Here is a 142,205-nt window from a genome sequence, read left to right as displayed (position 1 = left end):
GATGGTTGGTATATTAATTTAGTAGTTTTTAAAGATTTTATATATAATTTAATGTGTTGTTGTTGAATGGAAACCAATGGGAAATCATAGAGAGATTATATTTGTCATAAAATAAGCACAAAAAGGAATGAAGTTAGTGAGTTAATGAGAAGCCAAAAATTGACTTTGTGAAGCATAAATTTTCAAAGAAATTAAAGATCTTTTCTCCATTTGAAGGAATATTGATCATAATGAGTCAACCTTTTGGATAAAAGTAATTAATGTAATAATGAAAGCATAGAAAAGGAATCATACCAAAATGATGAAACTAGAAGCTCATAAAGAGTTGCTTTGAAAGTTTACTGTTACTTCAGTACTATCGTTGAGTATTGATCAAATTAAACTCAAAAGATCACTTGATCAAGGCAGAAGAAAATAAGCAAGAAAGTTTGTCCAAGAGATTTACACGAACAGTCAGATGAAGATAAAGAGAGAGAATGGATCAGATTAATGGAGTAGAGAAGAGGGAGAGAATTTGATGCATATGGAGTTTAAGTGGTTTGACAATTTTGCCTACATCCACTGAGTAAGAGAGTAAAGAAGGTTTATTAATGAGAAGAAGCTTTTACACGTAGAACTTCACATTAGGTATATACTGATCTTATCACACCTTTCTGTTTTTGCATACATCAGATAGGAGAGTAAAAGACACATATGTACAGCAAAGAGAAAGACAAATATTAGAGCAATGGCCAACTGTTGATTCAACTTTCCAACGGTTAGGAAACTACCCATCTTTTAAAATTTACGAATTAACTTAGAAAAGATGAAAAGTAAAAAATAAATAAAATTTGAAAATGAAAATGACAATAATATATTTAAGCATACAGTTTTATTAAAAGTTGAGAATAAGATATATATCTTCATCTCCATACTCAAAGTACTAGTCAAATATCATAATAATTCCAGGACTTCTCTCTCTTTCATTTGTTTTGGACCACCCTATCTCACTCTCCAGGAATTAAATTGCAAAAAATCAAATGTCACAATTATATATATAAAGAGTTTAATACCACTCGAGAAAGAAAAAAGAAAAAGAAAAAGAATACCACTCGTGAAAGAAAAAAGAAAAAGCAAAATAAGACATTCATATAACAAAATCCATAGTTGTGAATGGAGGATGGAACTGTTGGGATTGATGCCTTAAATCGTGTGGTTTTGTAGTTTGTAATTGTATATATTATACAAATATTTTATTTATCTAATAAAATAAAGTGTGTTATTTTATTTGACATTAAGTTGCACTAACTCACAAAACCAATGTTATCTTATGTAACTTAAATATGTATGTGGAGACATACAAGTGGATCATGTTTAAATGATAACCTAAATCGTCTGTAGTAGAGGGATAATGTTGGATACCTTATTCTGGTGACACTACGAATACGGTCTGTTTTGTAGTTGTTACAATTGTTCTAAAGTGCTACAAATGATTTGATCATAATCATTCATGTCGAAACATTAGAGCAGGGGTATTCTATACAAAGAGTTTGTATAAGATCGGACCATGAAATGAATAGTCTCTCTTATTAACACCGTTACTAGTTGAGACTACATTTCACCAAGATGACCATAGGTGACTTGACCTGAATCCTAAGTGAGTTGTGAACTCCTGCCTATGAAGGCGGTCCTTTGATTTGCATGGGTGAGAGTGACTGATATCGCCGACTCAATAGGCATACCATTTTGGGGATTTGTTTGATTAGGGAGCTGGAAACACAACTACACAAGAAAGAATTCACTCCTTCTCTATAGATAGAGTAAGTAGAGAAATTGCTCTCTTAAGGGCTGATTCCAATATTTGAAAAATGTGGCGCCACATCCTTTCTTGGCCCGAGAGGAGTTTAGCTATAGTGGGACTACTATTGTTCACTAGAGGGATTGGTGTTACTTAAGGAGTTAGATGTAACTACAGGGGCAAAACGGTATTTTTTGGTCTAGTTGTACTTATGAGCAATTTGTGAAGGGTCATTGCACTGCTAATTGGTTATATCTAATGAACACAAAAATATATCTACAGTAAGAAGAGTGCAATTATTGGTCTTTAGTAGAATGACTGATAGTTAATGAATAGTGATTAATTTAATTAAAGAGTTTAATTAATTAATCTCACATCATTGAAGCTTTAATTTGTAGGTCCATAAGGTCCCCTTGTTAGCTCAATAAAGATAAATGAGAATCAAATTTATTTTAGTTTAATTTGAATCGTTCAAATTGATTAAAGGAAATAAATTGTATATGATACAATTAATATAATGTATTTGATACATTATCATATAAAGTTTTTACAAGAGAAGTTAATATTTGAATATAATTCAAATAATAATAATATGAATAAGATTCATAAATAAACTATAGATTAAAAATTAATATGAATTCAATTCATATTAGAACTATAGATCATATCAAAAGATCTAAACCATTAATTATATTATATATGATATAATAAAAAATTAATATTATATAAGATATAATATAATTTGAATTTATATTATATTATTATTAATATTAATTTAAGTAAAAGAATAACTTCCAAAGGATGGAAGTTATTCTACCTAATGGGAGAGGGAGGAAGTTATTTTAATAACTTCTCTCAATCTCTCTTCATATCTTTTGGTTAAGATATAGAAGAGGGGTGATATATAATTTCTCTCTGCAAATATTTTTTTGTTTAAACAAAATAAAAACTCAGAAGCCCTACAAACTCTAGTGTTTTTTTTTTTTATCTTGAAGATAACAAGGAAGATTTGTGGTGTTCTGCTCGTGCTGTTCCTTGGAATGCTCGAGACTTCTTGGGAGGTTCTAGAGAGGTTAGTTTTCTTTTCTCCTTTTCCTCCATATGAGCATATTTAGGTGTTTTCTCTGTGTTTCAAGTTGAATTTCTTTTGCACTGACGTTCACACGCTTTCGCTATGGGAATTCCATTCCTTCAGGAACAACTCAAAGTAATCTTTGAGATGATAATTAATATTTCGTATTTAGTTGTGCTAGGATTGATGTTATAAATCAATATTGTACCCTCTCTTTAATGTTATTTTATTTATATATACTTTAATTTTAGAACATATTATTAATAAAAAAAATCTCCTTAAGTTATTAATCACAAAAACTAAATCCACAAAAAAAAAAAAAAATGTTTTGAATACAAGATTAATCTAAACATAGAGATTTATTAAATGAATTTTTTTTACTTGCGATAACACTACGTGATGAAATACGTGTTATGCAATAAGTGATAGGACCAAGCTATACGAATGATAACTTTGATAGTCCTACGTGATACAATTTTCAATTATGTGATAATGATCATAACTACGTGATAGTACTAACTATGTGTAATGTTGGAATATCTCCTCTCACATGCTGACATTCTAGGTGAGATGGTCAAGCAAGATGAGATGTAACAAATAACATAATCTTTATCGCATAATTAAATATTCAAACGTTTTATTATCGCTTTTGCATTTAATGTTCAATGTAATCTTTCCATAACTACAAACATCTTCTAAATTAATTTTCCTAATTTAATTACCAACGTCTATCTGAGTTTTCCTCACTATATAAATACCTCTATCTCTTTAATCTTGGACATGAGAAACACCAGCAAAAAAAACTCTCTTTCAAACTTTCTTTCTGTGAGCTTTGCGAGCAAACAAAGTGTTCATTTGAGATTCTAATTAGTTTCAATGTTAAACTAACTGAAGAACAATGTCGTTTTATTCGGGGGCGAAGAAACAATAATAATCCATTTGCACAAAGAAGTAGAGTCGCGAAACGTCTTAAAGAGAGCGAGATCTGCGACTCAACCCCTATATTTCTAACTTGTTTCTGTTTTTTCGTAGGCATTTTTACCAAGTGAGTTGACTAGTATGCGAGTTAATCATTAGGCGTTTGGACTAGTAGGCATCTTGACCAGTTTGCAAGCTAACTAAAGAAGGGTGTTCTGACTGAATGCCTATACACTATGCGAGACACAAGACGTGAAAACAAGCAATTAGTCTAGGCTTTAAAGCTTCTCAACGTATTACTCCTTCGCTTGACGATTTGCAACAAGATTGTATATACATTGTCCACACGAAAGTGTTACGCAAAGATAGAAGTAACCTAAAATGCCATCTAGTATTAATTTCAACTCTATCACATATTCATTTAGTTGAAAATCTAATAAAAAAAACTTAAGTTGGAATCCTCATCCTAATAGCTGAATTCTATCTACATATGCATATATAGATTTGGTCATGATTGTGGTGTTTGTATGTAGTAATATTTGAAAAAGCTAATATCTCTTTCTTGGAAAAATGATGGATTCAATTTTGTATGACATTTAATTATTTAGGGTCTATTGGAATTTAAGTTCTCGATGGGGATTTTGTTTTTCCTCCTTTCTCTTTTTAGATCACTTTTAATTTAAAGCTTTTATGAATATATATGCAATTGCCAAGTAAATAACAGAAATAAAACATAGTTTAATTGATATAAAATTTAAACCATTGATTATTAGAATAAGAAGTTTAATTTCAATATCAATACTTTGTATATTGTGAAAAGAAGAAGAAGAAAATGATAGTAGAGATGAAAAAAGAATTCATAATATAGTTAATTAATTCAACTAGAGGGGTAATGTTTAAAGATTGACTAGATAATTAATGACACATAACAAAACTCGATCATCAATCAAATCCAACATGTACAATTTGAATTGGACGTTATTCAATTCATTTGGATTGTGTTGAGTTGTTCTCGAATAAATAGAATGTATGTGTGGTGAATTTGATTATTTGATTCATCTAAAATAACAAAACCTACTAAGCAATACGAAGAGTAACAACTTACACGCAGTACCTCAGAAAGGTTAAAGTTTCAGATCTTTTCCCAGCACATGTATTGTAACGAAACTAAAGAAAATTATAATGATGGATGCTCACCAATCAAAAACTTGGTTGAATTGACCAAAGAACTAGCCTAGAAGGAAGCAAACAAAGAGTTTACCACATGAAACATTGTTTGTGTAGTAATATATAAAAGAGAGAAGGAGATCATAAAAAGCCACTTTTGAAGTAATAGAAATAAGCCTACAATTGTGGCTTCATTAGGTGGGTCACTAAAACTCAAATTATATATTTAATTAGAAACCCTAGGCAATCCCTTGGGGTATGGGAAAACCCTAAATGCCCCAACAAGATCCTAAATCTAAGTTTTAAAAAATGCAAAAGGGTATGTTTTTAACCAATGTGGGTGCTTCTCAAAATCTCATCTCTTTCCTAATCCCCAATGCATGCATGAAATAGTTTGATGAAAAAAGAAAACATAGAAACCCTAATTTGATGGTGGTACTACATTTGCTTTCTATTTGACACAAAAGTCTTGGTTCTTTCAAACCAAAGCTTCAAAATGCATGGGGATATGGGATGTGGCCTAACATGATCTGTTTGGTTGTATTAACATGTAAATTAAAGAGATATATATATGTGAAGGATTTGAGGAGATCTATTTCTTTTTTATATGCTAAACTTAGTTTTCTTCAAAATGGTTTAGATGATACATATAGTATCTCGATGCTCAAAACATTCCAAAAAGATGTCCTTTTACAATGTAACTTGAGATTGGGATAATTAATGTATCTTTAGTTGTTGTCTTCACCTATGTATATAGCAAGGGATAATAATTTTTTTTTTTTTTTTAGCATTAACTAACATGCAGTCACTTTTTTTTGTAGGTTAAAATTTAAATCTTTCTTTTCACAAGTATTGTATTTTTTGAATAAAGAAAATAGTTGTCTATTATTATTATTATGGATGAAGTTTATAGCCAAGGACATCCTACTTTGAATTTTGAAGCTTTAAACGAAATGAACTAATAATTTATTGATCAATAAAAAGAATCAGTAATAGGTTGAATAAAATATACCAAACTTTCCCTTTGCTTTCAATTTGAAATAATTTGGAGTGTACTTTCTTTTTTTTTCTTTTGGGTGAGCAATATTCAATGTGGGTTAGGGTTGACGCAAGTGAATAAATTATTGAATTACAGTAAAGATGGGTGACTTCAACCACACAAAAGAGAAAAAAGAAAACTTGAGAAACCCCTGTATATGAATGCAATAATTAACAATTAATTAGTTAACAACTGTGTAACTCAATTCACATTGGAATTTACTAATAACAAAGGAACTCTATATGATTGTTTAAACAAATAATAAGAATTAATTAATTAAAAAATTTGAATGTGAATGTAGAAGCAATGCATTAGGTTAATATTAAATTCAAATAATTGGAGATGTATAAATATCTTTTTGATGTGAGTTGACTTAATAAAATGGTAAGAGAATGATGAAAGTTAAATAACTTTTATTGTATCAAAAGCAACTCTAATCCTCAAGTTAAGTAATTGATGACAGTTTTTGTAAAAGCTAATTAATTTATATTAAACTCCAATAATACTCAAGTCAAGAGCTTGATGACAAATAAAGAGTTGAAACAAACACTTGTAATAGAAAAAAAAAAAAAAAAGCTAACTTTAAAGATTGTGAAAAAGTGGCTATAATCAAAATTAAAGTTCTTAGATTATTTGTCACTTTCCAACTAAACTTTTTTTTTATCAAATATTATATATATATATATATATATATATATATATATATATATATAAAATCTAGAAAATTAATTGATAGATAAGTGATCGCCATGAATTGAATTCATAATCTTCCAGACTTTTGTCTCCTTTTATAAGACTAGATTAATCCTAAATGCTTATCTAATAGAAGATGATAATAGTAACAATTATTCTTTATAAGAGCATAGTTATTGTATAGTTCAACACTAACTAACATATACTTTTTTGTATGAAAATATTAAAATTTCAAATATGTATTGGTACATAGGAGATATGATGACAACTATTATAGTTTCCTATAAGATTGGTGTGTGATCATGCTTGAACTAAGTTGTGCTATTTTGTTTTTTTTTCTTTGGGGTAAGCATAACAAAAGAAAAAAAGTTTTAGTATTAGTGTGTCTTTCACTAAGAATCCTATTTGAATGTACATGGTATTCCTAATACTATAGTTTGTTGGATGGATGTTAGAACTATATTACTACTTATGATTACTTAATATTTTAATTATTTATGGATGAAGCATGTTTATTATTTTAAAAAAATGAACATTTTTAAATATATAACAAGGTGATATAATATGTATAAATTATACCAAAATTTCATATTCGATCAATGATATATTCAAATATTGGTAAACTTCTTCTATCATTAATATTGATAGACACGAGTTGGGTTGGTATAATATACGTCCAACTCATTGTTGAGTTCACCAACTTTATATGTTGATGGAACTGAGTTGGTATTATACCTACTCACCCAACTCTCCTTTCGCCCTAAACCCGATTTGAAAGAAAAAAGATATGTGTGTATATTTATTTATAAAAAAAAAAGAGAGGAATATTTTCCTGTGGGGAACATTCCCCGATCCTCGTGGAGTCTTCGTCACGTTTTTCGTTGGGAAAATTTGTGGGGATGGAGAATGGGATAAGGGGACGGGGCAGGGACAGGGAGTGACATACTCGTCTCCACCCTGTCCTGTGGACATCTCTTCCATTGACAATTACCATTGCCACACTTTGAGAACCAACCTCGAAGATCACTTTCACATGTGCAACTCTAACTACCGATTATGGGTTCTCCAACAACCACCTCTAACAACAAACTCTACCGACCACTCTTGAGCAACCAACTTCGATGACCAATTTTGGGCCCTGGTAACCACATTCAATAACAAACTCCAACGAAAATCAACATCAACGACCACATTTGCACGATGAATTTCAGACTCTAACAACAAACTCTTGCGGCCAACTCTAAGGTCACTTTCGTGCAACCAACTTTTGCCTCCAACAACCACCTACAATTGCAAACTTTGACGAAATCACCTTCGACAACTCCCTTCAATTTTGTGCTCCAACAGCTACTTCTACGATAAACTTAAATGAAAACCACATTTGATAAACTTCAATGACAACCACCTCTCACGATCAATACCAACATTCATCTTAGGCAACAAGAACAACAAAGATCATCTCTAACGATCAACTTCAACAACGATCACATCATCTTAAGAAACTAACTCCAACCACCAATTTTGTTGTTCATTTTCAATGATTAAATCGACCAATAATATAAGAAGAAGAAAAAAGAACTTGACTAACAAAAGTGCTTTTAAATACAAATTTAAAATTATTTGTTTGTAATGTTTAATAGTAGTTTGATATTGAAAAGTTGTCCAAGAATGATGGGTTGTTTCTATAAAGTTACTTATCACAAAACAAACATCTAGAAGACCAATTGCTTCTTAAGAACCTCATCACAATCTATGTTAGTATATTGTTTGCTAGGATTAACCAACTAAACTATTTTAAAGAACACATTATCTTTTATTATATGCATGAAATTGGCTTTTTGTTGATCATGATCATATATACACAAACTATCACATTTTTATTTAATTGAATTCAGTTAAGAATTTGAAGGAATTCAATGCTGAATTGTTGAAGAAATGGGGTGACATTCTTCTTAAAAGAAAAATTTTGGACTAGTTACAAATTGTCACATCATTTATCAAATTAAAGACGAAATTACAAACAGTTGAATTTGAAACTAATTTAAAGTTACACGTGTTTCAAATTGAAATTGAAGATGTAAATTGGCTAATCAAGATGGTGCTGAGTGCTTTCATCATAATCGTTGCATTGAAAAAATAATTTAGTTCCATTTGATATTATTATTTTGGTTAAAGTTCAATGAAGCGTTCAAAGTAGGCTTAATTTAGTCCAAATGCTAAATAAGACTCAAATCTTATATAGTTGTGCCTAAGAACCAAGTTCATGTACCAACCAAATCCAAGTCTGCGAAGCTCACTAGAAAACTATATAAATAGAGTTCAAAAAATTTCAAACTTCACACAGTTTAGAGAGAATTAATATTCTACCGTTGTCCCTAAAAGTCGAACTACACTAAACATACGCATTCAATCGAGAGAGAATAGAAAAAAAAAACATTATATGCACAAGACACGTTCCCTAGAAACCTCATGCCAACCATTTCGTTTACAACTAAGATGATAGAAAAAGATTCAATTAAAAGAAAAAGAAAAAGAGGATGGCGAAATTCACAAAGAAAAACTAGAAACATATAAACTCTTTCAGTGTATGAATGTCATACGTCCTCTCTCAACTCAGTGACAACGTCTCAAACAACCTCTTGTTAACATGGATAAACACAAATATTTAACCGTCTGTTATTGATATAATTTAAAATTTTGCTACATTTTATCATTTTTGTTTAAAGTAATTTATCAAAAAAAAATATATTATTAGATTTTAAAAGAAAAGGAACATATATTCCCAATCTTAATCTTCAAAGAGAGAAATATACAAAATTTAATTGAATTTGTATATTTTTAAAATTGAAAACAAAAGAAAATTTTAAAATAGAAAAAGAAAAATAAGAAAGAAAATGGGTAATTGGTCCAAAATAGAAAACCAAACCAACATAGAAATAATAATTGAATTAAAGATTGAAGAGTATCTATAGGTAATAGAAAATAAAAAATTGAGATATTTATAAAAGTTTTGAATGGTAATTTAAAATAAAATTGGTAATAAATATATATATGTATATAGACATATATAGAAAAGAAATGAAGAGACAATAATTTATAGTTTGAGAAAATAATAGAGAATAGGTGAGAAGGAGAGGAGGAAAGGTTGAGATGAGGAAGAGGAAAGCCAAAGTTTTGTGATTACAGTCAAAAAGTTGAATATGGAAGAAATTCATTAATGTCAATTTCTCTTCACAGTTCACACCTCTTTCCTTAATCACATATTACATCCCTTAATTAACCAAATCAAATTCATTTTTCTTCTTCTTTCACTCTGTTTTGTTTTTGACGATGGACAGTACTCCGTACTCTGTTTTTTTCTTTTCTCTCTTTTTTTAATTTTCCTACATCAAAGTTCAAACCTAACTTTACTGACCATTCATTCTAGAGTGAAGAAGAAAAAGCAAAGGGGGGTTTCTATTCACTGTTAGTTTTTAGTGGGTCACCAATTACAAACAACAAATGCTCTTTCTTCCTTCTTGGATTTTGGGTTTCTTTTGCTTTCTCGAAATACCCACAAATTCCCACACAAACTCACAACCAAGAGAGAGAAAGAACAAAGAAAAAACAATAGACTAGAGTTTCTTTTCAAATACAAATAGTATTTCAAACTCTTTCTCATTCTGTTCTTTACTCCTTAATTAGGATGTGAAAGTGAAATACACTACATTTCACTCTACACTGGGATTTTCCTTCTTCTTTCCATTTGTTTTTCTTTTTCTCTGTTAATCAAAACAGGGGATTGGGATTCTTTCTTACTTTTTTTATTCTTTGAATTGAGGGAACTTTTAAACAAACCATGAATTGAATGCTGCCATTTCCCTTTTGTATCAATTCTTGTTTTTTGTTTGATTTCGTTTCTTTAAGAGCTTAAGAAATAGTTTCATGAATCAGTGGAAGCAATGAGAGATGGAAATTCTAAGAAAAGCAAGGTTTCTTTTGAATTCTCTCTGTCTCTATTTTTTTCTGGGTTTTGTTTCTAATTATTAAACTTTTTTTCCTCTCTTTTTTCCCTTCAAGCTTTCATGGACCAAGACATTATTCAAGAAGTGGCTTAATATCAAGAGCAAATCAGAAGATTTTGAAGCTGACGATAGCGTTAACGGTGTGGAATTCATCTTTTCGATAGATCTTTTTTGTTAATTGAAATGGGGTTTGCTTAAGATCCATTGAACAGAAACTCCTTTTCCAATGAATCTTCTCATCTTGTTGATATTTGAAAATGAGGGTTGATGAATGAACAGTAATGGAGTTCTTAAAAAAAACTTTATTGTATTCCTTTTCAGGTGGACATGAAAACTGGGAGAGCAGCTATGCAGAGGAGTCATGCGCCGTCAAGAAAAGCCAAACCGGTTTAGAATCAAAACCTCATCCATCATTATTTCAAATAAAGTTTACTTTTTTTTCCCTTCCCTTTTTAATTTATGTGATAAATTTCCAGAGGGATCAAGCAAGAGGAATTATAATTTTGAATTTGACTCTCCGCAGACCAATGATGTGAACAATTACCGGTATGTATGCTCTATTTTGTTGTTTCCAGGCAATGAATTCTTTGGACTATGTCTTTAATTCCTTCTTTGTCTCTCTTCTTTCTGTTTAAATGAATAGAATCTTTGTAGCTACTTGGAATGTTGCTGGAAAATCTCCTCCAAATCATTTAAGTCTTGATGATTGGCTTCCGAGCTCAACGCCTGCAGATGTATACGTTCTTGGGTGCGTCCTACTGCTCGGAATCGAATTCTTTTACTTAGACTTGAAGTTTGTATGAATGATTTAAAAGCTTTTTTGTTTGTTTGTTTTGGTTCCCAGTTTTCAGGAGATTGTTCCTCTGAATGCTGGCAATGTGTTGGGAACAGAAGACAATGGCCCAGCTAAGAAATGGCTTGCTCTTATTAGAAAGACTCTAAATGCTCTCCCTGGCAAAGGTTATCAATCATCTTCACCATTCCCTGATTCATTCACCAATATGGATACAGATTTTGATGGATCCACAAAGCACAAGGCTTTGTCATATTTCCATCGACGATCATTTCAGTCTACTAATAGAAGTATGCGAATGGATAGCATTGCAACACAAAAGGCTCAATTTGATCGACGATTTAGCGATTTTGATCAGGTTATGTTTGGGCATAGACCAAGTGATTATGACCCTACTTGCAGGTGGGGTTCATCTGATGAAGAAAATGAACTGGGGGATTCACCATTTGTTTCCCATTATTCGCCTATTTCCCGCTGTGGTTCCTTCTCCATAGATGATGGAGATAGGCAACTTGGACGATCGAGATATTGTTTAGTTGCCAGTAAACAAATGGTTGGTATATTTCTTACTGTGTGGGTGAAGAGTGAAATGAGAGACGACATTCGCAATTTGAGAGTGTCTTGTGTAGGCAGAGGATTGATGGGTTATCTTGGAAATAAGGTAGGACTAATCTTTTCTACTTTTTTCAGATTTAAGAACCTCTTGTGAACCGGTTAAAAGTACATCATTTATCTTTGGTGTTGTAGGGAGCAATCTCAATCAGTATGACAATGCACCAAACAAGCTTCTGCTTCATTTGTAGTCACTTATCGTCGGGGCAGAAGGAGGGTGATGAGCTTAGGAGGAATGCTGACGTTATGGAGATTCTGAGGAAAACTAGATTCCCAAGAGTTAATGGTGTGGAAGATGAGCACTCCCCTCAAACTGTTCTAGAGCACGAGTAAGATTATCCTTCATTTACTACAAAGGTTTTCTGTTTCTTTGTACTATTGAATCAAATTTCAACGATGACCTTCTTGGTTCAGTCGGGTTATCTGGCTGGGCGATTTGAATTATAGGATTTCCTTGTCTTACCGATCTGCTAAGGCTCTCGTCGAGATGCATAACTGGAGAGCACTGTTGGAGAATGACCAGGCAAGTTCATATTAACTAATACTGTGAATCAGCATATATTTGTTGGTTGTTACTCTCTCAAAGTTCAAGAATTACTTAGAGTAGTTTTATCTAAGAGCTAATGAAAATGAGAACATGATGGTTCGTGTTATTATTATCAGCTGAGGATAGAACGAAGATGTAGGCGCGTTTTTGAAGGGTGGAAAGAAGGGAAAATCTGCTTCCCTCCAACTTACAAATATTCTTATAATTCAGATAGATACTCTGGAGATGCCCGGTATCCGAAAGAAAAGCGAAGGACTCCTGCTTGGTAATTTCTCTATCTGTAGGAGCAATTGTTATGTAATAACAGAGAATTATTTATTAGCATTTCCCTTGATTGCATCACTTATGACTATTGCTTTTTAATTGAAGGTGTGATCGAATACTGTGGTACGGTAGGGGTTTGAATCAATTGTCTTATGTTCGTGGTGAATCGAGATTCTCAGACCATAGACCAGTTTGCAGTGTGTTTTTGGCTGAAGTTGAGTCTCTAACTCCTAATTGTTTTAAGAAGGGTCTGAGTTATTCCAGTTCAAAGATTGAAGCTGAAGAGCTTTTGCCAAAACACGAATGGCTATTCAAGACGTAATTTCTTATGGTGAATCATCCCACGAAATCAAAAGAAAAGGCAGTTTACCAAAGGATCCAAAGCTTTGCTAGAAGGTATATGTCTGAAAACCTCGAACTTACATTACATTTGTAACATACTAGCATACACCAAAGTTTATGTTCATACATTATGCTTAGGAAATGTTTGTCTACATAATACAATTGCCTTGGGATTTCAAACCTTTGTTTCATCAAATCAAAAGGATGAGATCATGAAGTTTACTAGAATATCTTATTTTTTTGTCTGCTAGAAAGAAATGATGAATGATGACAAAGACGTAGTTAATTATCCTTTAAGATCTAAATAGTCTTAACAGATGATGGATATTACAGACCATGGTGGCCGCCGGTCTGTTTTATGAGTTAAATAGAAAGCCTTGCATGTTTGCCAACTAATGTACAGGCTTGATGCCATTGACTTTTAATAATAGAATGTGTAGTTTGGATATGCGGCTATGTCCATTTTCTAGCCATGTTTCTCATTAAAGTTTTATTTGTGAGATCTTTTGAACTAATCTTCTTCTCATCTGTTAGCTTTGGTCCACATTCTGCAGGTGGGCACTGCCAAAAGGCTCCTTTGTCTACATAGCTATGAAGGTTTCTTATGCCTAAAATCCGAAAAATGGTTGGTGAACACATTCATTCTCATTTTATTGTCGTGGCTCAACTTCCTTTACAAACCCATGTCGGTTTCTTTCCCGTTTTCTCATTGCAATTGCATTTTGTTAATTCATATTTCAGACGAAACTCAAGTTGATCTACTCGACCTGCTTTTTATCAACGGTTTTTTCTGATTGGCCAAACACGATATCAGTAGCGAAGGTAGGAGAAATGGTTAATCATCATCAGTCCTTAAATATTCTAATGCTTTGTCAACTTTTTTTGGCTGTGTTCCCAACCCTACCTTAAATCCAGTAATACCATCTCCTTGATATCAACTGCTCGAATGCCATAAATGAGTTGTTGGTATTAGTTGATTGTATCATATGCTCGAGTCGGTGGCTACATGGAAAGTTACTGCTTTTTTTGAAAAAATATGTAGCTTTTTTTTTGCTTTATTTTCTTTCATTTGATCACTATCTCCATTTAGAGGTGTGCTTTTCTCTAATTTTTTTCCTTTTGTTCCTTTCATGTGCATATATTCAGGACAAATGAAGGGGGAGGGGGGACAAGTCCTCCATGTCTAAATCATTTGCAGTCCCTTTGAAATGAAAGGAAATAAATAAATGAGACCCTTTTTTCTTTGAGGGAAGGAAAGGATTGGCTTCATAAAATTAGGCCACTTTTTTTCCTGTTTTATTTTTTCATTTAAATATTCTATTGTTCTGCAGAATAGAAAAAGGAATTTGTACATATGACATCAAATTTCAATTGCAAGTGGGGAATAAAAAAAAGGGCGATATATCCATTCATGTGGGTCTTGGTTTTTTGCTGAGAATTACTGATATTTTGTCTCACACTTTTCATTTCTTTTACTAGGCATAGCAAATGGCTAGGATTGCTGAACTTTCACTTTTTCATGCTAAATTCAAACTGCTTTTGCTTTCAAATTATGGAGTTTCAAACTAGTTGAGGCATGTAAGGTTGAGAATTCATGGAGCATTCAGTACATGATAAAAAAAAAAGTAAAAGAAAGAACCCTTCTTTCATCTAAAAACCAATATCTTGGTACAAAATGAATTATTAGATTCCCTTCCTTTCACATGTATTTGGAAGAAGTTTAAACTCCACCTTCATGAAAAATTACTATTATGAAGAAGAAAATTCAAGAAAAAATTGCAACGGTGCAGCCCATTGTCTTGCTTGAGCAGTGACTAGTCATGGGGATTTTGTGTACGCTTTCATGGGTGATTCGTGTTAGATATAATATTAATATCTATACTCTTGGGGGTTTGAAGTAATTTGCTCTAATACCATCTTAAATCACCAATTGATCCAAAAGATTAAGTTGATGAGTGAATACAAATTTAATAGAATATTTAACAAATTTTCCTCTAGTTTGGGAAGATGCAGTTGTCGGATAGACCTCTTGTTTGGCCGGGTGGGTTTCCTTTGTGGTATCTAAGGAAGTTGTTCTGGATTAGGTTGGTTTTGGTTGCTTTTCCCTTGTATGTAAAAAAAGAAGGAAAAAATTGCAAATCCAACCTCAGATTTTTAAGACAATAGCAGGTCCCTAATTGGTCACAACTGCCACTGCTATTTAGTTGAGGAACATTAAAAACTCTCACTGCAGTAAAAACATAAATAAACTAATAAAACCTGGCTTCTTCCAATCTGTTTTTCACCAAAACAGCCTAAGAAAGTTACCCTTTTGAAAGGTGAGAGAGCTCAATCTTAAATGGTTTGTATTGGCCAAAAAGCCATAAGTGTGACCCCACAGCATTTCTTCTTCCTCTGTCTAATCTTATTCTCACATTTACTACCTCCCCATAGTACCATTATCAGTGATCATTTCAAAAGGACCTTTCTTTTTCTCTATTTTCTTATAAAGATAGCATATTTAATGTGAGTTCTCTCCACGTTATTATCATAGAAGAAAAATGAAACATCAGAAAAACAGTAAGCAGTTGGGAAGCTGTTTTATGTATTTTTTTTTCACTAAAGGACCACTTGATTAATAGCTGTTCTTTTAAGGTTTTTTCCCCTTATATCTAGAACTACTTGAAAAAGTTATAGGGTTGAATAATGATCTTAATTACCATTTATATTTGTCATATTTATGTTATTCACTATTTTGATCTAGAGTATTTAGATAAGTGAGCTATATAAACTCTCTATAATACTCCGAGTTTAGGAGAGTGACATAAATGAACTAACACATTCGAATGAGATGGATCTTGAAAATATGATTAAAATAATTGAATGTTGATTACTACTTGTACTTACAAGGTACATTATCTTCCGTTTTGGTGTCTCAACTATAAGAACGCTGTACTTACAAGGTACATTATCTTTCGTTTTGGTGTCTCAACTGTAAGAACGCCGAACTTAGACGTGCCTAACTTGAAACAGTCCTATGTTGGATGGCCTCCTTGAAACTTTTCTAAAATATTTGTGAGCGAGAGGATAAAGTTTACTGAAAAGACTCGTATTGGTTCATGGAGATAATAGTCCTCTCTCTTATAAGTAGGACAAGATAAATAAGGATAAGGATGGCAGTTTGTAGGAGAATTCAAAGGGCATCAAATGTTGAGTTTGGATTATTCTAAATCGACCTAGACTGAATCTTAGCCTTGGGCGTTACATGCTCACACCCCAGAGAGTATCGATATTTTGTAATTCAATGATTTTGACTAATACACCTGTCTATTGTTTATTACTTTATGTTTTGTATTTGCTTTATTTATTGATTTCTTAACTCAACTAAACCTGTAAGATTTACCTGCAGCATATGCAGTCTCATAAGAGAGAGTAGTAAAAGGCAAAAGGGACTTTGACTAACCATTTCTACAAACTTTATTTTTCAAGAATGTATACACATTTACTTTACGTGTGGGGCCTAAAAATATGCATTAAATAGCTCATCATATATTTACATGTAACTTCTGACTTTCATAAGCTGTTCAAAAAGTATACCTGTAAATTGAATGTTGTTGCTACAACTTAATTAATTATAAGATATGTCATTTGCTTGGAGTCAGAAAATTACAATTTTTTCAGTTTTGCATGCAATAATAATAAGATCATCAGAGTTTATATCCAAGTGAATAAGCAAATATTCTCTCATATAATTGTACAGTAATTTGCATTTAAGTTTTTTTCAGTTGGGTGGATATATTGTATCATATCAATATATATATTGCTTCAATGAAACGTTTTGTTCCTGTACTCCTTAATTAACAACTGTTGATGAAATTTGTGGGTCGACAAGTTGGTTGGGGTATGTTTTCTTTTGTTGTTCTGGCTGCATGATTGTAATAGGATTGCTCATTGTTTAACTCACCTTGCTACTGGTTTTTGTTAATCAAGTGAATCTTTTTTTATTCGTTCCAGTTCAAAAGATGATGGTATGTAGTTAGATTACAAATTTCTCAAGATGGATAATGAATGTAATTAATGATTACTTGATGTTCCTTTGTCCCCTTTAGTGGCGTTAATGAAAAACACAACTGTCAAATGGAAATTAATTAAGGAATGAAGAAAATTTATTCATTTTCTCGAGTGTTCTTTTTGTTTTTAAAAGATTAAGATGAGTTGGAGCAGGATTTCATCACAATTCTTTTACCAATTTGAATAGAACTCAATTGATCTTATGCATATATCATTGATCAATAGGTCAGAAGATTCAAATCTTAAAAAATTAACCAGAAAGTGTTTTGATATTTAAAAGGAAAACATTAAACTTAAGCAAATATCTTCCTGTCTGTGGTTGCCAGTTGGATTAATATTTCTTTTGTATATAATTGTATTAGGGTTGGTTCTATAGGCCTTTTTCTTAAATATAGCTGTTTAGGTTCTTTGTTTGCTAGTTCTATAACTAAATCACTATATATTTACACATATAGACATATGTTTTGCTCTTCCATACCATTTTTCTTTGGCTAGCTTCTATAGGGTTCAATACAGACAACCTTGGCCTAGACTTTGTTCCCTTCAGCTTAATCTCTATTGACTTCACAACCATGATTTGGAAAGGATACATTATTTCATTCAATATTTTATATAAAACTATTAAATTGTCTAGTAGATAGAGAAAGGTTTCATCTATGTAGAACATACACACCTTCCTGTGAGATATAGTATTAAATACATACATATTCAACATTGATACAAACAAATACTTTCTAGATACGTATAAACAAAAACTTTCTAGATACGTATCAAATATACACTTTGGTGTAAGTGTTTATTTTCTTATTAAAATATTATTAAATATATTTGGTCTCCTTCTAAACATATACATTATTGAACACATGTTAGAGAACATATCCTCGTATCTATATTCTAGTTTGTTAGAAATTGACGTGTTGAATATTACATATTCTATATTATATTATCTCCAATATCTCTTATCATCTCTATTTCTGTGTATATATTTCATAGGGTTTTCATCAATAAACAAAAATATCATTTTCCTAGGCTGTTCTGTCATGTTGTCTTCTATGTTAGTATGTTTGTTTACGGAATAATCCAATCCTACACCAATATTCCATACTGATATGAAAACGATGGCCAAGAACATGAAAAAGCATGAAGAAATAAATTGTTTCTTAAATCAAGCCTTGTATTTTCAAGACACACATCAAAACCATTATTGATACAAAATTAATATAAAAAAAGAAGTATACAAGACATTATTTATAATTAATAAACCCAGCTATAACCAACCCTATAGATAGATAAGTGATTCTATCTCACATGCATCTATACTTTGTCAAGTCAATTTTATATACAGTTAATTTCCCTTAGCTTATTATATGTGTGTGTGTGTGTGTGTGTAGGTCGTCACTCTCTAATTAAAACTAACACTAAATCAACTATTATGATTATTCACTCTTAATAAAGATTGTCTGTATCTTTTAAGTCTTTGATTTGAATACAGTACACAAATTAAACAAATATATTCATACCCTTTTAAATATTATCTGATGCAATAATAATATAATAATAATGGATTTGTGTACTTCTCTATCTTTAGCTATTATTATCTTGGTCAATGACCAATTAAAACACATACTGGGCAATTTTTGTAGCTTCTTTTATAGATATGCTGATATGGATGCTTTTTTTTTTTTCTATTCAACTAGAGAAGGATTCAATTATTTCTATTGAATAATTTAGAGTTATCTTTATGTGGGTGGTTATGGTTTAAAGAGATAAGTTGGGCCATAGTTTTGATATTGATAATACAGAAGTAAGTAAGAAGAATCAGACTTAAATTATATAGCGACTATAGTATGAGATGAAATTTAATAATCATAATTCATAAGTTTAAAATCTCATTCATTAAGAATCAAACTTAAAAAACTGTTTCTCATGGTTTTTCAATTTTTGCCAAATTTTTAAAAACATTCCTTAAAATTTAAGAATAAGAAATGAGAATGATTATCAGGTGGAAGATCGAACTGCTGAGATTACTAAGTATCAAAATCATCTTCTTCTTTTTTTCTCTCTAACACATTGTATCCTGGTTTTGAATTTTCAATATTGAAATATATAATTATTTAATAAAAATATTTAGAAATACAATATATCTTTTTTATAATTTTAATTTATTTCTTAAAAAAATATAATATGTATTATGAAATATATAACATTACAAAATAATAATGATAGAATTTTTAACATAAATCATATTAATCATATTCATAAATAGATTGATAATAGTTTGTTCTCAACTAAATATTTGTGTAACCACAACTAGTTTCTGGTTTACATATACATAGCATCAAACAAAGTTTAAACAATTGTTTAAATTAGAATCTAACTAATTAAAATTGTTACCAAACAAATATCTAAGAACATGATATACAATTTTGTTCCCGTTTGAATCTTTTAATTTTAAGTTCTCTATCAAACCTTTGGTTAGAGTTAAAGTAATTCAAAACCAATTTAGGAAAGTCCCACTAAAAAATTTTAGTCCAAACTTTGAAGCAGATGAGAAATACCTTTGGGCACGTGATCTCACGTGAGTAAGCATGAACATGAATGTACAAATATGATCACAGTCAGTGGTTAAGGTTTGTCCAAAAATGGAACAGAATCACACATTGGGGAAAAGAAAAAGTGATTCTTTTGGAAAAGAAAAAAGAAAAAAAAGTTGCCACCATCCCACTGTTGATGATATGCTGACTTAAAGCAAATTAATTACATTGAAGTTTAACAAAACCTCATAATCAAAATAATCCTTGGAGACAGCCATAACTTTTCAAAATTGCCACAAATAGATAAATTAAAGGGTTCATCTTTTTGCACTTGGAGGAGAGATTTTCAAAATAAAGATACATCATCAATGAGTTTATGTTAAAGCAATATAATGAGTGTTTAAAGCAAACAGTACTGTTCCAAAAAATCATATTCAAAAGTGAAAACACAAAGGCATTTGAATCTGTGCTATAAGTTACTTAAAAGTGTGTGTGTTTTGGCAGAGGGTTAGAGGATTTGAAATAAAGGCATTACTTTTTATGGGAATTGTGACAGATAAATGTTGGGTTTAGATGGACCAAATTCAAAACATTAGGTGGTGGGATTGGGTTTACTTGTTAAAGAAGCCTAATTGTGATTGTCAATGTCAGTCAAGTAGGGAAGAGAGATTTGAAACATCCAAAATTTCATCAGTCAACGTAATTACAATATGCAAAAGCTATATATGCTTGTGTTGATACAATATAACAAAATCCAAACCAAAACTGTCGATAGAAATTGTTCGGAATAGCCTTCTTTTTCGGACTCAATTACAAGTAACTCTCTCAAAACATCAAAGAATTATATCACTCACACTTGAACTAACATATCAAGCTTTATATGTTTCAAATCCGGGTGATTTAGAACCAAATCCCTATATTACCTTTAGGGACAATTGCAATTATAGTAATCAAATCTAAAGTAGATCTTAGATGTAACATTGCAAAGAATATGTTAGATATAACAAATTTTTTATTAGGGTTTTAAATCTATGAGTGATAGACTATATATATTGTTGATAGAAGTTTATAGTGTTATAGACTCTATTACTAATAGATTTTATCATATTTGCAATTAGCACTAAAAGTAATTAATAGATTGTAATTAGCCCTCTAAGAGTGTTTGAGGATCGAGCTTGATATTTTCTTGAATATTTTTCAAACATATGATGACAGCTCTTGTGTCAAAACTCAAAATGAATTTGTGCATTGTTTAGGTGATGATGGAAATTAAGGAGGGAGGGGAGTTTCCAATAATTATTATTCCAAGTGCAATGAAATCCAACAAATCCATCCTTTTTCCCAAAAGTTAAAAAGACAGAAAGGAACTTGATTTGGTTGAGCACTCCACACAAACACCTGATCTCATTCATTCTCAAAGTTTTTGTTTTCAACACCAGCAACAATGTACTTTTTTTAAGTTTCTGTATGTTGCCACAAAAAGAAAAGCAAGTTACCTTTCCAAAAACGAAGTATAAATTATATATATATATATATGCAGATTAAGATTGGTCCTTCTGAGTTGTGAAGTATGGGTTTTGAGGTCCATTGGCCTCTGTGGTTAATCATTTGCAGTGAAGTGTCAAATCAACAATTTGGGTACTTGAAGTTAAATCTCACAATGAGACAGATAGATGTAAATGAGTAAGTAAATAACCATTGGATAAATCAATGGCTGCTCTGCTCCTTCATTGATGTTTACCTTCTTTTGTTCGAGTAAAAGTGGGTGAATAAAGCAGTTAAGTGTAAGAACATGGAGTGTAAACTTGGCTTCTTGTTAAATTATCCTTTTCTCTCCTTTGTCCAATGTTGCAAATTCCCTCACCTTGATTTCTATTACAAGAGTAACACGAGCTTAGCTCGATTGATATTCAAGTATACTAGAATAATTATTAAGATTGTGGTTTGAATCTTTCTATCTTGGTAGCACACTTGAAAAATTAGAAGTACTAATAATTACTAAATTTATGCATTGAATTCATGTATCGTTGTTGCACTTGAAAAATTAGAAAAAGAATGTACTATTAGGAGGGGAAAAAAAATCAGTCTCTTTGGATTTAGTTTTATTTTGTTCTTAGACTTGAAGATGTTATACATTTAGTCTTTAATTTCTTGTGTGTGTTTTCATAAAATTTCTAGGTTCAAAATGTTACAATTTTACCATTGAGATTTGTTTCAATTGTTGGATTTAGTGACATAAATCTCATATATTTTGTAGTTATACAAATTATTTATTTGATAAAATAAGAAGTGTTTTATTTAGACTACATTAATTCAATTCAATAAACTAGGATCCAAGATTATATGTCACGCTTGAACAGTATGTGGTAAAAGCACGAATGATTCATGTTTGTAAAACACTTTGGTTTGAGAGAAAATCAGAATATTGAAGATGTTTATTATAACAATGTTCAAATTATAACCTAAAAGGTCTACAGTAAATGAATAATGTTTGGTGACTTATATATCCTAGTAGCACTACATATACGACTCCCTTTATAACTATTACAAGATTTGTAAGTGTTGCTGACTATATGATCTATATTGTTCATGTGAGTAAGAGTATCCTGTATAAAGTGATTATACAAGACCGGAGTGTGAAATGATTGGTTCCTCTTTAATTTATAGCAACGTTACTTGAAGAAACCAATATTTTTCACCATGATGACCATATGTGACTTGACCTTAATCCTTAAGTGAGTTGTAAACTTCTGCCTATTAGAGCAATCCTTTGATCAGTTGTCTGGGGGAGAGTGATCATTGAAGCTTCTATATGTAAGTTTCATAAGATCTCTTTGTTAGCTCATGAATCATAATAACAAGAAATCATTTGAATTGTTCAAATTATTTAAAGAGAAATTTATATTAATATCACTAATATAAAGTAAAGGGGGCGTTTGCAAAAATAGCAAAAAAAAAAAAATTATGATAATACAGCACATATCACTTACATTTTCAAAATTACAAAAATAACAAATTTAAAAGCAGATTACCGTCAAATTACCATTTAATTATCGTTTGATTATCATCATATTTGTCAAAATTACAATATAAAAAAAAAAAAGGCGGTGGCGGATCCGAAAATTTTATTGACAAAGGACTTCAAGTTGCAACTTAGAGAAAAAAATAAAAATCTGAAAGAAAAAACTACACAAGTAAGACTTGAACTTTGGTTGGAAGGGGCACAAAACTACCTATAAATATTAAGCATTAATTAGTTTTGTTTATACATATTATATAAAAACAATAAAGTTGAGGGAGGCTCGAGTCCTCCCTGGACCTATACTAAGTCCGCTTATAGTTAAATATATATCCAAAACTATATTAGTGAAATATATTCGAATGAAATTCGAATATTAAAATTTATATGAATTGGATTCATATAAAACACGAGTAAAATTAGTCTTGAAGAGATTTGCATTAAAACGAGAGATATCAATATATTAGAAGAAATTTATATATTAATTAATTTAATATTAAATATGGTTTAATGTATAATTATATGTTAGTTAAAATTAGTCTCTAAGCATTGAATATTTTACATTTTTAACACCAATCTTTTTAATAAAAATTTACTTTTACTCATTGACGCCAATGTCTACACTTATTTTAATATAATTATGAAATGAAATTTTAAATTTAAATTTAATATTCATAAAAAGGTTTGTGAAACTTAGTATTACAAGTATTTTAAATTTATTAACAAAAATTGACATTAAAAACAAAAAAAAAATAATGAAAAAGTTGAAACTAAAAGTGAATTTTAAATTCTAAGTTTCAAATCAAAACAAAACTCAAATATCAACGGTAAAACTATCACATTTTAAAATCTATGAAATGCGTTGAAACCAAACTAAAAAATTAAGAAATAAATGTGGTAATAGTTTGAAATTTGAAAAAATCAAATAGAAATTAGACCCAAAACTTAGAAAACAAAAAGATGTTTTTTCTAAAGAGTAATATGTTGTGCATTTTATGTTACACTTATTATAAATAGTAGATAAATGGATATCCATTATATGTTAAACTTAGTGTCCATATAGCCATGTGTCACTGATCTCGCTCATCCAACTCTTATGTCATGTGTCTTTAGGTTGTCAGACTATTTAGTAATCATGTATTTCATTTCTTGCTTACTGAATTGCTAAATAGTGACATTTGATGAGTTTTGAAAGTAATACATAGATGGGTGAATTTTCAAAATAATGGAAATGGGTGAGCAAGAAATTTCGGCCAATTAAATTTTGTCACATCATCACAACAAATATTCGATAATTATATTTTATTAGATTTTGATAGTTAAGTTTACTCAATCAAACCCAATTCAAGCTCAACAAGCATATGGACACAAGTCCAATAAAGCAAATGGGTCCAAGTCCAAGTCCAAACCCAATAAGGCAAGGGAGTCCAAGTCTAAGCCCAACAGACAAATTGGTCAAAGTCCAAGCCTAACAAGCAAATGGGTCAAAGCCCACAAAATTTCTCTATAAATGGAGACCTTTGTCATTCATTTGAGGTCTCTTGTTGAAGGAAGAGGAAGATTTGAAGCTCTGAAGAATTGAAGATTCAAACTTCTATAAAGCTCTCAAGACGTGCAAGTTTTTATCAACCTTGTGATCATCATCTTCTGAAAGATTGAAGACTTGGAAGATCAAACTTTCCTTAAATTCCAGAAGATTGAAACTCAAATAGACTTGCAACTACAACATCCTAAAGACCGAAAATCAAGAAATTCTAAGTTTTTAACTTGTATTCGAGAGAAAGCATCAAAGAAGTAAATACTAAAGATTATATTCACAATATTCATCAATATACAAATTTCAATTCCACGAAATACATTTCTTTCAAAATCTCGTGTGAACAATGGGATTTGAAAGGATTTTTTTAATTTCTTCATTTATTTATTATTTATTTATGTATTTTATTTTATTATTTTTTCAATATTAAAACTTTTTAATTTCAGTTTCAGTTGTGCTTCGTTTTTACCACGACAATTATCATTTTGAAGTCTACAATAACCTTACAATAGAAAATATTTAATAATATTTATAAAAAATGAAAAGAAATGAATAAAAAGAGTTTATCCGATGCAAATATGTAAATAAACCGTTATTAACAACAAAAAATGTTGCACAAGAAGGTAGGATTTGAGGACAAAGAAGGATTTGAACCTCTTTAAAAGAAGGTAGCTATGGTTTATGTTGGCAACGGTGTTGTTTTGTGTTAAAAGTTCTTCAAAGTCACATTGTGGAAGAACCAAAGAAATGCGTTCTTTAAAATATTAATTTTTTAAATGACATAATTAATAGATCAACCAACCAAAAGTAGAAGAAACAAACCCCTCACCAAGTATAGAGAGACAGCAGCGAGAATATTGTTCCCAAAAACAAATCCTCGCATATTTTGAGAGAAGCAAAACCCAAAAAAAAATTCTAAGCACAAATCACGACTAGTTTGGCTAGCAAGTGCACGGCCGAATTACACAATTTAAGACATTTAGAAAAAAAACACAGAGCCAAAGAATTAAGCTAACAAAAGCATATTACAAGTAAAAGACTTGGAAGAGAGGGATTCACAATATCTTAATCAAGATTTGAAAAAGCTTAAATGGCGTCAGAAAGATCGGATACCTTGATAATTAGAGGAAGAGGCAAATCTAAAGACAAACCAAACTCAATAACAGCCATCTCCAAGCACTACACCCTTCATTTGTGATAAATTGTTTTGAAGGCAACACCAATCAGACATCCAATCCGGCAGCGTCAGGAATAATACAGATACCATTCAAAGAAGCCGTCTGTCTTAGTGCAGCTCGTGGAGGGCACATGGTTTTTAGCCTCGTGGGTTCTTATTCCCACACCACATTTTTTGTGTTTACGTTTAATTTTGTTGTTTTTTCTAAATAACACCTCTCTTTTTTTATAGTTTTTTCCGCTTTAAAGTTATTCTCTATGTAATTGCCATTTTTCGCAATAACTTTATTATTGCTCAATGTTTGTTGTTAAAAGGATATTGTAGCTTCAGGCCAACTTTTTCATATCAATACTAAAAGTAGCAAGGGATACCTTACAAAATATTAATCTAGAATAATTGTAGAATCACAAAGAAGAATGAAATTCAAGTTACCCGCCCATACAACAAAGATATTATCCTCAGATACTGAATTATTTTCCAACCTAGTACAACCATGTCTTCCGAATTAAAGAGAAAGTAACCTTTAAAGTTCAGGCATGCCCTTCCCTGTTTTAGGATCATAAGTTTTCTCCAGCACCACATCCATTGGAGTATCCTTGGGGCCAGCTGCAATAAATCAACAAATATGATCAAATCAAAAGGTGCAGAAATAGTGAGTTCATTCTAAGGGTTCCTTTTTCTGGTTGGTAAAAAGAAGCCCTTCGGCAGGTTACTTGAAATTCTTGATTATTCCATTTACTAGTGTTGGCAACTAAATGGTTAGATTGAGCAAGAACTTGATAGGGAAATTTAGAGAACTATATCAAATATGTCATGCAACAGTGCCCAAGCTAGTTCACATTTATGCTTGAACTATAAAATTGATAAAAACCTTTTTATTAGGAATTCCATTTAAATAAATTAGATTAGATAAATTGTATAATGCAACAAGACCTAGAGTCTATGGATTCCTTCTAACCAAAGTGTCTATATTGGAGTGATCGAGATACATAAAAGGTAGAATTATGCATGAAGTATGTTTCTTCAAAGGAACATTGGCCATCATAGAATTGAGTCGGCTTTGAATATAGAGAATAACCGTGCTAAATGTGAAATACTTGACAGAGAACTGCAATTTCCTCTCCCAAATATGCCAAAATCTTGTTTTCTTCTTCATTCATGATGAATAACATCAATTCCCGATTCTCCCTTACCTTACACCAGTGACCGTGGGAATATTGAACGTTGCAACGAAAACAGAGGCCTTTATCCAGTCGTGTCCTAAATTCCATATCAGAGAGTCGCTTCACTGGTGGTTCCCTTTTAACATAGTTACCTTTAATGGGTATAGTAATGTGACGGGTTTGAGTTCCACCTCCTTGCTGTCTAGCCTGCTCGGTATTTGAGGATGTGGGCTTCCTTTTTTCCGTCCATGGGATCCCCATTCACTTGGGGCTAACTTCAGGGCTATATTGCAGTCATGAACTAATGGAGCCTCCTTCATACTCCAAAATTTTTGGGTGGTGGCTCATACCTTCGCATGTAATTCCAATTCGAAACTAATCACTAACGCTTCCATCAAAACACTCTTTGCCATATCCGACAACAAGGCAAAGTAATTCAAAAATTTCTTCCGATAATCTGCATATGCCCCCTCCTACTTGATTCAAATCAAACAAGCTCCTAAACTCCCTTCTCTGGTGGGTTGGAAGTGCTCAAACATCTGATTCTTAAGGTCCTCCCACGAGGTCACTTTCGTCTAGTTATTGCTCCAACAAAATCAATTCAACTCCTATTGTGCAAAACTCACGACGGCAACCTTCACCTTCTCAATTTCGGCTAAATCATTAATCTCAAAAAAATGTCCAACTCAATAAACCCATGACTCCTGGTTCTCCCCTGCAAAAACAAGTATTTTCAGTTTCTTGTAGTTACTCTTGTCCGTCATCCCTTGTCCCAAGGTCATTGTCACATCTGTTTCCTCTAGTTTCCCCATCTTTAGAACGAGGCCATCGGACGTTCCAGACTCTTCCTTTCTTCGACTAGCACTGTTCTCTTTTACCTCTTCGGCTAGTCTTTCGACGCCTTTATTTAGACCCAATAAGATTTTCTTCATGTCTCTAATCTCCCTTTATGTCGTTTCTAACCTCTCCTCCGTTTACTTTTTCGTCATGGCACCCAGGATTGTTGCAGCTCTGATAACAATCTATTAGGGCTCCTTCTCTAAAACGCAGAAAATTCTAACAAAGATGGAGAAACAGAGACAATACTCTGCTATATTTATATTGATAACGAAATCCATAAGTGTTCACAAAAGCCTACAGAATAACACTAAAGAACCACACACAACGATGGTAGGATTGAAAGCAATAATAAAGACTATCCTCTAGCTCCTTCAAGAAGACTAGTATCTTCTCCTTAAAAGCCTTCAGCAGCTTTTACCCAAAATATGTCCTACTTTGGTGGATTCCAAAAACATTCCTTATATACACCTCATAGGTGGGCTCTCCAAAAATCTCTCCACCCCTGGTCTTCTGAGTAATTCCCATCTTTCCCTTCCCTAATTCCTTCCTTTTATATTTGTAAATGATAGGGGGTCTAACAAAAGACTTGCTAGATTAAAAATGTTTATAGCCCGAATGTTTACAAGAAAAGAAAATTTGTTTGCCCCGAGCTCCTTTCCTTGTCAAATTATTGTATTGGGGCATGGTGTGTAGGAAGTGACTTCAACATTACGAGATGGGCACATGAACAATTCCCTTGTGGAAAAACCACTAAATGTATGAGGAAGATTAATAATGCTATTGATCGAGCTAAACTTTTGGAGGTTCCTCTTAGCAATGGTAGATTTTCACTTGGACAAGGGAAGGTTCTTCCTTAGCAAGATCGCTAATCGACTGCTTTTTCATCAATACTACTTGGGATGAGAATTTTGAAAATACAGGAGTTAACAGACAAGCAAGACTGTTCTCTGATCATTTTCCTCTTTTTCTTGAAGGTGGATCTTTTAAAAAGGGGGCCTTCCTCTTTTATATTTTGTAACAGTTGGATGCTCAACAAAGAATGCAACAAAGTCATTGAAAGCGCCCGAAAGAATAGCCATTCTGTTGGTTGGGCCAGTTTTTTTTTCAGCGTTAAATTGAGAAAGGTGAAGGCTGCTGTGAAAGAGTGGTTTCCTGTATTTCAGGAGAACCAAAAAAGGAAGGAGAATGATCTGATTGGTATGGAGAAGATCCTTTACATCTCTTCTTCTTGTGTTCGTACACAGTACAATGTTGGGAGAAGTTGTTTTCTTTCTTTAACCTATCTTGGGTGTTTGGTGCTAACCTTCAAAGAAATATCCAGAAACTTTTAGTTGGAAAGTATTTCAAAAGAAAAAATCCCTTGATCACTTTTTGGATACATGTGGTAAAGTCGCTTTTGGCAGAATGAGGGTTTGACAAGAATCAAAGGGTATTCCATGATAAATCCTTAATTTGGTTGGACCGCTTTGAATTTTCCCGTAAGAACGCCTCCTCTAGCTGTTCCTTCTCCAAGCCTTTTGAAAGCTACAGCATTCAAGAAATCAACAATTGGACAGTCTTTATCTTCCCAGCTTAATTTTTTTGTTTTGAGTTATATCTCATTTTGCACTTTTAATTTGTCTTAGGCCTTTTGTATGCTCTTTGATGAATCCTTTGTAAGGCTAGTGATTTATAGTCTTTTTGTCCTATTTGTAATGGCTGAATTTATAAGCCTCGGCCGATTTTTGATGTTATGTTTTGAAGGATACGATGAAGGCGCTAAGGGGGTGTCAACCTAGTTGAGAAGTCTCAGTGCGCTTGCTGATCCTTGTTATGCTTTATGCTCTTTGTATAATCCTTATTTACTTGGAGCATTAGTCTCTTTCATTTTACATTTATATAAATAAAAAGATTTGTTTCCTTTTCCAAAAAAATACTTAATTGGTACAGTCAGCAACAAAATATATGTACGTATGTATATGTATGTATATGTATGTATATATATATGTATGTATGTATATGTATGTATATATATATGTATGTATGTATATGTATGTATATATATATGTATGTATATGTATGTATATATATATGTATGTATATGTATGTATATATATATATATGTATGTATGTATATATATCTATGTATGTATATGTATGTATATAGATATATGTATGTATATGTATGTATATATATATGTATGTATATGTATGTATATATATATATATGTATGTAGATATATCTATATATGTATGTAGATATATCTATATATGTATGTAGATATATCTATATATGTATGTATATATATCTATATATGTATGTCTATGTATGTATGTATATGTATGTATATGTATGTATGTATATGTATGTATATATATATATGTATATATATATATATATATATATGTATGTCTATGTATGTATGTCTATGTATGTATGTATATATATATATATATATATATATATATATATATATATATATATATATATATGTCTATATATGTATGTCTATATATGTATGTATATATATATATATATATATATATGTATGTATGTCTATATATGTATGTATGTATATGTATGTATGTATGTATATGTATGTATGTATATGTATGTATGTCTATATATATAGCAGATGCACTCACTCAATTTTCTTTTTCATTTTTAATTCAGTTTTGCTCAAATCGTAGCAACATTCTTTAGATGCTATCATCAAATGAAAGAGATGCTCCTCTTGTATCTAATGCAACTACAAAAGCATTATATTCTGCCACTATCCCCCAATTAAAAGTCCATCTGGTGTTGTTGACTGATCTAGCCACACTATCAGCAACTGATAGAACCCCTGTTTATGCTCAGGTAAAGAAACAGAGCCAAATGAAATTCTTTCCTAATAAAAGATAACTCAAAATGATCAAAGACACCCTACTCTTTTCACAGTAAGGTGCTTGACCATATTTACAACTTTCCCTCACAACCTCTCTAACGAATAACTAAATGGCTCCAAATCTCATAACAGAATCTCTCACTCACAATAGCTCTTACCAAAACTCACAGCCCCTCAATAGCAGATGCCCTCCCCCTTCTCCTACCATGTACTTTCACAAGGTATTGTTGGCCAAGGTGGCTAATGCATTCCAAATGAAGCTACAATGTGCATAATTACCTATTCTAAATGTCATTTTATCTATTAGAGAAGTAATACAATCATCTTGTTACCACTGGATTGTGTCTATACCATGACATGTATTTCAACTTGTTAAAAGTCTGTTTTCACCAAGGTAATGGAGAGTACAACGGTTGCTTCCACCAATATACCTTTCGTGAAGGCCAATACAATGATAATATTCCATAGTTGGTTTTGTCAATGTAGATGGGTTTCTCTATCATTGAGTTTAATATTTTAAAAAATGGCTGATATAAGAAAGAAATAGGATTATAACAAGAGTAGGCTTAGGAAATTTTGTTGCTTCTCTTGGAGCAAAGAAATCGTAGGTCTAGGCACATTGATCGAAGCAGATAAGGAAAAAGTTGTATTAGCTCCCTGTTTAGAGCTCTAGTACCAAGAGTTTTGTATTAAATAATACAAAGAACTCTTCATTGTTGTTCTAACTTCAACCCATTTACAATAGTTGTATAGCTATTTATATTCTATCAGGCTGAGAAAGAAAGAGGACAATGAAAAACGACAACATAATACAACTTAATCTAATCGGTTGGACAACTGTGTCTACGAAACCCATAGCGAAACTAGAAATCTCATCAACGGAGAAAATTTAATAAGAGCATACACATGGAATGACAAAAACAAGTAAAAAACATGAAATTACAAAAGAAACACGAAACTTAAAAGGAATGCCAAAGAAGCACTTTAGAGCAGAATATTTTAGCAAATAACAAGAAGAAAATATATATATCTATAAAAAATAGCAAAGAAGATAAATACTAATTAAGAACATTGAGGGCTTTAGATCAGTACCAACTGTAGGTCTTGGACTACTCCTTATCTTTAAGATCTCCGGGCGAGGAATTACAGATCCAGAGGCTTCCAATCCTCTTGCAACTCGTACCTTAGAACCATCTTCAAGATATCTATAACCAACCTTACAAGGCTTCCTGCAAAAGAACAGTGTGTGTCAATGCTCTAGTTCCAGGCAAAACATCAAAACCCAATAACAATTGAGGATAGATCCAAACCCTGTTACTGGATCAATAACTTGGACATTTGATACATGGAGGGGAGCTTCAACTGTAAAGATTCCACCTTCATGACCTTGTCCTTGTTTTATGTGTTTTTTAACCTGTATAAAGCATGGAAAGGTGATGACAGCTAAAAAAACTGACAGGCTCAAAATCAGCTGAGAAAACCATTCAAACACATGACTCATAAACAACTGTTGAATCATAAAAAAATATCCATATGGTATCAAGCACTCGTACACAGAGGATATGAGCAGAGGGGAAAAGAGCTTTATGTTAAATGAAAGCCAACAAAACAGCCATAGGCACAACTAAACTGCCTATATGATCAAACATATACCAGAACGGGCCCAAGCATAACAGTTAAACCTGAGAAAGCTCAACTATAAACCTTCAATTGTTAAATTTGGTAGCAATTTTCCTACCAGATTTTTTCCCTCAACAATAACACGATTTTGAGTGCGAATAACACGCTTAATTACACCAGTTTCTCCTTTATCCTTGCCTCTAATGATCATCACCTGTTAAAAGTGCAAACAACCATGAGTTTCATAAGGAAGCCTAGACCAGCATTAGGAAAAAAATAAGATATTTAATCTTCAAAATGTTACCCCTTACATTATCTCCTCTAAGAATTTTCCAGTGCCTGATAAGCTTTTGAGCAGCCTTCCAACCCATTTAAATGAAATGCAAATACCAAACCTGCTGCTGCCAATATCTGCACAAGCTACTCCAGCAAACTGCAGTTCATCATTCAGTTTATGAGTTCATACACTTTTGCCACAACATAGAACATCAATGATATATACAGAGTACAGAATTCCAAACAGATCCCAGAGACTTATATTATTCGATCAGTGAATTGGAATTCTTCAACTACTTTGAAAGTGTATGAAAGGAATAACACGAGCAGAAAGTGCGGAGGGGTCCAGCTGAAGAATGTTGTACATGTAGGGACTAGCTGAAGGGGGTTTTGTAGGGTTTTGGCTTCAGTTTGGAGGAAGGGTGAGTTTTTGGGGAGTGAGAGCTCACTTGGAAAGAGGCAGCTGGCTCGAATAGAAATTCAGTTTCTTTGTTTCCTTGCTATCTTCTTTATTTATTTATTGCTCTGTTCTTGTGATGTTTGCTTTATTGATCGCGAACTCTTGAGAACCTCGTTGATATATAATAGTATTATACAGGGAGACCGATATCCCAAGTCATGGTGGTGTTTGGGTCTCATGTGTTTTTATGTTTTTCTATGTGCAGGAACTTCCACCTAACGTTTCATTGGTCAAATCACCAGCAAAGCAGAAAAGATGTTGCAATTCTATCCGTGCATAAACTTTAAGTTGAACTGGTGAAAAAGTAATTCCAATCAAGAGTTTTCGAACTGAGAGAATACATATTAAGTACCAAAAGAGAAACCAATCAAAATGATAGAATAGCAATTTAAATTTCAGTATAGCCATGAAATTCGACCATCCACAAGTATTCAAAGGTTATTTCGTTTCGTGTCATCAGAGCATAACATTGCGTTAGGAATTAAACCAGGACGTAAGTCATGAAATGAAAGAGAATTCTACTTTTCTAGTAAACAGACCCAAAATCTTCAGAAGCATTTAAACAAACATTTTATGCGGACTTAATGAGCGTTGCATAGTAATTTTATAAATCCCATTATATACATGTCCATTATCTCATTCGTCAAGGACGAAGAGATCCAAATCATATTAGCTCGATACAAAACATTTATTATGAGTTCAATAAAAACAATTACCAAAGCAAATCAACCAATAGAACCGAAAAGTTTGCCCACTTCTCATTAAATCCATCCAAAATCAAACACAGTTATTCACTTCTCAGGGAAAATGAGCATTTGCTTATCTTTATATGCAAAGAAATGGAAACCACAGTCACCCTCTAAAGTGCTAAATGCTTCTTCTCTTTTTCCTCTGTTCGGTTGTTGCTGCTCATTGATCTTCTTCAATGGATTCTGTTTTTCTCCTCCAATTTCATTCTAATTTACTCTTAGCTTCCCCATTTTAAACCAAGAATCCACGAACCCAATAAAAACACAGAATCCACAATCATAAAAAGAAAAAATAATAACAAAAACCATTCAATAGCTTAGAGAAAGATGAAGACGAACCTAAGACAAGTGGGTTAATTGAGATCCAGAGAAACCCAGGTACGACAGTGAGCGGCAACCGGCGATTGAGAGTGAGAGAGGGAACGGCGGCGGCGCGAACGGTGGCTAGGAGAGACTGACGGCACGACGACTGAGAGAGTAGTCCGAGTGCGAATGGAACCTTGGGCCCGTTTGGTGTGAGGTTTTAGGCTAATTAAATCGGTTCGGTTTGAATTTTGAGCCGGGCGGTTTGGGTTCTTACATCTCTTTTAAATATCAAATATCTTAAAACTTTAAAAAAAAAAAAAACCCAAATTATACATAATATAATACCCTTCACCTTTCTAATCTTGGTCAAAATTATCAACATTTAAAATTTTAAAAAAAGAATCGAAACTTTAAAAAAAACAATTAAAAAGCAATTTGTTTTCGATGAGAATCATTAATCCTTTGTTTCAAAATCCTTGAATTTACAAAAAAAAAAAAAAAAATGATTTTATTGTGTGTTAATACTCCTTTCAAATATTAGAAACATTAATACTATTAGGTACACTTAGGATATGTGTGAGGAATTATTTAAAAAGACATGTTTGGACCTAACAATAGAGAGGGATGTGGTAGGCTAGTTTAGCCCCTCTCTTTCGAGATTGATTTAATTTTAATTGGAAATTAGGATTAGAATTTTAAATAACTTTTAGTATTCTTCAACCCTAAGATCTCGTTTGATTTAGTTTGTTCCACGCGCTTTTAAATTTTAAAACTCGATTACTATTATCCATATAACATTAAAACTCACATGTTGTGTGTCTATCAATGTTCTCCAAACTTGTGGGACTATTATACTTCAGGAGTGAATTAAACCTGATTAATTAATAAATTAATATTGATAGATCATTATTGTTAATTTTAATTAATTGTTAATATATTGCATTACTTTTATTTTGTCCATTTCATTAAATAATTATTTAGTTTTGGGTTCTATATACAAATTTGAAAATCAAATGCATTCTTTTAACTTTCAGACATTAATTATCATGCATATCAAAACACAATCATTATTTATCCAAACATTCAAATCTCTAACATGTAATGTCTAATATTTTAAATAAAAAACCATTAAGAAAACAGAAAACAATAAATTTTCTCCATGGGGATTCGATCCCCAACCCGGGAATGGGACAGGGATCGGGATGAGGATTCTCCACAGGGACCGGAAGTGTGCCCCACTCCGTCCCGACCCTATTGCCAACCCATTTGATCAAGTGTGCCCCACTCCGTCCCGACCCTATTGCCAACCCATTTGATCAACTTCACTGAGTAGCCATTAGCATGAACCACCGTTACCAACGATAGATTTTCAACAACCGTTTGTGGCGAATTTTTTAATAAAAATAATTTTTTTTAAAATATGCAAGAATAAATGAATAAAAATATATCTGTTATAACTAATTTGTTAAATAACTTTTTAATATAAAATATAATTTTAAAATCTTAAAATCCTTATTGGAACAGATTAAAAATCAATTCTAAATATTTGAAAATCGTTTTTAAAAGTTAGAAACCAAACAAATATTAATAAATTTTACAAAATCCATTTTAACTAAATTTTTTTTCAAAAATCACTCCTCCAAGTATTACTCCCAAGCACACCTCCTCTAACCATCTTTAAACACAATCATCAAAAGTGTTATTTTATTCATGGTGTCCAATACAAGCATGAGATGCGAACCTGAAAACAAAATTTAAACATGCAAACATCACACCCCACAAATAAACGAATAATTTGATCGCAACCATAAGAAACACAATTTACCTTTTTTTCATCGAGAAAATAAGAGAGGAGTTTTTTATTTAATGGGAGCAAGGATATAGTATAGAGATAATCAAATCATCACCATATTTAACCTAAACCAAAAAACTGGGGCTTCACTACACAAAATCAAAATTGAACTGTTTCTAACAACTTTGTCAGAAAAAGTACAATTCAAAAAGAAAAACTATCCATTAACATTAGTAGACCTAGACTTGATGACAGATTCAGGGACAAATGGGAAGCAACCACCTATACCTAAGTCCAATTGATCTCCAAATGCACATAAGGTTGAGGTGTCCTTAATGGCTCAGAAGAAGACAGGATATGGGCAGGCTTTACAGTTCACTGGGTCCATTTATTCCTGAGGTTTGATTAGTGAGAGAAGGGAAAGAGGGTATGGACTGCAGAATTAGTTTCCGACCAATTCTAGTCGAGGGCAGCGGCCTGAAATCGGCCTGTGGTAGTGGTAGAGTAATCCTCTTACTGTTGGGAGAAACACTCTTAACACCTGTGATAGAAGGGCAACCATTACAAAGTGTTTCTGGCGTCACATCCTCACAGGGTGTTTTCTCAAACTTGGGCTCTGTTTGAGTGATGCCATGCTTCTCGAGTTTGAATCGAACACTCAATCTAGAGGATGACTCGTCGTTGAGGAAAGATGGAAGTCTCCTCTTCAGTTGGAATGGAAATGGAATCAATGATCTGAAACAGCAACGTGTTTATTATGTTAAGAATCTTACCGACTTTAACCGTAGTCATATTAATAAATAAATCAATGGCTTACCTGTTTGGTCCTAGTGGTGTCGAGGGAGCAGCATTGCTTGGGTTCTGCCGATCTTCATCGCTATGTACATCTATGGTTTTTTGGCAATGTTCTCTGCCTTCTTCCTCTTGTTCGATTTCAGTTCCTAATAGAGCTGATTCTGCAATCAAATGAGGTAGGCATATGTAAAGAATCAAGAACGCCAAATAATGATGTTCTTCAATGAGAAAAAGTATTGACGGCTGAGTACCGTCTTGATGAGGAAATACGTGGCCATACTAAGTTAATCAAAAGAAGGGTTAAATTAACAGGTGATCTAAAATACATGTTTCAACAAATCATATAAATATTTGCTTTTACACTTCTTTCGAAACTCTTCTTGAATCGCTTTTAAAAACAAACACAACAGTATGAGTACTTCAAGCACCTGGATAAAAAAGTAGCCAACAATTGGAAGCAGTTTAGAGTGTTGTTCTCTTCTCACAAACTAAGCAATTTAAGGTGCTGTCATTTGTTCCCAGAAGCATTTCATGCTACTCCCACATGTCATGCTTATGATGGGTAGGTATTTTGGCTAAAAAAAAGATTCAGCAAGGTATAATGAAACGCCGTATCTATCCCATGAGAGAATGGTTGAAAAAGATTCAGCAAGCAGAATTAGACAGTTCAATGGAATTAAGGATGGCTAGGTATAATCAAACTCACCGTCTTTCCTCCCAAATGCATTTTTACAACCTTCACATCTGCAGTTGATGGAGCATCCAACGCCACCCTTTTATAAGAAAAAAAGCACCAAGATCAGTTCAGACTTGATGTGCAAGTGCAACACAACACACCACAGAAAAACTTGAGAAAAGGGATTCACCTGATAACACTCGCAGTATTTTTTCAAGCAACCTGATTTCTTACAGTTGCATCCTCGTTTATGTCGAGCAGAAGCGGGAGTTTTGTTTGAATCATCCTGCAAGACAACTAATCAATATCAAACTGCAAGACACAGAGCAGGCAAATCATCTAACAAACTGGAAACATTCAAGGCACATAATATCTAACCCGAAGTTCGGAAATCAAATCACAGTTCATGATCACTTTAGGAGCAAATGCAAGGGGATTGCGAGATTCAATCTGTCTGCGAGTCTCAAGAACCATCGCTTCATGTATAGGTTTGTTGAAGCAGTCTTGACATGAACACGGTTCAATGCAGTACACGCCAGCAGCAAAGCATTCACAATATCTGAAGAAAATTAGTAGCTTAGATTAAAAATTTGATGTTATCAACACAAGATTAGTAAGACATGGTTCAATATAAACTCGAACAACTAGATCATACTCGCAAGACCTAAAACAAACAGAGATTCCCTAACTTCAATCGATAGTAACATAGAAGATAGACATTGCTACTTACAGCTTCAGGCACCTAGATTTCTTACAGTTACAACGTTTGCACGCCCCAACTCCAGCATTTTCCATTGATTGCCTACATACCCATTCACAAATCATTAGCTAAATAAAAATTCAAAATGAAATCAATCCGAATTACTGAGAAGGAACAACAATCATCAGATAGAATACATTAAACACGTACCAATTATTTTTAGGGTTGGTGTGACTGATTTCTTCTCCAGTCAGATTTGCAGATTCTTGAGGAGGGTTTTCACTTTCAGGAGTAGATGAAGCCAACAAGAGTTGATCTGAAGTGGAATTTGAAGCAAAAATGGGAGCAGATGAGCTGGGAAAACTGGGCTGGGTATCGGAACAAATATTGTCTGAATCGGAGTGCTTCAAAGTCGCTGCAAGAGCATTCAAGTGCAAACCGATACTAGGAAGAGTGCGTCGGAATGACGAAGAAGAAGAAGAAGAAGAAGCAGGGATTGAAGCGTCACCGGTCCTCGCCTCCACAGTCGCCGAAACGGGGTTTCCCGCCATTTCGAAATCTAAGCATCGCCTCCTCATGTTCCCGCTATGTAGGTTAGACAGAGGCTTCACAATCACAACAAAAACAAATTAAACTACTAAACTCCCCTCCTCTTTCTCTCTTCTCTTTCTTTCTCAACAGTGATAAATCATAAATGATTCTTCTTCTATTTTTCCTTTTGGAATTTGTTTTACAATTTGCTTAAAAAATTATTTATGCAAAATGTCATAGTTGTGTGAATTTATTGGATTAATCTATGGTTGTTCCTAGAGTTGCACAGAAGAAAGAAATAAAAAACAAACAAACAAAAGTAATAACTCAATTTTAATAGTATTAATTATTCACCTTATATATTTATCAAATAATTTTATTTTTACATTTTATGTTTACCAACAAATTCCATCTTCTCATCTTCATCTACTTCTTACAATTATAAAAAAAATGGATACCTCAGACAGACCTTTAATAATTCCAACATGTTAATTTATATTTACTCAACCAATTGGATCAAATTCCACTGAATGATTACCTTTCAATATTTGACAACAAAAAAATACATTTTGCCAACATGAGCTTAGTTCAACCGGCAAGTATATGTTCTTGGAAACTTTTATTACAATACTTTTCAAAAAAAAATTATCAAATTTAATTTCTGTGTAAATTTAAATATTTTATATATTTTATGAAATGTTTTATTTTTTACTATTTTACTATTTGAAATGTAACGTGGGTATTGATTATTTAGTTTGTTATGAGATCCTTTTTAAAGTTTAAGAAATGATGAGGTAAGTTGGTTGAAAGTTTTAATCCATAGACAATAAAAGATAATTTGTAGACCTGAAGATAAAAAAAAAAAAGTATGTTATGTTAAATTACAAAATAACATATCTCTAAATTTTAAAAATTAATCTAATGTATAATTAAATTTTTAATTTTGTGATCTATTTAATATTATTACTCCACAGATCAAAGGGCATCGCTAACTATATATATAAAAGAAAAAATTGAGTGAAAATTTTAATGAGCTACTATACATTTATAAAGTCGGAGATACATATTATACAAATTTTCAATAAGCTTTTTGTGGATCAAATGGGACAAACTTCAAATTTGAGTAAAAAACAAATGATGAAACTAAGTAATTAAAAAAACAAAAACAAAATCAAAATCAAAACTTAGTTGTCATAACACCCTTATTTATTTGTTTATTTTGAAGAAACATTATGTTAAAGCAAATCACCATAATATCCAATCTTTACCATTTAGTCAATACAATCCATTATGTAACGCATGAAAAATGTTACCTGTTAAATCACCTTTAATTACCATCAAAATAACACCTCCAAATTCCAAGAAGAAGAAAAACTTATTTTTACGTTTAAATTCCTTTTTCTTTCTTTTTTTTCTTTTTTTATTTTGAATAACCATAAAAGTAGTGAATATAAATTCATTAAAGGGGAAAAAAACATAGAGAAAAAGTCCATAGAAAAACCAAAAAGTGTGTTTGAATTGAATCAAAAAACAATGTCAAATGATTTCTGAAACTCAACAGCATGCAAATCAGTGGGACATAACACACAAAACAATTCAAAATTTTCATACACAAAATAAATAATTAATGATTAATAACTTTTTACCTTGTTCTCCTCTATTGTAGCCAAAGCGCCGTCGTTTTGGAACAAAGCCTCATCTTCTTCCTCCATAGCTTCAGTGCTAATCGGACAATGAAATATCACAACCTCGCCGGCATCGGAATCAACCGTTTCCGGTGGCGGAATTACCGGAGTTGAAGCCGTCGGAATTTCGGGCACGAAAATCTCCAGTAACTGATCCATTATGATAACCGCTCCTCCTTCATTTTTAGAAACTGGTGGAGGCGGGGATCTCGATGGGTTCGAAAAATTCGGCCTGTAAAAGAACAAAATTAATTAATAATACCAAATAAAGCGATGAGGATAATTTGATTAATTAAAAGTGGGAATTAAATGGAAGTGTTTTTGTCGTACCTTTTCGGGGACTTGAGAGGACTGAAATGGTGTTGTGGTGGGGAAGTGAAAACTGGAAGGGAAGGGAAAGAAATGGAGTTGAATGTTTGAGTAATGTGAATGGATTTAACTGGCTTTATGGGGGATAGACTGTTTATGAAGTTGAAAACTGGTGAATCCTGCATTCAAATCAACACATTTTAGTCAAATTTAAACAGATCGATGAAAATAAGAAATAGAGGAAACCCATATTTCAAATTACACAAACAAACACATAAATTGAGAAAGTTCAAAAGAGGGAGGAGAACATGGAGGTCGAGAATATCCACATCTCAAATTATGAAAAGAAATCCAATTAGAGAATCATCAAAAGAAGGGGGGAATGGGGATGAAATTGAGGAAAAGAAGAAACCCCCACATTTGAAATTATACAAGAAAGAGCCATAAAAAAAAAAAAAAAAAAGAGAAGGCAATAGTTGAGAAACAAACTCAAAAGAAACAGAGAATGGAATAACCCAAAATTACAAATTAAGAAGAATGGAGTTCATAGAAGAAGAAGAAGAAGAGGGGGGGGGGGGGGGGAGTGAGAAATAGACCTCGAACTTGGAGAGATTGGGAGGAAGTTTGGTAGGTTTCTTCTTGGGAGTGGAATCCTCCATTGTTGAATTGAAATGAGAAAAGCAGAGGTTACGTCATAGTAATGTGAATATGTGTGGAGAAGAAAGAGGTTGAAGAAGATGGGGAAATTGAAGTGTGAGAGAGAAATAGAGCGGGAAAAGTAAGAGAAAGATGGTAAGGTAGAGATTTGAAGGAGTGGACTGTAAGTAAGTAAGTAAGTAAAGCCCAAATGGCAAAATGAAAAACTCTTCTTCTCTCTCACTTTACATAAAGCAAACGCCTTCTCCATTCTTTTTAGTTTTTCCGGAACCAACCTTTTTCTTTTACTTCAAAAAAAAACAATAATACCAATAATTTCCTATAATTCTACGTTATTATATTTATTTCTTTAACACAAACGTACTAAATGAACCCACAAAACCATGTAATGTATCCAATTAATCACGTAAACATACTTAAATGTATAATCCGGGTTTGAGTTTATAAAAGGATTTGATGATTAACATGGAGTATGTAAGAATTAAGGAGTATAGTTTTTTTATAATTTTTATGTATTTTTGTAATATTTTGATGAGAGTGAGTTATGAGTTTGAGTGTCAAAATTCATTCCAAATATTTGAAAAAAATGATTGGTGCTTCCCTCAAACATATCCATATCTTATACGTATTTGATTATCCCCTAAAAGTTAAAAGATAATGCTAATAGGGTTTGGCAATTGGGTCATGGCGGGACTGGGGACACTCCTCTTCCTAGTAGCGAATCCTCATCCCAATCTCTGTCTCATTCTTGTTCGGAATAGGATGAGTTACAGGAGTTGATAACATGATCATGTCTTTATGGAGAAATTTTTTTTACCATGTATTGAAATTTAAATTAATAACAATTATTTCAATAATTTTTATTTAAAGTTTAATAAAAAAAAGTGAAATTACTTATTACAATAAATTAAAATTATTTATATTTAAGCCTCTCTATATATATAAGTAGGAAGGGATACCCTCTCCGGCGGTTTGAGAAAACCGATATGTTCAGTAGTTTGACTCGTCTTTGATCAAAGTGTAGATTTTCGTGCGATTGGATAAATTTTTTTGTCCCTGAATGATAACAATAATCTTAACTATATGTAATAAAAACAATCTAGTCATTCAATATCATTATCATTGGTTTTTATTAGAGGATTGCATTAGTTAAATTTTATTATGATTAGGTTAATTTGGTTAAGGTAACTTAAATTTAAGATTTTAGGGATGATGTAACCATTAAAATAGGTTATGAAAATAAGATTTTAACCAAAATATTAAACTTTCTTTTTCTTGGAAGAAAAAAGGGAGTAATAATAGTATCAAAGATCTCATTTTGAAGGCTAAGTAAAACAAAGTGAGTTAAGTTGACTAGTTCTAAAATAAACCCTAAACCCACTTTGCAAAATTAAAATTAATTATAATAAAATAAAACCTCCCACATGGACAAAGACTTTTGGGGCCAAAAAATTTGGTAATTGGGGAAAGTAATTTTGGGGTTTAGTTGTCAGTTATGATTATGATTGTGAAACTTGTACTTGTAACTGATATTTTAATTATTACCACAATTCCAATTAATGGATTTGTTATTTTTAAATGATTAGACGCAATTCATGCTTTAATTTAACTCCCAAACACCTTCATCGTCCTTGCCAATCAATTCATTCATAATGTTTACGTTTCCAAATCTTCACGAATTAAACATATTATTTATGACATAAAACCATATAATATAATATATATTTGTCTATACAAAAAATGACTTTGAATATAATCTAAATAATTTAGTAAGAATGATAAGTGAACCTGGGCACAAATGAGAGTTACGCAAGTTATTTCACCCCACCCAATCAACATCTCTACAATTAAATAATTCAATAGATCTAACCCTTTCACTCTCTAATTGTTCAACTCAACCAATGCAAAGTAGATATAGTTCAATTGGGCATACAATATTTACTTATTGATTTCAATATGTTCAAGGTTGGAATCTTTATCCTCACGTCGTGCTCAACTTCGTTCAAATATTGAATAATTTTCTTGTTTATGGATTGTAAATTGAACAATTATTTAACGGTATATGTGTCATTTTCTTTCGTCGTTTATTCTAGGGTAATAATTTAACACATAGCTCAAATGATTAAAAATTATACCGTTTATTGTTAATAGGTTTAAATTTGTCACCCTTCATATGAAAAAAAAAACAAACGTAAGGTTACGTTAACCTTGTTCAAACCATAATAGATAGATATAGTTTTTTAAAAAAAGTGGATCCCATTTTGGTTACTTTTGGTGTTATCTAGTTGTATTAAACAATTGTATGCTAACACACGAGATTCAAATTCAAAATTGCAATGAAATAACGCAACTGAAATGTTGAGTAGGTTGAGAGTGTTAGTTTTATATGGCTTGACCCTCAAAGATAACAGTAATAGTAAAATTGACAAAATCTATAAGTTTAAGTAAACAAGATTAAAAAAAAAAACAGTATAATTAGGTTTGTAATTGGAATGAATGTACAAGTAAAAATCCATTAGGATTAACTGGAATGGAAGAGTAGTGGGGTAAAGTGATAAAAAGGAAGTAAAAATAGGTAAAAGGAGGAAAGGAAGAAAAAGATAGTTGAAGAGGAATTGGGAAAGGGAAGGAGAACTGCTTTGTTCCCTTTATTAGAAAGAAAAGTAGAAATTTGAAATGATATTAGAATAAGCAGTTAAAAAAAAAAAAAGAAAGGAAAGTAAGAGGGGTTTTGGCGGGCGTGAGATTTGAATAAAGGAAAGGTGAGAGGAGGGGACGTGTAGGGTATGTATCCCTTATTAATTAAGAATGAATTAAGGGTAAGGGGCCTTCAACTCAAAGGCCACGCATCACGTGACCCACCAACATTTATTTATTTATTTCCAACTCTCTACTCTCTACATTCCCTGAAGACTAAATCATGATGTCCACCACTCCCTTCCCTATTTACTCTCTCACGTGTTTGTTCCTATCCCCATCTCTCCGTCTATGTCTTTCCAATTCAACGTTACATATTATATTTTTAATAAATTTATATTATCACTTCTTCGATTTCTACATTTTTTCTTATTTAATATAACTATCTTTTTTTATTTTACAATTTTAAAATAAATTAATTAAATTTATATATATTTAAAATTATTCTTATTTTTGTTTTAGTTTTTAAAACTTCTTCTTCAATCTTATCTTCTAATTTATGAGAGAGGTAAGTTTTATAATTTATGTTTTTTCTCTTTTTAAGTTTATTATTTAATTTTTATGAATTTGGGTGTCATATTTTCAAATCATTATTATTTTTTTTTGTATTAGTTAATTTGTTTTATGTCTATTTTATTAATTCTTGAAATCATTTATGGATCTTAAGTAAATTTGTTGGGTTGTTTAAGTTATGATATTGTTTATATATGTCAGTATCTTCTTGATTTATTTTCGTTAAATGAAATCTCGTAGACGACAATTGTGATGTACGAAAGTCAATAAATTTATTGATTTTTAGAATCACTCACTTAAAATGTATTTTGGTTGAACTAGAAAGCCTCAGTTAATAAATTTTCTAGACCTGTCATTGGTTGTGAGACCTGGTGAGCGAAGGAATTGAAGAGAAAATGGAATGAAATTTGGAGGAAGAAGTATAATGGTAAAGAGAGGTAAGATTTTTCCTTTTTGGTGAATTCTTCTGCAAAGTGAAAAGAAATCATCAAACAACCAAAAAAAACCTTTGAAACAATTTCCAATCAGATATTTATGAACAATTACATGCAACTCTTTCCATGTGTTCAATTCACCGTAGATCAACACATCAGGAAACACTCATCTTAGTGAGGTTGGTGTTATTACCACGAGCATTTATCTAACCCACTAAGAGTTGTTTAGATTATTCAACTTTTCTCACTAATTTAAGTCAACGGGTATTTTGGTAATTTCTTCATTTTAGTCAAAATCAAACTTTGACTTTGCAAACAAAAAGTCAACATTTTGACTTATTACATTTTTTTTATCCTTGCTTAATTTCAACCTCCCGAGCATGAATCCTCATTCATTTTTTTTTAATTTAAATCATGTTTAAATATAAAGTTGGTCAAAATTTAACTTTTCAAATTCAAAAGTGAACGTTTTAACTTTTTAAACTTTGGTCATTTCCAACGAGCTTTCGAGCATGAATCCATATTCATATTCTTGATATCTAAATCGCATTTAAACATAAAGGTTTATCTCGAAACTGACAATCGACCTCTATATCACATATATTTGTATGTTTTCTCTTCTTTCTTAATTAGAACTATTCGAAGTAATCTAACATACTGCTCTAAGTTTATTTCATATGAGCTAGCATAGGAACCTAATGGACCTATAGATCATAGGCTCCAACGATCTGAGATTAACTGACTAAACTCCTTTAGATCGAGTCAATCAAAATTTGTTAACTAATGAGTCATTTCACTAAAGTCCTGTAATTGCACATGTCTCAGTATATATATATTTGTGTTAAACTTATATAACCACGATTAGTAAGTTAATCCTTCACAGGTTGTTTGTAATCTCAACTGAGTCAAAATATTGTTTACCTCCAAGATTACATATTGTTCCTTAAGTCCCACTAATCCACTATTGAACAATTGGTTTACAGTCCAACCTATAAATCGAAACCCTTTTGGACCAATGAGAGGATGAGATACCTTATTCAATACGTGGATTCAGTTCTTAAGAGAACGATCTATCTACTAACCCTATGATGGGCAACAACGAATTTCATCTTGTACCCTATGTCCTAGTTATCCATTCAATCTTACCCCTAAAATGAAAGGTTTATTGAGCCAAAGTTGTTGAACTACTTTCACCTATGTAGATTTAAGGATTTCATGTGACAAAAAGTTCATAGTTATCTTAAGATTAAGATTAAGTTACGTAGGCCGTCAATAATCTAAATAGTTAGTTGTATACAGTAAACGATATCATAACATAAAAGTAAATATTTAATGGTTTTAGGATTATGTAAACTCTTTACACATGATGCCCCCACTTTCATGTCTCCACATGAACGATCCAAGATCATGTCATTTATACTAATTGCAAAGCAGGTTGCATCCATAGTGTCCTTAAAATAAGATGTTCATATACTATAGATTGTTTAGACTATAGGCTCGAACTTGATCCATGCTTATGTCTGTACATAGAGTTCAAGTTTACTTAAAATAGTCTTGGGACCTTAAGTTTATTGGATTCAAGATTATAGTATTCAATTTCACCAATAGTTCCTCAATAACAACTTTATTGAATATAATATGATTTTAAACTACAAATTACGAGTTTTATGACATAAATTCCAACTGAATGAAATAAAGTGTGACTATGACTCCATTTGGTATTACAGTAACTTTTAAAAAGAGAACAATGATTAAGTGCATCATGTAATATACCTTATCCACATGCTCCCCATCTCAACACGATACGAAACAAGATTAAATTATTTTTTAAATAATTTTTTTTTTTTTTTTTTTGGTAGAGGGATGGAGAAGCACCTAGATGGATACATCCCAAATGCACCTAAGTTATTTTTTTAAAATAATTAATGACAAATGTGCTTTTACAATAATTGTAGAAGTAAAATAGTGCTACGTAAATTTTAGCTTAAACTTGAAAAAGGTAGGTTATAATATTTTGGTAAATAAATATAATAAAACATCTTACTTTATATATAATAACTAAAATAGACTTCTTATCAACTTTTTCTTTTAAACTTTATTTTTGTAATATAAAATTTAAAATCAATGTTTAGTGTGATAAAATTTGTTTGTGATAGATTAATCTTAAATATTAAGAAAAATAGTTTATTTTAAAAAAATCATATTGTATACTTCTTTAAAAAAAGAAAATGTATTTAACTTGTGAAAAATAGAAATTGGATTTAATTAGGTGAAAAATAGACAAACAAATAAAATAAATCTTATTGAAGTACAGAATTGAAAAGTAAATATTAACTAAAAATTCGAATTGATTTTAAGATAAACTAAAAGTGGGATTGTTTTACTTTTTGGTTCAATTATTCTTTTGCTCTTTCAACATGTAGTACCAAAGGGTATTGGAGCTACTGTTTTTGCTCTCTAATGAACCCACCAGATTGGTCCATTGGGCTGTGAGCTGTAGTAGTAATCAAGCCCAACCTCAATTTTATGGCCCACATTGGACCTATACCTATTATAAATTCATCTTTTTCTTTTCTAATCTTTTATTGAGTTAAAAACGTTAATTACAAGAGACAATTACATAAATAGCAAATTAAATATTTATACAAATGGAAAAAATTAAAAAATGAATAGTATAAATCGACAAAAAATAGTCCCATAATTCAAGATTCTATAATAAAACACTCTATCTATCGAGCCTCATATCAACCCTAATTGATAGATTAGGTTTCCAATACAAAACTCTAGATTCTCTCTTCCTCTTCCCAAGAGGAAACCCTCTATTCTTTCTTGTTCTTCTTCACCTTCAATCTGTTCTAAAAAGAAGAAGAAAAAAAACATTGTGCATGAAGTTGTCCGCTCAAAATTAGTGAAGATGTGAAACTCTCTACTACTTGTTCATTAGAAATCCTCACAGTGGAGGAAAAATCCTCCGACCGAAATTCAGAAATCATTCGGTCAAAATTCATGAAGAGAAGATTATGAAAGACATTAACAAAACCTTGAAAATGAATGATAAAATCCCTAGAAACAGTGACAATGTTGAAGTATCTTTGGTGTCCCCCTCCAATTTTTTTGTTAAGAGTAATATGCAACCCAAATGGTGACCTAAATATGAACTTATTAGACATTTTCGAAAAATTCAGCCTTCTTAGTTAGAATATAAAATTAAAAGTTTAAATATATATTAAAATAGCTTTCAAAATTCATAGATGCTGTAGAGATAAATTTGGAAGAATTAATTGTTTTTTAGAAAATTGACCGTGAAAAAAAAAACATAATTATAAATATAACAAATAAATTTAAAATATTAACCTATATTACAATATTTTAAAAAAATTGTAAAATATGACACAGTCTATCATTTTTATTATAGAGTAACAATGATGGGAGAAAAAAAGGGGAGTTGAATGATTTATTGAGAACTAAATAATATGGAAGAAACATAAAGTAATTGACAGAATTGCAAAATTAAATGTAAAAAATCTGCATCTAAACACAATTAGAGGCAAGTTAGGCAAAGTAATATATATATATATATATATATATAGAAAATATACATTATTGCATTTGTATTATGGTTTAATTAGTTACACAAATTTAAATACTCTCTCTAAAATCTAAAACATCTACAATTAGCATTTTTGTAATTTTGTATTTAGTGTTGTGAAATTGAATATAATAATTTGCATGCTCTTTCTTTTTGCCCACCAAAAAACATTCTATAATTTAACTAAATTCATTGTTAGGTACATCCAAATCAAAATTTTGGTTTTAGGTTAGCACTATTTTCAATTTACTTTCATTGTTAGAAATAAGTTAAATGATGTCCCACTTAGTACATTAATTATTTTTAGTTTCACAAAAGATATAATAATTAATATCTTATACAATTTAACTTTATAATTATTCCACAAAGTTTTGTACGAGTCAATTAATTCCAACATCATTTCATAGTTCAATAGTAGATTAATATATGGTGCCAGAAAACTGAAAAGTGATTTTGCCATAAAATTATTAACACGACGAATTCATGCAACAAGATGAAGATGATAAAAGGATAATTTATAGTGGTTTGTTAGTGGAACTACATAATGCATAAACAGGGAATAGGTTCCTATTTATGTCTTCCATTTTATAATTGACCTTTAACAAAACAAATGTTATTTAAGCTTTTTTCTTTTTATTTATCCTATATTTTCTCTAATAAAAAGATCATATCCCAAGAATAATATTTTTTTGTATAATAGATATTAAAGTCAGATGAGAAAAATGGTTAGGTTAAAGTGTGTGTGTATGGTTAGGTTGAAGCGTGCATGTATATACACGAGAAAAATGGTTAGATTAAAGCGTGCATGCACACACACAAGAGAATTGGTTAGGTTAAAGGAAAAGCAAATCATAAAGAAGAGTACAAAAATCGAGAGTGTGGAATTGAAAGGATTAGGAGGATGTCAACATCTATAGTTTTCAAATGTCTGATTCTTATTTTCCATGTATATGTTTACATTTAGGTGAAACATACACAATTCAATTTTACCCAAAAAAAGAAAAATTATTTGATCTTTAAACAAATTATTTTACTTAATCTTACCTGAATTCCAAGAATAATTGCTTCTCAAGTTATCTTCTTATAGAAACATGATCTTGTCCACAAAATTCAACAAAATTTTAAATAGAAAGCCAAAGAAAAATTTAATACCATTTAATTATTTTCAAACCTAGCAAAATAATTAAAAAAATACTTATAAGTACATCAAAAGTTTATTTATATCTATCCACAATCTATTAACGTAATAGACAAAAAAAAAAAAAACAACAATTTATCATAATTGATAGAATATATAACAATTTTGTTATTTAAAATATATATATATATATATATATTTGAGATACTTTTCATAAAAAGAAAAGAGATAGAAAAAAGAGGTATGGGGAAGGTGTAGAAGTGATATAAGTATGTGGAGGGTTGAAAGTTTTGTTGACGAAGTAATTGTTGTCTCCCACTTCCCCAAACTTCCTATCACCATCTTTATTCTTTGTCCATTTCCATTTTTTTCCCAATCCAAATATATATATATCACATTAATTATATCTTTCTTATATATATATATAGCCATCCAACTAATATCCAATAAAAGAGAGATGAAATTGGACGCAATTTTTTTTTAATCTTATTTGTTGTTTTTATTAATATTACAAATCTTTAAAAACAAATTATTAAAAATTTAAATATATCTAATTAGGATCATTTTAAATTTATGGATAATTTATTAAACAAAAGTTGATAAAATGATAGTTTGTTTACTTTTTCAAACAATAAAGAAAGATAGTGGAACTAAATTAGATAACCATCATCGTGAATAGTATACAATATAATGCAATCTCACACATTTTACATTCTAACAAAGCTGCTTATTTTAAATACAAAATGATACCAGAAAACTTCATCTTCCTCTCATACAAAAAATAAATATTACGAAAATTGGATGCATCTCTAAATTAAAATATCGTCACATGTTAATTTGATTTTTTCTAAAAAATTATTGTACTATTGTTTGATGCAACTAGAACATACATATTTTTAAAAGAAACGTTAAAAATAAAACGATGTGTATTCTTCTTAATACAAACTAATATTGATGTGAATGCATTTGCAAAGGAGAATTCCATTTTGGTAAGAAAGCCAAATATTATTGATCAGATTATGGATTCAATTTTATATAAAATGAAGGATGCATATAAATTGAAAACTTTCACCACTTGATCTCTTAATTGGAAAATTTTGCATCTTTTTCTTTCTCTTTTAAAATAATTTCATTCATTGCATCATGATATATTCTAAAAGATAGTGGAATTATGAAATTACTAATGAGAGTGTTAAAAAAAATGAAGATATGAATGTGAATATTTAACTCCCAATTAATGTAAAAATGAAATAATTAATCAATTTTAGTAAACTTTGTTTATTTATTATAAATTCTGAAAACATATTTTTACTTTTGGATTGGATTATCTTTGCATGAAATATTAACATTAGCTTAAAATAATTAAATTTATTATTATAAAAAATATATTAAAAAAAAAAAACAAACAAAGTTTGGGCAATTGAGAACACACTAACCAATATTTAATAAATTATTTTAAGATAACAACAATTTGGGTAGAAGTACTTTATGATTTTATTTTAAACATAGTTTAATAAAATAATAATAAAAGCAACGTTATCATGTTATATACAAATTCACACGCTTTTTATAAGAAAATGGAGTCTTATATTACAAGAAAATGACATTAGAACAAATAATTAGTTCATTTTAAATTATTAACCATCTACTATTTTCAGGTACCCTTTATACATACATACATACATACATACATATATATATATATATATATATAAAAGAATGTGGTAGATGAAAAGTTTGTATTTGTAGATTAAGTTGTTTAGCTAAGCCACGTGGCTACTCTATACTTGTCCACGAAATAAAATGAAAGTACACGTGTATATGTTTGTTTTAGTACAAGAGAGAGTCATTGCTTGCACTAGTTGGACTTACAAATTATAAAAATATTCTTAGTAGTTAAAATCAGCTTTGTTTTTCATGTTGTGAGAGGTTTGGCAGTTTCGACTTTAATTGAAGATTGTTAATACCAAAGTAATTCAGCTATCCTTTATACCAACTTTGAGCTTAATTATTTACTAATCACATCACTTGCTTCAAATTCTCATTTACCTTTCATTGTCGAATTTGACACCATCACGTCGTTCATCAATTCACACTCCAAGTCAGTAGCCTCACGAACAAAAGTTCCTCTTAAGTGCATTGGCTTTAGGACATGATTTCCACCATGGAAAAGAGGCTTTCGACCTAGAAAAATGTTTTCACGTTGAGGGATCCAAGTGAGTTTTCTTCATTTATTTTTCTTTGTAATTATTCCTAGTTCGTTTCTCTCATTGTAGCAATGGTTTTTGGTTTAATTTACTGAAACTGCTTATTCAATCGATCACCATGTGCTAAATTTCTCTAGGGGTTCAATATTGTGATACCCTAAGGACTTTATAACATACCTTAAGAACACGTTCTCTTTCATGGTTGCAATGCTGATAATGGTAAATTAGTCTGGCCACTTAGTCTACCACTATAGTGAAACTCCAGTGTTGATTAAAAGGTGGCCTAAACAAAGGTTGCAAAGAAATAAAAAACTAAAACGTCTAAAAATAAGAATCCCATGTCATCTTGGGGATAAGGGACACCCTAGGGTGAAAGAGATTAATCTTAATTCAATTTAAGAGTCAATTATACTCCCACAAGGACATTACACAAGATTTACTTACCATTCCTAAAGACCGTTGTTACAACAACTCATGTATGTTGGAATTTAGGTTATAAAACTCGTAGTTCGTAATTTAAAATCACGTTTTATTCAATAAAATTTTAATCGAAAAATTATGAGTGAAATTCAATACTATAATTTTGAATTCAATAAACAAATATCACGAAGCTATCTAGAGTAAACTTAAACTTTATATAGAGACATAAACATAGATCGTATTCGAGTATATAACCTAAACAATCTATAGTATATGGATAAAGTTGGACATCTTATTTTGGGACAGGATACATGCTACTTTGTAATTAGTATAAACGATGTGATCCTGAAATGCTACCGTAGAAACAAAAAAAGATCTAAGTAAAATACAATAAAATGTATAAATTGACATATAATTATAAAATAAAAGCACTTAAATAAATATAATTGTTAATTTAAATTAATACAACTTTCCCGAGTATTTGAGGCAAGATTATTTTTATTTTATTGTAAGTTATAGTAATATGTATTTAAAATGTAAAGTATTTTAATCGGGAAAGAAAGTAAAATTGTGAAATAAAAAAAGTTGAGAATTTGTGAATTTGAAACATTAGTATTACCGTAAGAAAATGGAGTTATAATAGTTTAGTATAGCTTTTCCGTTGTTATTGCCGCATACGCACTTTACAAAGTCCAAAGTCCAAAGTCCAAAGTCCAAAGTCCAAAGTCCAAACCCATGCCATCAGTTTTCCCTATTCCATATCTTTTTTTTGATAAAGGTACCATCTCATATTTTTTATATAACCTAAGTTTTGTTTTATTACTAACTTTAGGATATCATTTTGAAGCCTTTTCCTTATTGGTTGCGGCATTTATTTCTCAGAACTGATTGTAATTAAAGATTATCCCTATTGTCTCTCCATTTGGCTATGTATTTAAGTATTTTGGATAGTGGAGTTATTAGGAGGATTGTGTAGCAAAGAGTAGTAAAGAAGCGAAAGAGATAATATAGAGAATAATAAAGGGTAAATTAGTAATTGGCGTATAGATCTCTCGTATATAAAAACTAAAAAAGAACGGAGAGGGTGCATTTCAGTGCCATCTGTTGAGGACAATCCGAATCACAACATTTAACAAGAGAGCACCTGTTTCAGCCTAAATCATGGGGAAACAAATGCCCGAAACCGCCACCACCTTCCTTACCCATTTTTTGCAACACTCCGGCGGTTACGGGGTTCTAGACGGCGGCTTTGCCACTGAACTCGAGCGCCTCGGTGCCGATCTTAACGATCCTCTTTGGAGCGCCAAATGCCTCCTCACTTCCCCTCACCTTGTCCGACGGGTACCTTTCTTTTTTCTTTTTCAATCAAATCTTATCCATTTTATTCTTTACAGATTATTACAATCTCAATTTTACTCTTTATCTATTGTCTAATCTCTCAACTTTTTAAAACCTTTACTGTGTCGGGGATCTATTATGTGTAATAATATTCCAACATTTTGGACCATAAATATTTTCAAACTATATACCAAAATTTTTTATTCCATTCAAATGTATAGTTGTTTACCTTTGCCATTTACAGAAACTTTCTATTGTATTCAATAATATTGAAATGGTGTATTTTTTTGTTCTGAAAATTTTAACTTTTAATTTTCTTTATCTAATGATTTCAAATACATCCCTGACTTTTTCTGATATAAATTTAAATTTTAAGAATTTATTTTATACTTTGTAAAGTTTAAGGATGTAAATCTAGAATTAAAAAGCATATCAAAACGTTTTCTTTTTTAAAAAACTAAATTAGCTTTGTATTTTAATTTTTTTATTCTAAGTTCAAGAGCCTTTTTATTGTTCTGGAAAAATGGAACTTAAAACAGAAATGTTATTACCCAACGCATGACCTTTTAAAAAGAAAAAAAATTAAAATCTAAATTAAATCACGATTTAAATATTTAAAAGAGAAGTGTCATAGTTCGTTTTGGGCCGGAGAATGGACTGGTTGTGAGAGGCCCAATATCAGAATAGGGCTCAGGTTAGCTAGCAGTCTCTTTCTTCCAAATGTGTGCGCCGCCACCTCTTTGAAATTATTTATTTAGGCGAAAAATATGTTCTTTATCGGACCCTTTTCAAATATAGAAAAAATTTACCACTGAATTCAGATGTAAATATTTCGTTTCTAAATATTTTTTTTGACAATTTTCCTTATTTATTTATGTCCAATTTTGTTGGTTCATATACTTTTAAACTTTGTTTAATTTTTACTAAATTTGATATTTTACTACTCAACCGTTTGAAATTAATTAAATATTGCAATAATTTTTATGAAAAAGAAAAATACAATATGTAAAGGGGAATCTTCAAAAATAGTAAATTTAACAAAATATTTATAACATACCAAAATTTCAGATTTTATAACTAATAAATATTGATAGGCACGGATATATTTATATATATTTTGCTATAGTTAGTAAATGTTTAAGTTTATTTTACTATATTTGAAAAAATATTTTTACAATTTACGGTGAAGATACCAATAAAAAATAAAATATAATTAAATAACTACCATAATTTAGTTGTAGAGACTAAATTTAAGATTTCCTTTTTCAATTTATCAACGTTTGTAAATTTCAAAGTAGTACACGTACATCTTAATTAAAATTTAAAACTTTGAAATTGTTCCAATAAGACTCTTTAATTAAAATGATGAATTAAAATTAACATAACATTTAAAACGTAGTTACCATATGTGAATTCATGAAATGATATTATGAATGATAATATTTTGAGTTGAATTGGATAGTTACTTTACAACTATCTTAATCTTCTACATTTTTTTAACACTCTGTGAACACTCATAAAAGAGTGGGGTATTTGATTAAACTTGAAGGGCTTGTTTGACAACTTGAATAATTTAATAGAGTCAGGTCAGGTGGGCTTGATTGGCTCACCAATAGTTACTACTATAGTTCAAAATGCAACAAGACTTTTCAGTTAGAGTCTAGTGTAAGAAAAATCAATCGTTCAGTTGATATGTTTATTTATTTTGAGAAACTTCATTTTCTTTATTTTGAAAGAATATAGTATAGAAATATTTCTTCATCATCAGCTAATCTGTTCAACTTATGGCAGGTTCATTTAGATTATCTTGATGCTGGGGCCAATATCATTTCCACAGCATCTTATCAGGTTATTTTTCACTGTTCTATTAAAACTATTTGCTAGTTTCTTGTAAATTATTCAAATTGTTACTACAACTGTACTTGAATATTAGTTTTGTTCATAAGATTCAATCTTTGTTGCTCTAGATCCAAAATGTCAAGTTGCTAGATTTAATCATTTGATATCCCATATTCAAGCAGTTGTAAGAAATCAATGATTTGATTTCATTGTACATTATATGCAGGCAACAATTCAGGGTTTTGAGGCTAAAGGATTTTCTAGAGATGAGAGTGAAAATTTGCTAAGAAAAAGTGTTCAAATTGCAATTGAAGCACGTGATATCTACCTTGAACGATGTACGAAAGATTCTTGGGATTTCACTGAAACTGGAGCGGGATCGAGGAGGCCAATTCTGATAGCCGCCTCGATTGGCAGCTACGGGGCTTATTTGGCTGATGGGTCTGAGTATAGGTGACCAAACTCTTCACACTTGGAAAGTCACTTCAAACAGATTCTTAAGTTTGAGTTTTATTGTCTGACAAATTTTCTTAGGAGAAAATGGGTTTAGCCTAAACCCCTTGTTCCCTTTTTCTGTTTTGTACAAGTATATATATCTCTAACTGTTGTACTGTTGTGTTGTATCGTGCTGTTTTACAGCGGAGAGTATGGTGATTCAGTTACTCTAGAAACACTGAAAGATTTCCACAGAAGAAGAGTGCAAATTCTGGCTAATGCAGGTGCTGACTTAATCGCATTTGAGACAATTCCAAACAAGTTGGAAGCTCAAGTAAGAAAATGTTGTCGAAAACTAGATGCCATTGTTGGTGTTCAGGGTTCCAAGTTTAACTTCTTGGTGCTGCTTATGTGGAACTTTCAGGCATATGCTGAGCTTCTTGATGAAGAGGGAATCGAAATTCCTGCTTGGTTTTCTTTCAACTCCAAGGATGGAATCAATGTGGTTAGTGGAGATTCTATATCTGACTGTGCCTCCATTGCAGATGCTTCAAAGCAAGTTGTTGCTGTTGGAATCAACTGTACTCCTCCCAGATATATTCATGGACTAATCTTGTCGATTCGGGAGGTAAATTCTGCTAATATACTTTTACGGCAGCATTCTCATCATCTTATCTGTCTCAATGAAGTTCGAATAAAACTTTGGCCACAAATTTCATCAAAATAAATTTGAGGATTCGGAGATGTATTCATGCTCTTAAAAATAGGAAAATTCTAAGTCGTAGCCACTTTTCTTCACTGCAAAAGGCTTCTGCTAAATGTCCTGTGATAAAATTAGTGGATATAAACACGAATTACATGGAAAGAAACCTTCAGATTTGTTCAGAATCTAAGTAAAATCTGGTTCATCTAATTGGCAGGTCACTGACAAACCAATTGTAGTTTATCCAAACAGTGGAGAATCTTATGATGGTGTGACCAAACGGTGGTTGGTGAGTTTTCTACTGCTTTTCTGAGTGACTTATGTAAACTTCACTATTTTGTTTCTTTGTACCGATAAACACTCTCTTTTAGTTCTGTTTGTCCTTTGAAAAATTCAGTCAGTTGTGTTAATTTCTGCAGAAATCTGATGGGATGATAGGGGAAGACTTTGTATCATATGTAAGAAAGTGGAAGGAAGCTGGAGCCTCTCTGTTTGGTGGGTGTTGCAGAACCACTCCAAACACAATCAGAGGCATAGCAAAAGCGCTTTCTTCTAAAACTTTTTGAGCTCTTTCCCCTCTATTTACAAGCTTTGGTATGTACCTACTATATGTATATCAGCCTTTTTTCAAATACTGCTGTTAGATAATTATGTGATGATATCCTTCGAAACGGTATAGTGGTCGAGCGTTTGTAAATATTAAAGACAGAACTGTTAATAACAAAAACTCTTTCTGTTACACATCTCCTAAAATGGTTAAAATACTTGATTTGACATGACATTTATTCTAAACAATCAAGATTTTCGAGTCCTAATTAAGTATGTCTCTTTTTTCTTTCACAGATGCCCATGTCTTTGATAAATGCTGAAGTTTTCACAAGCTTTTTCAAGATCATGCAATAATTTTGAGACTGATGGTGATTGATGGTTTACATATAGATAACCAACAAATGGAGGTCGTAAAACTAGAGAGGAAAAAGAGGAGCCTATAATGCTTGAAGACAAAAGCAAGCAGTAGAATTCTTAGTGTAGTGTGGGGATGAAGATATGCCAATGTTGTGTAGCTCCCACTTTTAAGTGCCTAATTACATCCTTAGGGTTTGGCTTTAGATTCTCTAAAAAGGGATATTAGAGCTAATGTTTTGGGTTTCATAACAAATATCATTTGATACCCAAGTCTGTTTGTCTTATTGGTAGATCCAAGAGGTTTCCATCAAAGTTCGAATCTTTTGTTTTATCATGTACTGCATCAAACACGTACCCAAAAAAATAAATTTTGATTGCATGAAGTAACCAGATTTCTCTAAGAAATATGAATGTGCTCCTAAACAATGCAATGTTATTCTCTTACGGGTGTACTCAACGATCATTCATGGGTGTCCCTGTTTGGAATGAAAATTATAAGAATGAAAGGTCTATGTACTTAATATGTGCATAAAATTTGGATGTAAATGAAGAAGTTTTAGGAATATGACGACTGTTTGAGTCAAAACTCTTAAATTTGAAGGTATGGTCATTTTGTTTGTCGATAATGGGTCAAGATTAATTGGGATGTATTTTGATATGGATTTGATGATTCAAGATGTGACAATGTCATTATTGCTTACAAGCAGAAGAAAAGTATCAGTAGACTTTTCACTTGTAACGTTCACGGACTTTCCTGAGAGTACGATAGGCATCACTTTGATTCATGCAAATGAGCAAATGAGCAAATGAGCAAATGAGATGTAGCTGTAACCAATTATTTACATCTAACCACTGTGTAATAGATATATCTAACACTTCTTTAGATATTGAACGACTAGGACAAAAGCATGATTACAATTCAGATTTTCATGGAAATGTGACATTATATAACAGTCAACTGAGAATTCAATTTTGAAGGCAAAAAAGAAGAAATAGTGAGGTCAATTCTTCTTTAGTTGTCAATATATGGCCCAACGCCTCTTTACTTGATGGGATTATTCACTCAACATGGTTTTCTTTTAACTGCTGTTCAACCTTCACTTTTTTTTCTCTTTGTTCTGCATTCAAATAACTCTTTCAATACTGTCAAACAAGTTATGAAAGAAAAAAAGAAGGGACCGATTTCATTCCATTTTTTAAAAAAGAAAAAATCAGTCATTTTATGTTTGTTTATTAGACAACCTCCCTTGATATGCAAACAATGGAGATCCACTCATATACAATCGAAGGTGAGTGTCCAATGTTCAAAGTCAGAACCACTTTGAAAAGTTGAAAACTTTTGAATTCATATTCTATCTATGTATTTGGTTACTAGTAAAATCCTCTTTCTCCTTGTATTTGCTTCATATAGTTTCTTTGTGGAATTTGTTAAATATGACATTTCATAACGTTATGCAATATTTTTTGTGGCCCTATGTTTGTCAAGTTAGCTTTTACGAAAGAGTTTGAGGCGTGGTTTTGAAGTTCATTGAATTATAGAGTTTAAGTAGAAGCTTTTAAAGAAATCTAGGTTTGGAGAGATTATGTTTGGACTTTGAAACAATGACAACTATAATTCACGTTCACGAGTTTCTCAAATGAAAATCAAACTCGACAACTCTTCGGTTAACTTCTTGACGATATAATCTAACCGAACAAGTCATTAATAGTTTGTTTTAGGTAGACTAAAAGTTAGAATATTTCTTGGTTGATTGAGTAGAGCACTAGTTGAAATAAATGCAAATGTGAAAAGCAGATGAGCATGAAGAGAAAGGATATCCATATGAATATTGGTTGATGAGTTGATGAGTATATATTTAATATGGTGCCCCAGCATTGGAATGTTCCACCATCAGCTCACTAAATTTTGTCGTCAGATTTTCAAGTTTGCTCTAACTGAATTGACCATTGATAAGGCTCAATAATTATGAGCTTTAGGAATAAACCCACAAGGAAAGGGACAGCTTTTTCTTTATGATATGCATACCAACAACAGTGAATCAATCAAACTCACCTCTTTCCTTTCTCTCTCTCATTAAAAAATTTGAACTTTTTCCAAACCCCTTTGTTTTTTTCTTTTTTAATTACCATAATCATGTTTAATTGAATATCAGTGACGTAAATCCAAGGTTCGAGGTTACTAAATCCTTAAAAATCATTGATGGGTTCTGAAGTGTAAAGGCAGCTTTTTTCTATTATTCATCGCTCTTTCTTCCATTTGATCTCCTCAAAAACTACACTTTTCAAGAAGAATTTGGGGTTTTTCGAGTATTAGTCGTGAAGCATTGCAAAAGTGCTTCTTGTTGATTAGATAGCACTATTGAGATGAAGGGGTCGAATCTTACAGAAAGAAGTAAAATTTGAGACAACCCCATTTGAGGAAGGTAAAAAAATTGAGAGATAAAAGAATGATTTGTCAATGTAGTTTGGAATCGTTAAGTGGGTACCCCATATTCAAGCGAAAGCTTCGGGTTTGTGCCTTTTGCAACTGGTTTTGGTGGACCATAATGAGAAGAAGGAGGAGGAGATTGATGCAAACTCGCCTTCAATGGACCACTGAGGTTGAAATTTTCTCTTTCTTTTCTTTTCCATGGTTATGAGCAAAGAGATCCCTACTATTTTCCTCTCTTTAAGACTTGAGACATTTTCTCTCCCTCTTTCTGCAGTCTATACTGTTCAATTTTGTACTTGGGGGGTTATTTTGGAGAGGCCATTTAGATGAAGTGAAAAGAAGTTTGATAAATCAACTTATTCCTCTTTCTCTTTCTTCTCTCTTTTTTTACAGCATTGTTTTCTCCTGATTCAGAATCTGGGTCATTATTGCTTCTTACGCTTATCAAGTTTGGTTTCACTTTCTTTTTCCCTTTTCTGTTTGAGAAAATGTATGTTTCCTTTTGTTTCTCTGTTGGATTTTTTTTTTACTTAGTTTGTTTTGGTGATTTGAGGGACATATGAGTAGCAAAACAGGGAAACTTGGTTGGATTGCATGTCATTATATTGAACTTCAAAGCTAACCTGCCATTTTGGGAAGGGAAATCCCACTTGGGTTTCTCTCTCTTTCTCTTTCTTTTTCTTCTGACCACAACTTATTAACCTAGAGATAGTTCTAAAAGATAACAGAGGAAGCTGCATGAAGAATCAGAGAAACAATGAGCGATGAGAATTCAAAGAAAAGCAAGGTGTTTTACTTTCTTCTACTCGAAACAAGTCGTTTCCCTGATGAGAAATTGATTTTTGTTTCTTCTTAACTGTTTGTTGCAGCTTTCATGGTCCAAGAAGATGGTTACTAAATGGTTCAATATCAAGAGCAAAAGTGGATGTGGAGATTATCAGACAGATCATGGTGCTTATGAAGGTGAATCTCAAACACCTTCTTTTGTCGTTTTGTTAGCTGGTAGAGATTTTTCTCCTCTAATATTAAAGTTTCACTATAATTCTATATCTTGACTTGGTAGCTTTCTTGAGTCTCAAATCCAAACGTACAATTACACTGCTACATTCCTTGATGTTTCTTGTTTCTCTTGATTCCCATTATATGTGAACCTTTCTGCAACCAAATAAGGAATTGGTATATTTGCTATTTATAGTAATGGATTATTGGTGTTATAAGTTGATTCGATACAAGGTTCATGTGCTAACAGTGTCTTGCTTGTCCACAAGGTGATGTTGAGTATAGGACTAGCATTTCAGTGAAAAAAAATTATATTGATATGAAAAGCAAAACAGTTTGATTATGTCAATCTGTCATTTTGTTTTTAAATCATTTCACTTTCTGAATTCCTGAATCTTTTTCTGTCTGTCTTACTCCACAGATAAATCTAGTAAGAGCATAGAGCATAGCCAGCATGGACGTATGAATATCGACGATCCTTGCATAGATGTTCAGAACTATAGGTGTATAAGATTTTTTCCTTTTAAAGAACAAGTTTCGTATTGCACGTTTTGCTGATCTATAATTTAACTACTCGAGCTTCTATGTTTGTTTTGGGAGCAGCATTTTCGTTGCTACATGGAATGTTGGTGGCAGATCCCCTCCTAGTAATCTAAGTTTAGAAGATTGGCTTCATACCTCAGCCCCTGTAGACGTTTATGTACTTGGGTATGAGTTGATTCAATACATCTAAGTGTGCGTTTTTTGCCAAGATTTTTAGTTGATTGCGAGGTTGTGATTTATGATGCACATATACTAGCCTGAGACACCCCTACGATTTTAAAGAAATGAAACTTAAATTCCATCTACTTGTACCATGTCTTTCAGATTTCAAGAGATAGTACCACTGAATGCTGGTAATGTGTTGGGCGCAGAGGACAGCGGCCCTGCCAGGAAATGGCTAACCCTCATTAAGAAGACGCTAAACAATCATCCTGGAACAAGTGGAGATAAAGTGTGCTACATGCCATCTCCAATCCCTGAGCCGTTCATAGAATTAAATGATGAATTTGGGGAATCATTGAGGCTGAAGACCTCATCTTACTCTCGTCGTCGATCTTTTCATACAATGAATAGTGGAAGACCATCTAACGAGCAGTCAACTGCACTGCCTCAATTTGATAGAAGATTTAGTGTCTCTAATCATGTGATCTTCGACCACCGGCCTAGTGACTATGAATCCAGTTTCAGATGGGGACACAGGCTAAGCAACTATGCTAGGCAAAGTGATTATTGTGGGCAAAGCAATGACTCAAGGCTAAGTGACTATTCCAAATGGGGATCGTCCGAAGATGATGGATGCCATGGGGATTTGACAAATGAAACTTCATTCTCACCACCGTTGTATAATGGATCCACATCCAAGGAAGATGAACACAAGGTGTTGGGACGTTCACGGTATTCCTTGGTTTTTAATAAACAAATGGTTGGCATTTTTCTCACTATATGGGTCAGGAGTGAATTGAAGGATAGCATACGGAACATGAAAGTATCTTGTGTTGGTCGAGGATTGATGGGCTACCTAGGAAATAAGGTGCAAATTTTATTAGTTCCTGTAATCTAATTTGCATCTTCTTCTAGCTCCCCAAGAAGTATAAAATAAGCTTGTTATTAAGTAACTTGGTGAATTCTCCATGTCTTACTACAGGGATCAATTTCAGTTAGTTTGTCTTTGCATCAAACAAGTTTTTGCTTCATCTGTAGTCACTTAACCTCAGGACAGAAACAGGGTGATGAGTTAAGAAGGAATTCTGATGTAATGGAAATCCTGAAGAAGACCCGGTTTCGGTGTGATCGAGGTTTGCCTCATCAGAAGTCACCCCAAACAATCCTTGAGCATGAGTTAGATCCTTACTCTCCAGTGTTCAGTTATTCCCTTATTTCTTTCAATTAGATGAAGTTGGAAAAGATAAAAGCCTTTAAATATATGTGAACAATTTGAGACAATTGCATGTGTTACTCGTTTTAGGCCAGTTCATTTCCAATTGATTTATCCATGTTTTTGCATCTTTGTAGTAATTTTGCTTACGTAAGTCAAAGTCATGAACCATGCACGCCTATATTCGATGCATTCATTCAATTTGATGTTCTTTATCTATCTGCCAACACTGCTTTTAAGTATTTTAACTATGGGTTGATCTTCCAGTCGAGTTATCTGGTTTGGGGATTTAAATTATCGAATCGCTCTATCTCACCGCTCTGCCAAGGCACTTGTTGAGATGCAAAATTGGAGAGTATTGCTTGAGAATGATCAGGCACGTTTGCAATTATTCCTGTGATGAGTAGTTTTGCGTTCTGAATGTTTTGTTCTTTCCTGATATCATTAGTGATGCAACTTTTTATTTACACCATTCCCTTCTTAGCAGTTACGTAATGAGCAGAATTATGGTAGAGTGTTTGTTGGATGGAATGAAGGGAATATATATTTTCCACCCACTTACAAATACTCGAATAATTCAGACCAATTCTCTGGGGACGGTATGTACTGGAAGGAGAAACGTAGGACTCCTGCTTGGTAAGAACAATTCTCAAGCAATCTTAGTGCACCTAGAACAACTCCTCCGAGTTCTTATACATCTCTGTTAATCGTTTTGTTCGAAGGTGTGACCGGATATTGTGGTATGGACAAGGTCTCCATCAGTTATCGTATGTCCGGGGTGAATCTCGGTTTTCAGATCATAGACCTGTTTATGGGATATTTTGTGCTGAGGTAGAGTCAAACCAAGGCCAGTTAAAGAAAAACATGAGTTCTAGTTCCAAGATTGATGTGGAGGAGCTTTTACCATATACTCATGGATATACTGAACTTAACTTCTACTGAAAGAGTGTAATTGCTGGCACTGGTGTTTATGTAAGCTCTCTCTCTCTCTCTCATCTGATCTTTCACTACTACGAGATCTAATATTGCAAGAGGTTTCAATTTCTCTTATTTCATTTTTTTACATGAAGAAACAATGAAAGTACTTCCTCTTCACCATAAACTGATTACAGAAGCAACTAATCTTCCTCTAAGCTGATATAGGCAATGGACATAATGTATGAAAACATAGCATGTTACAGCATTATTATTTTTGGATGGGGAATTTGTTTCTCAATTTGAATTTGCAATCGTAATTCTTTTATTCATTAGTGGCAGGAAATTCTGAATCTTTGGTCAATCCGGTCCATATGCTTTGAAGTTCTTTACCAAATTGCAGCTATGATGGTGAAGCAAACTTCAAACAGTTCCCCAAAAATCTTTCATGGAGGGTTAGTGTTTCCTTCAAATCCTGGTTTTCTTTTGATTTACTTCTCTTTCTTACTCATCCTCATTCTTCTTATCAGATGTTAAAATTGTTGGAATTGGGTTGGATTACAGAGCCACAGTGTTTTCCAACAGATGTTTCTCAGGTACAGTATGGTTTGTACATTGATCATCTTTCTTTCTTAGTGTGTCAGAATGGAACTAACAGGTAAATGAAACAAATAAAAGTTAATTGATTGGTGGTAGATTATGATGATGATGATGATAATTTTGTTTTGGGCTGGAATATACCTCAGTTTTTGCCAGCCAAATAACAGGCAAATGAATACGCCATACGGTCTATGCCACCCCTCTTTGAAATTTTCGACATTCGGGGTACTACCAGCGTTCTCAAAAAATGGAACCAAAAATAGGGACAGGTTAGAATGATTTTCTAAATGGTTAAACATACGCCAAAAGCCATGTCAAATATGGCTGTGTAATATTGATATTAGTCCTTTGTTTTTGAAGCTAGAGCTATTCGGGGGGAAACGGGTTGAAGAATGATCTTGAAATGTTGGAATGTTCGATACAGAAGTACTGTGAGCCCAATGCATCAACCGGAAAACCTTATATTGTACTTCCATTTGAAGCTGTAGGATGGTCTGCTGGTCAATTTAAACCAATCCCAGAAACCGGGAAGTTTTTTTTTGTAAGCATGTGTAGATTTATACCTCCAACCTCATAGAAATGCATACCAAATGCTGTCGAGGAAGATCGAGAATAGTCCATTTTCTATGAAGAGTTGAGAAACCTAATGTGTTTAATGATCTACTGTACATCAGCCCAATCTCTAGGAAAATGTATGGCATTTTACTTTGTTCATATTTTCCCAGTTATTTCCAATAGTGGCAAAGCAATCCAAGAAAGTTGAATGATTAGAAAGGTCCAACAAGATTTGTGGCTCAAGATAAATATGTCCTAAAGATATGACTATCATTCGTTTGTTTGTCCAAAATTTGAACTTGGTTCTTATGGTTATAGAAAAACTCAAAAAAAGAAAAGCTCTAATATTTTCGTGTTGTGAACTAATAAATCTTGTTAAAAGATTCCTCTTTTCCTTTCATCGTATATTGATTTTTTTTTTTTTTTTTTTTTAACTTTTTTCAGTGGAATTTCATTAAGACAAAGATATGTAATATTTCTCAAATATTACATAATTTTTTAAAAATAACATTCAATTTTAAAATATATTAAAATAGGAAGAATAGCTACAAAGATAAAGTAAGTACAAAGGTGAAACTTCCCCAATGCTTGCAATAATAAACATATTGGTTAAATTAGAATGGTACAAGATGCCTACTCATTTGAAAAGGAATTGAGAATTTGAGAGGAAATTTCTTACAGGTAATTGGATCCACCACTATGAAAATGAAGTACATTGATCTTCTACTTACCAACTGAAATTCACTAAAAATACCAAGCAAGTGTGATCAATCATTCCTTTCGTTCCTTGCTCCTTGATCCCACTCCATACTCCTCACATCTCCTACACTGCCATTAGATATGTCTTTTTTATCTCTAACTCAAGAGGGGAGAAGCAAGAACAAGAACCACCAAAAGCGAGCAAGACCAAGAGTAGGCAAGTTCCAGAACTGAGAGTCCAATTTCTCATCTTCAACAATTGATTGTTCGAGCTAGCAAGGAGATCAAGGTAGTATAACGAAAATTATTAGAAAAGAGAAAATGGGGGAAATAACATTTTAGTGAGCTTATCGGTCAAGAAACAGAGAAGAGTCATTGGCACAAGCTCGCCAAATATTAAGAAAAAATGTGCAAACCAAAAGCCGATCTTTACCATCCTTAAATCAAATCTCATTTGGGTCTACAAACCTATCCATCCAAATTTCCCAATTGAACCACGTGGTATGTGTGCGGGCGTACACACATACATATGAAACCAAGCCTGATATTTATTCAGCAAAACCAATTATGCACTCTTGAGCCAAAATCAATTTTATACATGATTCAAATATTTCTTACACAACCTTCGTAGTTGCAGTAAAGACACATTTCAAAATGACTTAATAACAAGTTTTCAAGTTGATAAAACAAGACGAGAGCGCTTAATATGTGTATTCAAATGGTCCCAAGGAACAATGCATAACTAAAAAGCGGCAAGTATTTTCATAGTCAAAATCGCTGAATATCTCTGATTTCTCAACTTGGCAGAAACATAACAAGACTAACTAAAAATAGAAAATTTTAAAAAATTAAAAGCCACAGTTCATTCGTAAATATAAGAAAGTTGATTCATGATTCCATTTTCAAGCACCGACAACTTCAGTAGCACCTTCAACGGCTTCTTCCGCAGGCCTGTCTACCTTGACGCCAACATCTTCCGAATAATCACCATGAACCTATAGATAGACAACCAAAAAGGTTGATAAATATCATTGCAACCAATTAAACAGCCTCGATTGACACCTACCTAAGAACTATATTCAGAACAAGAAAAAAGATGACAAGCAGATTTGATAATGAATCTTCAAATTATGGTCGAAATAGATAGTTAACAAGCACACGTAAATAGTTGTATACCTCCATCAACTTTCCAAGATCAAACTTGGGAGCTTTCAAGATCTTGACCTTCCGGATGAAAACATTCTGTAGAGGGTATATGCTAGATGTAGCCTTCTCGATATCCTTTCCAATTGATTCAGGTATGAACTTACGAACCAACTCTTTCAAATCGCATGATGTTGCTTGGTTGACCATTATCTCCCTCATCTTCCTACGAATCTGTAATTACAAACAAATGTTTACAAACAGTAACAGATTGCCAGGAATATAAAAAGTTGCAAATCTCAATCTCATCCCCATGTCCTTCAAAATCAGACACGATGCACAAACATTTTTCTAGAGGAAATAAAACACTAACTCAGACAAAGGGCATAGTATTTGATTGGCATAACCAATTGTCCAATATAAGTTAATAGTATAAAATAACATTTCAGATAATTAAAATTGAAGTAACCAATAGTACGGGGTGAACAATATTTAAGAGTCAAGAAAATACACATTAATCCTAAACTTCGATTTTAAGAAAGGTTAAAATGAAGCAGAATGTTAAAATGAAGCAGAATGTGCAAGGTGTCTATTGTCATTGCACTAACAAAAACATTGTTCCAGTATTCTCCCATGCATGCGACCATTGTTAAGATAAATAGTTGTCTACAAGGCTTTCAATTCATCCATAACTTTTATATTCAATAATATCCTTCATAGTAAATCCAATATAGAGATTCAGATCATCAGTAAAATCTTTTCAGGAAGACAACAAAAAAAAAAGAGCAGTCACCTGTCTGATCTGACTGGATTGCGCATAGCAGGTCCTTTTGACTTGATTTGGACGTCTCTTTGTAAACCCAATGCAAAACATCCTCAGAGTGTAATTGTCTGTGGTCTTAACATCCACATGGGCTTCAATCAACGTATGCCACTTCCTTACCAATGACCTTAATTTGTCTGTAGTGAAATTCATTCCCTGTAGAACAATGGAAGGCAGAACGCTTGTGAGCCATAAAAAATCTTTTTATGGACCATTCTCAAAATGATAAAGGCAGTCAATGTCATTCTAATAAACTTTTCTATTTGAAGCGTGTGACATCCATCCAAATATATATGAAAGGCAACTCATCCATTCCATACCCAGAAATTAGTCAGAACGTTTCTTCCTTGAACATCTTCAGCTCTCAATCTAATCTTTCTGTAGGCGTGCTCTTCATCTTCTTGAAGATCAGCGAGTGATACCTCAAACACTCTATGTTTAAGCCCTTCAGAAGCAATCTGTTGATATAACAATTATTATTAGTTACTGATAAAAGACAGACGAGAAATAACAGTACCAAACCACAAAGAAAAATAATTGCCATATCAATCTACAAGTATAACCATACATTTCAGAATGTTTCATGCATTGCTAAAGGTAAAAATTAACCTGACCTACTATTAAGTGTAATCCTAGAATCCTATAAAAAATAAATAAATATAATCCTACAAAGGATTTCAAAGGCTGTGTGTGTATAGAATAATAAAATGCCACTTCTAATCTACAAAATGAGTGACTTTACTAACACCGCATCATATCTATATGGAACGATTAAAATTAATACAACCAAATAGATGTCTCGAAACCACATTACAGCTAAATAAACAATGTCATTTTTGCTATTAAGGTAGTCACTCAAGAACATGCTGAGCGGTGAAAATATTAGGCAAACACCCCATTAAGGGCATGTTTGAGAGTATCTTGAAATTGTTACAATCAATTTTGTGGTTTTCAAAACCACTATAAATCACCTCTTTAATCATTTAAAATAAATTTTAATGACGAGAAAATTGCGTTTAGAAGGGTAAAATTGTATATCGAGGTAATTTTCAATATGATAAAATCACTCCCAGATATACACTAAGATATCTTCGTAAAACATAGTGACCATTCTACAAACAAGAGAGCATCTTCCACACGAAGATAGCAAAATACAGCAAAAGTATATAGAAAGACAATGGCATAAGCAAATAAAAGTAAAGAAACTACAGCTGAAGGGAGCAATAACAATGAAGAATCTACCTTGGTTCCCTGGGTACGGGTAACAAGAGTCTTTCCAACGTTCTTGACAGTGAACACAGAGGGTGCCTTGATATCATACCAATCCTTCTTTGCAAATGGGTCGACACTAAAGAACCCATACAGAAACAAAACCAAATTAATAAATCCATCAATAGAGCATTATTATTAACTAAAAGAGAAGAATTGAAATAAACAAGAACCGAATATAAGACGACACCCAGATCTGATATAAGAAATTTCAATGGAATGGAAGAAGATACGTACGTCTTCTTCTTGCCACCCTTCTTTCCCTTGGAAATCCTCTTGTTTTTGCTGCAAGGAGAAGAAAAAAGAGTTGCATCAGTGAAGAGAGTAAAGGGAAAGTAATGGGGAGAAGAAAGGGAGAGAGGAAGGGTACCCGACAGCCATGGTTGTGAAGTAGTTGAGAAGCTTGGAGCAGCTCCAGAGGATGAAAAACAAGCGAGAGAGAAACGGCTGTCCCCGAAAACCCTAATAAGCTCTCTTTAAATAGGTCCTCGCTTTTTTCTTTTTCTTTTTTCCTTTTTTTTTTTCTATTGAAAAAATTCGCCAAGAAATTAGGTTTCTTTTTACTTTGTTTTTTCCTTAATAATTTTTCTCCTTCTCTTTTTCCTTTGTTTTTTTCTTAGTGTGATATTGCCTTAATTAGGTTTTGTTCATCTCCTTTTTTTTTTTCTCCCTTTCTTCTTCAAATGTATTGATTTGCATTAAGGGTATGTTAAAAAAAACTCAAATTACTCCTCAAAATCTCTAATAATCTGATCAATCATGATTATCCGGTTGTGATTTGAATTGGATTACATTTTATTTTAGGTTGGGTTAAGTCACAAATTTTTTTTTAAATATATATATATTTTAGGTTGGGTTGGATTATAAAATATAGTAACTCAGTCAACTTAACCCAACCCGTTTTTGTTTGCTGTTGTATATTGAATGAATTTAAAGGTAGACTTATATTTGTAGTAGAATACTTTTGAATGTTTTTATTTATTTTTATTTTAAATGAATTTGAATATAGACTTGGATTTTACATAAACTTCGCTTTTATATACTTGAGGGTAAACAATGGGATTTTACTTGTTTATTGAAGTCATTAAGTAAATATAACATTTTGTTACTTACAAAAGTTCAACTTTTAGTGAAAATTGAAAAAATGAAAAAATAGTCTAAATTACGAAGAAAAAAAACTTGGGTGAGCCAACCCGACCCAACCCATAAATTATGGGTTGGGTTGCAAATTCAATTTTTGTCAACTCAAAAACCTCATGGTCGATAGTTTACCTCCAACCTAATTTATATACATCTCTCATTTACACGATTTACACGATTGTTAATTAGGTTTTGCCATCTCTATAAATTTAGAGAAATTATTTAAATGGTTGAAAATGGTTTTAAGTTTGCAACCCACTAAATTAAAATTTATTTATTATTAAATGATTGGTCAATCAAATTTGTGAGATCATCTCACATTTTAATAAATTTGGGGTTAGTTCAAAGTTAACAAACAAATGGGAAATAAAAAGATGTTAGGTTTGTTCACAATCAAAACATCAACAACAAACTTATTGCATTCAAGTTGGCGTGGGGGAAGAACAAAGTTACAAAGTTTTGAAGACCAAAGCAGTACTAAAGCTTGAATGTTACACAATTTAAGTTATGAAGAGGAAGTATGAAATAACATACTAAGATTCTAAAGTTTGGAGTTTCAAATATCAAGTTTCACTCTTTTGAGACCAAAACATCCAATACCATAAGACTCCTTTAAGCTTTTATAACAAAAGTAAGAGGCTCCAAATTAAATTCCAAAAAGAACTTGTAAAGTATATAACAATCTCTAAACTCGTGAGAAATGTGTTCGGATTTGTGCTCCAAACTAGATATTCGACTTTGGTGTAATTGCAAACAACTTGTAAAAAACTGACTTGTTTGTAATGATTATGCTTATAAACACAACTTGTTCTATAGTGCAACTAGTGAAATGACCTATAGTTAAAGAATAAAAAATGATTAGTCAAAGAATTTGATTAATTAACCTTTTGATCCTTTGATCACCTATAAATTTATAAAGGTATCTTGGTTGCTCGTACAAACAACTCGAAATCAATTTTGTTGAAATAAAATTTGTTGGACATTCAATGATTGAAAAACATTTTTATTGTAGTTGATATATTAAATATCATATAAAATTATTTAAGATAAATATTTAATTTGAATGTGATTTTCTTAAAAAAGAAAAAAAAAAGGTATGTTAAGAGAATTAAAATAGGAACATTTTTTAAAATAAAAAAATAAATTAGGGATAGTTGTAAATTTAGCAACTAAATTCAAAATAATTAAGTATATAATAATATTTTAATTTTTTTGCAAATATAGCAAAATTTATCAATGATATTAGTCTATCAGCAATAGTTTTGTTATATTTGCAATTTTTTTTAAAATGTTGTTTTATCAAAATATTTGCCCGAGCCTACCCGACCGGACGACGACGATGCGTGTGTTGATAGAGTCATACTATTACCATCAACACAATTTATAATCCTCCAGTGACACTTCACTACTTAAACTTATTTGTCTCTTCCAGATTTTCCAACGTGGGACAACAATAAATGGGTAACTTTGAATTGGGTCTTGGCCCACAGGCTTTTCCAACAATCTCCCACAAAAGACTATAGCGGCAAAGTTACAAAAAGGTCGAGAGAAAGATAGTTATGAGCAAGGATGAGATATTAAGCTTAGACATCAATATCCGAATATTTGAATTGATGCGTAGTGAAGTAAAGCAACAAGCTTCTTGAAGAAAGTGAAATTAGATCTTGAACTTTCTTTAATGTTGGTTGAGACCCTTACAACACGCTCTATCCCTAATTTCGGTCATCGTTTCTGCAATATGAATTTGTGCCTTTACGGCCATGCACATAGAATGAACCTCGGGTCATCATGAAAGCTCTAGAAAGAAGTTCTTAAACTCTTTCATAGAAGGCGGCCCCACCTTCACAATCATGTTATATGCTCCATCAAGTTTGCTAAAGAAAACCACCCAATAAGGACTATGGAGACTTCACCATTTTCCATAGAGTTATGGATCACATAATGGTTTTAGTAGTATCCATCTAGTCTATAAATGACTGTCTGCACAAATGGGCTATGGACCATCAAGTCTGTCATACCAGACCACCTAATAAGAAGCTATAAACCATCAAGTCTGTCATACCAGACCACCTAATAAGAAGCTATGGACCATCAAGTCTAAAATAGACCACCCAAAATCAAGTGTTATGGATCTCCGAAGGGCTTTAGTCCCATGTTTATTGAGGAATCTAAAACCATTTTTCTAGACAGTCCTTTGGTTAAAAGATCAACCAGGTTTTTCTCAGATCGAACAAATTCTAAGAAAATAGTTATTTCCTTCAGTAAGTGTTTCACGGCTCCATGTCTAAGAGGTATGTGTCTTCTCTTCCCATTATAAACATTGTTCTTGGCGATACTTATGGCTGCCTGTGAATCACAATGTACGAACACATGCACAGATGTCCCCCACAATGGTACATCTCCTAGTAAACTTTTAATCCACTCTGCCACTTATCTTGCCAGTTCTAATGCTATAAACTCAGATTCCATAGTGGATCTGGCTATGCAAGTCTGTTTAGCAGACTTCCTAGATATTGTTCCTCCCCCGAGCTAAAATACGTATCCACTGGTAGAGTTTACCTCATCGTTATCTGTAACCCAATTTGCATCACAATATCCTTCTAATACAGAAGGAAACTTATTGAAGTGCAAACTGTAGTTTATAGTTCCTTTAAGACATCTCAACAGATGACGTAAGGCATCCCAGTGGTATCTACTAGGATTATGTGTATATCTACTCAATCTACTTACAGCATATGCAATATTTGGTCTAGTGTGGTTCATTAAGTACATAACACGACCTATGATCTTAGCATATTCAGGTTGAGATACACTCTCTCCTTTGTTCTTTTTAAGGTATTTACTAGCATCATAGGGAGTTCTCACCAGAGAGACATCGAATGAGTCAAATTTCTTTAGTAAAATCTCATTATAATGAGATTGAGATAGAGATAAATCATTTTCATTTTTCTCAATTTTAACTCCAAGAATTATGTCTGCTTCACCTAGGTCTTTCATTTCAAAGTGTGATGACAGGAACAACTTGGTGTCCTTTATTAAATCCAAATTTGTTCCAAAGATCAACATGTCATCGACATATAGACATATTAGTATGCACTCAGCTCCAGACATCTTTGAATAAACACACGTGTCCGATGAATTTACCTTAAATCCATTGTTTATCAAAGTGTCATTAAATTTTTCACACCATTGCTTAGGAGCCTACGTAAGACCATAAAGAGATTTTTTAAGTTTGCATACTTTGTTTTCTTGGCCAGAAAATTTGAATCCTTCTGGTTGAGTCATATAGATTTTCTCCTAAATCACCATTTAGAAATGCAGTTTTTACATCCATTTGGTGTACAAGAAGGTTGTGAATGGCAGTTAGTGCAATTAAGGCTCTAATGGTGGTTATTTTGGTGTAACGATCCAACTTTTCTAAGTAAGTCGAAGTCGTTAATTTCAAACAAAGACCTAAGTTTACACAAAAATCTTAATTTCAAATAATTTCAAAGTCTCGAAGAAAGCAAAAATTTATATATGGACCCTGTTTAAAATAACCAAAACTTTCAAAAAAGGTTTACCAACCATCAATTCAAGAATGTAATTAAACTACAAAATTTTCTAAATAGTCTCAAGTACTAAAACAAAACACGAGAAACAAAACATTAAGCGGAAGCAAATTAAAATATCCCCTATGACAATCACGCTTCCTTTCTGCCCCTCGTCAGTCTACCTCCCTTGTTACCTTTGCCTGAAAAAAAAATTAAACACAAAAGGGTGAGTATAAACATACTCAGTAAGAGACCTGCTACTGGTCCCGTTAGGGAAAAAAATAAATTGTTAACGTCCTATTAGGATACCCTACACAGTCACAGTCTTGTGATCTCATATGATACACATATCGGTCTAACGTCCCGATGAACGTACATTTCAGTCTAGTGTTCTGCAGAAACACATATCAGTTTAATGTTCCCGAAGGATGCATAATAATTGGTGATCCCGTAGGACACCTACAAGGCACACATCCCAATAAAAGGTTAACAATTTTCCCATCAGTCCATTCTAAACATCTTAATGGTAATTTATAACACTGTTCAAATACTTCAATATATACAGTCCTTTCACTTAACGTTCTAACAATCAACCTGTCTCACTTTAGTCCAAAGACCGTGGGTAACATTTTAATACTCAGTCAATCAAACTACAAGGTCACAACACCACTCAGTTCACCAATACGAAACCACACTTTAATATAACCTACACCCAATCATAACAAAATCACAAATTTACATCCACATTTTTATACAACACATTCTACTATTATCGTTCTGTCTACATCCACATTTACATATTATCGTCCTGTCTACATCCACATCTATATGTATAATCTCAAACAAACACCATATGACAATCCCGTTATGTACATGTATAAATTCAGTCAAACGTATATCATTCAATCTTTAACATAACAGTCAACCATCCTCAATTCAATCCAGTAACAGTTTTAATTTAGTCATTCCAACAACACACATAAAACTATTTAAAACCATTAAGTTAAACTATTTAAAACCATTAAGTTTCTTTAACCACATTGACTTGCACTTAGCCGTCATACCCCTTTTAGTTACTTAAGTCAACACATAAATCGTTGAAATTCACATATGAGTCTAGTAGGAAGTCCCTTACCTTAACCTTAGTTAAGCTCCTTTTTCAAACTACAATGCAACGAATGAACCTAAACACAATCGAACAGAAACCCATTACTTCCGCAAGCAATTTCATCCATTCAATCATTCACTCTAATGTAAATTCCAAAACTTACTCAAATTAAATGGAGAACTGAACTCGAAGCAACTTTCGTGAACCCAAAAATTCAAACACTGTCTACAATTGACACCACAAAAACCCAATATTCTTCATGGCAGGGCAGAAACGTTAGTGCACCAGTCGACCCAAGCAACAGCGTGCAAGGCAGATTAGAACGGCTGGTTTCGCCACGAAGACCGGCGCGGACGAAGGTGCGGCAGCTTCACATATCTGGACGACGGCTTCAGGCGAACGTTACAGCGGCGAGGAAACGAGGAGAAGAGATCGGGCGTCGGCGTGCTTGCGTGGACGAAGCTTGGACTCGGTGGGGATCGTATCGTCGAAAGTAGAGACAGTCAGTAATGGTTTAATTTACTTTTCCTTTTTATTTTTATTTTAATTTAATAATTAATAATTACAATAACATAATAAATATATATTATTATATTATTACATTTTCAATTCCTTTCTCCCCCTTAACTTCTTTTTTTTCTAAAAATTTAAATCTTGAACTAAACGAAAAATTTACTTAAATAAATACCTTAGTGTTCAGTGTGTTACATTTGATCACCGAGGAATATGTTTCAAAATAATCAATACCTTACTCTTTAGTATACCCTATTATTACTAGTCTTGCCTTGTACCTTTCTGTTGACCCATCTGGTCTTCTTTTTCTTTTGAAGATCCACTTGCACTTAATTGGTTTACTACCTTTAGGAATGTCTACTAATTCTCATGTTTGATTCATGGTCAGTGAATCTAATTCGTTTTTAATGGCCTCTTTCCACATACTGGATTCTATCGAGCTTAAGGCTTCTTGATAAGTTTTAGGATCTTCATCAATTAAAAACAAGCTAGTGAAATTGCAATAAATTTCATCGTATCTTTCTACTATAAAGATGCTTAGAAAATCGGGTTCAAAACTTTTCTCAGTTCTCTGTCTTTTGCTTATTATAGGTTCTAAATCATATCTTATGCTAGAAGTATATACCTCAGGTGTATCACTAACATCTTGGGGATTATTTAGATCATGCATATTTTTTTATTGACAAGAAACAGACAGAGATTTCTTTAAAGGTAGTACATGCTCACAGAATTCTGCATCCCTAGATTCATTTATGCTTTTATCATTCAAACACATAAACCTATATGCAGCACTATTTTGAGCATAACCGATAAATATACCGTCAAATGTTTTAGACCTTACCGTGGATTTCTTCAGTGTAGAAAATGGTACCTTAGCCAAGCAACCTCACACTTTCAGGTAGCTGAGATTTGGACCATATCCTTTCCAGAGTTCGTATGGGGGTTTTGTCCAGTTTTCTGTGGGGAACCCTGTTAAGAACAAAATAAGCAGACAACACGGCTTCCCCCCACATATTGTCAGATAGACCAGAGCTTAATAACATAGCATTCATCATTTCCTTAAGAGTTCTATTTTTACGTTCTACTATACCATTTTGTTGTGGTGAGTAAGAAGCAGTAAATTCATGAATAATTCCATTTGATTCACAATATTCTTTAGAGTTCTATCAGAATACTCACCACCTCTATCTGATCTTAATCTTTTTATTCTTTTGCCTAGTTGATTTTCAGACTCTGCCTTAAATTTCATAAACATGCTACTAGCTTCATCTTTTGTTTTTATCAAGTAAATCTTAGTATATCTAGAGAAGTCATCAACAAAAGATACATACTAGTTCTTTCCCCCTCTACTAGGGGTGCTTCTAAAATCAGCTAGATCTGAGTGAATTAACTATAATAACTCAGTACTTCTTGTCAAAACAGGTTTGTAAGATTTCTTAACGCACTTACTTTCTACCCATACAGGACATTTACCATTTTCATGTGATTCACATGCATTAATTAGCTTTAAATTCTTAAGCTTCCTAATTGATGCAAAGTTCGCATGTCCTAGTCTACCATGCCATAGATCAATAAATTCAGTTATGTAGACAGAACTAGAAACATTTGCATTCGTAAAGGCAGTATTGAGTACAAAAAGCCCATTAGACAGATACCCCTTACCGACAAACTCTCCTTTTTGGTGAGGATCACTTTGTCACCTTCTAGTATAATTTTAAGACCCACCCGATTCAACAGACTCTCAAACACTAGGTTCCTACGTAGGGAATGGACATATAAAACATTGCTTAAGGATAAAGTTTTTCCAGAGGTTAATTTTAAAATAACCTTCCCTTTCCCGATTACTCCTGTGGTGGCTGAGTTTCCCATGAACACGTGTTCTCCATCAGCAGTGTCGTCGTAATCATGGAAAATATCTATGTTGGTACAAAAGTGTCTTGATGCTCCAGTATCCAAAATCCATTCGGTCTTGTTTTCAAGGTTTACTTCCACTACTGCAGCTATGACTTCATCATCTGATTTAACAAGGTTGACTTGAGGTGCTGGTCTTTGGTTGTTTGATTTTCCCTTTCTCTGATTGCACTGGTAGGATTTGTGTCCCTTCTTTCCGCAGACATAGCAGATGAGTCTCTTTTTCTTGATTTTTTCTCCAAGGGCCTTGAACTGCATCTTTTATGGGGTTCTCCCATCCTGCTTTTTATCATGTTTTATCTGTCTTTGTTTACAAAAAAAGACTCAACTAGATTAGCATTAACAAAATTTAAATTTTTGAAAGCTAACTTATCCTTTAATCGGTTGGTCTCTTCTGTATGCATGTAGCTTATCAGATCTTTCTTCTTGTGCTTCAAGTGATTTTGGTAGTCGCTTTAGAAGGGAGAAAAATTTTCCGGTAAAACATTAGCTTGAAGTATCTCACACATCTTCATACCTTCAGATAGGACATTGGCCACAACGTTTTCATACTCATGTATCTGTTCCACAACTGGCTTATCATCTATCATTGGAAACTGCAGCCATTTTCCCACAACGTACTTCTTCCTCCCAGTGTCGTCTCCACCATAGCGAGACTCCAGAGTGCACCAGATGTCCTTGGCAGATTTTTGGATTACAAATAAGTCAAACATGGGATCTGTCAGATGGTTCAACAAGTACCCACGAACAGTTTTGTTGTCTTTCTTGTTCTTCTCGGGATCAATTGCAGATGATTTGTTTCCCTGGTCAGTAGTGACGACAAGGGATCCTGTGGATGATACTGGATTAGAAGGTGCTGGAGGATCGATTGGTGGTGCTAGAGTATCGATTAGTGGTTCGACGGTGAGAACATAATCGACTTCAAGTTGTTATTATCACAGTTATCTAATTTTTTTTCTATATTTTATAAATATTTATTATATTGGTCAGTTTTTACCGTTTTCTATTAAATTATTTGAATTTAATTAATGTAATATAATCTACTCATTTTAAAATGTAATTATTTAGGTTGTCCTGTTTAACTAACTATAAATTCGGCTTTCATAAAATGATGTAGAATGATGTTGATTGGAACTTATCTAAGAACGACTCTTTGTAGAATGACAATAACAACAATAAGAAAGATCTTGCACCAAAAATGTACATGCTTTACTTTCTCATCTTCTTATTAAAGTTTCATAATATTTTATTACATTATAATTAATTGTTTTAATAATTATTTAATGAACTTTAATAAAGGTTGGATACACTATGTTTTTAAACTATCATAATCTTTTAAAATACGAAAAAAATTTACTTCACCTTCCAAAAACACTTTACATTTTTCTATCTCCAATGTCAATTTGGTACGTCCTTATGTCATCCAAGTCCACTTTTGTTGTAGAGTCGAATGAGATGAAGATTCGAGTTAACATTTGGATTGCAAAGAAAGGCGCATGTTTCGTTCAATGTAGTATTTAATAAATTTATTTATCTATTTTTTTATATTATTATTATTGTAATCTAAAAGTAAGCATCGTAATTCCACAGTTTTAGTGAAGATAAATTGCTTATTTCCTTAAAATCAAACACGATCCTAAAAAATATAAATACGTTGAAGATCAAATCACTTTAAAACTCAAGAATTATCGCTTTTATATAACACAAACTTTACTAACAAGAATTAGCGTGAGGTGAATTACAAAAATAAGCATCGTGTTCAATAACGTGCCTCATGGACCCAAATTAGAAGCTCCCAACCAACATCCACGTTAATATTAAAATATTTATATTATATCACATTTCATTTAAATCAAATAAACTCTCCCGTAAATAAACTAATTTTTATCAATTAATTTATAAATTAAATATAAGTAACCTAAAGTTTTAATGTATGTCATATGCACGTTAAATTTTAACTAACAGTTTTAACGTGAATCTAATATTAATCTATAAACTTCTCTCACTTATAGTTTTAGTGTAACATGTATGCATTAAATTTCTCTCATTTTTAATATTAATTAAATTAATATTTAAACTCATTCAAATATTTTATTCTATCATAAATTAATTTTTGAATCATATCCAAAATTAAATTTATATAATAAAGTTTAAAATATGAACTTTATATTATATTATATCACAATACAATGTATTAATTGTTAAAGTAAATTTGAACATTTCAAATTAGTAATTACAATCAATTTATATTAACCTCATTATCTTTAATGAGCTAGAAATGTGACGTAATGAACTTACAGATAAAAAGCTACAACAATTTGAGATTATTTGGCTAAATTCATTAACCACAATAATCAATATTCGTTAGTTGTGTGTACACTCCACTAAATACTCACAACTTGTTTATGGTTCAACTAATAAACATAAACTTATCTGGTGCCATAGAGAGGATATGATCATTTTTTCAAGTATTAGAGACACAATTTAATGGAACACTCATATACTTACCCTAAAGTCGAGAATAAGTGAATTCCATCTTATGTGAATATTTTTCCAGCTATCCGTTCGATCTTGTTCTCAAAATGATAAGTTTATTGAGTCGATGATCTGGTCATTCTCACAAGTACAAATCAAAAGACAATCCCTCATGAACATATATTAAAGATTAAGACTAAGTAACTTAGGTCATCTTAATGAAATAAAAACATAACTAGTTAACAAAGTTACATATAGTGGTCACTATTCCGTGGTCTGGTTTTATGTAAATGCATTGTACAGGATACTCTCACTCGCATGTCACCTACATGAACACGTTGGATCATTGCATTTGTATCGAATACAAAGTGAGTTGTACTCATAGTGTTACCATGATAAGGTACACAACCATATCCTATACGATAGACCCTTTAAGTTGTATCTCGAACATTGATATTTGTATGTCACAATTTAAGACTCTTCAAACAGCTTATGATGATGTTAGTTAGTTTGATTTAGGTTACTAAAATAAAACTAATAATCAACAACACTTGATTGAATTTACAATAATAACACTTTATTAATAACAACCAACATATTACATTTACTATCTACGAGTTTTATGACATAAAATCCAATAAACTCTCACTTGGGCTAAAATTATAATACAATGGTAGTGTATACGAGGTACATAATAAAATAATTTTCAAACATTGAAAATGGTAAAATGTACAAATATATTACATATATATACAAATACAATAAACTAGAACATCCATATCCATTACACACGGTGAAAATTTTGAAATTTAGATTTGTTTTTTCAATTAGGTATGATAGGTTAAGGGAATTAAAGTCTATTTTACCATACAAAATGTTGGTTTTCAAGAAATCTCTTATTTCCATTAAATTATTTTTGATTGAGTTTTCACATGATTTTACCTCAAACTTAATTAATTTGAGTTCTCTAATATTCATCTTATTTTTTCTCAAGTTGTTGTGTTATGTTTTGTGTTATGATTTCTTCCATTACTATTATTGTGTCATGTTAGCAATTATTTTGCATTTTGTGGTCTTCCAAGTTTCATATATATAAAAAAAAAACCCACTTGTTTACAAATACACCAAAACAAAAAACTCCACATTGTTATTTTGCCAAATACTTTTAAGATTTGGTTATCTACGTTAATTTCTCTTTCATTTCTATATTCACTCTATTTTAATAAACAATTTACATTTATTTTATATATAAATATTTTATGCCATTTAATTTTGTAATTAATTTCAAATATTTGATATTATTGTAGTTATTTTTTATTATTTTAAATTTCTACTAATGCAACCGCATACATTTACACATGTATTTTATTTTACAATATAGATCTAAAGGTTAATGTTGATTCACTTTATATAAATGATGTTTCAAAATGATAAGTTACAAAGTCTTGTAAACTAACCATCAAAATATTCACCAATCTTCATCAAATTTGAGAGAAGTTTCTCTAAATTTTCGTAAGATTAAGAAATGGATATTTAAGTGTGTATTTTTTTTTCTTGGGTTAAAGTTAAAGCGTTTGAAATATATAAAAACGAAAAAAAAAGAAAAAAAGAAAGTAGAATTGCGAACTCCCACCTTTATTCATCTGGGAGCATTCCGCATTAGTTTCTACCCTTTCTGCAGTTCACGAAACAAAAAGACTTGGAATTTCGGATTGTTAAGAAAGGAAACGACGACCGGAGGATTCTGCCCTTCCGGTGGACTGATTTCCCTTTCTTTTTGTGTAGTTTCTGTTTGCGCCACCAATTTCAGTGCACGCAAATTTGAACACTGAGTAACAATGGCGGAAGCAGAGACAGGATCAGCTACCGGTAACAGTGGGGGAGTGCCGGAACCGTCGCTTAAAGACAAGGGCAATGAGTTTTTTAAAGCCGGGAACTATCTCAAAGCTGCTGCACTTTACACCCAAGCTATTAAACTAGACCCGTCAAATCACGCTCTTTATAGGTATATTCCTCTTTTCTTTTTGTGCTTGCTTGATACAGTTTGCATAATTAATCAGGATATTATTCTGATGTGGGGTTTTGTTTTGGCACTCTTCAGTTCATTCTGACTACTAGGATTGAATGTGAATGCAATGTTTCTTCTGATCTGAGGTTGTTATCTAAATTTAAAACTCAAATGTTGATCTCCAAGTATCTAATTGACAAGATTAGACTATTCAGTACAAATACCATAATGGGTTGTCCTAGTGCTCTATGAGGGCCAATGTAAAAGTAAAAGGTTTTAAGCAAGGGTACAAATCATGGTAGCCACATGCCTAAGATTTAAGGTTAGAGGTTAGGTGATTGCGTCATGGGAGAATAATTTAAGTGTATGCAAGTTTACTTGGACAGTCATGGATGTGAAATGAAGAGATTGGGAAAATAAAGAATTCAGATTGAACGGTGGATGCTGGCTTATGTTGCCAAACTACTGTCCATGAGTGTGCAACTCATAACCTGTGGGAATTATAGTGATCTTACAAAGAAAATTGAGGAAGGATTGAAGTTTCTTTCGCTCTCTCAATTGCACTGCCATTTCGGTCCCACTTTAACACATTCTACCATTGACCATTAGGCTGGCTCACTACCAAAATGAAAATTTTAACTTGCTTCCAACTAATTCAAAAAAATTTCTGGTGTTTACATTTGTTATTTACTCAATCTCGATCATTAGCGGGGAGTACAGAATGTTAGGAAAATTTTGTTTAGAACCTAAAACTTGATGTTGTGATGATCAGACAACGGATAGTTTTGAAATTATCATACTTCTACTATAACATGTGCTTGTAGGAATTATAAATTGTGCTGATGTACTTTTGGTTTCTCAGCAACCGTGCTGCTGCATTTCTTCATCTAGTTAAGCTTAACAAAGCACTTGCAGATGCTGAGATGACAATTAAATTGAGCCCACAGTGGGAAAAGGTAACAAATTCCTTTCCATGTATTGTTTGAGCCAGATCCTTTCTGGCTCCTGTTGTTGAACTTTGGGCTTTTGATGTGCCACAGGGATATTTCAGAAAGGGATGCATATTGGAAGCCATGGAAAAATATGATGATGTATGTCACATGCTTCCTTCCTGCTTCTTTTGTAGCAACGGTCCTCTTGATGACTATATATGATATTTGCTAATTACTGTGGGATTCTTCTAATAGTTCTAAGTTTCATGTGTAGGCTTTGTCTGCATTTCAAACAGCCTTGCAGTATAATCCACAAAGTGCAGAAGTCTCAAGAAAGATTAAAAGGGTTTCACAATTGGTGAAAGATAAAAAGAGGGCACAAGAAGTGGAGAAAAAGAGATCAAATATAGATATGACGAAACACTTGGATAAGCTGAAATCTGAACTGGTGAGCTGCACCCATGTAACTGATGCTCATTTTCAAAGTATATTCTGCAAATATCTGCTAGGTTATGAAGCTGTCAAATTTTCACATTTCCATGTTTTTAGGGGTGAATTTGCTGACAAATGAGGGATATTCCTTTTCTTTCAAGGATGGCCACTGGCCACTGAAACTAGCTGTTTTGTTTCCATCCTGAAGTTTTCATTAGAATCACTCTCTTTCTATTGCAGTCTGAAAAATATGGCTCAGAAGAATGCTGGAAAGACATATTTTCTTTTCTTGTTGAGACTATGGAGGCTGCTGTTAGATCCTGGCATGAAACGTCTAATGTGGATGCTAAAGTGTACTATCTTCTCGATAACGAAAAGACGGACACTGAAAAATATGCTCCAGTCGTAAACATTGATAAGGTGTTAGCTGTCTACTATTTGCTTGTTCATTCCATTAATAGTTGCACGTATTCCTTTTTGTTCTATTTATTGCTTTGATTAAATTAAGTTAATGAAAGAGTTCTCTTTTAAAGCCATTTGTCCTCAAAACTCTAATATTAATTCTAAATTGTCTATTTGGTTACTAGGAGAAATACTGTAACCATTCTATACCAACTACTCCTGTCGTTTGTGCTATGTAGGCATTTGAATCACCCCACACGCACAGTGACTGTTTTCAATTTTTGAGGAAATATGCTGAGGATTCAGTCTCCCGAGCAGCATGCTTAGTAACTCCCAAAAGCTTGATATCTTACCCACAGGTGAGGTTGAATGCCTTTGTTCCTAACTTTCTACATTTGCCATCATATGGTATATCCATAAAACTTTATTTTTCCGTTGTCATGTTAAACTATATTCTAATTAATCACTTAGTTTACTTGGTTAATTAGGCCACAGAATCAGCTTATATTTCACAAATAACAACTCTGCCACCATTTATTTTGTGTCATTGTGCGAGATTAATTAATTGAACAAATATACTTACTATTTTCATCGAGAAATCTTTGGTGTATTCTTTTCTGACATTTGAAACTCTTTTTCTCTTCCTGTTCTTTTTATGGTGTTATGCTGATAATCTATCGGCCTATGTTACCGTATCTTATCTATGATCTTGCATATCACTCCATTACTCCATGGTAGAGGCTATATTTCTAGTTCAAACCAGAAGACTCCCGAGTAACAGTGTTTACTGTTTAGTGATAGAATCCAAAATACTGAAAGATAAAAACTCTCCCCTCTTGAGCTCACTCAAGTCCAGACCAACTATACTCTTGTCCATTTTCACCCCCTCTCACTCCCTCTATTTAATCAACCTTTGATTGAAAAAAAAAAAATCTCAACAGTAAGTATTGTTTGCAGGTCTGGAAGGGTCAAGGTTCAAGAAAATGGAAGCATGGGCAGCATGATGGTTTCTTTGTGCAGCTCGAAACCCCTTCCTTAAGAAAGCTATGGTTTGTTCCTAGTTCTAGTGAACTGGGACGACCATTGTGCCGGTCTCTTTCTCTCTCTTTCTGTCTCTCTTTCTGTCTCCTGTTGCATTTTAGTGTTTTATCTGGCATATAATTGCAATTATTCTACGCAAAACTGCCATTAAGGAACAGAATCATCCAGCAAGCATGAAATTCACATCAAATGTAGATTTAGAATATCGCACACCCTAGCAGGCATCTACAAATAATTGAAATGTTAGAGATGAATTCTCAACCATTCTTTAGGTGTTTTTAGTTTCAAGTAATATCACATTCATTTTTACTTTCATAATAATTCTATCATTCATATTACAATTTTCCAAATGGAATGTAAAATTTTTCTCATCCTTAGACTATATATGAACGCTAAGTTTTGAACATTACTTTCAGGATTCGATTCAAATTTCTTTGACATTGTTGAACTCTCTTATGCATGAACTAAATATCAACGTTCTATTAAAGTTGAGATCTGTATCCTTTGGTCATCGATATCCATGTCTTACTTTTGTACTTTCTGACTTTGATCATTTTTAGGGATCCTGAGGTTCTGGATATTGCTGCCCATGAATTACTACCGCGCATATTTAAAGAAAAGCTGCTAAGCACTTAGATCCAATAGTAGCCAGAAATAGGTTTGAACTTTTCATACCATCGTAACTTTTTTTCTGAAGAGCACGCTATCGACAAAGCTCCGTACATCTTCCATTACTCCAAGTTTAGAAGGCCGTTTTCAAAATGTTTGCAAGTATTTCACATTCATAACATGGCTACACATACATATTGAATCTCTGGGTAGTTTGAAAATTGAGACATGATTTGGTTTTTTCAGACCATGGAGATTCTTTGTTGTACGATTTCTTTCTTGTTTTGTAGTGTTGCTGAGTGCTTTAGTCCTTTGAGCTTTTCTTAGATTTCATCAGGTTTTGTGTTAAACTTACATCTCAAGAAAGACATCTTTTTTTGGTCTTGTAGTTTGTAAAATGGAATGGATCTCTGTTTTTTGTTTGCTTTAGATAAATTGTCCTTGCCCATTTATTATACATGGTGTGATTATGTTTCTTTAGAGCATTGTTTGCAGTTTGTCAATGGCCGTTCTCTCTGAACTGCATCATCATCTCATTGATCAACAAAAGCATGAAGATCAAACTCTATGCTTCGGTTTGTAAATTTAATCAATCTTAAGAACCCTTAATACAAAACGACCTTCGTGGTTGGGTTGAAAATTATACTCTAAAAAAAACGACCTTCGTGGTTGGGTTGAAAATTATATTCTAAAAAGATGTAAAACTTTGATACGTAAAGACTTTATTCAAATATTTTAATATATTGAATTAAGATTAATAACTCAATCTGAAGTTATATAATGAAATATTGCTTTCCAATGTGTTAAAAATCGTTTTGAGCCTCTAGAAATCAATTTCGAGGAAGAGCTGGGATCTGCAAAGTCACTGTTTGTTTTTTTTCATGTCCTCAATCTTTCGAAATACTAAGTCATTTAAAATCAATAGTTGTGAGTTGTGGAATTATTCTAATTTGATTCTTCAGCAATTTAATGTATTTTCCTCAGTGAAAGACCAACTTCACAAGTAAATCCTCTATGCTAATGTTGAATAGTGGAAGACTTCTTTGAACTTTTTTGGATTAAGGATTTATTTGGTTAGTTGGTTTCGAGGCAATTGGTTGCATCTTCTTGAAAGTTTTTAGTTTAAATATTTAGTTCCTTATGAGAGGATTTTGCATCTTGCTTTGTAATTAGATTTTTTCGGATATGGTTTTGTTTAGCTTGATCTCTTCTAATTGGAATTTGTTTTGTAGCTTTTGTTGTAGAGGTAGATTGAATTTTCTATTTTCTCTTGCTCTTAGTCTAATACTCGTACTTTTAGCTTAAGACTTTTTTTATTAATAATAATTTAAAAGTTATTTTTAATTATTGGAAAATCAATTGTTGAAAATTCATTTAAACAATTGATGTTCCGAAAACAAATAAGATGTAAAATAAATATATGTATATATAATTACATCATACGTAAAAAAACATACCGAATTAATAATAATTTCTTATTGGATGAGATCATCTGAAGTGAACTTTATAAAGAATTTAATGGCTTTTTTAACTTTCATTTGTTTAATAAATTCTTATCCGTTATTGGACTTGAAGAAATATTATAAGCTTTGCTTTTGTATTTAATCTGTCTATGAAATTTCATATTTTATCTAACAGGTTCATTCCACTATTCAACATTTTAAAAATTTATAAATTTAATATCTTATTAGATGTCAAAACTTATTTTATGTCTAATAAGTTCATTCCACTTACTAAATATGAAAATGATCAAAATACCTTTACAACTTTTAGCACAATTGATTAGAAGACAATGTGTCTCAACAGACAACAATGCTATTCCTTTCAACATTGAAGGTAAAACTGTGGGATTTGGTTTGCAAGATTTTTGTTTGATTACAGGGTTAAATTGTGGTGAATACCCTATTGAGGATGTTTTGGATACAACAGAAGAAAATGAGTCGATGGTTAAACAATTGTTTTTTAGAAACAATACTTCTATTAGTAGACAAGAATTGAATACTTCTTTTAACTATCACTGTAAAACCTGTGGTGATGAACAAGAATTAGCAAAAATTAGCCAATCTTTACTTCCTATACAATGTTTTGATTCCTAGACAAAATCACAATATTTTGAATTTGAAACATGTAAAAATGTTGGATGATAAAGAGAAGTTTAGGAGTTATCCTTGGGCAAAGTTGTGCTATAGTTTGACAAAGCAATTCATTCAAAATGCTGTAAAATCCAAAAGGAAGTCGAAAAACTCAGAATTAGAATCTAAATCATGTGCCTTTCTACAAGGCTTCCCTATAGTTCTTGCTTATTGGACATATGAAATACTTCCTCAACTTGCTAACGAATATGTGACGAGAATAGGAAAAGGCTGCCCCAGAATATTAAATTGGGAATCCAGTGTACAAGTAGATTGGCAAGATCTTGAAGCCAACATGTTTCTGGAAAAAAATGTAAGCTTTTAATTTGTTTTCTTTTTGTCACCAATATCACTGATATTGATCTATCAGTGATAGATTCGTATCAGTGATAGATCCATATCAATGATAGATCCATATCAATGATAGACTGCTCTTTACAAATATATGTGCATAAGTTTTTTTTTTTTTTTTTAATACTGATTGAATATTTTTTCTAGCTATCTGTGGTCCCCATTGTTGCATCTAAAGAAGAAATGTCATCTGAGTACTTTCGATATTTTGTGGAGTTAGAAAACCATAGATTGGTTGAAGAAGCATATGTTGTAAATGATAAAAATATTGTAGAAAGAATATCTTCTTTACATGAAGATATTGAAGATTTAAAAAAACAGCACAAAGAAGATTTAGACCACCTGAAAAAAGGACAAGAGGAGATCGTTCATTTGTTACTTTCCCTAACAGAAGTTGTGAATAAAAAACTTCCACACAAATGTGAAAGTGAAAAACAATCTGAAGAGTCCTTGGAAAAGAATCATCCTCCATCAACGAGTCTAGAAATGATAGATGCTGATATTGATACTAACATTGATCAAGCAGTTGCTTATGCAACTTCTTGCGCAAAAGACAAAGAGGTAACACTATTAAAGCTTCTAGTTCTTTTACTTTTATTTTTTTCCAAGACTATTACTAGAGTATGTTTGTGAGTGAAAAGTCTATCAATGATAGATCTGTATCAGTGATAGACTGTTTTTTCTTTGATTGAATATTAACAGTTTCTGTAATTTTTTCATTGCAATACTAATATTAATTTCTACAAAAGACTGTAGATAACGACGAAATTGAGGAAGATGATGATAATCATTGTGAAAATAAGTCAAAAATGGTGCATGACATATCAAAGAAAGTGAAGGTATTATAATAATCACAATTGTTGTTTTATGATAGACTCAATGTGTCTATATATAAATTCTAATTCAATTATTTTTTTCAGGTTGTTCAAGAAAAGGCAAAAACGAAAACTATGCAAATAGTGAAGAACATTGAAAATGCTAGATCGAAGAGACAACCTAAACCGTCAAAGAAAGTGTTGGAGAATCTGAAAGATCAAAAGAAAGAAAAAGATCAAAAGAATCCAAAAGATAAGAAGAAAGAATCTCCAAAAGCAACAAGACAGACTCCTAGAATAAGGGATTTTGCCCCTAGTTTTGATTTGAAAATCTCTCAATTATGAGTATGGATATTGTAGCTAGTGCATTAATTTTGTGGTTTTTTGTGATAGTTCACATTGACATTGTAGTACATTAGGAATTATGGTTCTTTGTCAATGATAGACTCTACAATGCCTTTACATCTTCATATGTAGTTTGACCTTACTATATTAAATGATAGAAATGTTGGATTACAAGTTACTTTGTCTCTGTTTGCATCGGGATTAGTATTTGACATGAATCACAGGTTGAACTATTGGCGATAGACTACAAAAGAATGGTTTTTATCATAGGTTGAACTAGTTGGAGCATTTTATGGTTTCTATCACTGATAGAAACTATTGACGATAGACTACCCAATAATAGTTTTTATCACATGTTGAACTAATTGGTGCATTTTATGGTTTCTATCCGTGACAGAAACTATTGGTGATAGACTACAAAAGAATGGTTTTTATCACAGGTTGAACTAATTGGTGCATTTTATGGTTTCTATCACTGATAGAAACTATTGACAATAGACTAGACAATAATGGTTTTTATCACAGGTTCAACTAATTGGTGCATTTTATGGTCTCTAACACTTGTAGAAACTATTAGAGATCGATTTTTATATGTATTAGTACTTTACAAAAGGTAGATTATTATTGACTACTTAAAAAATAATAATGTTATCTATGCTCAAGCTAAAAGAGTATTATAAAAAACATAATGTCATGTCATTGTAAAAATTGTGGAAATTTGCAATTTCTACGATTGTGACCAGCACGACGACAATGACTGCATTTTGGTTGACTTTTCTTCTCACCAATTGATAATATTTTTTGTTTTCATGGTCGTCTAACTCGACGCTTGAAAACTGGAGGAAATATGTTCATGTCACCCCCAATAGATTTCCAATTAGAATGGTTCCCAACTGGACGAACTAATCCAGTATAAGCTAAAACCAAAGTGCTTGACAAAAAATAATTGGAAACAAAAGAGTAAGTATTCATATTGCGTCCACGAAGAACAGCAAGTGCATGAGCACATGGAATTTCATCAAGATTCCAAACGCGACAGGTACATGATTTGCAATTTAAATGTACCATAAATTGTTTTCTTCCATCAATCACTTGAAATTCAACATCATTAATAGCATTAACCTGAAAAGAAAAAAAGAACAAACTTAGTCAACACATATATGGTCTATCATTGATAGAATCTATCACTGATGCATAATAAGAATCTATCGATGATAAAGTCTATCATTGATAGGTTTTGTTATATTACTCACTAAGTAAATAAACATTAAAACACAAAAACTTACTGTGAAGCTTCTTGAGTTTTGATGTTGTATACGTAATTCTCCCTCAGCCCAACTAGTTAAAGTAGTTCTCATACAACATGCAACTTTTCTTTGATCATAAAACCAATTTTGAAGCATTTGCCTGATAGAATCGAGTAATGTTGCAACAGGAAAATCTCTAGATTCTTTTAGAACTGAATTTAAGCTTTCTGAAATGTTTGTAATCATCATTTGATATCTTTTCTTTGTACAATATACTCGAGCCCACTTTTCGAAACCAACCTTACTAAGATAGTCTCGTATATTAGGATACATAGACTCCATCCATTTCATATTAGTCTCAAAATCAACAACAGTATATGTTTTTCCACATCTAAAAAAGAGCTTATCAATTATAGGGTTCTTATACATCAACTTCAAACTTTTTAGAAGGTGTTGCAAACAAAAGCAATATTCAGCATTTGGACAAACGTTATGAACACTTTTCGGAATACTTAAATGTCGATCAGATATTACAACTAAACCTTCCCGATCCCCTAAACTTTTCTTTATATTCTCAAAAAACCATCTCCAGGATTCATCATTTTTGGAATCTACAATATTGAAGGCCAATGGAAAATTTTTATTATTACCATCAATTGTTGAAGCCGTCAAAAGAGTTCCACCATAACATGTTCTTTTACTATATATCTGTCACTGATGTAGTTTATCACTGATACTTTATAGTAATTAGAACATCACCAGAACTATGTAACTAATATGGTCTATCATTGAATAAGGACTATCACTGATACGTGTTATCATCGATAGAATCTAAAGTAAACCACCATATCGTCAGTTTGATGATATACTCATTCACTATCACTGATACGATCTATCACTGATAGATCCTATAGTAAACCACCATGTCATCTGCTCATTAACTATCAATGAGACGATATCTATAAGTGATAGATCTTATCAGTGATAGACTATATCATTAAAATCTTGATTGATGATATATATTGTAAGAATAAAAACATACCTGGGTTAATTTCTTTTAGTTTTGTAAAAAAGTTGGGAATCAATGCATAAGGTTCTTTTGCTTCACCATTCAAAGAATTCATGACAAGTTCCTTGGCCCTCCACGCTTTATAGTAGCTAACATTTACACCAAGTTAGTGCCCATGTGAATCATAATATCATTTGGAGTCGAACGGTCAAAAGAACTAAAGTCTTTTATCATACAATCACTAATCAATGATGAAGATGCTTGTCTATGAGTAGTTTGAATAACATTCATGGAGCAATCATGATTAGCAATATACTTTCTTAGTCGCCATAATTCCCCACCCTTGTAACGAGATGCACAGACATACCATGAACAATTATCTTGGGAGCACTTAAACTCAATAGATTTATAATTTGATCTCACAGTCCTGAACTCAAAATTGTTCTTTATAGCAATGTAGTAAAATGACTTTGATAGTAGTTCCTTGCTAGCAAACATATCATTTTCTTTCAAATTGGATGTAGAAGACAGCCTACTAACATGAATATCTGTAAGTATTTGAAATCATCATCAATTGAAGAAGAAGGTAGCAGAGAAGGCAAATTATTCGTCCCACTGTTAACAACACTAGATGACCATTCTAAATCCATAGAGACATGAGAAGCATGGACAACTAATGGATGTCTTGTAATTTGCCCTTTAACTAAACTTATAAACCAAGCAACACCTTTATCTTCATGAATTTCAACCACAATTTGAATATGAGTGATGCCATAATCCAATAAGATTGACAATTGTATTGAAGAAGGAGATGCATCCAATCGAACTTCCCTTAATATCAAGCTCACTAAATTTTCAAAACAGATTGTCTCATCAACCAATACACCAATAGTCTTGTAATTCAAGTATTTATTTGTATCATCTCACTGTCCACTATGAAACACTATTATTGGAAGCTTAATCATAATTCCAAATTACTGTAAAATAAAAGAAAACAATTATCATCCTACTATTACACTGAAGTATTGATAAAATCTTTAAAGAAAACAAAGATCAATGTAAAATCTTTAAAGAAAACAAATTTAATTACATACCAAATGATTTAACGAAAAATCGTTGTAAAATTGTTGGACATTGAGAGCTACTAATTGTTGGCGCACAATGAAGAAGGTGATCTTTAGGAGAAAATCACGAAGAAGATGGAGAAACAACAATGAAGATGGAGAAGGCAGAAAATACCGAAGAATATGGAGAAGAGAGAAAATCGTGGAGTAATGACGGTGAAGATGGAGAAGGAGAAAATCACGCCCATTTTAAACTGAGGGTAATTTGGGAATATTTTAAAGAATAATTAAAGATTTGCTATATAGGCAAATTGTTAAAAAGTCTGTCATATACTTAATATTTTATGACAAATAGGTTACCCATTACAATTTCGGTTGTTAGTAAGGGTTTCTTTATTTTAATTAGCAATGGTACAAGTTTCCTTCATCAAAGGAAATTATAATAAAACAACTATGATTATTGCTATTTACTAAAAATATTACCAATTGCTTTGAATGACGAACTTTATTTTGTTTTCTCCTTAGACCGGTTCAATTTTGAAAACAAATGGGCTTCAACATTCCATACTTAGCTAACCCCTCTGTGATATCTCATCAAATTGTTGAATTATCATCTATCAAATTTGTTTTTTTTCTTTTTCTTGAAGCGTTTTAATATTTTTTTATATGAATGGAAAAAAACGGATGCAAAAAGATGATGATGTCCGGATCCACAAGGTGTTGAAACTAATTTTATAAGCAAATTTTCAAAATACCAACTAGAAAGTCTTTGCAAGTCTTTTAGATGAAATTGACAAGCACAACATTTTAGACTTAAAAAAATAAAAGTTGTAATTTTCCACAACTGTTCTTACAAATATTTTTTCATTTCTTTGTCATTGGATTCTAAACTTGCAATAATAGAGTGATTACTGGTAATGGCAGACTCCCCATTTCTTTAAACATTAATCTAAACATGAAGTAATTTGAACTACAAAATGTGAAGGACATAACTCATATTGCTTAAGTTTCTTTACAATAACATGAATAAGTTATCGAGGATCATAGAAAGTGTTTCCTAACATTTCCTTATACTATTTAGCTGCTGTAGAACTTCTTTATTGGGACCTGTTTCCATAGCCCTGCAGTCATAGAAAACAAAACGGTTAAGAATCAATAATAAAAAATAGACAAAAATAACTTAAAGCAAAATAGAGTTGACACGTAAATTTACGTGATTCACTAACCGTGTATTTCTACGAGCAAATTGGAAGAACAATTTATAATTAGAGAGATTGATTCAGATTAAATCAATGGTGCATCTAGAGTTAGAGGGTTTTGTATAACACATCTAAATATAACACATGTCAGATCCCGTACTTCGTCAATTGAAGCGTCATATAATAGATTCAAGGCATTCCAATAAAAACAATCCAAACAAAACAACCCATTGGGAGTTGATCATCATAATGAGCATTCAATAGTTTGGATTTCAAGGAAGTTGGATACTTACTTCACATGTAACAAGAGATCTGTAGTTGGTATTTGTGAGCACTGTACTTGTGGAGCCACATTCACTGTTATTGAGAGAACTTGTGGACTTGTCAAGCCTCATCAACAATGGATACTGCAAGTCTTGAGCAGCACAACCCACGAGAGAAGCCGATCGCTGTATTTGCACGGCCTTGGGGATGCTTTTTCCTTCAGTTGAGGCCTTCCTTCTGCTTGGCTGCCTCTCAAATGATTCAGGTCTTGTCTTTGGTGCACTTTGTGACCGAGCTTTCGCTCTTGAAGATTTGGTATTGGCCATGTAACTTGGGAACATTGGATATTCAAAGGACATAGATTGCATACATTCTGGCGTGGAGAAACCAATAGGACCACTTTCTGAGAGGTCAGGTTTAGACTTGGCCAAATAATCTTGAGGACTGCTTTGTACAGTGCAGATGGAATAGTCCTCGAAATGGCCGCTGCAACCTCGTGCGTCGATGTCGGTTTTAGCTGATGGTACTTGTGAGACATGATTTGTGGCAAAGACATGTTCATAGCTTGTCCTGTTCTTAGAGCCTCGTTTGTATTCTACACGATCCATCTCCACAATCTTGACATTTTCCTCAGCAGCCTACAATCACAACATTGGAATTTGATCTATTGATGTTCCTACTTTACTGATGTTTTAAGCAACTTCTTAGTTAAGCTTCAAATGTAAATATCTAAAATAGGGAAAGATTAGGCAGAATAAAAAGATATTTACATGATTGGCATAACCAAAGTGATCATTAACTGATTCAGCGAGGAATGGTTGTCGTTGATACGAAAGATTATTTGTCGCTTCAATCATCTTGATCCGTTGTGCACGTGCTCGAGCCTGGGCTGTGATCAACGCTTGCATACACCGGAGTGTAGCTTTGGCCTGTTTTCTAACAAGATGACCCCTAGCCAGTGCTTGCAACTTCACTAAACCTCTCAACGCCCTGAGTGCTTTTCTTGCCTACAGCATGATCATCACCAAAGAGATTGGTAAAATGGTAACACAATTTTCATATCTAAAACAATAAAAGAAGGAGAGTTTACCAAATAAGACCGGAATGTTGATTGAATCTTGATGGCTGCAGCCTCCTCAAATGCAGTAGCTTTCACATAGGCCACTTCAGTTAGCCGGATTGCTGCAGCTGCTGCCTGTGCAGCAGCCATAGCAGCATCAGCAGCAGCAGCTTTTGCCACTACCATGGCCACTGCTTGCTTTTTCTCTTCATAATCCACATCCATTGCAGCTTTTGCTGTTGCCATGGCTAAGCTTTGCTTCTTATGCTCCTCAGATTCTACATCCATTGCAGCAACAGGCATTGTTGTGCTCACCATCTCAAGAGGAAATGGGAATGAGTCTCTTGGCAACACTGCCACGGCGGCTGCAGCTGAAGATCTTCTGAAACTCCATCGTTTTTTCTCTTTAGGATTGTGTCGGATCGATATCGGGGTGGCTGGATACTCAGAAAAATTCTGATTACTTGGGCATTTTTCCTTTTCTTTGTCCTTCTTCCCTGTCAGAAAATTCCTCAGCCATTTGCTTGTCTTACCCATTTCCTCCCTCAAGTAATCTCAAGCATTATAGAAGCAAATACCATTTATAGTCCTCTCTTGAAATGAAGAACAGCTCCTTAATAAGAAGAAAAACTCTGTTTTCCCCCATAACTCTGCCAAACAACCTTATATTATATTATCATTTCATTGTCTCTTTAGCTTCCTTCAACTTCTGTTTTTTACAGTGGGATGACATGGGTTGGTGTATGTTTGAGGGGAAAGAAAGAGAGAAGCAAAGCTTCATGGATGAAAATTGCACAAGAAGGGTTCTCTGAGTATATAAATGAACCTAATAAAACTTTTTCAAATTGTACTTATTAACATCAATTGGAGAGTTGATGCATGAATTTGTGTTGTGGGTTGTACAATTTGACCACATGGAAAAAAGGGGTAAAACTAAAAGCAAGAAGCATAAGTTAAAGAATGTGAAAAATCGAACATTAAGCATGTGAGAGTTGTCTTTTTCGGATCCAATTTGAGAGATTGGGATTCACAAAATCAATATTTTCCGTTCTTATTCCAACCATTTATATCTCGAGAAAATCCCCATGAAAACACAATTTCATCAACTTAATCAAATCTCTTGAATTTTCTAGGTAATGAAAATGGAGGTGCAGATTAGATGAAAGAGGGTTGTGGAGTAAGAGGGTGTGTATAGATTGGGGGTAAAAATCATAAAGTGAGACCCCTGCAAAGATGACAAAAAAGAAAAAGATACGAATAGAAGCAAAACCTTGAGACTTGGTTATTGGAGGAAGATGTAGAGAAATGAAAAAAGAAAAAAGAGGGAGAAATGTGTGGGGGTCCATTTTGGGTATAGCAATGGGAGTACATGCACGTGCAGTTCAGGGTTTGTTGTATGCCATAGATCCCTAAACAAAGCAAAGGACATTAAAATACAAAGACCTCTGAAGAAGCAAGCTTGAAAGAGAGGGAGAGGGAGAGGGAGTCAAAGTGTTTGGTAGAAAATGGAACAATGTGATGTGGCAGAAAATGGTACCCATGGCCATCATACATTAAAGTACTTTATTTAATTTCTTTTTTTTAATAATTTATAATTTATAAGTTTAAGATTTGATTTATTTTTATTCTGTCACTCACATGGGTTGTTCAATTGTTGAAGTGTTTTTATTCTTGGAAACACTGTTTTAGATTTTGTCTCCATTTCCCCTTACCCATTTCTCTCTATCATATTCTTATCTTATTCTTCACTTCTTTCCAATCTAAACCCTAAATTCAACTCCACCACTCAAATTCCATCCTCTCTTCTCTTCTTCTTTCTCCATTTCATTCACTTTGTACTTCTTTATTCACTTTTCCTCTTCCATATCACATTTCTCATTGGTTCTTCACCTTAATCTCTAGTTTTTAGGACCTTTACTTCTTTTTTTATTTACCCCATCTCATATTAGTTCATGCAAATAGTTTGTTTGTTTGCATTTTTATCATTATGTTGAACATGTGATTCAAAGTTTCAGCTTAGGGAGGCTTTAGAAACATATACACATATTTTAAGTTAAGTTTTAAATAATTTCAAATATATTATCAAAAAGTAAAGAACATATATATATATATAGGATATACAAAGTAAAAAAAATTTCAAATAAAATCGAAAGCACATCTACATAGTACTTAGACCTAAGACAATATGTAGTTAATATCAAAAAAATGGCAGGAGATAAGAGAGCGAGGTTTGTTGTCTTATAAATATTGAGAATGAATTTTTTGCTTGATTAATCCTTAGCTTGATACAATATTTGTGTTTATACACATGCATTTCACATGAGGTTAAATATGGTAATTAAAGATATGATGAAATCAAATATATATACATTTAAGGCATGATTGAAGGCCCATGAGTGATGGAGGAGATTATGATGCAAATCTAAGGAGATTATTGAACAAGTTTGGTGATTGAGAATGATGTTGGAATATTCTCTTAATAAGAATAAGAGAAAAAGTTGAAAAAGCTTCACCTACCGAAAGAGGAGGAGGGAATAGGTTGAATCCCATTCTAGGTTTCGTGGCCAATCCGACTTGAAGTAGGTTCATTCCGATAGTTAGATCTAAAAAATAAACCTTAAAAGACATCTTAAATAGAATAGTAAACAAGAGCCATTAGCATCAATTGTTACCTCAAAATTTGGTCACTTCAACTCCATTAACAATCACATTTGAATATTTTTTCGAACTACACTCACTAATTATCTCAAGTTTTAGATGGAGTTAATCTATTGACACAAATAGTTCTTGGAAGAAAATTGAGTTATATTTGGACTCAATAAAATTAACAAAGTGAACTAATAATTTTAGAACGTTTGTAAATAGATCACAAAAGTTTTGAGAACGACAGTCAAATTTCTAACTTAAGAATTGGAGGAGTGAGAATGATGTTGAAGGTTGGTTCTATCATACGTGTTAGAAAACAAATTTATGATTGTTGGCATTTGAAAACATTGGATGGAATTGTATCTGATTTGAACATAAAGGAGGATTAAAAAAAATGAGGCTATTGGTAGTTGAAATGGAGCATTGAGTTCATGTTCATGGGGTCCATAATGCAAAGATTATATTTGCATGTGAAAGAAAGATTTGTTGGTTGAAGAATGTTAAATTGTTCATATATATCCTTAATTTGATTCCTTTTCTCCATTTTGTCTCAATTCTTATTTCTTTCCTCTCTCTCTCTCATGATCGCAGGGGTTGGGATTATTTTATTCTTACCTTTCAACATTCTCTAAAGTTCATTCAATTGGGTCTTTTCTTTTAAATTAAATATAATAAATAACATCACATCATATATATATATATATTTATGACGTTATTAATATTCAATTCACGTGTCTCTAACCTCTACATTTTAATAATATTTTCTAATTACAAAAAAATGATACCACATTTCTTTTAGTCTAAACTTATATATATATACACACATACATTGTCCTTGAAGTTTGTATTTTGTTTCCAAAGTAAATACTTTCAACTTTTTCAACGTTTTAAAAATATTTTTATTGTTAGTCTTTGGATGAATAAGTTTTGAAAATTGCAAAACTATCGTTACTTTTTAGATGAAAATTAGTAGTATTTTCATAAATTAATTTTAAAATATGAATTAAAAAAATAAACAATAATACAAAATGAATTAGGGATATTTTTAAAAATAAAAAAAACAAATCAAAATATTTACAACCCTAAAATTTTAGATTTTATCAATGATAAAAATTGATAGACTTCTATCACTTTCTATCAATATTATTAATAGAAACATATTAGTGTTTATTAATATTTATTACTAATAGATTATGAAAATTTTCTATATGTTGTAGATATTTTATCAATTTTGCTATTTTTGACAATTTTTCAATAAATTAATAATCTTCAAATTGAAAAATACATAGGCAGTGACACCATTTTGTATTTTGAAATATTCTCATCAATAAATTGTTTTTCCTTTACTCCGTGGACGTAGTTAACACAGTATTAGTGAACCAAGTATATGTTTTGATCTTTGTACATTTTTGTATTGTTTAATTGTTGGTTTTGTAATACTTTTTTTGCATTCAATTTGTCAATCTAAAAATAGTCAAGTAAAGGATCTCGATTCAATCCACAGTGTATAACATTTAGGTAAAAATGAAAGGTTGGATTATTTTAGAAATGGAGTTTTATTAGTAGCATATGAAAAAAGAAAAGAAGAAATGAAAGTTTGGAAAAGATGAATGTTGAGATGTAAAAGGGAAGAGAAGAGTTGTCGGCTACTTCTTTTGGCAATTAGCAAACACATATTTACAATGTACCAATGCTTAAGGATCATGTCGGCTTTGTAAAATGGTAAATTCTTTTAATGAATTTTGTAAATTATTCATATCAATTCATACATATATGATATATATATATATAAACCCAATAACCATATACCTTATTCCTTAAGTTAACATAAATATCACTTTTTTTGGATTTTTACCAAATACATTAAAACCAAGTGTGTGTGTGATATGACATATCCCAATTTGTCAATTTCAAACATAAAATCATGCTAAATTAATCAACCACATCTTAACTTTAGAACTGAAAAACAAAACTTGTGAACTAATCATTCAAGTTTACACCCTACCACATTTTACACCCTACCACATTTAGGCTTTCTTTTTGTTTCTCATACTTTATCCTCAATTTTTAATTTAACATTTAACTTCCCTTTGTATAAGTATTTTATATATTAGATAATATTATAAATATATATATATAGAAACAATGTGTCCAATTCAATTTATATCACAGTTTTGGTATGAAATTCAAAAGAATTTGTACCTCTGCAACAATTTGAAATTATTTATGAAATTTGAAGAATATTTGACATTTAAGTCGAAGGTTCAAATCTTTAGTACACCTCGTTTGAACAAAAAAAAAAAGAGCTATTGAAAAAGTAAAATCACTAAGATTCAAATAGAGAAAAGACGTGGAAAAAGAAACTATTTCACTAACTTATGATTTAAAATTAAAACTAAAGTTCTTACCTCCACTAATATGTATATCCTGAACAATGTTTAAAATATCAACGTTGGTACGGAAGTCTTAATTTTATAAATCTTTTGATGAGAAAATTGATAAAATGTAGATTTTTGGAAAATTATAAAACAAAAAGTTTAAACAAGTAAATAAACATTTTATTAGAGAGGTTTATTATTATTATTATTATTATTTTTGATTCTTTTTATGCTGGGTTAATTTTTCTTTAATACAATGATGAATATGAATTCACATATCTCAAAATATCAATAGAAACATCAAACATGCCAATTAATTTAATCCTATAATCTTGAGAGAAGTAGAGGCTTCCCAGAAGAATGACAAAGCTAAATCGATCGATCGAGAGGCCCATTTAGTAAAAACCCAAACTTTTCTCCATCTTCTTCTTCTTTTTCAGAGTTTCATCAAACCCATATTGGGAATTCAATCAGACCGTTGGGATGGGATAACTTAATGATAACAAATGTTTTGTTGACTTCATTACAAAGTAGAGTTTTTTCTTTTTCTTTTTCAAAATGGTTTTCATTACATAAGTGTAGTGTCGTTCTAATTACTTTGTGAGTTTGAGTTTTGAGCTTAAAGTCATTGACATCTCATAGAACTTAATTAGAAATAGATATTTCTGGATAAAGATTAAGTGGGAACGGTCCATTTCTATGGAAAAATCGGTAAAGGTAGTTCATTTATGAAACATCATGGACTTCCATTCTTGGGGTTCACCAAAGAATTTAATGAACGTTGAACTTTACTCTCTTAAAAGTCTAATCAAGATTAAGATTAGAGTAAACCCACAGCGTTTTGTGGCTTAAATCTGATGAAGAAAAGCAAAAGCTCTCAACTTCCAACTACTTTCGCCGTCCTCTGAAACCCCCCAATTGCGTAGGGTTTTGTCTATATCACGAAGATTTTTCAAACATCCACATGGCCATTTCTCTGTTTTGTGATCGTTGGAGAGTTATGGCTTCCATTGTGCTTGCTCTTCCTCTGCTACTCGTCTTTCAATCTGCTAAGGCTGATGATTTAAATGACCTATTGTCTCCTCTTCTCTCCCCCATTTTTGGTTGGTTTTTAACCTTTTTTTTTTTTTTGGATTTTGTGGCTTTTACTGAAATGGGTTGGTTGTGTTTTTTCTTTTTTGAATTTTGTCTTGATTTGAGTTGATAATGGCAGAAAATGTTTGCAAAGAAGTGAACTGTGGGAAGGGAACTTGTAAAACTTCTGGAAATGGGAGCTTCTCGTTTGAATGTGATTGTGATTCTGGATGGAAACAAACTCTTTTTGATGATGATGATACTGATGATGATAGTAATCACTTCAAATTTCTCCCCTGCATCATACCCAAATGTAAGATTTCTTATTTTCCTTCATACTATGAAGCTTTAGCGTGAAAAGATAGCTGTGTTTTTTAGTTACAGTTGTTATTACTTATTACATCAGCTTGCTGCTGATCTTTGCTGTTTAATTCTGCCAAGTAGGACTTGTTTTTGTTTTAAGATTGTATTTACCAAATGATTATTGCACAGATGGTTGTAAGCAGATTTAGATTTTGTATCCATACTTTACATTTGAATTCTAATATTAAACTTCTCAATTCAATGTTGGTATAACGGGACGGTTGAATAAGTTTTTTTTGTTAAGTGCAACACCAACACATCTGTTCATTGTAACTAAAATTTTGAAATGAACCAGTTTCAACAAAGCTCAAGCATATGTTACACTATGAGTACAACCAATGCTTAAAGATAAGGTTGTAGCTAAGAGGAAAGATGTCTTCGAAAGTCGAAAGCTTGATAAAAACATGGAAAATTGTGGAGGTGATACACCATGGAAAACAAGTTAAGAACTTGTTGAATTTAACTTAGATGAGGTATAATGAATCAGCAATAGAGATGATTAAATTGGATATTTATATCTTCAAAGTGTTTAATTTGAGGGTTCTAAGGGTCTTGATTTTGTATTATGTTTATAGATCTGATGGGATTAAGAGTTTAAACATTTCACTGCTTTGAATGATGCTGATGGGTGTTGGATTTTTACTGTTGATATCAGGTAACTTGACTCACTCGTGCTCTTCGGCACCTCCACCGGGTGTGCAGACCAAACCAAGAACTAACGAAACGATACTTGATCGTAATGACCAATTCTATTGCCTATATATGCTGTTCTATTTTTGGTGAATGTGAAATTTTATTTACTTGGCTTTCAACGTCTTTCTTGTTGGCTGATAGCTTGTAGTTGGGTCGACTGTGGAGGCGGTTTGTGCAACAAGACGTCACCGTTGACATACAAATGTAATTGTTTGGAGGGTTACTATAATCTTCTCAACATCACTGCCTTTCCATGCTACAAAGATTGTAAGCTCACATCATCAGTTTTTAGGATTTTAATGTTGCAGATTGCTTATTCTGATTTGGGTTTGGTATTCTATTTGAAGGCTCTATAGGAATGGATTGCAAGGAACTGGGAATTCCAGTAACAAACTCACCTGCTTCTACAACTTCTACTTCAACTACAAATAACAACAATGGTTAGTCAGTTCAACGACCAACCCTTTACTGGTTAAAACTTCTATTTTCTCTGTCGATTTAACCACGTAAAAAACCGAACTAAAAACTGATAGGCACAAGAACAAAACCACAATGAATTACAAGAAAAACATAGACTAAGTAATTTGAGGAATTTGACCTGTCCCTTTCTTAAGATCACTCAAGAGCTAAACCATCTGAATCAATTATCTATCTTCTTCACCCCGATAAACCATATACAACATGCACAACAAACTACCTAACTAATTACTAGCTTTTCCATCCGAACGAATACGAGCTTTGCCAATGTGTGATACTTTAGGAATTAACTAGTTGTTATCATCTGTTTCTTTCTTACTGATGGAAAATATGGTGCTGTACATTCTTACAAACTATCTTGATCTACAGCTGCTAGCGGATTATTTCTCAAACAAGGCTCCCTCTCAACGATTAGCTCGGTGGTAATGTACGTCGCTACACTGCTTCTTCTGATCATATAGACCGACATGTGTGATGCCGGTGTGGTTGATTATGTGTATGGCCTCTATTTATGGCTTTGGCTATAGAATAAGTTTCCCATTTGAGTTGTTGTGCGATTATGGGCATTGTATATATGTTAAATTCTCACAGACATGCTTACACAGGACATAGAAGGCATATTTTTTTTGGTATTTAGTTAATCCCTTCGGAATGATGATATATAGAAAGAACTCGTAGGATCATGTCTTAGTTTCTTAAAATTAAATTTATAAACATTACTCTCTTATATGATGAATTCCGAACTATCACTTAAAAGATATCAAAATGATCAATTATGACTCCCAAACCAATTAAATAAAAGAAATCAAAATTTAGACAACTTTAGAAGATTAAGTAATTATACAAATATGGAGTTTATACACCTATAACCTAAATAAATATGTTTAATTAACACGACTGTCTTAACTTTATTATTCTTTTGCCTGAATAGTTATCATTTTACACAAAAATCTAATTCTACCTTTTCAAATTTTCTTACCATTCTCTCTCAATATTAATAACAACCACAGTCCACAACCGAAGCAAGGTGAGGAAAACTTTCCAAATTAGATTTTTCTAAAAAACCTACAAGTGAGATTATTTTTCTTCTTTAGAAATGAAAACAGAAATCAACAAAGAAAAAACTACGAGGATACTATATGTATTTGATTTTTCTAAAACGTAAATTGTTGCATATTTGATAAGTGAATAAACATGATAATTTGTCCAATTTATAGTCTTGTATGATGAATGACATATGCTATATATATTTATATTTTCTAGTATATTTGTAAACACACCCAAAAAAAAAAAAAAGATATATGTGAAGTATACTTACATTTTAGAGTATATTTCAGTACCTTTGATATATTTTTGAGATCTTAAAATAGAGTTGATCGACTTTTAGGTAGAAATATAGAAGAAATTAAACAAATGAAGGAAGAGATATACTAAACCAAAATTAATAGTAAAAAGAAAACAAAGTCAAAATTAGAAAATTATATTAATAGAGAAAGAATTAAATATTTAAAAATTAAAAAAATTAATCGACAACAGATAGTGCAATTAACGATATTTAAAAAATAAAATCGTTATATAATTTAATAAGTTATAAATCTGAAAATGATACATTTTTTAATAAATATGGAAGAGAATATGAAATGATTAAAAATGTTAATTAGAAAGGTAGTGAAGAAATGGTATTAAATTTTAGAACATATATGAAAAAGTTGGTTAATTCCACAAATAGACCTAATCATTCGTCATATGACCTGAGTGTAGTTGAGATGCAAAGAAGCCCAATAAACCATTGACAACTTCGATTTAAAAGATGAGGCCCAATGATGATCCTCTCAGCTATGACTATACTAATCTACGTTAATATCTACAGTTACAACCCCATCAAATCACATTTTTCTCATTCAAAATCAGCAAATAACAAATCACCAAAACTCACATCCAAAAATCAACTTGAGAAACCAAAAATCCAAAACTTTTCGAGAAATAGTAAAAACCTACAACATATTGGACTCCTTAAGGTCTAAATATTCTTAACTACATCTTTGACCTATCAAAACTTATTGAGCAAATGTTAATTAAATTCACCACCTAACCTATTTAGTGTATGTAATGTATATATATGTGAAGAGAAAGCTGGGGTGGAAGGCAGAAGAGAAGATTGATTAGAAATGAAGAAAGGGGATGACAAAGTGTTAGCAATCAAATCCAGCATCGAAACCGAAGCAATAACCCATTATCTCAATCAAAACTCATATTGTCCCATCTCATTATTATATACATATATTATCTTTCTTCATCATTATAGTTTATGAGATCACCTTACCCTCTTTCTGTACGGCGCCACCCCCACTCGCCGCCGTCCGCCGCCTCGACACTCCGTCGTGCTCCTTCCATTTTCTCTATTTCTATATATTATTCAAAATGTGGAGTGCAGTAAAGTTTTATTAAATGGAGAGGAACTTTATGATCATTTGTGACCAAAGTGGTCTCGTTTTCCTTTTTCCTTTCCTTTTTCTTATATTTCAATTCTCAAATTTGTTTCTATTTACTTGTTTTATTTTCAACACTCACATGTTTAATTCATCATATTTGTATTCAATATCTAATTCATATACTCATATCTAAGCACCAACATAACTTTCAACCTCAACCCAGCACCCAAAAACAAATAATAATTACCAATTCAACTTAAGATAAGAAGTTTAAAGTAAAAGTATAAAGTTTTAGCGTTAAACTATTGGAGAATAAAAGCATCAGTTGTTTTGAACTGTAGAAAAAAAAAGGAGAGGAATGTGAAATGTTGAATTGGATTGGAGGGTTTATTTACAATTTATGCATGGGGTTTTGTGCTAGAATTATTGTCATCTTTACCACTACTACTACTCGTCGTTGTTGTTGTGTGGGTGTGTGTTGGTATTACTTTTTCTTGGGTTTCGTTTCTTTGATTAAAGAAAGAAACGAAGAGAATCCTTTCAATTCTTTCTTTTACATTTTGATCAATTGGTAGATTTCTACATTGGAACTTTGCCCTCCATGGCCCGACCCTTCTTTTTCTCCTTTGTTTTCATCTCCTTTTTTTTTTCTTTCCTCTCCCTTTTCCCCACTCCATACATCCACCTCTCTCTCTCTTGCATCCTTTTTCCCCTTCTCCCTTTTCACTATTTTGGCTGTTTCAATTTTTATACGTCAAAAAAAAAAAAAAAAAAAATCAGCATACGAAGATTCAAATCCATATATGATAAATATTCATGTGATTTATTAACAAGTCGGGAGAGAAAGTGTTCTATTATTTCGAGGAGCAACATAGAAAAAAGAATACAAAGAAGTACATAGGTGGAACTAAATTAAGTTAGAGAGGTTATTGCATTGTATACCTCTTTTACACTCTAAAAAGAATACGTCCAAAATAAAGTATTGTGCTCGATCATTTACAGGGTTAGATATTAGATTCAAGAAATCTTAATTTTATATATTTTTTAGTTTATACTTATATTTTAGATATCCAAATATTTAAATTGTCTACATTTTAGTCCATGAACGTTAAAAACGATTATTACGAGTTTACCAAGTAAAAATGACTGCTTTGAATTTATATTCGAATATGTGTATATGTTAATACGAGCATGATCAAGTCAAATATAAATTAAAAACAACCATTTGACCAAATGAAGTCAACAAAGAAAGTTATAGCAAGACCAAAACTATTGTTTTTTTAATTCTTACAAAATCAATAACTAAGCAATACGAAAAGTGTGTAAAGGATCGACACACATATATGTGATTCACTAACAGTAAACATCTGTATTGAGTTGTCGTAGCGTCATATAATGAATTCAAGACATTCTAACAAATCTCCACCACCTTTACTTGAATTCTCTCCAAAATAACTTAATTAGTACCAAATTGCACCATAAAAGAAACAAATGCAACATAAATAACATTTACAAAAACTTCTCTCTCATGCCTCAAAAGTGTTCCATCCGTGGCAACTAAAAATTTAAATCTTTTAGCAAGTCCAAACAATGTTCGAATTTACCCTGTCGAATCAGTTATGTGAGGCATATCAACAAGTTAACGTACATTGAGATAGTTTGAGTGCAACATGATTAGCCAAGGATTAAGTTTATCATGATAGAACTAAGCACCTTGATGTGAGATATCACTTGTTAAGAAGTGATTAGAAAGTAGTCATAATGCAATCCAAGGTCACCAACTAGCTTTCTTAGTCATATTCTCTCTTTAACAGCCTCTGTCAAGACCATGTACTTTGTTTTAGTAGTAGACAACGTAATTGTAGGCTATAAAGTTGCCTTCCAACTAACAACGGAACCACCAAGAGTGAATACATATCTAGTCATAAACCTCATGTTGTCAACATTATCTCCAACATAGTCAGAATTAGAATAATTGGTCACCAAACATTTTGTCATTCTCATAAACTAGACCAACATCAAGTAATGAAAATTTCTTTTAACAAGCTCCTTCCTAGGTTGACCAATGAACTCGCTAACAACATAAAAACATGGGCAAGATCTGACCTAGTACAAACCATAACCTACCATTTTCTTTATAGTAATTACATGGGTTGTTTGGTTTAGGCCCTTTGGACTTCAAGGATTTATGGTTCTAATACATGACTTTTGCTTACTAGAATTTATACGCCCATTGTTCCCTGTAACAACTAACCCAAATGCTTGACTTTCTTTACCCAGACTTCTTGCATTCTGACGGTTCTCTCTCATCAACAATACGGACTTCGTATCTTTAAAGTTATAACTAGTTTCTTTACTTCGAATATACAAATCAACGAAAGTTTCATAGATGGGGGAAAAAATGTCAACAAAATTAGTGCAACATTCTCATCATCAATCTTAACTTCTATGTTACACAACTCTAACAATATTTTATTCAACTAATTAAGATGATCTCGAACAAATGTACCTTCTTGCATATGTAGATGATGCAGGCGTTTCTTCATAAACAACTTCTTGGTTAAAGGTTTCATCGTATAGATACTCTCCAACTTCAACCACAAACCAATGACAACTTCTTAATCTTCAAATGCGCTTTCTCCTAAAGAGTCTGTGGTTCCTCGTCATCCACAACTGCCTTGTTCGACTTACTAGTCAATGTTGCTCACAGCCCTTGCTACTTAACAATTAAGCAATACAAAAAATTTAGAGATCGTCACACATATAGACGTGGTTCACTAATAACTGTGATTTAGCTACGTTCACAAGTAGGCACTACAAGAAGTGGAAGATCTCTCCATGCACAAACGCATCTGTAGATACACAAAAATGCATTGGGAAGTTAAATTGGTTTATCGTGCTTAATTTGTGCATTACAATTATGCAAGTTCATTCCACCATGAGTACAATTCGCTGACCTGCATTGTTATCACAAAGTAAAGAAAAGAAAAGAAGTTTTAAAAAAAAGACCCACTTGGGCCCGACCCAAATGCAGATCAGATCGGGTCAGGTCTGTTAGTACACAAACGGTAAATTTTAGGTCAGATCAATTTTGAAGAAAAGCCGACTCGATTTGACCCAATTACATCCTTAAATTAAATGTGCTAAAAGGTTTTGTGAGAGAATTTTCGAAAGCTCTATACAATTGTTGGTAAGGAAGTTAAACTTTTATGAAAATTTCGAAAAAATCATTTGATAATAAATATTTATTGATGAATATTTTAATATTATCGAAAGTATGTGACCTTTGAAAATTATTCAAACGTTAGTAGACCTTCAAAAAAAAAAATTCAACCGGATTTATTTTGACACTCTTCAAAGGTTGAGATAACCTTTGAAAAAAAAATATCAATTGAAAATGTTTATTAAATGTTTTTCAAAGATTCTAACCTTCAATAACGATCAATTTTCTCGTAGTGAAGACCCGATTATTTGCTAACAAATTGAAGGTATTAATTATGATTTAAAATAGCAATGTAAAAAGTTCATATAACAACTAAAAGGAAACAAAATTGCAAGTTTAAAGAACAAAATGGCACACTAAAAATTTTATATACACCATACACAAGATTTAAGCACAAAACTTTAGTTGATAGTATTTAGCCAAAAAAAATTTGGTTCTAAATATTCACTCTAAATTAAACTAAAGAGGTAAAAATCTTTTACTATCCTTAGTTTTAATGCGAATCTTAGAATGTGTCTTGTCAATAAATATTTAAATTTTTCATCTAAAATAATTCAATTACTTTTTACTTTGTTTTATAAACTTATCAAACTGTATTTTTGTTTATCATCCAAATATTAAAAGTGTATTTTCCTAGCTACTTCATAAAACTTTAAGAAATACTACTATTCATTTTTTATATAAACAAAAATCATGTGTAACTAAGCAAATTAAAAAAGAAAGAAAGAAAAGAAGGCAAACAATAATGATCATATAATCTCAAATTAACTTTATTATTTTATGTTGTAAGCAATTATATGCAAATATGTGCACGTGTGTGTTTCCCTAAATATAAATTCTCTTTCAAAACAACTAATTTTATTTTACTCATTCACTCATCACATCCCTAATAATTACTAATCCATTTTTTGGAAGTAATTATCATTATTATTATATTATTAGACTAAAATTATGAATTACAAAAATTTATTTACAAAATATAGCAAACAACATCCTCCTTTCAAAAAATTTTAAAAATGTTTCACTTTATATTTAAATTGAAACCTTTGAATGAGTATTTTTAAAACAATAAAGTCAAAAATTTGTTCAAAATTATTAGTGTAATTGTGTCCTACTATTATATTAAATATAAAAGAAATCTATAATGTAATATTTCTAAAAATACTTTGATATTTTTTTTCTTTTGTCAAAATTTATAGTTGAGTCAAATTGAAACCAAAAATGGATGAAAAAGTGATATAATTATTTGAAAATGAAAAATGGAAACTTATTTTAAAGTTAGGGAGACGGTAGACATTGGAACTTGAAGCTTAAAATTGTTTTTTGTTACATTTTTGTTCTTCCATGATTTGCTTCGTGTTTGGCGGAATCTCCAATCTTTCCTTTTTCTTTTTCCTATTATTATTTACTACCTAACCCTCTCTTTTCATGTTTTCATACCTTAATATATACATTTAATTCATCGATTAACGATAACATCTCTACTACCATATCTTATGCTATCAACTTCTTTTCAAACCTACCCATTTTGGAATCACCAAATAAGTTCATAAAAATATTTAATTACACATACAGTAGTATATGTTATAATAAATTAAATATTGTATTAACATTTAAACTTGATTAAGCGCTAAAGTAAAGTTGTTTTTAGAAAAAAAAAAACATTTTAAATTATGTTGTTTTTAAAACTATTTGTAAAATTATGGCAAAAACCTTTTCTCCCTTTTAAATTTGAAAACTGATTGGAAAAGTTATTTTAAATAAAAAAACTTTTGAAAATAAGTTAGCAAAATTTTACTTCTATTAATCACAGATTTCAAATTCAAATCTATTTATTTCTCTATAATTCCAAATGCATACATTATTTTTTTCTATATATTTTGGAAGGAATCAATACATAAATCATTAATAAGGAGATATTTTTCTTGATGTATGAAAGAGACATAAAGTTAATCAACTCTAAATAGAGGGAGGCCTCGAGAATTACACATGTACTTTTTAACAACACACCAAGTTCTAATTTTTCTAATTAATATCATGCTTTGGTTTTGAGTTCGATATTCTTGAGACATCACTTTCAATTTGGTCGAGTAGACAAGTCATTTCATATCCAAATACGGGGCATGAGTATGAGTATGAGTATTGAAATAGTGTATGTGGTGATGTTATATGAATAATAATAACACAAGCATGCTTATTGACCAACATACATATAGGAGAAGAAGCTGAAGAAAGTAAATGGAGATACTCAAAGATTCCATTGAAACCAAAGTTGAATAAAAGAAGAAAGAGATGTTATATATACATATTGTGGAAGGAATTGCCAATTATTTGAGTCCACGATTTAGACTTGGACCTTCATTTCCTCCTCTTAATGTTCATTATTATGCACTCCACTCATCCCAATCTTTTCAAATCCCCTCTATGTATTTTCTCCATCAATCCCATCTCAAACTATTTTACTTCCGGTGAGTTTCCGTTAATATTTTATTTAAAAGTTTGAAGGTTGAATTTGATGAAACCTATTTTTATCCAAAAATTTTGTGGGACAACTACAAAAATTCAATGTTCATTTAAACTCTACACTTCTATATAGTATTTTCAGTTATAGATGATCCACACATGTTCTAAGCTAAATTGTCAATGATGTAAATTAAATTTAAATTTATAGGTTAAATTAAAATTTTGGTCTAAATTAAATTAAAAGCCCAAAGACGTACATGATATATACATATTTTAGAGTGCAATCCTCTTAAACATATTGTTAAGGTTGCTAAGTTCTAAAGACGAAGAGAAGAAATCCATAATAACAAGTAAGATTGGAATTCAAAACCCATAATTATAAAGCATGATCGGTTGGTAATTCAAGGACCAGTCCACAAGGTTGCATGTGCAGCGGTAGAGACCCATAAGAGATTGTAATTGGTTGAGGAGATCCACTTAAAAGTACAAAAGAATGTTGGGGAAGATTGTGGAATATCTTCTCTCTTCTCTCCCATTCTATCTTATATATGGTTTACTAAATCAATATCATGGTCATAATGGTTTAATCCTGAGCTCAACTTAGATTGAGTTTTGAGTTTTGGGATCCATAATAGACTAAAAACATGTGCCCAAAACAGAAAAGTTGAAGTCTCAAACTTTAGATTGATTTGACATTTTGCAACCTTGAACATCATAAACAAACCTTATCATATCACCAAATTTATTGTAATCACATTCTATTATATACTAATTATATGTAGCCATCAAAGTGCAGCAAAGTTGCTAATCTTTAATTGAAAATCTTAAATTCTAAAAGGAAATACCAAAATGATCATATTGTATTTGTGTTTAAGTTTTTCTTTGTTGCATGACTCGCTCCTCCACGAGTTTTGAGTTTAATTGTTTTGAAGATACAACTCAAAAGGAGAGGAGATTACAAAGGGAAAGAAGAGAAGAAAGAATCCGACGAGATAAAAAGTCAAGAAAGAGAGTTTGAAGCTCCAAAAAGATAAAAAGCCAAAGAAGCCAAGGGAAGAAATGGGTTAAGTCGTCGAACCAGATCTCATGCAAAGGCTTCCTTGCATTGTCATTTCGTCAACCACCATTTTATTTGAGTTGAAACTAGGTCTAGTTCACATGATCTTGCTCTTCTTCAAATATTGGAGTTTAGGAGAATATCCACACAACCATTTGAAAGAGTTCTACATGATGTGTGATTTGATGAGACTCCACAGGATAACAAAAGAACAACTCAACTTAAGAGCATTCTCATTTTTCCTAACCCACAATGTAAAATGATGACTTAGCTACTTATCGTCTAGATATATCATAACTTAGAATGGTTTCAAATAGAAGTTTCTCCGAAAGTTATTTCCCACTTCATGTGTTCACAACATTAGAAAAGTTAGTGCAAAAATTTACTTACACATATCAACTAAAAAAAGTGTAACCAAATGAAGAAAAGCAAGTCGAAAGATCAAAATTTCAACTAGCCCACAATCATAAATACAAATGAGATCATAGTTCTAACAAACACCATACAAGTGAAATTGAAAAGATAAACTTGGGATGAAGTAAAAATTGTATGAAAGGCTTTGAAAGTTACACGTTGCATGTTGCATTGTATTGAGGGTTGAAATAATTATTATGAAAGTGAGATCCTATACATTCCTACTCTCTTCATTTTTCCCATCACCCTAATCCTTGTCTTTCTCTCTACTTTAATTCTTTTCATTTTTCAACCAAAAGAAATCTATTTGCATCTACTTTTTCCAACACCAACATTAATTCCTTCTCTATCTTCAAATATCCATCTCTTATTTCTATTTTTGTTTTTTCAAACAAATATTTGTATTTACCTTTACACTATTCGTTTACATTATATTTTCTAAATTTTTCTTTTTCTCGATATTTCTTATTTTCTAATATAAAAAGAGTAGTAACGTTCACACAACCGAAACATGTATATCAATAAAATATAATATTATAATATATAAATAAGAATTCTCTTCCACTAACTTCGATTTATTTGAAATTCTAGTCAATATGTATGTCACCTACTACAAACTCACTAAATACTTTTATTTATAGGTAAATGACAAGTAAGTGGTAGTAAATTATGATAATACTAATTAAGACACGAAGACAACAAATAAGATAGTTATAAATTGTGCATGTCACCTAACGATGGACGAACATCTATTCAACATTAATTTGGAATATAGGAAGGTTTTTATATAATGAAAAATTTGAGACGTGATGTGAATTAAATATTGTTTGAGAAATGGAGGTGGAGCCAAGAAGGATGGTGGAATGTATTTATAAGTCATTGTCCTTTTAATTAAAATAGAAGAAAAACAAAACATAAATCTTATCTCTATCAACAATACAGATTCCTTAATTTTCAAATGGGGTCTCCACATTTTCCTAAAGGGAATGCTATTATTTAAACAATGGTCTCAAATTATTTTTAAATCACTTTTGTTGTTTGAAAATGAAACCAAAATATATATTTTTTAATCGCTCAAAATCAGTTTGTAATTACTCCCAAATGATGATCATAAACTATTTTTAATTCCTTGTGGATGGAGGCCGACTTGTAATCTTTATTGGAGCCTACTCAACTCTTTATATCAAAACACCCTATTGAGTTAGGGGATTTCTCAATGTCTTGTACTGTTGCCTTCTATTTTTTCTAAAGAATGGAAAGAAAGAAAACACACATGTATAAAAAGTATTTACTTTTCTAATAGCATATAATTCAAATATACTTTTAATATGTAAAAAAACCATTCCCATGGAGGTTGAAGGTAGTCGATCACCAAATTATGAAATGTGGGTGATACTCTTCAAGGTAAAGTCTTCTTCTCTAATTAATTTTTGATTGGTTCAGAAAATTGTCTCAACTCATATATCGATGTATATGAGTTTCCAACCTAGACTCAATTAGGCTAGTTAAATTTGGTGAAATTGAACTTTGTATTTTGTGGGGTAGATTGAAGTGTTAGTCGTCCTAGTGCAGAAGTTCTCTTTAGTCTCAATCTCTGAATTCCCGTGGGTCTATAATATAGTCACCATAATATCCATCGACCACGACTATTCATATAAATTTTGTGTATGTTTCTTCTAATTCTAGTTTGGAATAACTTTTTTTTCGGAACGATTTATCTAAGTTTCCCTGTTGGATGTCCTCCACCAACAAAAAGAGGTCGATAGATTTGGCCTTTTTCTAATTCAATGTGTTATGTCCGTTGAAAACATAAAATAAAATTGAAAACAAAAATGTGATTTTAACAATGAAACTAAGGACGGAAAGCAACAAAGAAGGAACACAAATAGAGGAGTAGTACAGAAATTGAAATAATTACATGGACAATCACAAAACTCTATACAAATACTCAGTCAAATTTAGTCAGCTAGATAATTATATATTAATTAAAGATTGTTAATTTGGTGTTTTTGAAAGTGTGACAGTAACTTGTTGGGAATCGTATGAACAAACTATAAACATTCCTCGATGCTACCAACAGTCCCACGTTTCTAAGGAAAATTTGCGTCAAAGTGTGTGTAGTTTCTACAAATGCTGTGAGACGTGTAGTACGTACTAACTTTAATAAAATATTTATCAAAACTATTTTTAGTGCACACCTACAACTTTCCCAAATTATTTCAATATAAACTTGTAACTTTAGTAAGTGTTGGCCAAGTATGAGCCTTCCTATATGTTGAATGGGACATTGCTTTATGCATGTCTCCACCCAAAACATCCTGACTTAAACACGATTTTCCTAGTCAAATATAAAATCAAGTCCGTTGAAAGGAAGTTTAAGTAAACCTGAGTCTTATTCTCAAAGTTTGTAGCTTTTATATTCTTTCACTCTTTGACTTAATCATTAGAGTGTGTGTGACAAACACTACGTTAATGTACAACTTTTCTCTTTTATATATCACACTCGTATTTTCTTTAAACAAATTTACTATTGGTGTCACGTGAAAGTCAAACATGGTACGTTCTCTTTCATATCCAAAATTTGATATAAATTATTGTGATTATGTTCGAAAATTGTCCGCTATCATATTTTACAATTTTTGTAAGTATTGTTTGATTGGTTTCACTATAAATTGAGAGAACCCAAACTCTAAATTCATACAAATCTCAATTGACATATTTATGATTAGTGGTGAGAGAGAAAAGGGGTAGGTATTATATATGGAATTCAGAGAAAAATCCAGTGCTTTTATGTTTTAAAAAAGAAGAAAAGGAGAGTGGGAGTTTTTGGGTTTCATTTAGATCCATGGCTGCAAAAAGGTTAAAAGGTTAAAAGCATCTGTTTCTTTTCTTCTTTTTTTTTTTTTTTCTTTTCCGTTTTGGGTTTTGGTAATTTGTTTCCAAAGGAAGAAGATGATGACGTGGTGTGTAGTACAAAACGTGTCCTGCCACGTGTGTGAAACGTGACAAATTGAAATTTAATTTTATCGGCCCATCCTAAAATTCTAAAACTATCCATCTAAATGTTACTATAATTAGTTATTGTAGCTTCACACTCTTCAAAAGTCCCTTTTTAAATCTTTCATTTTTATTTTAACATTTATCTTCCCTCCTATCTCTTATTTATTACCTACCAAATGTTATAAAAATATTTCCAATTTAATCTATAGTTTTAATAAGAATTTAAGAGTAACTTTGTTGAGAAAAAGTAGAATTAATTAATTTATATAAAATGTTGAGCCAAATAAATAAGAAAGTGTAGGGGAATTAGGTAATTAAATGAGGATGCAAAAAGAGAATGTTAGAGGTAGAGGTCAGAGATAGACCCAACCTCTTGTTACCAAGTTTACTCCTTCTATTTAGTCTCTAGTTTTCAAAATACTATCTTTTGAGTTTTGTTTCAATTTTATTATATTATTTACATTTTTAATCTCAAATTATCAACATTTTGATTGCTTATTCTAGTGAGTTTCATAGAAATTGACTTGACATGCAGGAAAAACAAGTGTGAGAAATCAGTTGTATTCAACATAATTCCAGTCTTCACTTTCACGAGTAATAACAAAAAATGTAAAAGACAATTAAAATATTTACATCACAATGTTATATTTGAGAATGAGATGATTTTAGTATTTGTAAATAATAAATAAATAGACTATAATTAATAAGTTAAACAAGGAATCGTGTCTTGTGGGGATATGAAGAATTAATTAATTAAATACACTTTTTATTGAGAAAATGAGAAGACCAAAATTTGATGGAAAAAAAAAGGGAGAAAAATCCAAAAAAATAAAAGAGAGAGAGAGAGAGAGAGAGAGTGGCATGATTAATTGAAGAATAAAAAGAAAAATGGAAAAAATGGCATTGGCACGTGAAGGATTGTGACTAAGCAAAATTAAAAATAGATTTGATAAAATATTAATTATAATCCAATCCTAATGGGCCCTACCCACGTCCACGCCATCCATCCCGGGTCCCACCAGAGTTTAGTGGACCCTATTCTCCCACCCTCTTCATTAATGTTCAACCTCACCTTTTCCCCCTCTCCTTCCAAATACTTTTCATATTTTTACCAAACTTCGATTACAAAAAAATATAAATTAGTAGCTGATGGAATTTAATAGAGGATACAAATGTGGATGCTCCATACTTGGTGAAATTAGAAGCTTGTAAAGAAAAAAAAATTTACCGAAGTTTTGTGTGTTCATTAATCTTATATGCATGATTCTATCAAGTTGTGTTGATGATAAGATCATCAACTTAAAAATATTTTAATCAATCACCAAAATTTAATATTGTTAAATTAATCATTGAATTTTAAAGTATTTATTTAATATACTATTAAATTTTATCTACCTAAACTATTATACTTCTTTCATTTAAACATCAAATTGAAAGTTTGTGAAATTATTTGACATTTTCTAATTTTTTAAAGTTTAAAATTTAATATGCAACATAACTTTAAAATATGATTTATTAGACACGCGGATACCATAAGTTTAAAAATCTAAAAAGTGTAATATAATAATAAATTAAGTACAAACAAGTAAATTGTGGAAATGAGAATTATTATATAAGATGAATAGATGATATTTGAGGAAATAATTGATTAAAAACAAAGGTTAGAATAATGTCAATCAAATGACTGTTTATCAACAATGTATTATTCCACCAATCACAAAATAAATCCAAAATGTAATAAGAGAAGTGTGACGTTGCCAATAAAGGAATAGATTCTTAGGATGTAACCTTAATTAAAGTTAATAAAATGAAGTGAAAAAAACACTATTATATGGCTACAATTATTAAAAAAAAATAATTAAAATTTTGTTTTTTTATGTATATATAATGTGAAATATTATGGTCATAAGTTTAGAAATGGATCGAAATGAATTGTGTAAGAGATTTGATGAATGAATGGGTGTGATGAGTGATGTAATATGATATGTTGTTTTATAAAATTAAAATACATACACAGAATGATTTATTTTGGGAAACAAGAGAGTGCCAAATTTAAAAAAGAAAAATGAATGTTGGGAATTGAAATCGGAAGACCGGAATGGTCACTAATTGACCATACAATAATAGAATTCAAAAGGTGATGGAGCCACGGTTTCACCATTTCCTCTTCATACTGCCTGCACCTCATTGCACCCTTTCACTTCTACCACACAAAATCAATATTTTTACTTCTTTACTTTTTTTTGGCAAATTGTTAAAATTAAAATAGACAAAATATTTTTGTTTGGAAGGTTTGTTGCATGCACTACAGAAGGAAGTCCAGTAATTTTTTTTAGTGATCTAGAATCAATATATTTTATATCAAGTTTGTCAAGGGTGTAAATACATGTATTATTATAAAGTACATACAATATAAACTAATGTATCATATTAAGTATATAAAAATTATATTAGTCTCGTTTTTTTAGCAATATAAACCAGTCGTATATCATTATCGTATTTATTAATCATAAATCAAGCAAGTCTTTCAAATGTACAAATGGGAGTTTCACTAGATACTAAGTTTGTCAACAATATATCAATCAAGTGTCTAACCAATAATATAAACGATTACATCACTATTAAATTTATCAATAGTATATCAATTGAGTCTGCAAATAGTATATATAAACTAGTGCATGATTATCAATTTTATCAACAACGTATCAGTCAAGTATATTGACATTATAAAAAAATATATAAACATCATTAGCAAATATATTAGTCAATCAAAGTGTATGATTGTCACGTATACAAACAAAGTGTATTAAGTAAAATAAAATAATACAATAATAAAAATAAAACAAAACAAATAGAAGATATGAAGTTATAAGTTTGATTAATGTAGAATTTCACTCACTTTTCTCAAAACATTCCATTTCACCTAAACAAAGAACACAATTAGGTGGTTGAAAAAAATGGTTTACAACGACTTTAAAATGGTTTACAATGGGGTTGTACCTTTCTTGTTTCTCTTTACATATCAACGTACATATAAATTAAGAACAAAAACTTAGTTCTACTGTCATCTTTATATATCAAATACCAAGAAATTTGCAGTTCAATTTTATCTCAATCCTTAATTTATAGTAAGAGCAATCGTATGATAGTAACCGTATGTATATATACATAGTATTATAAGAAAAACAAATAAATGAACTTACTTTTATAAAATAAGTCATACCGAATAGAAATTTAAGGCAATCTCTTACAATCGGATAACAACCCAACTTATAAACTAACATAATCCAAACTAAGAAATTTTTGCGTAAATATCGATCATGCCGGAGTTTAAGTGCTTTTATTCAACTCACGTACAACATGTATAACCTAATAAGAAAGTTAGAAATCACCACCAAAAGAAAACATCAACCTCATGCTTTCAAATATTTTCAACTTGCCAATTTTTTATTAGAAAAAACCATCGAATGAGTTGAATATGTCTAATACAATGGAACATTAAACACAAAGGTTCAGAGTATCATAATCCAGTAAATTGGCGATACTATATATTATAAGCATAAAGTTGAGTGTTCGAGCTTCTTCAAGTCTATAGCAAATCTGTAAGTGTATCTAAACACTCATTATTCTTTTTTTTTTTTTAATTCAATAATTGCATAATAGATAAATCACGAACTATCGACCTTTGAAACACCAAATTAATGTATCGTCTAGTCATCAACTATATATTTGAATTGGGTCTAACGAATGAAAATATAAAAAATGAAAATAATGATGAGATATACGTAATGATCATAAGAGATGATAATAACAATAATAATATAAGAGAAAGAGAAAGAAAGCGAGGAAATATATGATCACTATAAGTCGTAGAAGTCATATAAGCATTGATATAAATGAGAATGATTGAGAGGTATTCCCTTCTTTCTCAGGTTCTTTCTTTGATACCCAAACACAAACGATAAAAGGGCCCTCTCTTCATTTAATTTCTCCAGATGGATACAGTTCAAATCTCTCTGTCTCTCCTTCAATTTTTCTTTCTTTATAAATTATATTATATATATATATATATATATATATATATATATATATATATATATATATATATATATATATATCCTATCGTTTTACCCTCACTAGTAACTACCTCATCATTAATTTAATTCCCTTTGCTTTATTAACATCATCTCACCTCACATTAATTTTTCTAACATTATTCAAACCTTTTAAAATATCAACCATTCCCTTAAGTAGCTTTCATTCTTATGATAGCCATTGATAACAATTTTCTCCAATTGAAAGTTATAAGTGATGACATCCAAAAGAAACTTATGAAATGGTAGCTAGACATGGGATTGGGATTTTTAGTTTTACCAATTTTTATGTGCTTCATGTAATAAATGGAAAAGGGAAAGGAAAAAAAGAGGGTTGTAATTTTGTTTTGGGAGGGGGATGCCAATGATGATGTTAAAGTAGAAATGATGAGGAAGAGTGTTTTTAGATTTTTCTTTTCTTGACAAATAGGGAGATAAAATGTAAGTATGAAATGGGTAAATGATTATACTTTGGTGGAAAAAAGAAAAGGGAAATGATTATTTACAATAAAAATATTTAAATCAAAGTGCATAAAATTACAAATTTACTTATTATTGTCAACTTAAAACCTAGTGATTGTGATATATATACACTCTCAGTTAAAATGTTTGTTCACAATCTATCTCATGAACTTGAAGAATCTCTCTTTTTCTCTTTTTCTTTTTTTCCATTGTGATATTTATAAAATTTAAATAAACATGTAAAGTAAAAAGAAAAAAAAAACTAGTAACTTTTTCGGGTAAAAACTATCATTAAATCAAATGAGTTTACAAAATTTATGATAATTCACAATTCACGTTACACTTACTAGCAACTTCGAAGATAGATATTCGATTTTTACATCTAACCTATTATTAAAATATGTTTAAAATATACTTTAAAAGTGTTGCAAAATCTATAATGAGTAGTCAATAAAAACTTAGCTAAACTAATCATTTGTATCTACATAGAGAAGTTCAAATTCCTCCCCGTCCATTTGTAACAAAAAAAAAAAACTCTTTTGAGTAGTGTTGTCAAATATTTCAATTGTTTTTAAAATTTAATCGTTAAAAAAAGTAAAAACAAGTAAATTCTTAATTAGATTAAAAGTCTAACTTTAAACTAAGACATTCTATATATTCTAATATATATATATATACATATATATATATAAAAGAAAATATTAATGAGTTTTAGAAAGAGACATTTTTAAATATAAGAAAATGGACCAAAATAAATGTGAATGTTATAGGTGGTGGAGGAGTTCACCGTGTGGTGACTACCAGAAGTGGTGGTCGAAAGTTAGGGGGAAGTGGTGTGAGACTGTGGTGGTGGAAAGTTGACTAAAATTGATAATCATAAGTGGTGAATAGAATTGGTTGAAGTTCCTAATACAAATTAGAGATATTAATTACAATTTCTTTTTCAATTAATTAGTATCTCAATCCGAATTTCTTTTTCTAAAAATTGGTTTTACATATTTATTCTAAACCAACTTATTTTATAAAACTCCTTTTAGAAAAAAAAAAAAAAAAAAACAATTTTAGCGGGATTATCAAATGGTTCTCAAAATAATTTATTTTTAAAAAATTTCACTAAAAAAAATTTCAAACACATCCAAACATTTAATTGAGGTGAGGTGAGTTGTTTTTCAAAATAGTAATGAATAGATAAGTATTTGCATGTCTGGTGATTGAACTATTCAAATAATTAGTTTGAACAATTTTTTTATTTAAAATAATAACCAAAATTTGAAAATTAAAAGGAATAATTTTTAGAAATAAAAATGTTTTAAAAAATTGCTAAAATAGTATGTAAAAAGCAAACTAGATTGTTATGAAACGAAAACACGTATTATTTATGTTTGATTTGACAAATTAAAGTAAGGTGCAAGTATAGAAGACAGAAACATTCGTTTGTACGAAAGAAATTAAATATTTTATGTAATATTAGGATGCAATTGGGGGAGGAGGAATTAAATATTAGACCTAAATGAAGGGGAAGAGGGCCTCTTGGAAATGAAAAGGGTATGTTATTATTATTAGGACCATGAGTTTTTTATTTTTAATATTTAATTTACAGAAAGTGACAGTTGAGGTTGAGGGATCATTCAATTTTTGACAAATAACCTCACACCTAAATATTACTAACACTCTCCTCCTCTCCTCTCTTTGTATTACCCAATAAATTGTGATATCATTCATTGCTTTCTCTCAATAATAACACACCATTTCTTTTTCTAATTTTCATTATTGCACTTTACTTCATCCTTTTTGTTTTATTTCTCATGCTGCCCCCTCCTAACTCCTAAGTTTCAAATCCTTCAACTTTCTTTACTCATTATATACACTTTCAAATCACATTACTCTAATTCCCTTCATACCCCTTTCTTTTCTTTTTTATACACATATATATAAGACAAGGAATGAAGGAATAATGATCAAAATGTTAAATTACAACAAGAAATAATGGAATCTAAGAAGATCTCACTATTTGAATGATATGTTCTATAAAAGACTATAGTGTAATGGTGGAAAATTAACTTGAAGAATACAATAAATATATATATATATATAAGATTTGAGATATATATGAAGATTTTTTTATTATATTTTTATGAAGCATATACAAACTTCAATTATTAAATGCTCATTCATTTGAATAATATGGTGTAGGTTTTTTTTAACTATTTATGGGTATGATACATAATTGATTGATCAATCATTTTTGTTAAATTTAAATCTTCTTATTTGAATGCACACATTATTTATCAAATCTGTCCTTTTTGGAACTTCCAAATATAGAGTTATAAATGACATATCACATCTTAGAACCTCATTTACCTTAAACTAAACAAAAATTAGAAGAAGGAAAACAAAGATAAAGATTAAAATGAAAAGCAAGTGAATATTTGATTATCTGTTTGCAATTACGTACTTTTAATTTGATGGTGAAACTAGTCCAACTAATTATTAAAAATTAATCTTCTTATCCTTGAAGGGTGACAATGACTTATCATCACATACAATGTACAAAAAGTGTAAAAATGTAAAAAATGACAACTGATATAGAAAAGAAACAAACACAAATCTAAGATGAAGAAACTATATTTTAAACATTTCCTTAAATGGGAACAACCATGTGATATAAGTAACAAAAGTTTCCCACTTGCCATTATTCACCTTGTATTCAACATCCATTCTTTCTAATTAGGGTATCATAACAAAATATTTTATTGATACTAGTTTATCGTGATCTATCGTTAATAAATCGAATTATTTTACAATATTTATAAATAATTGTAAAAGAAAAATGAGATTGAGAAAAAATAAGAATTATTGTGTTGAAGAAATAGGGAATACCAAAGTTAGGCTGGAGGGTTAAAAGAAAATGAGCCAATGAGAAAGTGACACGTGTGAAGAAACCTAAGAAGAATAGAAGCAGGAAATCCAACCGTACGATATAGGAAAGTACTAAACACGCCAATTGGCAGCGCGTATTTCCCTATTCTTTCCGTTTTTGTCCAAACAACTTTTGCTTTCACTAAACCCCTCTACTCTATATCTCTTAAAATTAAAATTAAAATATTCCCATTACAATTTTATTTTACACTTTTTTTTTATACGAAGTCTTGTAAAATTATTTATTACTAATAGAACCCGATAAGGTTTATGTTTGATACATGAAAAATGATAGAAGTCTATCATTGAGAAATGTTGATAGAAATATGTTAGTGTCTCTATGTGATGAAACTAGAAGTTGGTAGTTAACCACATAGTGATGAAAATTGATAGAACCATATCTTTGATAAGATGATTGAAATTGACACAAGTGTCTACTATTAATAAATGTTGATAAAAGATTTGTGAGTGTTTATTGTTTTTGTTTTTGTTATTTCTTTAAATAATTTGACAATTTTTTTATCTTTAAAATATTGTAAAGTATATTTTTGTAAGAAAGTTCCAAAATTACTAACTCCTCTTAAAAATCTGTTATGAATGTTGTTAGTATTTTATGCAAAATATGTCTTTAAATTTTCAAAAGTTAAAAAAATATCCTTTTAACATTAATTCATCCGTATTGGTATATATAACTAATGGTAACAATACTTTTGGTATTGTTGACACAAAGTACCAAACTTTGAATTTTGTTTATATAATTTAGTAATATATATTTTATTATTGAACATTAGAATTATTTAAATTCACAAATCTACCGCAAACAAAATTGAACATTAAGTCCTCTGAATACTGCATAAACTAATTTTTGAAGTACCACTAACTGTTGCAAATTGCATGGAAAAGTAAAAATTTAGTATTCCACAGTCTTTTGCCTCCAAATGTTCACATAAATGTTTAACTGTTCATCCCATTTGAGGGGGAAAATAATGTAAAAAAAAAAAAAAAAAAAATTTTACTGTTACAATCCTACATTTGGATTGTTTAATTATAATTTATTAGTTTATAGTTTATATGCTATTAACTATATATCTTATATTATGTAAAAATGTCCTCTAAAAAGTTTTCAAAACCGTAACTTATAATTAATTTTTACTAACATTGACTAAATAAAAGAAGATGACAAGTCTGAACCCACTCATACCAATGATCAAAACACATATACTATTATTCATTGTATCTCAACATTTCTTTTTAATATTATGTTAATCGATAATCCTTGTTTTTATTGAACTTTTATATAAGGGTCTAACTTTAAAATAAGAATTTAACTCTGAGTGGAGGATGATGAAATTTGTCATACCTTTTGAAATGGTGTAAACAAAACCTTAAGCACTAAGATCGGCGTTTCACTCTCACTCCTTCTTCCTCTCCTTTCGGGTTCTTTTCTCTTAACTATCTATCCACTGAACAACATTTCAATGGTTGACAAAATGAAGAATGGTTTGCACAGATGGGGAAATCAAATTCGAGAAGAAGAAGAGAAAGAGAGAGATGAAAAAAAAAGAAAATTAAGGACAATTTTGTAATTTTGATTATGAGAGACGTAAATAAATAAGATGGAAAAATTAGAGCAAAAAGGATATTTAGAAATGAGATTAAGAAGTGTTTGAATGAATTATGAGAAGTAAAGTTGTAAGGTTAAAAGTGGTAGTAATTAGTACAATATTACGTTTGCGAAACTATCCTCGCCTCCAATGGGTAATGCCAATAATATCCTTCTCCTCATAGTACAAATTGCTTTTTTCAAAATGGAAAATAAAAACAGTTTCAGTTTTTTCTCTTTTTTTTCTAAATTCTTATTTTAAAAAGTTTGATTTTTACTGAGGTTCGATAAAACTCCCAGTTTCAGGTCCCTTCGTCTCTTCAGCTCCCACTTTCCCTCTCTCTCTCTCTCTCTTTCTCACACTTTCTCACTAACTTCGTCTTCATCTTCACTTAGTCTCTGCATTTCAACCAAAATACTCCCATTCACTTCCTTCCACTACTATGGACAAAACTGCCACCGACCCTTGGCGTGTTGAGCCGCCACACCCTCTTTCCTCTGCCGTCTACCGCCCTCCGGACACTCCACTTGAGCCCATGGAGTTCCTCTCCCGCTCTTGGAGTGTCTCCGCTCTAGAGGTCTCCAAAGCTCTCGCCCCTCCTCGTTTAACTCTTTCTAAGCACCCCACCACCGGAAATGGTCTCATCGCCACCGTCGCTGCCGGCGGCGGTGGTGTCATTTTGGAGGATTTGACTGGCGAACTCGATGAGGGTACCAATTTTTCTGGAAACCCATTTTCGTTTGCCTCTTCTGAAACTTCGCAGATGGTGATGGAACGGATTATGTCACAGTCGGTAAGTTTGGTGGAGCAGAGTTTTTTTTTGCAGAGCATGTGTGGACAAATAATGGGATTTGCTCTCTTTTTGTTTTATATTTTGGAGGGATTGAAATTGATTGTAACTTTGGTTATACACTCTTCCCCTTTGTTTTTATTTTTTTCTGCTTCTCTCCCATTTTCTCTCTGGCTTTATCTACTAATAAAACATGCTTCTGATTTCTCTTATTTTGCCTAACTTTTGTCTCACGCAGCGTACATCCCACTTTCTTTTTGCTGAATTCCTGTTGTTTGTTTGTTTGTTTGTTTTTTAAACTCAATTTCTAGTGCATTTGGTCATTTGGTGTATTCTGTATTTGGGTCTTTCTCTTTTCTCCTTCTCGTCTTCTTTCTCTTAAACCCTTAATCGAACCTTCCAAGAACATCAATGGGGTTTTCGAAATTTATGGTGAGAACAAAAGGATTATTCCAATTTCCTAACCCCAATTTTATGGATTGCTGCATTTACCCTTTCGTGATCTCTACGTTTCCGATTTCAGTCTGCGAACCCCATTAATAATTTGTTCCTTTTCTTTACTTTAATGGCAGCAAGAAGTTTCACCGCGGACTTCAGGCAGATTGTCTCATAGCAGTGGCCCTCTCAATGGAGCTCAAAGTTGCGGTTCATTAACAGATAGCCCACCTGTCTCCCCGTCGGAGATCGACGACGTTAAGGTTAGTCTTCCGATCATCGGTGGCCTTTTTTTAATAGAAGAGTCTTCGATTCTGACACTCACAGTCCGTGCCGGCCCATTTGTCTTTTCTTTTTTTGTTTGTTTATTTCTTCTCTTTCGGTTAATATTATAGGGGTTGTTTTTCTGATTACGGTGCACACTGACCATTTCTCACAAACCAAATATATGTTTCAGCTTTCACAGTAATCGATGTTCTTTAATTAACACCTCGCTCACTTTTTCACAGTTTTTGCTTATTGGGTTTTGATTATTATAATTTTGCCTCTCTGTTTCTGCTTCTGTGGTGTCTGAAAACTTGCCCCCATCGGCTAGTTGCTGAGTTATTTCCATCTCCGGCAAGTGTGTTTGGTTAGTTAAGCTGAATTCGGGTTTGTCTTCATGTTTAGGCATTTAATGACTTATGGACCCCAAGGCCATTTTGGTTGGTGCGGTATTACAGAGTTAGCACCAGCACCATGGCATGTTGGGGGTTGTCAATTCTTCGTTATTCACCATAAATTGACTCATATCTAAGTTTTTTGTGATCCATTTCGATTAATGTCCCACCTGTAATTTCTCCTTCTCTCTGTAGTGTGGCCGTTCGAACATCCCACTCAGTAACCAGTACAGAGTTACTGCCACTGGAGGATCCACCACTGCTGGTGGTGGAAAGACTGTTGGTAGATGGCTTAAGGACAGGAAAGAAAAGAAGAAAGAAGAAACAAGAGCTCAGAATGCTCAGCTTCATGCTGCTATTTCTGTTGCTGGTGTTGCTGCAGCTATAGCTGCTATTGCTGCTGCCACTGCAGCTTCTTCTGGATCTAGCAAAGATGAACATAAAGCCAAGACTGATATCGCTGTTGCCTCTGCTGCTACGCTTGTTGCGGCTCAATGTGTTGAGGCTGCTGAAGTTATGGGCGCAGAACGTGATCATCTCGCTTCGGTCTTGAGTAACGCCGTTAATGTCAAGTCTGCTGGTGATATCATGACACTAACTGCTGCTGCAGCCACTGGTATGTGAAATAGATGTGGCTTATTAACAGTTCTTGATTCCAATGTTAAATAACATGCAAGCGCTTTTTTCAATTCAGCTTTACGTGGGGCGGCTACTTTGAAGGCGAGGGCATTAAAGGAAGTTTGGAACATAGCAGCAGTGATCCCAGTGGATAAAGGAATGGGAGTTGCTGAGAATGCTAGTAACGGCACTTCCAACAGTAGTTTCAGTGGTGAACTTGTCCCTGAAGAAAATTTCTTAGGCATTTGCAGCCGAGAGTTTCTTGCTCGCGGTTGTGAACTCCTAAAACGTACTCGTAAAGGTAAAATATTGCTTTCCATCGAGTTTCATTCTGAAGAAGTTTGATTGATCAGCCATTTTGTTACATCAAACTCAAGTGCAGTTTTTGTTGTGAGTAGTGAATAGATTTCAATTCATGAGATGGTTGATTTGATTGATTGCTCCTTTTTATTGTTCATTTGCAGGTGATCTTCACTGGAAAATAGTTTCTGTATATATCAACAGAATGAATCAGGTAAGAAAAAGCTACTAGATCTTGAATTTGTTAAAATTTTCTAATCTAAATTCAACCCATTAATCATTCAGTATTGAAGTTCAGCTTTTTTATGCTTGGGGATGTGAACCCTATTGGGGATATAAAGTTTTACAGAGATCATAGAAACGATATTGTACAAGAAGCAACGGATCTAACTTTATTGGTCACCATGGCCAGCCTTCAATATCTTTTCTTTTAACTTTATTGAAACTTCTTTATGTGCAGGTTATGTTGAAGATGAAGAGCAAGCACGTTGCTGGGACCTTCACAAAAAAGAAAAAGAGTAAGAGAGAATTCTTTTGTCTTTCTCTAATAATTTGAACAGAAATGGATGTGGGTCTTCTTCCATTTTGGGATTGGTGAAAGTTTGTACAAATGTGACATACTATAAAGCAAACCCAAGAATAAAGAAATTTATAGGGTGAACCCCATCTTTAATCTCTTTATTCTTTAACCCTCCCTTTACTTTTCAACTCTTTCAGATGTTGTCTTAGAGGTCATCAAAGACATGCCTGCCTGGCCCGGTCGCCACCTGCTCGAAGGTGGAGACCACCGTCGCTACTTCGGCTTGAAAACCGTCCTTCGTGGGGTTGTCGAATTCGAATGTAAGAGTGTTCGGGAGTATGAGATTTGGACTCAAGGCGTTGCTCGACTTCTGTCTATTGCTGCTGAGAAGAGAGGAGGCAGAGTTGTGGTTTGATGAAATACATATTGTCTGTTGTTACTAAGTAAGAAAGGAGGGGGAAAGAATAGGGGAGATCAAGATATGTCAAAATTTCTGTTTTTGTTTTCCTCTTTCTTTTTGTTGTGTTTCTTTTGTAAAAAGAATTTTAGATTAAAGGTAAAAAAAAAAAAAAGTTATCCAAATGGGGTCTCTCTTTAATGATATCAATATAAACAGGGGCCCTTTTATATTTTGATTTTGGTTGAATTTGGGATGGTAAAGTGAAAGGAAAATTTGAATCAAAGTGACACCATGTGATACAAGTTGTTTTGTTATTTTTAAATGTTGGTTTTTGTTTTTCTTTTAAGAACTGTTTTGGGAATCAAAAGAGGTAGTCAATAAGAATATAATATTAAATCCCCACTACTTAGGAATAACAATGAAGATATGTGGCAAGATGCTTTCTTTTTCAAATTAATTAAGCCATGGATTCATTGTTTAAGGTTTTTAGTTACGTTGTGGGTAATCATTGTCTTGATGTTTGCTCTTGTAATCATTTTATGGATTGTTTATAATAGTGGATTTAGTTAATTGAAAAAACATACCTACTGGGTTCTAGCTCAACTAATCATATCAGCTTAATGTTATTTTCTATAATCCAATATGTATGTTTTTTAATTCACTAAATCCCATTTTTGCTAAAATGCCTAGAGATAGTTTAGTTTAATCAACTACAAGTGATGTGTTAACAACTAAATCATTAGTGGAATAAAACAAGTAAATTCTTAGAGATTAGTTCGGTCAACTTTTTAAGGTGTGCTAATAGATTAATACTATTTAATGATCTTCCAGATTTTAAAGTATATGATATTACTATGATTTGGTTTTTGTATTAGTAGTTTCAATTCACTAAACTTTCAAAATCCTTATTTTATTTCTCTTACTTTTTAAATATACGTACCTTACTTACTAAATTATAACTTAAAGATACAAATTTATAATTATAACTACATTTGAAGTTAAAAACATATCGATACAAAAAATGAAGGAACCAAACTAGAAAGACCAAACTAAAGGCTTTAAGATTTGGAGATTGTATGAGTATAACATGAAGTAGAAGTGTTGTAGGATGTATTTAGTTTAGGGTTTGGAAGGTTTGAAATTAGAATTGTTTGAAGGGAAAAGTCTGAAAAGAAGAGATTGGGAAAGAGAGATGTTAGTTGAGTATTGGAGAAAACAATGGAGTGATGTGAATATTTGTCTCAAAATCTTCTTCTTTATTTCTTTGTCCAATTCCTTCATTTAATATCTGACAAATTTGAGCTCTTTATCCCTACAATTCTAGGTCAACCCTAAACATTTATTTGTTATCATCCAAACTTAGATAACCAATGGTGTGACATTTTCACTCCAAAACTACTATTAATCTCACTCATTCCAATAAAATAAACCTTTTCCTTCATAATGACAACATTACCTTACTATTAAGTATCATGTATTTATTTGGTCACCACATTTTTCTAAGGAGTTTAATTAATTTTTAAACTTTGTAGGTCACCTTTAAAATTTTATATCTAATAGATTTGTAAATTATATCAAAATATACAATTAAACTTTATATTTAACATATCAATTCATTCGTTATAGTTTAAAGGAATTAGAAGAATTAGAAAAATTAGAAGAATTAGAAAATGAGAGCATGAGAAATAAAAAGGGAATTAGATAAGATATTAAACCACCATGATTAGAGGTTGAAACCAACCAACAAACAATAATTAACAATAGAACTCGAAACAAAATAACTTTACAAACCAATCATTAAACCCTAAACCCTATACTAAGAATCTCCTAAACCCCATCCCACATTCACCACCTCTGATCATTACACAACAACACAAACCAAAATTTGAATTTGGAGGGTGTAACTAAATCTCACTCTCTCTCTCTCTCTCTCATTATAATAAACAATTTTTAATTTTTCTTCCTATAAAAATAACTTACAGTCCCTAAATTCTTACACAGTTTTCCTTTTGATATGTAAAATTCGAAATAAATTTGTCGGTCTCGGACGTTGAACATTTAGTGAAAAAGAGGTGGAAATGTTAAAATGTAAAAAGTAAAATTTGGGAGTAAAAGTTATAATATTTTGAAAGTTGGAATAAAGTTTAGAGTGGAAAGTTAGGGAGGAAGAGGATAGAATTTAATCGTCAAGAACTCGGAGAAGATTAAGAAGAGCAAGAAAGAGATTAATAATGTCAAGATAAAGGGAGACAGCACCCCAAATATAATCATCGTAACTCATTCGTTTGATCAGGTTGTCCGTATCGTAAACTATGTATCCGCTAAACACTAACGCCGATAACCCACTGTAGATCATCACCGACAGTTTTCCCAGTGGGAAAAATATCTAGAGGAAGAAGAAAACAAGTTAGGCCAGGCCCAATAAGAAAGATGGACTTCTATTCAAAGAACACGGGCCCATATATATTTTACCTGGATCAGCCCGAACATGAACAGTACCAGCACAGACGCGAACAGAAATGGGCCCAGGAAGTTGAAATCTTGCCCTCGTTTTACGGCCCAAAATGTGTACAGAGTTAGGCCCAGTACTACTCCGGATGTTAGACCCGCTGCCTCTAGTATTATCTCCCCTGTTTTATATTTGTGACAGAAAGTTTTTGGATTTTTAATTAATTAAAACTATGAATTCAACAATATAGAACACAAACTCTATAACCAACTTCAATCTATTGGCTCGCCCAAATTGGAGAAAATAATCCGCACTGATTAAAAGTTTAGAGATGAAAAATTCCAATTCCTACAACTAAAAACCATATTAATTAATTCAAGCATTCAACAAAAGGAATCTTGGTAAAACCCTTTTTTCTAAGAACAAAGCCCTAGATGTTAATAAACCAAATCCAATGATTTTAGAAAAATGAAAACTTCGATTTTAATTATTTTGAAACGTAATCTACCATTCAAAAATTGTAAAAGAAAAACGCAAAAAAGGCTAAATCGATCATACTTCGACAGATTTAGCAAAGAAACCGCTAAACCGATAGACTAATTATGAGAAAAACAAATAATTATAATGAATAGCAAAGTTAACCAACTGAAGAGACCAAATTTTGCGATATCTCTAACAAATTTTATACTTTGAACCTAATTAGTATATTTGTAAGAAAAAAAGAGATTAAAAAATTAAGAATTAAAGAGAAAAAGAATTACCTTTGGTGAATGCACAAGATATTCCAACGGAAAAGGCAATCCCAATTGTAAAGAGAGTAAGCAATATAAAATTCCATGGATGATGCTTATGATAAGCATACAATGGACAAAGAACTGCAAACAAAACAAATTATTAAGCCCTTGTTTTTTCTTTCTTTAATAAAAGAAATTAAACAGTTATAAGAAAAGGAGAGAAGGAAATATAACCTATGAAAGTGACGATGACGATGCCAATGTAAGCGATGATACCAGGAGTGGTTTTCACGAAGAAATTGGGAATGGGACGGATGAAAACCACGGCGGCAGCAACGGCCGCGGTGAGAAGCAATTGCATAGAGATGATGGCATAAACTTTACGGATGAATCCCCATCGAAGTTGGGGACTCTCCATCATCATGGGATAGATTTGGTCATTTTCTAAATCTCTATTCTTTGTCTGTCCCATTGGGATTTTGGGTTTAATTCTTTTCTCTTTTTTTTTTTCTAAGAAAGAATTTTGATGGGAATGAAATCAGTTCTCTGCAAAAAGAAAGAAATTGATGGGAATTAGGAGTTGGAGATGGAGACAGAGAACTGAATTGTGATGGGGGAATTTTGGTTGAGTTTCTTTGGAATTTGGAACCTAATCGTTTGTTCTATTTTAAATGTGTATGACTATTAACTGCTAATGCCTATTTTTAGTAACGCCACCCTCTCTCCTCCATCTTAATTTATTTACTCCATCTCGTATCAATTGTGTTCGGCCGAATCGGTCTTCGAACCCAACCCGACCAAAACCGGTTCGGATCGGTTGAATAAATGCTTGAAAGGGCCTTATCGCCTCTTCAATAACACACCCAAACACAAAAAGGGGATGAAAAATTGAAATTGAAACTCCCACAAACCTCACTCCCCATCGCCATGGCTATGGCTACTGCTTCTTTTCCTCCTCCCTTGGCCACTGCAATTTCATCAAATGTGTTCGAGATCGGAAAATTCAACGCAGTGATTGAAAAGGTCGAAGCGGGTGGGTGTTGCTCGTCTGGGCGATTTCTTCCGCCGAAGCCGCTGCTGATCGGCCGGCCTTCCGACGCCGGAGAGTTCCCGGTGCTGTTGCTCGTCCATGGGTATCTCCTTTACAACACTTTCTACTCTCAGCTCATCCATCACATCGCCTCTCATGGCTTCATCGTCGTCGCCCCTCAGGTTCTTACTCTTTTTTTTTTTTGTAAAAAAAAAAAGATCTATAAATTGTTTTTATTCAATTAAATTATTGGTTTAATCTTCTTAATAGATATTACCATTTTAATTTTCATTAATTTCACTGATCACTTGCTAAGTCACTCACTAACGTATCATAAACAAAAAAGTATTGTTTTTCTTTGATTGATTGAGTGCAAAGAGTAAGGAAGAAGAGTATGGAGTAGCACACCTACAAAACGTTCTACATCCTTATTTTCAAAAGCTTAATTGATAAAATTTTAGACATTTTAACTATATATTTTAGATTGACTGAGTATGTAAACTTTAGATTGACTGAGTATGCAATTAAAACATATATTTTTAGAATCTTTTTAGAAAGAGGAAAACGTGAGCCTAACACACTTTATTTTTTTATTTTTTATTTTTTTTTGAAATCCAGTTAAGTATAATTACTAAATTTTGAGGGTTAGGAAGAAAAAATGTTTAAGAAAATCATTATTATGAGTAGGAAATGAACATAAATGGTAAAAGCACTAAAATATCTAATGTGTTAATGCTTCATAATTTGTTAATTTTAAGTGGAATCTATAGCTCCACGCCATTGGTTTATCAAAAGACCTCCAAGTGTTGCTTTGTCAACACAACATAAAAATAAAGCCATCCCCACTTCTTAAACCATTTTAAGTTCATACTAGACTATTAAATTTCATTCTTCTTGGATGAGGAGAGAGATAATTGAGAGAGTTGACGTGAACAACTATCCTCTTTAGTAATTGATCAACTCAACCCAATTTGGGGGCTAAAAAAAATGGGAATTAATTTAGCCCAAATTAACTTGTCTGTACAGTTATACACTGTGGCCGGACCAGATGCAAGCGAAGAAATCAATGCAACAGCCGCAGTAATGAACTGGCTGCCCACGGCTCTCCGGCAACATTTACCACCGCACGTGAACCCAAATCTAACAAAAATAGCCCTAGCCGGCCACAGTCGCGGCGGCAAAACTTCTTTCGCCTTAGCCCTACAGAAATCCTCAAAATTATCAGCCCTAATCGGCCTCGATCCCGTGGACGGAACAGGGTCCGGCAAGCAAACCCACCCCCCAGTCCTGAAATACATCCCTCAGTCCTTCGATCTAGGGATCCCGGTTCTGGTAATCGGGTCGGGTTTGGGAGAATTGAAAAGGAATCCTTTGTTTCCGCCTTGCGCTCCTAAGGGGATCAACCATGAGGAGTTTTTCAAGGAGTGTCGGAGTCCGGCGTACCATTTTGTGGTGAAGGATTATGGGCATTTGGATTTGTTGGACGACGAAACTGGAGGGATTAGAGGGAAGGTGAGCTACTGTTTGTGTAAAAATGGTGAATCTAGAGAGCCGATGAGGAGGTTTGTTGGTGGGGCTGTGGTTGCGTTTTTGAAGAGTCGTTTGAATGGGGAAGAAGGGGATTTGAAAGCCATTGAAGATGGAGATTTGATCTTGCCTGTTCATCTTCAAACTAGTGAATCTCTTCTCTGAAAATGACTCACAGCTGAGTAATTTCTTGTGGAAAAACGTATGGATCATCTTGATATTGAAATGGAAGGGGCTTGGATGAAGAACAAAGTCAAAATTGTGTATTTTGTTTGTAGTATATACAAAACCATAGCTCACTACTCAATTACCTTGGATGAAGTTTAAAATGTAACTGAAGAATACACATATTTACGAATTATATTATTTTATAGTCATTCGAATACTTCTCTCTCTTCTCCAAGTTTGTTATTAATGAAAAAGATATATTTACGAAACAATTTATTCTATGAACTACTTTTTCTGAGAATGCATTTCACATGGAGGGAAAACTACATCTCATATTGGGCCGCCACATAATAAACCTCTAAAAGGGCCCAAATATTCATTTAAAAAGCCCAATTGTTTTTTCCGAAGCCCAGCTGAACACTTCCCTGATAATTTGTCGGTAATTCACGATTTCGGATCGACGAGGGTTTTCTCGCCGCCGTCGTGGACTTCTTGATTCCGGCTAAATCTTAAATCTTCTTCTCCATGAAGATGTCAGTTCTAAGTCCTCATTCTTTCTGTCATTCGTTTCAATATTCTTCAAATTATTTTATTCCACGATTTCTGTTAGACATCGATGTCAAATTACTCTCGCTAACAATGTGCTCGGAAGTATTGTTTGCAGATTAGAGGCCAACGCAGGCCCTCTTACGAATTTTGAGGTGCTCGACTTTTTAAGATCAAAAGGGGCAGCTAAGGATCCCACTAGGGTTCTTGCGAAAGTGTTACCATCTGAATACAAGGTTATATTTTCCCCTTCTTTTGTGCTGGATTACGGTTGATGTTGCAGGTTTTCATTAATATATTTTTTTTTATATAGGTTTTTGATTATTTGAATCAAACTTCTGCTTGTAATCAAACGAGAGAAGCCATCATTAATTTTGCTGAGAAGTCCAAAGAGTATGATCTCGCGAAAGCTGAAATTCTCAATATCATCAATTTGCGGCCTACTACCCCGGTTGAGCTATTTCCGGTAATTTCCCCCTTTCCATGATAGTTCACAGTAGTTCTTTCCCGAATTTTTAAAATTAATATTATGCTATGTTTTTGTATGTACTCTCTGTTTTAAACCCATCTTATTTCTTTTCATTGAGTCTTTATGTTAGAAGGTCAAGAAACTGTGAATGCCTTAGAAAGTTTGGTGGACAGAGGAAATCCATAACATTTCATCTATTTTGAAATGATGCCTTTTAATGTGTTGGAAGAGAATTACGTAGTCTTTGAAGCCTTTCTTTTTTTTTTTTTTTTTTTTTTTTTCTGTTGACGATACAAAAGCTTTAGATTCTCTGGCTATGAACCACATTTGTCTGATTGTTAAGAACTTCATGGAGTAGGTGTCAGAAATTGTAGTTAAAATTCAACTATAGTCATCTTTATCAGTTAATCTGTAGTTCTGTAAAGACTGTTGGGGGTAGTCGGAAGTATTTCTAAATAGCATTCGGCTTTCTGGACAAAAGTTCTACTCGTGGGTTAAGTTGCTTTAGAAATAGTATTGTGAAAGTCTTTTTTTTTTTCTTTCCAAAACGATGGACCCTCGTATATTCTGCAAAATATATAACTTAATCTTTGCAAGCTGCCCAAAAATTATACTTGAAAATATTTCTATAAATAAAAATAAAGAGCTCTTTCCGCCGTACCTCAGAGGTACCTATATAGCACTTATGGTAATTTACTTCAAAAACGTTTTTTTGGTTCTTAAGTTTTCTGCTAGAGCCTTCAACTTAAGAGTTAAGACTTCGAGATACCTCCCAACATTCCATAACTCATGTGATCTAATCTTGGAGTATTCTCAGTAGGCAAAGTTGTTTTTCAAAATAGCTTCCGAACAATTTCTTGTTGGTGGTTTTACCATGGTCCCTTTTTTATGTTGGGAACGTGGGACGCTTTGTTTGAGAATTCTTCACATAAGAATTTGATGGACGAAGGAAATGAAAATATTGATTTGGATGAGTGAAATGTCGATTAATTTGGAGTCTATTACTTTTGTTTCTAGGTTATAGAGAATTGTGATGCTCGTATGGGAGAAGGAGCAACTGAAAGAATGGAAGAGATTGGGTTGATGGTGGAACACGTATTCCCTACACCACAAAATGAGCCGACGTTTGAAGTAACTCCAAAGGAAGGTAACGAGGCCGAAGCCATGGAAGTGCAAGAAGGAGCTGGGGATGCTGATGAAGAACCCATGCAAACCACTTGAACTCAGTTGGAAAATTAAGTGAATGTTGGTAGATATAAGATTAAATGAGCTGCCTGTGCTTGATTTCTCCTTCAAGTCTTAACTCAACTATTCATAATGTGCGTGCAGACATGGGTTTCAGGTGAAAGATGAAACGGAGGACAGTTCCCATATATAGAATGTGAAATTAAAGTCAAAGAAAGCTTTTGAGTGCTAAACAATGAAAATAGTTGGCTTCTTTTCAGCACTATTCTTCTATTTGTTAAATATACCCTCATACTTTAGACATGGAAGAAGAAGCCGAGATTTTCGTTTCCCTAGGTTATTCCCATCTCCTCAAAGCAAACAGCAGAGGCAGCACATGCCCTCGACACTGAATTACTGACAGCAACAATACATGCTCTCATAATTTTAGCGTCATATCATACTTAGATACTATCTTATGCATCAGGTCAGGCCCTTTATACTTTATATTTTCTTTTCCTTTTCTCCATCATATTATGATCTGCAAATTTTGATTAAAACACTCTTTTAGGTTTCTTACGTAAGCTGCTTTTATATTATTCTATTAGTGATAATGACATAATCTATTGACTTTTGACGTTTGTTTTATACAAGTAATAACATTTTTAACCTAAGAAGTATGAAGGTTGTAGTTTGGCTAGTGTGTCCATGTTCAACATTGGGTGAACACTTTTGGAACGCTTGTTGTGGGATTAGATGTGTTAGAAAGTGTTGTACAAAGTCAAAATAAGACTAACATTTGTTAGACATGCATTGAACACTTATTGCATTTACTAACTAAACATGTGGTACAAAAACAATAAAATATGAGAGCAAAATTCATAAAACTTATTTTTAAGTATATAAATGCATAAACCCATTCATCCACTCCCCAACAACATATGTATGTTTGTTCATGTTTTGTTGCATCTATGTCCAGTAATTGTATGTACACTTGAGCTTTCAACTTTGTGTGCTTAGATAAACATGAGAATTGAGGTATCACCAACCTTATTTACTTGAACGTGTTTTGTTGTATAGACATAGGTTGTACAACCGTGTCCTTATGGTTGTTATGTCTATATGGTTAGATAATTTAAGGTTATTATCTCTACACATGAAAGTGTGTGAAAACTGTCCTTGGGAGTGGATAATTGTTAAGGAAGGGGGAGAGTGAAAATGAATGGATGAAAATTCATAGACATGAGGAATGGAGGGACATGGTCTTTGGTCTTGACTGCACCATCAAAAGTCTGCAAAACCCACCCTCTCCCTTCCAAACCTCTCCATCAAATCAAACCATCACTTCACCAAAAAAATAAATCCTTTTTTTTTTTTTTCTAATTTTTGACCCATCTGAGAACTAAAACCAAAAGGAGATGGTGAAGGGAATGGGGAAAATGGCCCACACCTTTCACATCTTCCCTTGTCAAACCTGTCTCTCCCCACCCACATAAAACACACAATCTTTTCTTCTTCTTTTTCTTCTTCTTCCTTTTTTTTTTTTTTTTTTTTTTGAAAAATTCAAGTTGAATTCATTTCACAGTCCAATTTCCCCTAAAAAACTAGTGGGTCCTTTCTTTGAACGTCTTCTTCTTGCTATTTTTTCCCCCTTTCTTCAATTGCCATTAGTTTGTTTCTTTAATCTCAAAGTCTAGACTGTCTATAGAGTCTAAAACCCAATCAAAACCTCACCTTGTTTACTCTTTTTTTATTCATTAAACAAGCATTCCCCACTATCCCTCTCCTCAAGTCTTATATACTTCTTTTCACCTTTTCCCTAAACCCTTTATCATCATTACCCTTAGAGGACCCATCACTATATCAAAAATGTTAAGGTGGACCCATAACTATAAACAATGTAGAGGTTTAGTATATTAATATTACATCCTTTTTAATAAAAAAGAAAAGGAGTAGGTAAGATCTAATGTATTGTTTTGTGAAAATGATCTTTTTCCAGTTTAAAAATGTAAAGTATTGATGATAACGAGGTCATATTATTATTTTGAAAAATGGTTAAAAGTACTTAATAACCGTAAAACGATTTATTCTAAATAATTTGAGTTGAAAATCATTTGGTCTTTGAACGTTATAATTTGTAAAAACTTAGTTTTCATGCGAAAAATGATTTGTTCACCGGTGTGCATTGATAAATAGATCAAAGATTAAATTTGTTTATAATGGAATTTAGTTGTGTAGTAGTAAAACATTGATATTTACTTTCGATGAGTTTTTTCCTGACAAAATCTAAATTGTTATGAATTTGAATTTACAACAAATAAATTGTTCCAAGTCAAAGATTGAAGATTATAACATTATTTCTACAAAAGTTTGACCCCAAACGTGTAAGTCTCCATTAATCTATAGGATAAAATTATTGCTTATGTCTAACTTATTTAGGCATACATCTTTAATCAATAATTACAAATCCCTAACTCTACATGTTAAATTTTGTTTAAGAAAAAAAGAAATCCAAAGGTTGGATTTGTATGGTTCCAAATTAGAAAGTTAGAATGTGGATAAACTATTTTTAATATACAAATGTGGGGGACATTCTCATTATTGTTATATAAAAACCTCTAAATTTTTAATAGCTATGTATATGTTAATAATGATGAGATGTGTGGTATGTAATCTTAAAGATTAATATAACATAAAATTAAGATTAAAAAAGAACCTCACCCCTAAGCCACATAAATTGGTATTTTTACTGAAAAGTACCTAAATTCATTATGTATGTACACGTGATAAATTCTTTTTTATTTTTTTTAATAAATATCTCAATGTATTTCAAATAAAAATATTTATAACATATCCTAAAATTTTAGATTCCATCAATAATTAGTTTAGTAATATCGGGTGCTATTTATGTTTGAATGATTGGTAGTTGTGACAATTTTACCCTGGATGAAATAAACGTGATTAAGAGAGAATGGACCATTCAAAAATTTGGGGACCCCAATTATACAACAAAATAAAGAAAAAATGATTTTGATGAGTAAAATACATTGGATATAAAAACAGGGTGACAGCGGTGAGAATGGCCCCACGTGTGAGCTCAGAAATTCTGGCACATGCACGAGGGGCAATTTTTCCATCCTTTATTACTAATAATTTTCAAAGTAATTTATATTTTTCAACAAGGGTAATTTTGGAATTTAGTTACATTTTTTTTTTTGTTTCTTTTTTATTTTACTTTGTTTTATTTATTATTATTATTTATGAACAGTGTCCACTTTTAGCATCTTACTATACCTTCTAATTTGTAGTCCACTGCTCACACGTTTTTCCCTCTTTTTTTTTTTAGGTTAAATATTACTTCTCTTATTCACCCTACACCTAAATAACTTTCGTTCCAACTTATCCTCAACCCAAATCATTTGGATGTTGTGGAAGCGAGCTTAATTCAATGATAATTTGTATGGTCTTTTATCTTAGTGGTGTTTAGGTTCGAATCTTTTAATTAATCTAGGTGGTGTTTTCGTTTGACTTTACTATACTTAATGGAGTTGTTGTTTGTTTTGTGAATAGTGATTTTAATGTTGGTATATGTTGTTGCAATTTTCGAGAATTACGATAGGAAAAAACTATCATAGAATCTTGAACAAAATCGTCCATCTCTAGCTTTTATCATGATAATATTTTAACTTGAGAAATACCTTTTTTGACACACAAAGTTATGGTGAAAATGTACAAACCCAAAGTGTTGAATAGATAAAGGTGTGTGTATAGTAAAAAAAAAAAAAAATTAAAAAGGGAGAAAAAGACCAGCTTTTTGTATATTGTCCCAGAACACAACAACTCAAGATATTTGGAGATTGATTTTATGATAGGTTCAAAACAACTCAAATTGTGTTTAACACGAACATAGTTCAATTAAATATACGAATTTAACATTTTAATATACTGCAGAGCTTCATACACTACAAAGTAAAAACTTTCAAAGTTAAAATTTTGAAATCAAACCCCTCAACAACGCCAAATTTTGTTGGGAGTTGTTAGCGTACTTCTAACTATATCGTATTTAGGCGTATGTGAGTTGTCGTCCGACTCCCAACGGTTGATATTAAGGCGTTGTGAGATGGTTTTTCGACGGGTACATTTCAACCAAACTCTCAATGGCGGAGTTGTTATCGGAAGTTCAACTTCCGACGCTTTTTTTTTTGGAATTTTTTGACTATTTCTAACGCAAAAAGATGATGTTTTTTTGTATTGATATTTCTAAACAATGTTGACGTAATTCACAATAAATTAGGTAGCATTAGTGTTGAAACAATGTAGAAAAGTTTTCCAAGTTTAGAGAAACGTTGTTGAGAAAGTGGTCATACATTTGAATGCGTCACTCCTTCTCGTGGAAGTAAAAGAAAGAAACCAAAGTGTCCCATTTCCCCTTTTTTCATGTACTTTATTTCATACATATCACTCATTCATTACTCTAATTTGCTATGTTTTCCATCTTCCACTCATTTTGTCCACTTAACTCTTACTACCCTAATTATAGGAATGTGCTAACCCTATTATTATTCCTCCCCCTTCACATGTAATGCCCTCTCAAAACATCCCTTTGTCACAATCTTTTTTAATTACCCAATAAAAATACTTACCTCCTCATTAATAACCATGAAAAATAAATTATATATTCTTAGTTATTTATGAAATCTAATATCAATAGACCCTATGTTCACTAACTATATAACTAGAAAATAAGAAAACTACAAAATAAGGATAACGTATAAGATCTTCTCCATCAATGAGTTAGTTTCCTTAATTACTAATTATTGTTCAATTAATATAAATTAAATTGAAAATTTCGAATTAGAAAAAGAGAATGATGGCCAAATAAAATAAAAACTATTGCATTTCCAAAGTGCTTAAACTTTCTTTCCCAACGCAGCAAAACAAAAAACAATGGGGGATTTCAAGTTTCGATGACATTATATATCATATGAACATTTTTTCAAAAAGAAAAAAGAAAAAAAAAAGAACTCCCATTGAAGTGACTACAAGTGGCAAAAACAATTGATCAGCAGAATATATTTGACAAAGAAGAAGAAGAAGAAAAAAAAAAAGGATTGTTATTTTATTTTGTTTTGCTAAAATTTCATGGCATATAGAGGGTGTTGCCGCATTTGCAACGCCAAGCTTCAGGGTAATATTCCAAGGGCAAACTAAGGCCCGGTTGAATAGGGACGTGCACAGCCGTACACGGGCGGCAACTACCGCACTTGGATCTACAAGTGGGCGGGGACGACCCTGGTCCGCTGAGTCTCCGCCGTGTCAAAAATGGCTCCTTTGTTCCTGGTGGAAGAAGCTTTGGTTCTGCTTCCTGGTCTGTTTTTGTTAAAACAAACCGAGAAATGGGTTGATAAATAGAGGAATTAAGAGATGGGTGGTTTGAGAGAGAATAAAAAGAAAGAAAGAAAGAAAGAAAGAAAGAAAGAAATTGAAACTTACCGATGGGAGTGGGGCGGGCGGCAATGGAGGAAGTGAGGAGGAGGAGGAGGAGGAGGGATAGAGGAGTGCGGCGGCGGTGGTGGAGGAGGAGGAGTAGGGCCATCGGCGGCCAGAAATGGAGGAGGAAGTGAAGTGGAGAAAGGTCATAAAATCGAAACAGAAAACGAGAAAAAAAACAGAGAGCTGTCATATCTCAATCTATATATATATATATATATATAAAGTTTATTTTTATTTCATATTTCTAATTTTTGAGTCAAAATGGTCTAAAGAAATAAAAGATTCAAAGATTTTTGTAGAGAGTGAGTGAGTGAGTGATTTTGTTTTGGAATTTGGATATGTTAATATAAGGGCACCCACATTGAACTGCCCTACACAATCATTCACTTTTTTTTTTTTTTTTTAATTTTGTTCCATCATATTTCTGTTTAATATAACCTTTTTCTTTGTTAGGAGGAATTGATTTAGGTATGTATTTCTTCCCTCATAATGTGTTTTCCTTCTTATTCTTTATATATTATTCTATTCCATATCAAAATATTTGAAGTTAATTATAAGTTTACTTAATGAACTTTTTTTTAGATAATTAATGCTTCCATTAATTAAAAATATGATAACTGCTCCAACTTATAAGTTACAATAATATTTTGTAACAATCCATTTTAGATCTATAATTGAATTAATACATTTAAATATATCATTATAACTACTAAACGGATACAATATTTATAACCATCAAAATAATAAAATATATCATTATAACCCTAAATCGTTTATAATATTTATAACCATCAAAATAATTATTATTATAATTTTAGATTATAACAGTATTAAAATATATATCATTATAACCCTAAAACTATTATAATATTTATAACCATCAAAATAATAACAATTAGAAAAAAATTGTACTTTTCGTCCTAATGTTTGAAGTTCATATCTATTTAGCAAGTTTCAAAAGAGACATTTGGTCATCACGTTTGCTAAATACTTCTAAATGATTTTTCAATTAACTTTAAGAGCTACTACAAATTTGGTCTTTCTTGACGCATGTGGATTTTGATTTCTTGATGATCGTGACAAATGCTTATCTTCACGGTCATGTATGTCAAGAAAAGTCTCATTATTTTGTTAAATAAACACAAAAAAATGTGAATTGATGGACAAATTTTCATTAGTTTTATTGTTGACCCACAAATGTTAAGAAAACTATTTCTCGATAAACAATAAAAATTAAGGATAATATATTAATTGACTCGCAATACCCATCAAGTTAGTTAGGTTTTCTTGATGAACGAGACCCATCAAAAGATGAATTTTCTTAATTTGCAATTGTCATTATTGAAAAAAATTAATGTATTTGTTTTGGATTTCTTGATGAACAATGACAAGAAAAAAATCATGGACCATCGAGAAAAACTAATTTATAATTTTGGGTTTATGATAAGATGCAAGATCCATCGACAAAAATG

At 31.9% G+C, this 142,205-nt stretch overlaps 14 protein-coding genes across 25 annotated transcripts; 8 read left to right on the top strand and 6 right to left on the bottom strand.

Annotated features, from left to right (window-relative positions):
* The first annotated feature begins 10,030 nt into the window (after positions 1-10,030).
* Positions 10,031-14,657, top strand: LOC101215803 (type I inositol polyphosphate 5-phosphatase 4-like). Of its 3 annotated transcripts, none has more exons than XM_031881498.1 (13): positions 10,031-10,637; positions 10,726-10,810; positions 10,992-11,057; positions 11,147-11,216; positions 11,314-11,418; positions 11,515-12,124; positions 12,211-12,404; positions 12,523-12,598; positions 12,739-12,887; positions 12,992-13,282; positions 13,783-13,853; positions 13,970-14,050; positions 14,375-14,657. In XM_031881498.1, exons 1-10 carry the CDS (start codon positions 10,608-10,610, stop codon positions 13,206-13,208), a joined length of 1,602 nt encoding a protein of 533 aa, XP_031737358.1. In that variant the 5' UTR covers positions 10,031-10,607; the 3' UTR covers positions 13,209-13,282; positions 13,783-13,853; positions 13,970-14,050; positions 14,375-14,657. The 3 variants fall into 3 exon arrangements, with proteins under 3 accessions (XP_031737358.1, XP_031737357.1, XP_031737356.1); XM_031881497.1 differs by having other exon boundaries at positions 10,073-10,637; positions 12,490-12,598; positions 13,763-13,853; XM_031881496.1 differs by having other exon boundaries at positions 10,076-10,637; positions 12,490-12,598.
* Positions 14,658-25,845: 11,188 nt separating this feature from the next.
* LOC101215964 (50S ribosomal protein L24) lies at positions 25,846-34,033 on the bottom strand. The gene is made up of 6 exons (XM_011650874.2): positions 33,860-34,033; positions 32,347-32,468; positions 32,154-32,249; positions 31,726-31,829; positions 31,508-31,644; positions 25,846-26,151 (listed from the first exon to the last, which is right to left on the bottom strand). The coding sequence occupies exons 2-6, from the start codon at positions 32,404-32,406 to the stop codon at positions 26,069-26,071; spliced, it is 480 nt and encodes a 159-aa protein (XP_011649176.1). The 5' UTR covers positions 32,407-32,468; positions 33,860-34,033; the 3' UTR covers positions 25,846-26,068.
* Positions 34,034-35,652: 1,619 nt separating this feature from the next.
* On the bottom strand, positions 35,653-41,169 carry LOC101211917 (CRC domain-containing protein TSO1). Its single transcript, XM_004145373.3, has 10 exons — positions 40,911-41,169; positions 40,336-40,493; positions 39,967-40,237; positions 38,000-38,394; positions 37,820-37,891; positions 37,468-37,648; positions 37,280-37,375; positions 37,120-37,186; positions 36,436-36,574; positions 35,653-36,353 (listed from the first exon to the last, which is right to left on the bottom strand). The coding sequence occupies exons 1-10, from the start codon at positions 40,971-40,973 to the stop codon at positions 35,987-35,989; spliced, it is 1,809 nt and encodes a 602-aa protein (XP_004145421.1). The 5' UTR covers positions 40,974-41,169; the 3' UTR covers positions 35,653-35,986.
* Positions 41,170-52,973: 11,804 nt separating this feature from the next.
* Positions 52,974-57,591, top strand: LOC101222725 (homocysteine S-methyltransferase 3). Of its 2 annotated transcripts, none has more exons than XM_031880564.1 (8): positions 52,974-53,310; positions 55,099-55,155; positions 55,373-55,599; positions 55,786-55,915; positions 56,006-56,209; positions 56,502-56,573; positions 56,704-56,878; positions 57,224-57,591. In XM_031880564.1, the coding sequence occupies exons 1-7, from the start codon at positions 53,131-53,133 to the stop codon at positions 56,848-56,850; spliced, it is 1,017 nt and encodes a 338-aa protein (XP_031736424.1). In that variant the 5' UTR covers positions 52,974-53,130; the 3' UTR covers positions 56,851-56,878; positions 57,224-57,591. The 2 variants fall into 2 exon arrangements, with proteins under 2 accessions (XP_031736424.1, XP_004145385.1); XM_004145337.3 differs by having other exon boundaries at positions 52,977-53,310; positions 57,128-57,591.
* A 1,673-nt stretch (positions 57,592-59,264) lies between these two features.
* Positions 59,265-64,946, top strand: LOC101222964 (type IV inositol polyphosphate 5-phosphatase 7). Of its 6 annotated transcripts, none has more exons than XM_031880771.1 (14): positions 59,271-59,790; positions 60,343-60,408; positions 60,491-60,584; positions 61,042-61,123; positions 61,224-61,328; positions 61,488-62,193; positions 62,308-62,501; positions 62,806-62,914; positions 63,026-63,174; positions 63,261-63,510; positions 63,790-63,908; positions 63,984-64,049; positions 64,200-64,322; positions 64,414-64,946. In XM_031880771.1, the coding sequence occupies exons 2-10, from the start codon at positions 60,379-60,381 to the stop codon at positions 63,478-63,480; spliced, it is 1,689 nt and encodes a 562-aa protein (XP_031736631.1). In that variant the 5' UTR covers positions 59,271-59,790; positions 60,343-60,378; the 3' UTR covers positions 63,481-63,510; positions 63,790-63,908; positions 63,984-64,049; positions 64,200-64,322; positions 64,414-64,946. The 6 variants fall into 6 exon arrangements, with proteins under 6 accessions (XP_031736632.1, XP_031736631.1, XP_031736630.1 ...); XM_031880770.1 differs by having other exon boundaries at positions 59,272-59,790; positions 60,328-60,408; XM_011650872.2 differs by having other exon boundaries at positions 59,272-59,790; positions 60,015-60,408; positions 64,418-64,946.
* A 1,031-nt stretch (positions 64,947-65,977) lies between these two features.
* On the bottom strand, positions 65,978-69,066 carry LOC101208040 (40S ribosomal protein S3a). The gene is made up of 7 exons (XM_004153435.3): positions 68,913-69,066; positions 68,780-68,827; positions 68,516-68,621; positions 67,594-67,731; positions 67,244-67,429; positions 66,484-66,684; positions 65,978-66,302 (listed from the first exon to the last, which is right to left on the bottom strand). The coding sequence occupies exons 1-7, from the start codon at positions 68,921-68,923 to the stop codon at positions 66,210-66,212; spliced, it is 783 nt and encodes a 260-aa protein (XP_004153483.1). The 5' UTR covers positions 68,924-69,066; the 3' UTR covers positions 65,978-66,209.
* Positions 69,067-80,826: 11,760 nt separating this feature from the next.
* Positions 80,827-85,103, top strand: LOC101202929 (stress-induced-phosphoprotein 1). The gene is made up of 8 exons (XM_004145340.3): positions 80,827-81,227; positions 82,093-82,186; positions 82,271-82,321; positions 82,437-82,610; positions 82,835-83,014; positions 83,236-83,355; positions 83,954-84,087; positions 84,598-85,103. Exons 1-8 carry the CDS (start codon positions 81,061-81,063, stop codon positions 84,671-84,673), a joined length of 996 nt encoding a protein of 331 aa, XP_004145388.1. The 5' UTR covers positions 80,827-81,060; the 3' UTR covers positions 84,674-85,103.
* A 7,319-nt stretch (positions 85,104-92,422) lies between these two features.
* LOC101212161 (protein IQ-DOMAIN 14) lies at positions 92,423-95,139 on the bottom strand. Of its 2 annotated transcripts, none has more exons than XM_031881572.1 (4): positions 94,163-95,139; positions 93,873-94,079; positions 93,102-93,710; positions 92,423-92,730 (listed from the first exon to the last, which is right to left on the bottom strand). In XM_031881572.1, exons 1-4 carry the CDS (start codon positions 94,667-94,669, stop codon positions 92,707-92,709), a joined length of 1,347 nt encoding a protein of 448 aa, XP_031737432.1. In that variant the 5' UTR covers positions 94,670-95,139; the 3' UTR covers positions 92,423-92,706. The 2 variants fall into 2 exon arrangements, with proteins under 2 accessions (XP_031737432.1, XP_011649173.1); XM_011650871.2 differs by having other exon boundaries at positions 93,843-94,079; positions 94,163-95,029.
* A 4,725-nt stretch (positions 95,140-99,864) lies between these two features.
* On the top strand, positions 99,865-102,495 carry LOC101203161 (neurogenic locus notch homolog protein 1). The gene is made up of 6 exons (XM_004145341.3): positions 99,865-100,259; positions 100,370-100,543; positions 101,249-101,329; positions 101,428-101,553; positions 101,634-101,726; positions 102,133-102,495. Exons 1-6 carry the CDS (start codon positions 100,121-100,123, stop codon positions 102,222-102,224), a joined length of 705 nt encoding a protein of 234 aa, XP_004145389.1. The 5' UTR covers positions 99,865-100,120; the 3' UTR covers positions 102,225-102,495.
* A 21,226-nt stretch (positions 102,496-123,721) lies between these two features.
* LOC101203405 (VAN3-binding protein) lies at positions 123,722-127,475 on the top strand. 2 transcript variants are annotated; one of them, XM_004145342.3, is made up of 7 exons: positions 123,722-124,224; positions 124,794-124,919; positions 125,511-125,931; positions 126,010-126,234; positions 126,398-126,447; positions 126,694-126,751; positions 126,951-127,475. In XM_004145342.3, exons 1-7 carry the CDS (start codon positions 123,874-123,876, stop codon positions 127,166-127,168), a joined length of 1,449 nt encoding a protein of 482 aa, XP_004145390.1. In that variant the 5' UTR covers positions 123,722-123,873; the 3' UTR covers positions 127,169-127,475. The 2 variants fall into 2 exon arrangements, with proteins under 2 accessions (XP_004145390.1, XP_011649172.1); XM_011650870.2 differs by lacking the exon at positions 123,722-124,224 and adding an exon at positions 124,346-124,653.
* Positions 127,476-129,242: 1,767 nt separating this feature from the next.
* LOC101212404 (protein LIFEGUARD 4) lies at positions 129,243-130,980 on the bottom strand. Its single transcript, XM_004145375.3, has 4 exons — positions 130,571-130,980; positions 130,364-130,477; positions 129,626-129,783; positions 129,243-129,539 (listed from the first exon to the last, which is right to left on the bottom strand). The coding sequence occupies exons 1-4, from the start codon at positions 130,806-130,808 to the stop codon at positions 129,333-129,335; spliced, it is 717 nt and encodes a 238-aa protein (XP_004145423.1). The 5' UTR covers positions 130,809-130,980; the 3' UTR covers positions 129,243-129,332.
* A 202-nt stretch (positions 130,981-131,182) lies between these two features.
* Positions 131,183-133,278, top strand: LOC101203653 (chlorophyllase-2, chloroplastic). The gene is made up of 2 exons (XM_004145343.3): positions 131,183-131,548; positions 132,393-133,278. Exons 1-2 carry the CDS (start codon positions 131,264-131,266, stop codon positions 133,056-133,058), a joined length of 951 nt encoding a protein of 316 aa, XP_004145391.1. The 5' UTR covers positions 131,183-131,263; the 3' UTR covers positions 133,059-133,278.
* Positions 133,279-133,437: 159 nt separating this feature from the next.
* On the top strand, positions 133,438-135,819 carry LOC101203889 (DNA-directed RNA polymerase III subunit rpc9). 2 transcript variants are annotated; one of them, XM_031880965.1, is made up of 5 exons: positions 133,438-133,594; positions 133,726-133,843; positions 133,921-134,073; positions 135,094-135,321; positions 135,406-135,819. In XM_031880965.1, exons 1-4 carry the CDS (start codon positions 133,587-133,589, stop codon positions 135,295-135,297), a joined length of 483 nt encoding a protein of 160 aa, XP_031736825.1. In that variant the 5' UTR covers positions 133,438-133,586; the 3' UTR covers positions 135,298-135,321; positions 135,406-135,819. The 2 variants fall into 2 exon arrangements, with proteins under 2 accessions (XP_031736825.1, XP_004145392.1); XM_004145344.3 differs by having other exon boundaries at positions 135,094-135,819.
* A 4,292-nt stretch (positions 135,820-140,111) lies between these two features.
* Positions 140,112-140,934, bottom strand: LOC101204137 (EPIDERMAL PATTERNING FACTOR-like protein 5). Its single transcript, XM_004145345.3, has 2 exons — positions 140,734-140,934; positions 140,112-140,610 (listed from the first exon to the last, which is right to left on the bottom strand). The coding sequence occupies exons 1-2, from the start codon at positions 140,921-140,923 to the stop codon at positions 140,381-140,383; spliced, it is 420 nt and encodes a 139-aa protein (XP_004145393.2). The 5' UTR covers positions 140,924-140,934; the 3' UTR covers positions 140,112-140,380.
* Between the last annotated feature and the right edge of the window lie 1,271 nt (positions 140,935-142,205).

Source organism: Cucumis sativus, chromosome 2, assembly GCF_000004075.3.
Source record: "Cucumis sativus cultivar 9930 chromosome 2, Cucumber_9930_V3, whole genome shotgun sequence".
NCBI classification, from domain to species: Eukaryota; Viridiplantae; Streptophyta; class Magnoliopsida; order Cucurbitales; family Cucurbitaceae; genus Cucumis; species Cucumis sativus.
Note: the sequence above shows the minus strand (reverse complement) of the source record. Positions and strands in the feature narration are given on the sequence as shown.

What these genes read in the sequence shown, in the direction of transcription:
- LOC101202929 (XM_004145340.3), top strand. Translation starts at nt 81,061, where the DNA reads ATGGCGGAAGCAGAGACAGGATCAGCTACCGGTAACAGTGGGGGAGTG. An exon ending in GCTTGATATCTTACCCACAG is followed by an intron (nt 83,356 to 83,953) that starts GTGAGGTTGAAT and finishes TATTGTTTGCAG; the next exon opens with GTCTGGAAGGGTCAAGGTTC. An exon ending in CTGGGACGACCATTGTGCCG is followed by an intron (nt 84,088 to 84,597) that starts GTCTCTTTCTCT and finishes GATCATTTTTAG; the next exon opens with GGATCCTGAGGTTCTGGATA.
- LOC101203653 (XM_004145343.3), top strand. Translation starts at nt 131,264, where the DNA reads ATGGCTATGGCTACTGCTTCTTTTCCTCCTCCCTTGGCCACTGCAATT. An exon ending in TCATCGTCGTCGCCCCTCAG is followed by an intron (nt 131,549 to 132,392) that starts GTTCTTACTCTT and finishes TTGTCTGTACAG; the next exon opens with TTATACACTGTGGCCGGACC.
- LOC101212161 (XM_011650871.2), bottom strand. Translation starts at nt 94,669, where the DNA reads ATGGGTAAGACAAGCAAATGGCTGAGGAATTTTCTGACAGGGAAGAAG. An exon ending in CAACATTCCGGTCTTATTTG is followed by an intron (nt 94,080 to 94,162) that starts GTAAACTCTCCT and finishes ATCATGCTGTAG; the next exon opens with GCAAGAAAAGCACTCAGGGC. An exon ending in GATCTCTTGTTACATGTGAA is followed by an intron (nt 92,731 to 93,101) that starts GTAAGTATCCAA and finishes CTATGACTGCAG; the next exon opens with GGCTATGGAAACAGGTCCCA.
- LOC101211917 (XM_004145373.3), bottom strand. Translation starts at nt 40,973, where the DNA reads ATGGAGGATTCCACTCCCAAGAAGAAACCTACCAAACTTCCTCCCAAT. An exon ending in CCTCTCAAGTCCCCGAAAAG is followed by an intron (nt 40,238 to 40,335) that starts GTACGACAAAAA and finishes GTTCTTTTACAG; the next exon opens with GCCGAATTTTTCGAACCCAT. An exon ending in ACACCACTAGGACCAAACAG is followed by an intron (nt 36,354 to 36,435) that starts GTAAGCCATTGA and finishes TTGCTGTTTCAG; the next exon opens with ATCATTGATTCCATTTCCAT.
- LOC101203889 (XM_031880965.1), top strand. An exon ending in TGTTACCATCTGAATACAAG is followed by an intron (nt 133,844 to 133,920) that starts GTTATATTTTCC and finishes TTTTTTATATAG; the next exon opens with GTTTTTGATTATTTGAATCA. An exon ending in CCCCGGTTGAGCTATTTCCG is followed by an intron (nt 134,074 to 135,093) that starts GTAATTTCCCCC and finishes TTTTGTTTCTAG; the next exon opens with GTTATAGAGAATTGTGATGC.
- LOC101215964 (XM_011650874.2), bottom strand. Translation starts at nt 32,406, where the DNA reads ATGGGTTGGAAGGCTGCTCAAAAGCTTATCAGGCACTGGAAAATTCTT. An exon ending in TTGTTGAGGGAAAAAATCTG is followed by an intron (nt 31,830 to 32,153) that starts GTAGGAAAATTG and finishes TGCTTTATACAG; the next exon opens with GTTAAAAAACACATAAAACA. An exon ending in TAGTCCAAGACCTACAGTTG is followed by an intron (nt 26,152 to 31,507) that starts GTACTGATCTAA and finishes GATTTATTGCAG; the next exon opens with CTGGCCCCAAGGATACTCCA.
- LOC101215803 (XM_031881497.1), top strand. Translation starts at nt 10,608, where the DNA reads ATGAGAGATGGAAATTCTAAGAAAAGCAAG. An exon ending in GAAATTCTAAGAAAAGCAAG is followed by an intron (nt 10,638 to 10,725) that starts GTTTCTTTTGAA and finishes TTTCCCTTCAAG; the next exon opens with CTTTCATGGACCAAGACATT. An exon ending in CAAACTGTTCTAGAGCACGA is followed by an intron (nt 12,405 to 12,489) that starts GTAAGATTATCC and finishes TTCTTGGTTCAG; the next exon opens with TCGGGTTATCTGGCTGGGCG.
- LOC101212404 (XM_004145375.3), bottom strand. Translation starts at nt 130,808, where the DNA reads ATGGGACAGACAAAGAATAGAGATTTAGAAAATGACCAAATCTATCCC. An exon ending in ATCTTGTGCATTCACCAAAG is followed by an intron (nt 129,784 to 130,363) that starts GTAATTCTTTTT and finishes AATATAAAACAG; the next exon opens with GGGAGATAATACTAGAGGCA. An exon ending in TCATGTTCGGGCTGATCCAG is followed by an intron (nt 129,540 to 129,625) that starts GTAAAATATATA and finishes TTCTTCCTCTAG; the next exon opens with ATATTTTTCCCACTGGGAAA.
- LOC101203161 (XM_004145341.3), top strand. Translation starts at nt 100,121, where the DNA reads ATGGCCATTTCTCTGTTTTGTGATCGTTGGAGAGTTATGGCTTCCATT. An exon ending in CCCCTGCATCATACCCAAAT is followed by an intron (nt 100,544 to 101,248) that starts GTAAGATTTCTT and finishes TGTTGATATCAG; the next exon opens with GTAACTTGACTCACTCGTGC. An exon ending in TAACGAAACGATACTTGATC is followed by an intron (nt 101,330 to 101,427) that starts GTAATGACCAAT and finishes GTTGGCTGATAG; the next exon opens with CTTGTAGTTGGGTCGACTGT.
- LOC101208040 (XM_004153435.3), bottom strand. An exon ending in CCCGTACCCAGGGAACCAAG is followed by an intron (nt 67,732 to 68,515) that starts GTAGATTCTTCA and finishes TTATATCAACAG; the next exon opens with ATTGCTTCTGAAGGGCTTAA. An exon ending in ATCTTGGAAAGTTGATGGAG is followed by an intron (nt 66,303 to 66,483) that starts GTATACAACTAT and finishes GTCTATCTATAG; the next exon opens with GTTCATGGTGATTATTCGGA.
- LOC101203405 (XM_004145342.3), top strand. Translation starts at nt 123,874, where the DNA reads ATGGACAAAACTGCCACCGACCCTTGGCGTGTTGAGCCGCCACACCCT. An exon ending in CGGAGATCGACGACGTTAAG is followed by an intron (nt 124,920 to 125,510) that starts GTTAGTCTTCCG and finishes TTCTCTCTGTAG; the next exon opens with TGTGGCCGTTCGAACATCCC. An exon ending in CTTCACAAAAAAGAAAAAGA is followed by an intron (nt 126,752 to 126,950) that starts GTAAGAGAGAAT and finishes CAACTCTTTCAG; the next exon opens with ATGTTGTCTTAGAGGTCATC.
- LOC101204137 (XM_004145345.3), bottom strand. Translation starts at nt 140,923, where the DNA reads ATGACAGCTCTCTGTTTTTTTTCTCGTTTTCTGTTTCGATTTTATGAC. An exon ending in CGCCCGCCCCACTCCCATCG is followed by an intron (nt 140,611 to 140,733) that starts GTAAGTTTCAAT and finishes TAACAAAAACAG; the next exon opens with ACCAGGAAGCAGAACCAAAG.
- LOC101222725 (XM_031880564.1), top strand. Translation starts at nt 53,131, where the DNA reads ATGGGGAAACAAATGCCCGAAACCGCCACCACCTTCCTTACCCATTTT. An exon ending in GCTGATGGGTCTGAGTATAG is followed by an intron (nt 55,600 to 55,785) that starts GTGACCAAACTC and finishes GCTGTTTTACAG; the next exon opens with CGGAGAGTATGGTGATTCAG. An exon ending in GTGTGACCAAACGGTGGTTG is followed by an intron (nt 56,574 to 56,703) that starts GTGAGTTTTCTA and finishes TAATTTCTGCAG; the next exon opens with AAATCTGATGGGATGATAGG.
- LOC101222964 (XM_031880771.1), top strand. Translation starts at nt 60,379, where the DNA reads ATGAGCGATGAGAATTCAAAGAAAAGCAAG. An exon ending in GTAGACGTTTATGTACTTGG is followed by an intron (nt 61,329 to 61,487) that starts GTATGAGTTGAT and finishes CATGTCTTTCAG; the next exon opens with ATTTCAAGAGATAGTACCAC. An exon ending in AAACGTAGGACTCCTGCTTG is followed by an intron (nt 63,175 to 63,260) that starts GTAAGAACAATT and finishes TTTTGTTCGAAG; the next exon opens with GTGTGACCGGATATTGTGGT.